Raw genomic sequence first — 122801 nt, forward strand, 5'->3', positions numbered from 1 at the left:
ATCCACATTCATATTTTACCAATTCCAATATCCATTCATGAGATATTCCTCCCCGAAATACTCTTTCATAACCAAAGTCATTTCATCCATATCATATTCCATCATCTTTCATCATTAAAACTTCAACTTAACCAATTTGAATAAAGATCCCGTAGGATACCAAATACCGAACGTTAGTTTTTAACCCAGAACAAGACTGAAAACTTGGAGTGAGACCGAGATGTCTCCAACTCAAAACAGATCAAATCAAGAGAGTTACTCACTTGTTGTGAAAGGGACCGAATACAATAATACTTCTCAGAGACTAATAGAATCGAACGTTATTTTCCAAGTGAGCCAGTTTAATGAACTGACTCTTGAGAGTTCAAACCGAACACCGTAAAGCCTAGGCCGAGTACTAAGACTCTAGGCCGAAACCAATTAATACAGATACTGTAGGACATCAAATAATAGTACTTGACGGAATCATATGAAGAAACCGAATGCCAATAAATACTTAGCTTCTTAATGAGTTAAACATCAAGGAAACCGAATGCTAGTCGAAGACCGGACACTGTAGAGAGCGAACGCTATTGAGTTTGGACGAACGCTCTTATTATAAAGATAGATTTCGGAAATGAGAACGAGCGCCTGGTGTAAGACCGAGCACTTACTTAGTACAAGCTCTTGGTGTAAGACCGAGCACTACTTAACTTATAGAATAAAGACTTAATAAATATAAGATATCATTTAACTAATGTTCAAGAACGAATGAAATATACAAATACATATATATATATATATATATATATATATATATATATATATATATACTGAAGTTTATAATCAAATACCAAGGAACGAATATCCTCTTAAGTACCAATATTACAAAACGAAACGAAGACTCTAGTCTTCAACTAGAATTCTCTCCAAATGAAAGAATCCAGTTCCAACCGAGTCCACAAGAAAACTGAACACTATATTGAACGAGCGGTGGTCTAATACCAAACACTTATTAAGAACGAACGCTTGTATAATTGAATGGTCAATACTGACTCTCGACAACATCCATACCCATTTCATGGCTTTTAATCATCAATACTTTTAAACAACATATCGTATTTCATCATCAAACACAATATCATTCCATATACTCATACAGTCAACAATGCAGTAACAACCAAAATCAACGAACATGCATCCATTCAAAGTAAGAAACTAAATCAAATTATATAAGCTTCCCTTACCTCTAAGCGTGACCGAACATTCACAGATGCAGAATAGGGTTCACCTCTACCAGAGGCCTTAGCGTTCTACAGTCATGCCTTAAAAACTAAACCAAACAGAAATCCAGAAACTCTCAGAACAAGATGATTGACTCATGCAACCCATAAACTAGGTTTGCATGTACCAGAAAATCACACAATTGAGGGAGAGATGAACTTACCAGCTCGGAATCAAAAACTGATCAGTTCAAACGAACGCCCTCGACGCCGGGAATGTTCAGGTGTGGTCTGTTTGATGATCGGAGGAAGAAAAGAGTAAAATTTCGTAGAGAGAAGATGAAGAAATCTTAGAGAGAAGGAGGAGAAAATGGAGTTCAGAACTTTGGGGAAGAAGGGTGCATGCAGAAGTGGCGTGAACTTTTGAAAACCCAGAATTTTACTCCTACCGTCATTAGCGAACGGTCAACCTCCTGCTGCCACTTGTTTTCCACTCTTTGATTTCCAGCTCTCTTCCTTGACATTTGGCTTCCACTCAAATGGGGTTTTTAGTGGTTTTAAATGGGTTCTAACATATATTTTTTACTTTTATATATATTTATAATATATATATATATATATATATATATATATATATATATTTAAAGTTTTCATTAAATTTAAAAATAATTTCCATTAAATATAAAAAATCTTATGAAGAAATTTTCGTCATCATGATTTTTTTAATAAAATATAATGTGATACATAATAAGATAATTGCTGTATCATATAATTAAAAAAAAATCTAACATGTTCAATTGAAAATTTTAAATCTTTAAAGACTTAATAAACCAGATTAAAAATTTTTAAAATTATCAAAAACTTAAATCATAATTAAACCTTAAAAAAAAGTTAATTCACTATCTAATTGAATTCGTAATCAACTTTTATTTAACTTTAGAATTAATGAATTAAGCCTTAGTTTCAATATAATACTTATTTAATCAAGTATCTAATATTTAATCAATTTAAATTAATTAGTCAATATCAGGCTAAACTAATTTTTTTAAACTGAGTTTTTATCAAATCCATTATTAAACATCACAAAGTTCTTATTAAAGTTCTTATTAATCCCATTAATGTAAAAAAAACATATAGTATTTGTATTAATCAAGAATATATCCATGATCGAATATGGCACCAACTAACAACAATCAATATGAATACAAAAGAGGGATTAATAAAAGAAGGTTTAAATATTTGGATGGTTCTCGTATTTGTTGAGGAATGTTGTTTAAAATGGTCTTCTTGTTTAAAATGGTTTGAATTGATCCTAGATCTTATAAAATCTTAAATTAAGTCTTTTCGGTTAAAATGTGTTGCACAGTAGATATGCTGATCTGAATGTTTCTATTATGTGGAATTAATATTTAAATTAAGATGGTTTATTAGTTTTTGACATGACCTTATGTAATTGGTCAACGTACTTAAAAAATAAATTAGAAATTTTGTGTAGTTAAGATTAGGGATTTGTGAAGTGAATAAGGTTCACAGAAAGAGAGATTTCGAAAGGAAATTAGGGACTTTGGAATTCGAAGACGAGACAAATAGCTTTGGTAATTCCATTCTCACACGAAACCTCTTTCTCGGGTTTTTTAGATCTATTCAATGTTGTTGGGCAGTCCTTGAAATTTCCAGAATCTCCCTCTTTTGGGGGACGATTAAGGAAGAGGCGATTTCGCGTTTCAATTGGGGGTTTTTCCTTGGTTGCAATTGGGTTTGATGATTTGTTTGCATGTTGATGGATTCACCATGGTTGTGCCATGATGAAGACTCGCGATTCACATTCTTTGGATTGGCTTGAGTTCCCGTGGAAAATTACGCGAGTTAGGGTTTTTAGGCGTGACGGAGATTGTAATTTCCAATGCCTGGGTTTTGTTGCAGTTCCAATTAGGAGAGAGAAAGAAAGATGATGGAGGAAGTTTTGTGTGAACGAAGAAGACAATGGTGTGTTGGAGTCCGTCGAGTTCTGTTGCATTCCTCATTTCAACACTTTCCAACTTATTCAGCGTAGTTACAAATTTGAGTTTTGGAAATTTACTCTTGGGTGAGATCCAGTGAAACGTTTTTGAGAAAAAAAAATTGATTTTGATATATGAGTTAAGAGGAAAGAAGATAGATGATGAGGGAGAAATTTTGTGTGAAAGAAGAAGACAATGTTGTGTTGTAGTTTGTTGGGTGTAAAGGCTATTGCATTCCTAGAGAGAAGAGGAGTTCAATGGGAGAAGGAAGATGAGCAAGAAGTGAGAAAGATGGTGATGGTGCTGCATTTTTTTTATAAATTAAAATGAACTTATGTTTGTAAAAGTGTTGAAATGAAAAACTCAATCGTAACAAATTTGCAAAAAGACGGTGATGGTGTTGCCTTAATTCTTGTTTGATGTCACTTTCAAAATTTCAAATTTGCAGTTTCAAATAACAATTTTTAAATTAAATCCTAATTCCAAATTATAATTTAAATTATTTTTCCATAAAATTAAATGATACACCTCAATAAGATTATTATGCATCACGTCATCACATTTTAACACCGTTTCTTACCACTTAACGAAAATTAATTGTTACGATTTTACAAAATTTAAGACTAATTGAGACACTTTTAAATAAAACTCAAAAATCATCGTAGGTTTAAATCATTAAAGAAAATAATACAACGAAATAATTTGCGTTTTATTTGTGCATACATTAGGCAGTGCAACTGAATTGAACAAAGCATCTTTGCTTATGTAAACATCAATTCATTTGGATATCCGAATAATTCACCGGAAGAGATAACATCAATAATTAATATTATTGATGTTAATTTCAATTACATAAATAATTAATATTATTTTTAACTTAAAATTTTAAATAATAAATTTATAAATTTTTATTTTTTATATTGTTTTTTTTTTTTATTTTTATCAATATAAAACTTAAATTCACGTTCAATTATTAACATATAATATATATATATATATATATATATATTTTTTTCTGGGAATTTGGGCCTATATTGAAGATATACTTAGAGATTTTGTTGGGCTTCTATGTTCAACACATAACGAGGTTAGTATACTGCTTCCTTGACTCTCACAATTTCTAACTGAACTCCCCCAATAAAGAAAAAAAGGCTAAACTACCTTTTACCACTGTACTACACCACTGCACTTATTGTCACTACTGCAAAAGAAGAAAAAGAGAGGAAGAAGGTTGTAAAAGAAGAAGAAAGTGAAGAAAGAGAACGTGAAAAATAAGTTCTTTACCAAACATATTTCATCTGTTTCAAAAAGTTTTTTCGGAAAAGGTTGTCGGGTGTAAAAAAATGATTTCGGAAGACATTGTATGTATTAATTAGTTTTGAAAATCTTATTTCAGAAGGCTTAATTCAGAATGTATTTCACGGGTTCTAAAATTTTTGTTTCAAAAATCTTATTTCAAAAATTCTGAAAAGGGTTAAATATGTTTTTAGTCCCTAAACTATTGGCCGTTTCTGGTTTTCGTCCCTCTTTCAAAATAAGGTACAATTTGGTCTTCATTCTTTTCGAAACTTTGGTTTTAGTCCTCGAAAACTAACACCGTTAAAAATGTGCTGACGTGGCTAACGGTAGACTGACACATTTTTTTTTTTGTCAGAGTTTATCAGCTTTTCTTCCTCTCTCTCCCTCGTCTCTTCCTTTCCTTAATTACACAGTATCCGCCCACATTTTCCAGTGGTGGCATAGGCGCAAGTGGTGGCAAAAGCTTCTTGTTGTCGTCATTCTCCTCTGGCTTTTCAGCAATTGAATTTGAATCACCTGAAAACAGTTGCTTCGGTTAGAATAGTTGCAGATCCCTGAAGAAACAATAAAATTCACGTTTAGCACCAAAGGGCACAGAGATAGTAGGCAATGAAAGTTAACAGTTATGGTGGTAATAACACCTTTGAACTCAACTTCACAACGTATCTACAACCTCCAAACCTCAAATACTCCAAGAATCATATAAAAAAATGTAGCTTACAGTGGCAAAGGTAAAATGTTTTGATAATTTTTTTTATACTTTTAATTAATTTTTTTCTTGCAGTAAATAAATATAAGTATTTTTATTCAATAATATACGTTAGGCATACTTTATTCATATATATATATATATATATATATATATATATATATATATATATATATATATAGATAGATAGATAGATTACTACTTAAATTAAAATATATATTGGCCAAAGCCATTTGTTTATGTTAGTTTAAAATTAAAAAAATTACAATATTTGATTTAACAATATTTTTAAGATTTTATTAAACTAAACAAATATATATTCTTTTATTATGAAATATATATTTTTATTATACTAATGTCATTTTCTGAAATATGTTTTGGTATTTTAAAAACTGAAGTCCAAAGAAAACTAATCTGAAACCATAATATTCTGGGTGGAAGATGGGTCCAAGAGAGAAGGGGAGAAAAAGTGAGAAACACTTGAAAAAAAAGTCGTGTGTCAGTCTACCGTTAGTCACGTCAGCACATTTTTAACAGTGTTAGTTTTCGAGGACTAAAACCAAAGTTTCGAAAAGAATGAGGACCAAATTGTACCTTATTTTGAAAGAGGGACGAAAACCAGAAACGACCAATAATAATTTAGGGACTAAAAACATATTTAACCCTTCTGAAAAACTTATTCTAGAAATTTTGTGGAATAGACAATTCGGAAGTCACTTTTACAGACAGTAAAATTGTCATTTTGGAAAATTGGAGTTACACAAAGAAAATTATGATGATGCAGAAATTAAAAGTCAACTAGTTATTCCCAAAAAAAAATTATCAGATTTGTGTATAATATATCTTTGATTATTATAAAATAATTAAAAACGTTTACAATGTTAAAATGAAAGGGAGTTATTCCAGAATAAAATAAAGATTACAGGATGGAAGAACATCAATTTAATAAAAATCTGTTTAAGTTCTATAATAGAAATTGTCAATTATTTCAACATATAACTCAATTCATAATTAAACTTTAACTTTTCAAAAAATTTCATAATTAAACTTTAACTTTTCAAAATTAATCAACCAAACGATGACAATGCTGATCAAGTCACATGGGTCGGTGCTTTAGTACATGTAGCATTATGTTATTGTAATGAAATAATAATAATAATAATAATAATAGTTTGAATTCAAGAAAAAATAATAATTAATTACTTTAGATAACGAGAGATGAAAATCGGTAGGCAGATATTTTATCCAATTCAAACCGTACATAGCAACAAGAGAAAAACCACATTTGTGTGAGCTTATTAATCATACTAAATAGGTAGGCAGATATGATTCACGTTGAAAACTAAAAAAAAAGTTACAAAATTTTCTATGTTATTTTCATCTCTCAAACTCATGTATCACACCTTCTAAAAGAAAACTTCAGATTATATTAATTTGGACACTTTATTTAGCAACATGAGAAAGTCCATGTTTGTGTGATGCTATTTCAAAAGAATAAATAAGTTTATAAATATAAAATATTAGTTGAATTAACTATTTCTTAAATCATCTATTTTTTTTATAAAAAAAATATATATTTAACAGTCTTATTCTATTTTTTATTGATCATTTACTTGTATATTACTTAATTATATGCACATGAGTAATACATTGTGTTTCGTGTGTATTTTGTTTAAATATTTTCTATTGTCCGATATATCTAATAAATAGTTATTAGCTACCACTATAAATTTGATATTTAATATATACTTACGTTTTAAAATTAATCAATCATTTATTATCTAATAAAATTTATTAAAAAAATAATGCAAATCATAATATGTGAGATCTATCAAGCCCATGATAAATTACATCAATTTTAAGATAAATTTTTTTTCTAATCTTTACTCTAATCAAAGTCTTTGTTATTGATAAAAGTAATATTTATAACATAGAGAAAATAATTTATTATTCTTAAGTCTTATTTGTATAAGTTTGGATACTTCCTCCAGTAAAAAAGAAATGTTACTTTGTATGACGTATAATTGAATGATTCATACAATAGAAAATGTCAAGGAGATTATCCAGAGATCGATTGATTGTATCATAGAGACCAAACAATTACTTTTACACAACGATTAGTCTTGATGGAGATTAGTTTACGACAAAACATGATTAACATAAGGTCATGATTAAGTCATCAGTGTTCATTCTGAAATCTATAAATACAAATTTGAAGTAAAGAAATAGATTATTACATTTATTATGTGTTAACTGGTAAACTTGTCTATTGAATTTGGCATCAGAGTTCAAATTGTATAAAAACATTCTCTTCGTATATTCAAATTTTTATTTAAGTATTATCGCAGAAGCAAAAACTACACATATAAACGATGTCCTTGCAAAACGTGAAAACTCAAAGCATAACTTTTACAAAAAACAACACTAAGTCTGAAAATTACAATTAAATATATATAACAAATCCCAAAAGTAGAATTTCCCCGCTACTCCAAATCAATCTCATTTCCAACACCACCTACTCTTATACAAGTACGATCATTGTAGTTGAATACCACAATCACAACATGCAACGCAATTGGACACCACAACCACCAACATGCAAGAGTGAGTAACCAAAAAAGACGATATAGTATATAACATAGTGTAACAACATTAAACACAAACTATAACAAGTCATAGCATCATATCTCAATGTAGGAAAAATATCACAACTAAATCATTCATAAACATATGTTATTTTCTGTTCTAGTTTGACTTAACGATTTAAAAGACAAATGATGACAAAAATAAACATCAAAACATACAAAACTTAGTAAACAAATAATCTCGATCACATAAGTGAAACATCACTTACACAATAATTATAACTATAGTAATTGTTCTAACTAATTTATTTATACTTATTAATTAACACACTGTTATTATTATACGTGTTTTGTTAGATTAGAGATTTTATGGAATTTAGAGACAGTAAAAGTATAATATATAAATATAATGCAAATATTACATTATTTTATAAGTTAATTTTGTTAGATATGCAAAGTTAAATTAAACATGAATTTATTATAAATTAAACTTTTAAATATAAAAAATATTTATTTGAGCAAAAATGTAAGAAAGGTAGCTTTATGTTGTCCATGCCTTTTTGTTGGGAGATCGTGATTTGGGTGGTTCAAGATTCTTTTACTTTAAATTTTGTGTACGTAACTGAGAATATCGGGGAACCCGTTTTTTCTGCCGACACTATGCACTTTCCCGACATGTAATCTCACCATTTCAACTGAGTTCATTGCATCCATAAAATCAAATAAATTTAGTACATATGTTCAATTTGATTCTCAAGCATGAATCTAAGGACTAACATCAATTTGATTAATATTTTCATATAAATATATTTAAGATTTTGGTTTGATATTTGTTTCATGTGTTTTTGAATGAATCACATCAACTCGATGTAGATGTTTTACCCATTGAACTAACAATTTTTTGTTTTTTTTTCAATCTTTTTTAGAGAGTGTTGGTTTTATGATTATATAATTAAGATAAAATTAATATGCGAGTCACTTAATCAATTTTACAAATATATTTAATTTGCTGTATTCTTTTTTATGGTAATTAATCGGAAATTCGTGCATTTTTTTTTAACAATTATATCTTTGTGTTATGTGGAAAACGGAAAAGTAGGAAAATGGAAAAGATGTAAATAAAGATGAAAAGGAACTGAAGGGATCAAACTGTAAATATAAGTTAAAATAATGTAAATTGTAAGAAAATAAATAATTAATGATAAAATAAAAATTAGAAAAAAAATCTATGAAAGTCGTGATCCAGATTGTAATCATCATCGCCAGATTTGTCATTTTTTTATTTGCAAGATTCTCAGAGTGTTTGAATTACCACAATTTGTCATTTTTTTGGATTTGAATAGTTTATATATATATATTTTATGATAATTAAACCAAAATAAAATAAAGAAAAAATTGCATAAATTATAATAACAACTTGAACATTATTCATATTGTATCCGTTGTGCTTATTCATTCCATGTTTTGCAATAGTTATCATAAGTTAACTTTCATTTTGATCCAGTGTTATTCTTTTTTCGAACTATCGACCGCTTTTCCTATCTCTTTAACTTTTATTTTAATGTTTCCTCACTATACTCTGTATCACAATATTCTTTTCTTGTTACATTATAACATTTCCCTATATGCCTTTGTCTCATATTTCCCTTTCAATATTTTGATATTTGATAGCTCAACAATTTTCCAAAAATAAAAAATAAATGTGTTTATGTGTCAATATCATATATATATATATATATATATATATATATATATATATATATATATATATATATATATATATATATATATATATATTATAAATAAATTTTTTTTCAAATACTCATTTATATATAAATTTAATCAGAATTAAGGCACCCATATTTTCTCAAATTTAGTACGTATCAAATTAATCAAAACATACAAATTAAAAAGTATTTTATTTTTATTTTTTTCTCCTTTATAAATAACTTAACACTTAATTTGTTTATATGTTTTTATTAAGATTTTCCTTTAATATTGCTATGTGGGATTTAATTTCACTTGGGCTGTTGAATGGGTTCGGTCGTGTTTAAAAGCGAAAGAAATACCCGACTTTATCTCAAACAAAGTAGCAATTTTAATCTTTTATATTATATTTACTGGATACTTCTATGTACTCACATATGATATTTACATTTTATTTATGTATAAGTTTTATAAATTGATAAAATTATATATAGTTACAAATTTTCACTCTTATATTTGAAAATGTAGTAATGTTTTACACTGTGTCATTTTAGCAAAGTATTTATTAAGATATGTTATTGTCACGCCCCATTAATTATTCTGCTTAGTCACCTCTCTGCTTCCATTAAAGCACCATGCCACGCAACTCAATGCATTAAAAATCCACTGAGAACGAGCACTGCATGCACGCCACTTGTCAATTTAGAAACTTCTGAAGTCAGTAGTGGGGTGCAGGTGTCGTCTAGAGGGACGCTCGTCCGTCTGACAGTGGGATTTGAACAAAAGTAACTTTCTGGAAAATCTCCCACTCTCTACGCGCACCTTCTCCCTTTCCAAACTCAGACTTTTTCTTTTCTCCTCCATCTCTCTAGAATTCTGATCTTTCTCTCTTCTGCAACTCACCATTCTCTACTCCGTTCACGTTTCAGCACCGTAAGAACGACCACTGCGACGTGAGCTTCATTTTGGACCGACCATTTCCAGTTCTGGTAAGTTTCCTTGGGCGATCGTTTCTGGATTTACTACAAAACCTGATCCAGCTGCATGCATGGGTGTAAACTCAATTCTTCCATTTTCGTTTTGTTAAATTTTAGTTGAAGAGTTTAAGAGGAACCTTGAGAATAGAAAGCCACCTTTGGACGAGTGAAACAACTCACTTTTAGGACGTGCACTACAATCCGGGTAAGGGAAGCTTATTAAGTTAATTCTTGTAATTTACTGTGATGTATGATGTAATAGGAATACATGTTTTGTATGAGCGTTCTGAAAATCTGTATGCAGTATGATGTTTGATATTTGATTTTTAGTATGATTCGAATTGATGTATGGAAATGATGAAGTATTCTATGGTTTGATTAAATTGAAAGTGAGCTGTATGATGAGTTGATGCATGAAAAAGTATGGATTTTGTCCTATAATCTGAGTAAATTGATGTATGAAAGTTTATACTGAAAAATGTGTTTACCGTAAGTTGAATTTAAGTATGAAATTCTATGATAATGAATGTTCGATATCGAAACGGTCTTTGACCGATCGGTATTTTTAGTAACTCCTTTGAAATAGTTGAACTCTTTCATTTGGGAAGAATTCTGGTCGAGTATGTGTTGTGTCGGTCTTCTACTTAGAGCTCATAATGAACAGTATCAAGTACCATTGTTAATACAGATCATCCATCTGTATCGACCGACAATGTCGAGTACCATTGTTAATATAGATCATCCATCTGTGTCGACCGACAATGTCGAGTACCATTGTTAATATAGATCATCCATCTGTGTCGACCGACAATGTCGAGTACCATTGTTAATATAGATCATCCATCTGTGTCGACCGACAATGTCGAGTACCATTGTTAATATAGATCATCCATCTGTGTCGACCGACAGTATCAAGTACCATTGTTAATACAGATCATGTAAGACCCAAAAATATATTATATATTATATATATATATATATATATATATATATACATAATATATATTTTAATAAATTTCAGCATTTTATTAGTAATAATAATTGTAGTGGATAGAAAAATGTAAATTTTGGATATAAAATTATAGTAATTTTAGAAGGAGAGGTTCAAATTTTTGGTAACTTATTTAGTAAATTTTTTTAAATTGAATAGTAAAAAGTAAATAGTAAATAGTAAAAAGTAAATAGTAAAAATAAATTTTCAGCATTAAGATTCCTTAGCATGGAAGAAAGTAGTAGGTAGAAATTAGGATCAGATTTGGTGAGAAAATGATTGAAATATTATTTTTAAATAATATTAAAATAATAAATAATATTAAAATATTAATGAATAGTAAATTTTTTTTACTATAAATAGCCATGGGAGGGAAGGGTATTTTGCACCAAGAAAAGAGGAATCTAGTGAGAGCTTGAGAAATAGAGAAGAAAGAGTTAGGGAGAAATTTTTAGTTGCAAGAAGAGTAGAAGTTCTGAAGGGTTTCGGGAAACAAATTCGGAGCAGGAATTAAGCCTGGAATAGAGGTAAGGGGAGCTAATCTTTCTTGTATATGATTTTTATCCATGTTATGATAATGAATATGAGTTATGAGTATGTTAAAATTTTGGTAATGGTAGTTATCTATTCACTTATATAAATTTAGTTTTCATGATTATAATTTTCTTATTTTCAAGTTAGTATGGTAAAAATTTTCTTTTAATTATTTTGACCGTTGGATTTAGCTAAAATTTTAATATATGAATCTTAAGACCTATTTCTTCACTTTGACCGTTGGGATTTGTAATTAGAAGTCTGTACTTAGAGAAATAAATCCTGCATGTTTGAGTAAATTAATTACCCCTGTAGATCTATTACTGAGTCATCTCGGTAAAATATATATTACGACTTATTTGACCGTTAGATCAACTTGAAAATTTTATATATGATTCCTAAGATATATTAATACACTTTGACCGATCGGATTATAAATTGAAAGTCTATGTTTGGAGAAAATAATTTTTAAGTTTTGAAAAATCTGATGAACACTATATTTCTGTTCTTAAGTTATTATGGTAAACATTTCATATATATTTTATTTACCGTTAGATTGAGCCCAAAATTTAGTATGTAATTCATAAGACATATTAAGTCATTTTGACCGTTCAGATTTGTAATTAAATGTTTGTGCTTAGGGAAATTAGTTCCGCATTTTGAGTATAATTGAAAACCACTTAAAATTCTGCACCTAAGTTACCTCGGTAAAACCTCAATATCTATCTAGTTAACCGTTGGATCAACCTGAAATTTTAATATATAGTTTATAACAAATAGTGAATTATTGTGACCATTCAGATTTGAAATCGGAGTTACAGATTTATAGATATTAATTTCGTATCTTCTCAGAGATCTCAATATTGCTTAAATTTCTATTTTTTGATATCTATATTAAATTTCGGTGTTAATATTATATGCTGTTGTTTTAAATCTGTAAATAAGAAATTTGTTAAAAACTATTTGAGGAACACTTTGGCTAAGGAAAGACTTGGTACTTAAGTTGTCCATTGTGACGCACCTCTCTTTCCTGGAAGTCTACTCGACAAGTTTTTAACTTAAATCCTATTGAACAGATTTTGGACTGTTAAATTATTGTGTAATATATCTTGTTGGAATATATTCAGTTTGTATGATTTCTGAAATAATTGGATTTTATTAGATTTGAATTTATGCATCTGAACATGATTGTGAATTATAATAATGTGATTTATGTGGAAAGTATGTGAATGTATGTGATATAGTCAATTTGTATGACTTTTGGGATGATGGACGTGATGCATATTGGTGTATGCATTCTGATTTGGTGTTCGATGCATATTGGTGTATGCATGATGCATATTGGTGTATGCATGATGCATATTGGTGTATGCATTCTGATTTGGTGTTTGATGCATATTGGTGTATGCATTGATGCATATTGGTGTATGCATTCTGATTTGGTGTTTGATATATATATGCAATGTGGTTTAGTGTGTGTAACTCATATTTGTTTATGTAATTTCATCTGGTAAAGTGAGTATAGTATGGTTTGGTATCGGGGTATGGTTATTGTATTGAATTGTTAGCTCACCCTTACTTGTGTGTGCATGTGAATGCGATGATCGTATAATGCGTGATGTTATACGGGAGCAGATGTTATTACAGATGCGATGGCTGACGCTTTTGAACATGCATAAAGGTCGAAAGAGAGATGGGATAGAAGACTTGGGATTGCATTTTAGTGTTTTAAAAATTTATTTCGATCCTGACTATGTGACATTTTATTTTCGGAAGAATCGATTGTAATAAATAATGTACTATTTTGTCTATGTTGAAGTTTAAAATTTCAAAATTTCTATATTTATTTTTTACGGAAAAATTTAGTCGATGTAGCGCCAAAATTCGGGGTGTTACATTTGTGGTATCAGAGCGGTGATTCTTTTCGAAAAATAAAATTTTTGGGATTGGGGAGTGAGAAATCCTATCATGCATAAATGTGTATTCCTTGTTTGTTTGTGAAATTGATCGAGTTATTATGATTCGTGTAAATAGAGCATCATGTCTAGGAGAACTGAAAATGGCAACTCTCAAAATGTGACTGAGAGAATAGAAGGAGTTGTTGGTGCTATCGAGAGGGTGGTAGACATTCTGCACCACAATGCTACAACTGGACCGAGAGAACAAATTAGTCTGACTCAGTTTATGCGTCATAATCCTTCCAAGTTTAATGGGAGCGCAACACCTGACGAAGCAGAATATTGGGTCCAAGAAATCGAGAAAATCTTTGAGGCTATATCTTTGAGGCTATATCTTGCCCAGGGAGGAACGACTCTTGAATGGAAATTGAGATTTTTAAGTATGAACGTGGTAAGCTTAGATGGTGGTTCATCCTGATATTCCGTGAGTGCTCGTTCTCAAGTAGAGAGGAGTATGTCATGCGTGGGAATGGCAGGAGGTCTAGTCCATAACTGTAACTTGGACAGAACAGACTAACCTCAGGTGGCTACTGATGAGCATTCCAGTTACCCCGCCTGAGTGCACGGACGCCTTAGCTACACAGGATTCATACAGTCCGGACGGTCGGTCTAGCATCAGGATTTGGATGGAATTATTGTATGAATTGAATGTATATGTTGTGAATTTAATTGCTGAATTTGATAAGTATGAAATATCTGTCTGACTTGAATTAAATTCAATAAGCTTACCCTTGCATTTCCATTGTGTTGTCTGTCTATGTATATCCGTCTTGTCAAATGCAATGATCATCCGTGTGGATGTGAGCAGAGGGAGATGCTTCTCTGGAGCAAGCGCTTGAAGAAGAAGTTATTGCTGAAGATAACTTAGTAGAAGTTGAAGTGAAGGCCGAACAGTAAAGGCGTTCGGTTATTTTAGTTAGTGTAGTTAGGATAGCGAGCGGCTTTGAGCGAGCGCTCTTTTGTTGGTTGTAAATATTTGGACGTTCGGTCATTTTTGTAAATCGTTCGTCCTCATTCATTTTGTAAACGCTCATTAATTAATACATGAAAGGTCGTTCGGCCATTTATGAATTTCTGCTCCCTTTTTATTTAAAACTGTTTTGCCATATTGATTAATGTGATTATTCTAAGTATATAGTTGATGACTGTATAATTTTGGGATGTTACAGTTATTAATGGGATAAAATTTAATACATGATTTTCTTATTAAATATATCATTTATCAAATGTTGATTTGTGTAGTTATAGTATTTTTGTCAAGATTTAACCACAAATTGTGCTTAAAAGTGATATCTCATACAATATAAGAGATTAATAAATTAAATTTTCACTTTTAAATAATCTAAAAATACATTAAAATGATTTAAATATTAAATTAAAACAATTAACATAAGTTTTTATATTTTTTGAGTTTTTTTTGGCATAAAAATTACATACGATCTCACATTAAATAAATATTAATTTATAATAAATGTCAGTTTTTCGAGGCTATTTAAATTTAAATTCATTTCCTAATTTAATTTTGGAGTTGTCATAATGAGATTTATTGAATCTATAAGATAATTAGTAATTTCCAGAAAATAAAATTGTAACAAATTTTTTAATGAAAAAATATTTCAAATGTAGCAAGTACTTCTTAACATAATCATGTGTATAAATGTGTAAAATATTCTACTTGTAAACAAAATATTATTCAGAATCTACTCTATCAATTTTGTTAATTAATATCAATAAAACAATGTATATGCTCATATCACACAACTAAATTTACATTTTTCACATGAACGATTTAAGTTTAAGACTCTTAGCTCAATTGAATAAGATATGATCAAAGTAGCAAACATTACCCATCACATCAATCCATCTCACACATAAAACATCAATGAACCTAACATGATTGTCTGAATTTGTACATAACATTAGAAAATGCACGTCAAAGTAATAACCACACCACATGGAAGTTGTCTTCACCAAAACTATAGATATAAACATATTTAAAACCAAATAAAATGAATATTGAAGATCTCAGTTTGATTAAACAACGTTTATGTTTATAATATATATAAGTGTGTATAAATAACATTTTACAACTTGGTTTTATATGATTGAGTTGGATTTTTCTTATAACTTTATATTAGAGTCATGAGTTAAAATTTATCCTAACAAAATTTATTATTTGTCTGATATATTGTGTCACCAGCTATGAATGTGTTATTTGTTGTATTTATTTTCATCTACTATAAAATCATTATCTGATCATTCATATATATTTAATTTTAGTTCAAGATATATATGTCTCGACATAAAGATATGTCAGAAATTCTATATTAAATAAAAATAAAACATATTTTTTATAGAAAAGCCTTAACTTAAAAAAAACTTATTTCATTGTATATAATTAATAAAAACAACCTAAAAATTATTAATAATTAATGTGAGAGTAAGCTTGAGGGATAATGAGAAAAAGCTTAACCACATCTTTAAAAGATAAAAAATAATAAGAATATGAATATCTCATACAACCTTGAAATTCAAACTAAGAGAAATTAAGAATTATTTAATTTCTTTTCACTTTTCATTAAAAAAATCCATATATTTGCGAGAAAGAGTAAAAAAAATGTATAAATAAAGAAAATATAAAAAAAGTGTATGTTTATCTGCAAATTTATATCCATAACACAAAGATATTCATAATTTTTAATATTTTCTGTAACAAATATATATATATATATATATATATATAATATAATATATAACATATAACTAATATAGACATAGTTAATTTCATAAGTATTAAAATATATTTTTGCTGATAATTTTACACAGAAAAATTCACATGTACTTATCACTACAAAAATTTAGATTTTACCGGGGGTTATTTTTTCCGTTTCCGGCGGTTTTAACCCCCGGAAAATACGTTACCCGCGGTTAGAAAAACCTGGGAAAAGCTGCGTCGCTAAGTAATTACCGGCGGTTTTTTGAAAAACCGCCGAAATTAGCGAGGGTTTTGAAAAACCGCCGAAATTAGCGAGGGTTTTGAAAAACCGCCGGAAGTAGCAGGGGTTTTTGGAAAAACCGCCGGAAGTAGCGGGGGTTTTGGGAAAACCGCTGGAAGTAGCAGGAGCTTTGGCAAAACCGCCGAAACTAGCGAGGGTTTTGAAAAAACCGACGGAACTAGCAGGGGTTTTTCAAAAAACCGCCAGAAATGTGTACATATTCTTTTTTTTAGTTTTTGACTGTAATAAAATGAGATTATAATAAAATTAGTTTTATTAATCAAACATAGAATAAAATAATATAAACTAAAACTGAATATTATATATAAAATAAACTATATTGTTCAAATTGTTCAACATATTAACATGTCATACAAGTAATTGTTGATATATTAAAAAGAAAAATATTCAATACTAAATTAAAATATAAAAAATATGACTAAGATGTTCATTATATTACTAAAAAGAAACAATGTCTAATTTTTTAGAGGTTTCTTAAGTGTCCACTCCCCTCAAACTCCTCTTAAGCTAATTGCCTCAGTTCCATTTGGTTGGGAAGAAAACCCAGAAATACTTCTTCCTAATTTCTCATATGTATCAGTTCATCCTGTGTTTTCCAAACACGAGAAAATATTCATTCATGTAGAGCATCATCTTCAGGTTTTTTTGTTGCATGCAACTTTGGCCACGATGACAAAGACAAAGGAACCTGCAATTATAACAGTAAAAACATAACTAGTTTAGACCTTGAAGCTTGAAGCTTTTACATTTGATGGGACTAAGATACGAATATTATCTTGAAAATCACCTACTTTTAACGGATAAAATAATCATATACATCTATCCACTTTACCACCCATTTACTCTTACCACATTCCCATTTTCCACACAATTACGATATTATTATAGAATATCTTAAATGACTATTGTTTCACTCATTCATGTAGAAATATAGTTCATCTATACTATGAAGGATACAATACTTAAATGAAAAAATTTGCTTACATATATAACAAATTTAGTTTAATTAAGTTAAGTAAAGGTAATCAAAGCTATTTGACAAAAAAGTTGTAGGGTTTTTAAAATATTTAAAACATTATTCACATGATAAATTATCCAATATCACATGAGTGGATTTCTTTGAATTCTGTGTCTACCAGTAGTACTTTATATATTTTTTTCTGACTTACTTTTGCAATTAATTATCAACTATAAAATTTCACTATCAAATTTAACTGGCCTTACATGTGATTTTCTAGTTTATTAAATGTGAAAACTTATAATAGATATTAAGCATTCAACTTTTATTGACATGTTGTGAAAGTAGAAGAAACATAGAAGACTTGTGGATATGTTTGTGACCATAAAGCTTTAATTTAAAATGCATTTTTTGGCATAATTATAGAAGTCTTCCGGTATTGATTTGATCCATAATACCACCCTATCATCATTTTTTGAGCTATGTATCTCCTCCGTGCTACACCTTTGCCTCTCCTTTTTTTCTATTCTCTATGGATGTTATCACTTTTTTTATTATTTCAATTAAATATTTTGTGATACCTTTAATTCTCTGGTATCATCCTTCTCGGCAACAAAGACAGAGAGTCATCAAACTGATTGGAAGAAATTTTGGCACCTACTAAAATGAAATCAAATTCCTAGACAAATTACTTATTTATAAACCATGATTTATGATTGAAATAATCATGCAGCCAGAAAAGAAAAAACAGCACCTGATAATACACCAACCGCTGGAATGCATTTAATATCTTGCCTGTAAAGAGCAAATGACGTTTCGAAATCAATTTGACTCATTTAAAAATTCAGTTAAAAAGTCATATGGACAACGGCTAGAAAACTCTATCAAGAAAACAGAGCAACAAATACTATACTTAAGGAAAAATGTCATGATGCCTCCAAGCTTTACTGTGTACTCATCATTTGAGGAATTTAAATGGATGTTGTATAATAAAGTATACACTCAAATAACCTATGCAATTTGAATATATTTCAGAAAGCAGAAGTGCCTTTTTAAAATATTTCTTGCACCAACTTTATATTATCCTGATAATGGGCTCTTTGTTCTAGTTATCAGGTTAGCAATAGCCTCTTTCTAGTATTTGAAATACAATTACAGCCTATATTCCAATCACATGTCATCGTTTTGACACATATTCATAATATATGCAGGATGCAGACATGAAAGGCCTCTCTACAATAGGGCAGGAGGCCAAACAATGGATTGGTGGTGGAGGTTGTACCACTGTTCTCCGAGGTCTCTGAAACGCATTAAGAGTAAAAACAGATCATCAGATTCGTCTTAAAATTTTCTTTTTAAGTAAAGTCTTTTTGATGTGGAAAATCATTCCTTTCGTTCAAGTATTTGCGTTTTGATGAACACATAATCAAAGATGAAGAATATTAATAATTATTATACCAGGGAGCTTCGTATGCCAATTCATATGGCCATCTACCAGCACACTGCCACAAGAACAAAATTAATTACAGATAGCAGAAAGTAGAAATCCAAAAGCAACAAGTTCAAATCCAAGAAGAAGTAAACGACTTGAATCAAAACAAGAACAACTTACCAATGTTTCTTAACAAATGAGGTCCACATAGTTACGAGCCGCTTCTGATCCTCAGAAAGACCAAGAAGCTCAATTTTCTCAATTAATGATTCCTCAAAACATAACTGATTTTGTTGTTTATGGAGAAGAAGTTGAACTTACCTACAAAGAGGAACTATCTCCTCCTCAATGTCACGAGTCCAAGGGGCACTCCATTTGAACAATAGTGATGGGATTAACAACATGTCCTCTCCTAATAGTATACATCCAATTAAAACTAACCCAATTCTAACCAATTCATAATTACCTGGTGCAGAGGGTGATTGGACTCGAACTGATTCGAACAAACCAACCTAGGGTTTCTGAAATTGCAAATTTTAAACTTTAAAGAATAAAGAGCAAAGTTGGGTCAATATAACTACAAACACAAACCGACATTAATCAAAACTCACTCCAACCTTCGATTTCTCACCGCGTCAGAAGTCAACGACCAAATCCAATCTCCTTCGACACACAGCGCGATACGAGCGATAGAGAACAAAGAGTGACTCTAGTGTGAGTAGAGAGACCACGACGAAGACGACGCCAATGCTTCAAGGGCTTTTCGAGAAGGTGTAGAATCGAAACCAGTGGTGGTGAGCGCAACTTTGGATTGTGTGATAAGATAAACCCTAAATCAGAACAAATTTGGTATCGCCGTCGTTTTCTTCTATGGTGCTTTTCGCGTCTGGAGGATCTGTTTCCTCAAAAAAGTAGAACGCCTCTCAGACCATCGGATTCCTCTCCTTCCTTCGCATCCCTCGCCACTGCCATTCCAACCGTCTGCACATGAGTCCAAGCAAGGAATCGTTGGATTTGATGGTCTCCCAATCTCTAAGAGAAGCGCGCGAGGGAGGGTGGGTTCAAAGGGAAAAGATAGGGTTGGGGAAAATGATTATGTGCGAGAAAATAGGGTTTGGAGAAAAATTAGAAAAATAAGGGAAATGATGAAGGCACATAGAGGTAAATAGATATTTCGGGATTAAAACTTATTCTAGAAATAAAAAAATATTTAGGGGCGGTTTCTGTTATAAACCGCCGGAAAGTTTTCGGGGTTTCTAAAACCGCCGGAAAATAACCTCTCCTAAAATATATTATTTTTGTAGTGTTTATAGCACAATTGTTCTTAAAAAAAGTTCGGTAAAAATTTATTGCTAAAATATTTTACTTAAAAAACAAGTGTGTATCTTAGTTAAAAATATTGCTCAACATTATTCGGTGAAACACCATATCAAAAGTATTCAACAATAATATTAGAAATTAAATATTAAGTAATTCAAACATAATTAATTCATAACTAAACATTATTGAAAATCTCTAATATAACATTTTAAAAAGTAAATTTATGTTATATAAAATAATTATTGAAAATCTCTAATATAACATATTATTTCCTCTTTTTCTTTTTTTAATTTTTCATTTATTTCGAGTTTAATCATATATTTCATTTATTTATTTTCTTCATTTCCATCCTATTAAAAGTATTTAATTTACTTTTTCTTTTTAAGATGACTTAGTATATTATGTTCATCAAATTGATAAAAAAAAAAGTGACTAACAATTATAATATAAAACAAAATTTACTGTTAGATTTTAAAATTTTAATTATATAATGAATCTGTCAATAAATTTATTAATAAATTATAATTTTTATTATTCTTAATAACGAATTCATTAATAAAATTAGTCAGTAAAATTTATTAAAACTTATACTTTTTATTACTATTCCATCGATAAATATTTCGATATAAAATTAAAGTTGTTGTTTTAAATTTTGATTATTTTGTGTTATGATGTGTGTGTAATTAATTTTTTTTAAAAGTTCTTGATAATGATTTATTTTCTAAAACTTGTTTGTAGTTAAATAAATATTTTAAAATTTTATTGATAAATTTGTTAATAATTAATTTTAAAAAAAAATTATTGATAAATTCATCATTGAAATAGATGTTAAATTTTTTTTGAAAATCTGATAAAATATTTATTTTAAATTCATAAAATTTGCTTAAAGATTTTACTAAAAATAAATGCCATATTTTAGTGAACTCAATGTGGCTTTACGAATTTTTTTTTAAATATTCATCGACTTTCAAGATTTTTTCTCATAAAAAAACAAAAACTAACATATACTTTTTAAACATATACGAATGACAGATAACGAATATGTGTACATTCCATTGTAGTAATCGTTAGGTCACGTCACCTGTATCATGCGCAAACGCAATACTTTTCCAATTTGTACATAATATGTTTAAAAATATTAGATTTCTAAACCAAAACAAGAATAAGTGATCTTTTATTTATTTTTCCCAAGAAAAATACAAACTAAAAATTATTATGTGCACTAATAATCAATAAGTGCACATCATAAGAGGACTTTTTTACTTATATATGTGCAAAGTCTACCTAAAAATTCCAAAATGTTCAAAAGTTTAATCCAAATTAAAAGCTGAATGGTGTCTAATTCAAAAGCAGATACGTTCGGTCAGCAAGAAAGATTCAAGAAGTCTCTATTTTCAAGCTTTGAACATGTCGACGCAGGTTTCCTTTGAAAGTCCTCTGTTCCAGAACTTGTCATAGTATTCTCTGTATGTGAAGTCTTTGTACTGTGCAGGATGATCGCTGTCCACGAGTTGAGGTGCTGGTTTTATGGTTGCATCTGGCGAAGGACAGTAGAACGTGGGAATGGACATTCTTTCCTTCTCACAATTCACCAATGCTCTATGCAACACACTCTTGTACCTGTCGTTGCTTATCACCTTTTCCAAAATGCATCAGCATGTAATTATTTATAATCACACAAGAGTCTCTTTCTATAGAAACATGCCAAAATTTGATTACTCTTGCCACATTAATTTGATTTATGTTTTGATTGTATTGATCCAAACAAATTTATAATATACAATGATACGAACATGTTTCTACAAATTGATTTTATAAAATTAAGATAATTTTCAAATTCATTTTTCAAAATAGTATAAAAGTCACATCTCAAATCTATTTAAAAATTTCATTGAAAAAATTCATTATCAATAAAATTTGAGTTTCAACCTCACAAAAACAATCTATAAAGTAAAATTTACGAACACTTGATTTTATCTTTCGATGTAAGATTTTTAAAACACATACTCACCACCACGAAATCTTGTCTAGAAAGAACTTTATAATATATTCAAAACTTTAAAACACTGAATCAATGAATCTTTATCTTTTGATTATATTTTACTTTCTCATTTTTTTAACTCTAACATTTGTCATATTTAATGGATATGGATCTTGTATTTTAAATAGGATTAAGGTGTGCTCTACCTGAATTTGGTCACCGATATTGACTATGAAGGTGTTGGGAACAGGATTGACGGATAACCAGTTGCCTTGATGGAGGACTTGCAAGCCAGGCACCTCATTCTGGAGCAGAATAGTGATAGCATTTGGATCAGCATGAGGTGGCAACCCATACGTTAACTCTGGCTCAGGACATGGAGGGTAGTAATTCACAGCCATGTGCTGCCCATGTTTCCCTAATGCTTTTTCTACGTAATCTCTCTCCAACCCCAAACTCTCTGATATTCCCTCGAGCAACTTCAACGATAAACCCCTCATTTTTCTACTGTACTCAGCAACATCTTCCCTGAAACAACACCCTTCTCAGGTTAAGAAAATAATCACAATTCTTTAATACTTTTTCACCTAATTTTACAGATTAAGTCCACATCAACCATGATTAAATCAGATTAACATAAAGAGTATAAATCAGGGGTTTGTTAGACCTGAAAGATGGAGGGTTGGAAGGCCATTCCAGAATGTAATCCTCAAGGGGGTGGCAGTGAAGTCTCAAGAAGTCTCTCCAGTTGGAAACTTTCTCAGTCTTGACATTGAAACTGGTGGAAAGCCTTGTTGTCTTGGAAGGGTCGTCGGAGTAATTCTTCAGCCTCTCACTCTCCGGCAACGCAAAGAACTCCTTCGACACATTCACCATCTTCCTCACCACCTCCTCCGGAATCCCATGATTCACAATCTTCAAAACAATTAATTAATCAAAGATCAACAAACTATAATTAATAACAACAATTGTATGTATAAGATGTAGTTTGGAATACTTGAAAGAAGCCATAGTGTTGGCAAGCATGTGCAATGTGTTGGACGATTCTGGAACGACTGGGACCGTCAAAGTCGTGAAGGTCGATGATGGGAATGGAAGGCGAGGAAGAGTGAAGTTGGTGAAGGTTTGGACGGTCGGCGAGCGGTCTGATGAAGTTGGATGGAACACGATCGATGGTGGAGACTAGGTCGGTTAAGAGTGGCTTAGTGGCTATGGTGGTGGTGGTGGCCATTGCTATGCTATGTTAGGTTTGGCTCTGTTGCCTTGGACATGACAACTGATTGTGTTGGCACCTGAATTTATAATGTGCATTGGGCTAATCAATCTTTCTTCATGCCAACGTCTTCTGCATGACTCATCCCTAAAGCCTTTTATGACGTCACAAACTTTTTTATTTTTTATTTTTATGTATTGAACATAATGTGGGAGGTCGCACCTGTTATTACATTTAATATTTATTTATTAAGATGTTATCAAGTTACCTCAAATATATTATATATTTATTGAAATATTTATTGTTTATTAAATATATTGTATAACTGATTATTAAATTATTTAACAATGTTCAGTTTTATTATTTAAATATATATTTATTGACAATGAAAGAAATATAAAAATAATATAATATATATAAATAAACGTAAATTTCATTCTATAACTTAATTTTTATAAAAAATAAAATCTACTTCTACATAAAGTCAGTAATGGTTTCGGTTGAGTTGGTCCAAAAGTCGATCTGATCCAAAAGTCGATCGTTCTTTCTTATTCTGTTCTCTTTCGATTGATTAATTCTCTCTAAAAACGTAACTTACTCTGATGGATTGTTGATATATAGAAGACACCTCGACACTTACGATATCTTTTTCAAAGAAGTCTTTATTTTATTAGAATAGATCAAAGTTATTTTACATAAATATCAATAATATACAATAATATATTTATAGGACTTATGACAGTCAAACACATTGATTAATCATTATTAATGCTAACCATTAAATCTAATAATCAATTATTAATATGATATATTTATAAAATATAAAACAATCTAACTTATCAATACATATTAATATATCTACTAATTGCTCAAAGATAACAATTAACTATCATCTATATATATTTCATACCGTACAATAACTATTATTTTATATATACAGATTTTGTTCTATACGTATCCCTCTTAAACAGGTATAACATGTGAATCTCACATAAAAGAACAATTAAGATATATTAGTTTTTAATGTCATATTTATCAATGATTATTGAATAACTTTTCTATTGCAATTAACTATATAATAAATGGTCATATTCGACACGGCAATTTATATAAATGGCAAGACTACAAAAAGGTATGGGAAGGATTAGTATTCCTTTATTATAAGAAAGAGGCAAAATTTAATATAAGAATACAACACATGACAGAATTATTAAGTTGTGATTACTCATCAAACAAATTAAAGATGAGAGAGAAAAAACTTCTCCATACCGTTGCCCACGTAATATTTAGTTTACTTAATTTTATTTAGTCTTTTAATTTATTTGAAAAATTCAATTAAATCTATAATTTTTATTTAATGTAATTAATTTTTTAATTTTGAAAAATATTTAATTATGTTTTGTATAGATTGACATTAATTTTGTATTCTAACAAGTACAATTAGTTATATTTTCTTTTTAATTTTTTTATCATGTAGTAAATTATTATCGTGTCATATGTTAATGTTAAGTATCAATGTCTTAGATTTTATATTTAAAATTTTTATTTTATTTAATTCTTTTTTTTTCTAAATTGAATAATGTTGTCCATTTTTAAGATAAGACTAAATTAATAATTAAGTTTAATTACTATGTATGTATATTAAAATAATTGTTTAAAATTATACATAAATTTTCAAATTTAAATTAATTTAATTTTACGTTTTCAATTTCAATAAAAAAAAATACATTTGTCATTGACATACTACTAACAGAAATGATAAAATTATATATATTATTTTTTCTAAATTCAAGACCTAATTGAAAAAAAATTAGGAGACCAATTTGAAATATTGTGATAAAAAACATTTTGGTGTATTTTTGTGTTTTTATTATTCACTCAATCTTGTATAACGTAGTTTGATTTATCTAAACAACTCTTTTCAATTTTATTAAAATGTTTTGTAGAATTTAATTCAGTTTTAATATAGTTTAGTTTAGTTAATGTATTTTAATACTTTACCATGACAACGAAATGATTATTAACATTAGGAGGAATAATATAGCCTGAGTATATATTCTTTACGTGCTACTTACTTGTAGAAATATACATTCAATATTTTAATTTTAAATATCTTTGCCTCTTTACTCAATTAATTTACTGTAAAATCGTAAAACATTTAAAAATTTATCAAATTAGTTTTTTTCGTATTCGAAATTTTATCAAAAGGAGATTATAATTCTGAAGGTGCATCTTCTTTTTTCACACGTTTAGTTTGTGCTAAAGTACAAGTAAAAAGAAGTATTTGTGTGGGTGGAAGTGGAAGCATGTCATATCGAATTGTTGAGGGGGTAACAATAGCCACGTTTCAAGAAAAAACTATTGTCATTTATATGATATTTAAAAATGTTTATACCAATGTCATATATTTTCTTTTAATTTTGTATGTCAAATAACCTAAAAAGAACTCACTTCACTTGCATAAAAATAGTTATTTATGGTGACCAATAAATAATACACTTCACTTACATAAAAAAGTTATTTATGGTGATCAATAAATAATACACGTATAAAAACGAAATGACATCAAAAAATTATTTTACGGTTGATTATGTTAGGTCGGATGTAAAATTATGCTGTAAACTAATGCTGAAACTAATCTTACTCGATGCAAATCTTTTAATGAATAAGTTTTGGATACAAATATGAAACAATTTAATTCTTTAAAAACACACACACACACATTTTGTGTAGAATCATGTGAGATTATATATGGTTTGACATAAATCTTTTTATACTTTTGTTTATTCGATACAATTTTATGTCGGAGTATGACTATTTAATGTAAGCTAGGTTAATCCGACGCGAAAAGTTTTGAATATATATATATATATATATATATATTCAAAACTTTTGTCGATATAGAACAGATCACAAAACTGTGATGTTTATAATAATATATTCTTAACTTGATATTTTTCAAAAGTCAAAAGTAAATCCATGTTCATAACTAGAAGAGATGCACTTTCAATACAATTGTTTTTTTAATGTCAGTGATTCATTAATTATTGTTAGCAAACATCTGCAAGATGCTGTCTTATACAAATCACATGCATGCCATGGATAAAAAATCACATAGTGGAGACTTGAAATCTGCAGATCCAACTTCTTTTGTAGGTTACCAACATACACCTAACTCATCTCTGCCAAATAACATTTGCCAAACTTCACAGCAATATTTGCCATGGATATGGACATGGACCACACAAACTGTCACTAATAGTTTCCAGTTTTCGCAAACAAAGAAAAGAAGCGTTATGCTGGCGTCATATTCACTGTATAATTGATGACCTCACTCACCTTCGTCACCCACTATAATGTATATATATATCCTACGTCTGTGTACTGAAACTTTCTTTAGTTACGTACACTTCTTTACTCTTTAACATGTGCACTACCCATATTTGCAGAATATTAAAACTATTTCTTCATTTATGTAGAAAACATTGGAGTGGGTGCGCGTAATTTCTCGAAATAGAGTTATTTTAGGGTGGAGAACTGTATCATAACAATTTGAATAAGTCACTTCTCTTAATTTCACTTTAATGTTCGGCATAATCTTTTCTTGTAGAGTCCAAATTTGAGTGACTGAATATTTGTTAAAGACACCCTGACATTTAATAAATATAATTCACATACCTTCTTATCTTATCTCTCTGTATTTATAAGTTTCGAAATCGAATTTTGGTCAAAATTGGTTCAATCACGACCCAATATGTCGTAAACTTGTTTTATCTAGTTAATTTTATATATTCTTTAATGTATAAGAGACTTATAGGTCATCAACGTGTTTGGTGACCGAACGGTCTCGACTAGTTCAAAGATTTAGATGAGTTAATCGACAGTTCGTTATGGGATTTGCGCTGATCAATCGATCTATATTATACAAGAGTTAAGTTGTACATCAGATTTAGAAAACAAACAATTTGATTTATATGAACTTTAATATACATACTACTCTAGGTATTTGACCTGTATATGGTAGTTCAACTTATGTGTTTTCGAGGATTTATTATCTATAATTGAACTTTGATTCATGTTAGATAACGAGTTTATGGGAAATGTTTTGAATTTATTTGATAGGAGATGCACTTATATTATTTAGGTGTTAAAAGTAGTGTCTAAGATGACATGTGCGCTCAATTATGAATCATCTTATTTTTAGTCGATGTAAAATTTTCAATCTATTTCTCTTATGTCAAGAAATATACATCTTGATTATGAAACTAAATATTAATGAATGATTCAATAACAATTCGATAATGAGTGTCACGATAGATCCAACAAATAACAAAACATTTTGTAACAAGCGGTATAATATTTCTATTAAACAATAAATCTGACTAGATATGTTTTAACCCATAATTTTGATATATAGTAAAAATTGAAATATAAATCTATCTTAATTCTACAAAACCAATTTATAAAATAGGTTTTTACTAACTTATATTGTATAAAATCTTTAATAAATATGAGATTTGTAAAATTTAGTAACAATATTTAAATCAATATATAGCATATGATAATAAGTCTTTGAGTTTTTCTTTGTATATTTTTTTAACTTTTTACATATATATTTTTATCTTTATTAGATATAAAACTTACATTTGTATAAAAATATCTTCATTTGTATTAACTTGATGATTAATCTCAGGTCGAATTTAAAACAATATGGTTATCATAACGTTATATTATTAGTGAATACACTTATAAAATCTCCATTTTCTCTTCTTCTTTTCCCACCTATATCGCTTCTTTAACATGTATATAGAGCACAAAGAGATGGTGTCTATTAATAGGTTATCACTCGATCATTATTATTGATTCCAGTGGACACTGGTTGTTTGGCTTCTTGCATAAGTTGCGCTCTGGTCCCCCTCACTTTCACATGAGAATCCATTTTTTTTTGTAAAGTTGAAAAAACAAACAAACATATCTTCTTCTTTTTAATGAAAACATCTGATACAAAACATTACTATTATGAGGATTAGTTTGGTGATTCACGTGTTATACTTATTTAACAAGAGAATGATACCAAATATTATTTCTTTTCAATGTATGAAATTGAGTAATCATTTCAAGCATTATTTTTCAACTTTTTTCTTTGTTAGTGGTATTCTCTCTCGAACTATGTGTAATTGTTAAAGATATTTTAATATTTAAATCAATTCAATCGGTTTTACAATTAATATTGTAATAAATGTATTTTAAATTTTTTAATAATCATACATTTAACTATATTGTAGGTTTTTTTTTTATTTCTCACTAAAATCAGTTTAATCATAATTCAATTTTGTTAAAAGTGATTACTAATTTGTTTTGTTTAACAATTAATAGTGTAATAAATACATTCTAAAAGTTCTAACAACTATATATTTAATATATATATATATATATATATATATATATATATATATATATATTATTTTTTATTAAAATTGACTTAATCTCAATCTTGTTAAACATGATTATTAATTTATTTAGTTTAATCAAATAACTAATTGAATCTAATCGGTTTGATCTCAATGTAATTTATCGGTTTGATGTGATTTGATCTATATATATACCTGTGAATACATGTATATACATTATTAAATTTATTTGACAAAAACTGTATATCAAATATTGGCTGCCAAATATTTTTCGTCGAACCTTTTCTTTTCAGTTTATTATTTAACTAATTATAAATGTCACATTGTTTTGTCAGCAATTAGGGCAACTGTAATGTTTCCCTAGCTAGGTTTTCTTATCACTTTGAGATTCTAATTGGTAACAAATACCACACATGGTAGAAAACAAGAGAAGACGAAAAGAAAGTGGTATAGTTTTATTCTATTAATATAATCCTAATAATATCCAACAGAGTAAAAATAAGCAAAACATGACAGGAAAAAACTAATTGGTCCCATATAGAGCACGATTCAAACTTATTTATTTCTAATTCAATCAATCACTTTTTTCTAATCTAGCAACTTTAAAAACTTTAAGTAATCTTTTCATAACCTCACATCCATACATTTCATCCAATAATCATGTCATTAAACATACGTACTTACTGAGAAAATTTTATTTATACATTGTCAATATCTTACTCTTTCATTTTATATATTAACATTCTCGTTTAAGAATTCAGACAAAAAAAAACGTTAAATCTTCGGAAAAAAGCAACTCATTCCTTTGGTACACAGTAAAATATAGGTTTTTGTTACTATGGATTTTAGTCTGACCGATTTGTAAGGACTACCGAGAGCTGAGCGGTATATTTTTTAAGAAAACGTTTTATAGCCACTTAAACTCAGGTTTTACTCACGACTAAATTATAAAGGCCTACATAAAAAAATTCTGACTGGAGCGTCGGAGTGTTTTTTGCAAGGAATTTGGATAACCGGAGCTTGGAAAAGCAAGACGCTCGGCAACGACAACAAAACGTTTGGTGACGGCAGGAGGACGTTCAGCGGTATCCTCGTCCCATTTCAGCATAAACAGTTTTCATTTGGGGTGATGGTAGTATCATTCTGGCTTTCTGTTGCACTTAAAATTGTCGTTCTTTTTCTGAGAAAAATTTGGTTCACGTACGATTTTCAGCTCAAATTGTCGTGTTTAAAACGTTCATTTTTTTAATTAAGAAACAGCTCATCTCGGTTTTATTTCAAAGGAAACGTTACCAGCAAACAGATTATAAATTCAACACTTCTGCATTCTTGTTCAACTTGTCGGAGTAATCTTTGAACTCAACCATTTTTTTTTTCAACTTGTCGGTGTAATATTTGAATCCAACCATTTGTTTTCATGAAGCTAGGAAGTTATAGAATACGCGGTTGAGTATAAATATTAAAGTTATATTGGTAGAATAAGTTTTAAATGTTTGTCATCTTCAAACCAAATTGCATACTTATCCTGAATTTAATTAGATTATATTAATGAAATTACTTTAATCACACTTTTTGTTCATAATTATTTTAGTTCACAAAAAAAACATTTAATATATGTAATTTTAGACTTTTAAACCTATATTAACGAAAAACGTTAAATTAATAACGTCTTATCCATTCATAAACGTATGTATTTATAATGAATAATAGACGTTAAATTGTGGTTTTTTTTTTAAAAAAAAAATTGACAGTATTTTCTTCACTTAAATCATAAAATAATAATATACAAATCAAAAATACACTATAGCAATGTGCAGAATTTTGTTTAAGTATTATAAATATGTCAAATATAGTGGTAAAGTACTGAAAATTTTGGAAAAATACTAAAAAAAACGTGTGTTAAAGGATTGAATTTATAAGATTCCAGAATCTCAATCCCTCCGAGAATTGGTCAATACATTTGTCACCTCATTTATAAAAAAAACAAAAACACAATCTCTAAAAATACAGACTTTTCTCTTTTTTTTTTTCTTACTTCGTGTTTCTCTTATTGAACATTGGAAATCACTATAGTGATTCTTTTAACAAATCCTTTCTTTTTATCTAATCAGTTTTTCCATCCCACTAAGTTAAATTTTAGCTCTTTTTTCTCTATATCAATTATGTTTTTCTTTTAAAAATTTCTTGCTTGCATGTCATCTGAGTCATCAATATGAGTCCAAGTTGATAAATGATCATAATGATATGGTTTGATCATATTTGTGATGGTTCTATAGGTAGACAAAATATTATGTGGTATTGAGAACATTTTGACGTTAGAATTGTCTAGAACTCTAGAACTGTTTTCACGTACGAAAGGAAAGTTAATATTCTTCTTTTACTCGTTAAGTTTTGTTAAGATTTTAAATTGTGATTTTGAAAGGAATCTGGTTTTTTGCTGGATATGTTGTTGTTTGATCTATAAATTGGTGATTGGGTCAAATTAATGCAAATTATGACATGTTTTATAACGGGATAGGTTAAGAAAGGTTTGGAATTATCAGTTTGAGTGATTGAACAAGTTAATAAAGGTTTGAAATTACCAATTTAAGTGACTAAAACAAGTAAAACTCTACAATTCAACACTATGTTGTCATGTGCTAAGTGGCGCAAATGGGCGTTGGGCTCCAACTTTCCTTTTTAAGTTAGTGAGTATTTTCGCAACAGAGCGTTGAGTGATAGTTTGTATTGTTAGGCATGCCTAGTCGTTTTCATTGCTAAGCGTACTCATCATAGAGAGAGCTTCATAGGTCTCAAACACTAGCGCCAACTTAGGATGTTGGATACTAATTAGATTTTAGGTTTTTTAAACGTTGACGTTAGGTTCGTCATTAATATTGTTTATGTTTGCTATGAAATTCTTATTTTTTTTTTTAATAATCACTTTTAATGTATATGAGATAACATGTATTAAGTTATTTCATGAATAAGATATTGATACATTTGATTAACTCTTTAACTAGAACTTTAATTTTTGTAATATCTTTTGAAAAATCGATTTTGTTAGACTTTTTTTATAATACATTTTGCTCTGCATGTACACTATTTTTATTTCAATATACCTTTTGGAATGGCGGTAATAAATTAATAATAGGTTTAATTCTCTTGCTTTGTATTTATAAATATATAATATTTTATTTCAGTGATTTTAAACTATTAAAATGAAATAGTACATCCCTAATATATTTCATATTATATAATAAATGCATTTAATTATGCATTCAATAATATATTTTTAAATTACATAATCTATAAATATATTTTAAACTATATAATTCGTAATAGATTTTTTAATTTAACAATAAAAAATGCATTTTGGATTCCGTATATTCTCAAAAATATAAGTTTTTAAAAAAATGTTAAAATTCAACATTCTCCCAAAAGTGTTTTCTAAAAGTGTTAAAATTTTGGTATCTAAAAAATAGTTGCCGAAAATGTGATAAATTCAACACATTTTGTTGTGTTTTTCTGACCGTAATACAAGTAGAGTTCTTTAAAGCATTAAATTTTAACTCTTTATGCTTATCCTTTCATGATTATGTAGTGTTTATCAAATTAGAGTTTTACCCTTCATAAGAAAACATTGACCTCACTCAATTAATAAAAAAAATTAAATGGTCAGAATTTAATTAAAAAATATTTTTATATATTGTATGACATTAATAATAGATTAATACAATATAAAATAAAATAATTAAAGCTAAATAATATATCCTCAAAAATATAAATTTAAAATTAAATTAAATTTGTTGTAAAATTATATTTAATTTGTATTTTTTTTTCTCATTTTACATGTATTAGACCCTTTAACAGACATTTTTACTAAACACTTATGATTAACATGTAGATTGACGACTTTCGATGATAAACACTTATGATTAACATGTAATCAAAATTTTCATTTTAGCTACAATTACTTTTTTTTAATCTAGTTTGATCAAATTTAACTACAGTGGAAAGTGCTTTTTAGAAGTCGATTTTTTAAAAAAAATTTAAGTTGTTTTGCGTTTGTTATGAATTAATATATTGTTTTATTGATTTTTTAAGAGAATCCTAGAAATAAAAATTGAAATTACGAGATTTTAAAATGGAAACCTAGGACTGCATATGGATCACTCCTTCAGTTTGAGTGATAGAAATATTTAATTAAGTTAAAATATGTTTACTTTTTTATCTTGTATATGAAAAGTAATCACATTCTAGGTAGAGTTGTGAAAACGGATAACTCTGCTCGATGTGGCCCGGTTCATCACGCCTTGGTCACTTAGTGAGCCAACACAACATGACTCACTTATTAGCAAACTGAAAAAATTCGAACTTGATCCGTTTCACCACGGGTTGATGAGTTAAACGGATTGGTTCACCGACTCAATTAATTTTTTTTAAATAAAAAATATATTTTTTAATTCAAATCTAACTAAATTTTACTTTAAAATGATGTTAAACTCCAACAACAATTCAAAATAAAAAAATATCATACAATCCCAAAGTAATTCAAAAACAAGCACAAAAGACAAACAAAGAAGTTTTTAATATTGATAATAACGAATAATACGAAATACAAAATAATAAATAATTAAATTAAATTAGGTAGATTGGTGAGCCGGCTCACCACGAGTTCAACCTAGATGAGCCGGTTCTAAGTGAGCCGGATTGGAAAGTAACTCGCATAAATAATTATATTTTTTTCAAATCCAATCCGACTCAAACCCGTGGTGGACCGGGTTGACTAAAGGATTACAATCCATTTTCACAACACTAATTCTATGTAATTAAGTTATACGTGGTTAGAATGATTATTTTTTTATAATCAAACCTTTTATTAAAACATAATTTTGATAAAAATATACTGAATTATGTTCTTTTTATATAATTAAAATTATTTAATAGGCTGGCTCCCATAATTGATAATTCTAGTCCACATATGAGTTGGGCTCACGAGTTGCTTAGGTTTAGGCCCTTCTGGAGCCATCAATCTTGCGGGCTATTACCAACACCACTAGTTATAAAAAGGTAAAAATTAAATAAAATGTATTTCAGATTTTTATTTTAAAAAATAAAAAAGTCTAATTTTTTTTATCTAGAAAATAAATCTCGAAATACAAATCAAAAACATTTTTGTTTCTCTTCACGTTTTGAAAAACTCCTTATTTTTTTTTTCTTGAAATATAGTTTTTGTGCATTTTCTCGCCAAATTGAAAAATGGAAAGAGAATTAGAGTAAATTAATAAAATTTTTGAATTTACATAAGTATTTATTTGAAAAAAATACTTTCAAAATAGTAAAAGAAATACTGTCAGGTCTTTCTACTTCTAAGAAAGTTTAGTTTTGGGCATATGCAAACCAAGTTTCTATGACCTTACTACTCACTTATTTGGTCATTGCTTATCACTTAATTTTGATGTCTGTTTTGATAGTTTTTCTTAAAATAATGAGTGAATTGATGCATTTTGTCCTCAAACCAGCAGAACACAGAGCAATGAACGAAAGAAAATACAGCAAAACAAAACAAGCTAGGTTTTCGACTCTGAACTCCCAACTGAGAAGGAATAAAGAATTCGCGTCTGGAAAGGATCAATGATCGCCTAAGAAAGTCGGCAACCACAGTGAATTCGGCTTTGAATGGGGCAAAGGAAAAAGCAAGCTTGGCACAACCATAGACAAAGAGCGCAATGCTCGACCTTGAAGGTCACCAATGAAAAGGAAGAAGATAAATTCGTAAAGGAAGCTTGAAAGTGACCTAGCTTTTTTGAGCCGAAATTCGTAAAAAAGAAAGAAGAAAGTATCGCATCATTTCATTTGTGCATTTTGTCAAACATTTTTACGTCAGTAGCTTATAAAATAATAAAAAAAACTCAAATATGACACCGTGTCAAAATGGTGTATAAACAACTAAGTTAACATATCATTTTCCTTTGATGAATCATTTAAACTAGTATCCTCGTTTTCTCGTAGACATGAGAAGAGGACTGAAGCCCTTTCCCCATTTCTTAAATTCTTTATGGTACACACATGCTTTAGTTTCTCATATTTTCCTTAAAGTTGTTTTCCTTCTCTGTACGCGTTTTAATGTTTTTACTTCGTTTCTAAAGAAACTGATATGAACTTTATTCAAATAAAGAAATTTGACACAAAAATCAATTATATTAGAAACCAAAAAATTGTATATGCAGTTATAATTCGTTTTACAAGTTATTGATTTTCATGACAAATATTTCAAAACTCATTTCTAAAAAATCTTTGATTAATTGAAAGTGAAAAATTATACTATGTATATCCATCAAACTCAATGATTTACTTGAACAACTATACATATAATGCAATGATGAAGATAACACTACAAAAAGAAAGGCATTACCGAAGGCCAAAAGTTCTTGGAAACAGCCCGAAACCGTCGGTACAAGGTAATTACAGACGTCTTATCGACGGTCAAAGTGCCCTAGGTAAATTCCTTGTCGCTAACATTTATCGAGGGCTTCCGGCCTTCGGTAATTACCGAAGGGCGGAAGCTTTTGGTAATTACCTATAGTGGGTATTTACCGAGGGGCATAAGCCTTCGGTAAGTTCGAGACAGATCTCAGGCACAATTGTATTTCTAATGAAACCAATCAAACCTGTATAAATTATTCACAACACAAACAGACGTGCATAACATTTTCCAACCACATACAAACCTGCATAATGTGCATCTCAATCATGCAATCATTGATCAGAAAAACAATATAACATTTGAATCATTCAATCATCCATAGAACATGTATTTATAAATGTTCTAACATAATGATGTTCTAACATCCAAATCATTTAATTGATCTAACATCCAAATGATCTAAACTCCAAATGTTCTAATATTCAAATGTTTCTATAACAACTAATAACAAAATAAAACTAATAATGTACATAGTTATCATCAGAATGATCTTCATCATCCTGCTCCTCTGTAGGCTGGACTGATGTCGGTTGGACTGATGAGGGTTGGACTGATGTGGGCTGTTGAGGAACAGCGGGTGATGGGGAGGGTCGTGGCTGGGTCGGAGGGATAATTGCCTGATCTTGTGAAGTTTCAGGCAACACTCTCATAATCAGGGCCTTAAAGTTTCTAAACTCTGCTCTCAAATCAGTGATTTCCTGGTCACGTTGCTCCAGTGCCTGCGTGAGGCGGACAACGACCTCGTCAGCAGTAGTGGTGGAAGAAGAAGATTGGTGCTTTAGAGTACCTCTTCTCGATGTTGTATAGTTTGCAACAAGTTGTCCTGCACCGTACACTCATCCCTTTTTCTTCCCACCAACGATGTCGACCCAACACTGTGTCCTACGGATGTCGTCTTCTGCATTACTCGCATCATCCGGTGTAGGAGCTGACCCATGTTCAGATCTAACCTGTGAAAGTCTTGTAGAAAATTCTTCTTGTTCAAACATTAAAAGCAATGTTAGGGAATGATAGAATAACATAAATGAGAAATTACTAATAGTAATAGTGTTATTTGCTTACATGAGTCTTCCGAGATCTTTCATCAACGAATTCATTAGTGCCCTTCCGAACATGAGTTTGTGCAAAGACCTCATCAACATGGATCGCCCGTACCAAAGCTTGTGCCTGTAACATAATTTAGAGTTACAAGTGTACATATGAAATAGAAAATACATAACTTATATATGAAAAAAACAAAAAAGTATTGATATTAACCATATGAATGGCATGCTCATGAATCGTGATCGACCCACCAGTATGCAGGGTGCCACCCCTTTCAGAAGCTCTGTTCCTCTGGGCTTTGGCACACTTATTGCGAAACTCTACTGAATTCCAATGAGTCAGTAAAGAGTTCCAAATTTGCTCGCCCAACCAGTAAGGTCGCTGTGCTGCATTGCGGGCATCCCTAAACATCTTTGACAGCCGATGAGATGCTTTCATGTGGAAATTTCTTTGTATCTGTGTTTCATGTTCAGGTTTCCACTGCACCTTCATCTGTAACATTAAACAGAACAAACATTGATTAATGAACATACTAAAATAAGAATGACAATTAGTTCAATGGATTGTTCACCTGAAAACGCTGCCAAAATGACTTTTTGTCGTCATCAGGTATTGCTCCCCAAGTAAGCCATGGACTTAAAAACTATTGCTTAATTGAACGTGTGGTGGCCTGGGAAGCAACCCTGGATGGAATAAACCTGCATAATAAAAGTCATTTAAATTAATGCAATATTTAAACATCAAAATGGTTAAACAAGGGATTAAAATCTTACCCTTTACCATTAAGTTGGACAATTTTACAACTCTAAAATCAAACATTATTTAAGATTTTTAAATTCAATGTACAAATCAACTATATGAATGCATATTCAGTTGTAAAATGCCTAATATGAATGGATTAAACTCAAAACATATTGCATTCACATTCAACTACTGTGTTTGTGTGTTTTGGTTTCTAAATGACCAGTCAAGCCTTTATATAGGCTAAAGCAAAGAGCTAAAACTGGAAAATGAATCAACAAGATAGGTAACAATTAACTAAGTACCTAAATCAAAGGTAACAACTAACCAAGTACCTATATCACGTGCAACATATTTAATCCAAAACTACACTTTACTAATTGATGGACCATACCATATCATGAATATCATGTGTAGCCCCATCTCATACCTTTGTGTTCCCTCTAACAAAGAAACCTTCTCTCTTATTTTGTTCCATATTTTTATAATTTGGCTATAATAACGTTATTTGATACAAAATTATATATATAGTTCCACAGGAAGATGTGCTTAAATATATCTATATAATTTCTATTATATAGATAGAAATTATATATATAATTCCACAAGAAGATGTGCTTAAATATATCTATATAATTTCTATTATATATTAATCCAAAACTACACTTTACTAATTGATGGACCATACCATATCATGAATATCATGTGTAGCCCCATCTCATACCTTTGTGTTCCCTCTAACAAAAAAACCTTCTCTCTTATTTTGTTCCATATTTTTATAATTTGGCTTTAATAACGTTATTTGATACAAAATTATATATATAGTTCCACAAGAAGATGTGCTTAAATATATCTATATAATTTCTATTATATATTGATATTGTATCTTCAAAACAAGAATGAACACTGAATAGAGAGAATTTAATATACAAAAGAATGAGAAGCACTTGTATAAAGATACAAAGTTCATCAAATATAAGGTGTGATATATAAAAGAGCACATGAATCACTCACTTCTATAATAGCTTATGTGAAGTAATAATTGGCACAATTTTTCTTACACCTGACACTTTTTCTTATTAGTATCTATAGAAAAAAATAGTTAAAATCAGTTTTCAAAATTTATACATAATTTAAATTACAAAAGTTATTATATTATTGAATTTTTCTCATGTAGAGTTGTTCTCCATGATAATAATTTTCCTTATTTATTTACTAAATGTATTCAGTATTTACAATCTAATATAACAACAACAAATTTAAGAGAAAGTTTTACTACAACTATAAGTCTACAATGGAGATGCCAAGACTTAGAATTCAAACCACAATGAACTTACCTAATTTTAAAGGAAGCAATATCTCAGCAGCAACTATTATTATATCAACTTGAAATAACCTAGAAAATGGTGTAAACTCCTTCCAAAAGTACATAGGAAAGTGAGTGGGTTTGAAAAATATTCACACTAGTATGGACTTGTACCCTTCATTTTTCAACAGCAACCACTGCATAAAGCATTCTTGCTCCTTCACTCTTTGCTTGTGACTCCACTCAATCCTCCACACACTTATCATGCTACCTATTTTGCCTATTCACCTTTCATTCCCATAAAATTAAAAAAAGGTTTCATAATTTTTACAACTCATCAAAATCTTCTCTAATTAGGAGATATTTTCAAAACTCACACTTCCTATGTTCGGAGTAGAGGAACTTCAGTTGCAGGTAGTCCTCATCGTGGCAACCCAGACTAGCCAGAAACATTTACAAAAACTATCACTTTCAATCCAATATAATCATGTTGAATCAAACAATAATACACTAATTCCATACAACAAGAACTCCTAATCTCTATATCAGATTTATTAACTGAACAAAGCATCCAACACATATATCCTTTCCAAAACTCCACAATCCCTCTCACATCAACACAAAACATCAACAATTTAATTTCATTTCCACCGAACATAACATTATCTTCTTCAGTTTACTTTCCAACCCAATTTGTTTTAGTTAACATCCAAACAAGAACTGATCAAAACAATCCCACTTCTTTTCATTATTGTATGACTATTCAATCAATATTACTATACCCACTTGTCCCGGACTCATACAACAATTTCAGTTCAGAAATATTAAAACATCACATAGAGAAAAAAATAATATTAACAAACAGGGCAGCCACCAAAAGGTACATAATTTGAAGCAATAACTTACCTCTACGGCAGCAACAACCCTAGGTGTATTAGCACCTCCAATAGCCTCTCTTGCAAAGCCCTTCTCACGCACAGAAAGCCAAATCGTCACGCAGCCCCTGAATTAGCCTCCCTCGCGAACTTGAAGTTGTGCTCACGCCGTGACACCACCCACTGACCCGGAGACGCACCTCCTCACACCGCCAAAGGATCGTCATTAACAAACCCTAAGAGAAGCATCGTCCACAATGGAAGGTGTCACATCAAGGCCTTCGCCCTTCAACCACACACGCTTTTGGAGAATGGAGAGGAGCTCGAGAATAGTCAATGGCGATGGCGAAACTGTAATAGACGAGTGGGAAACAATGGCAATGGTGTTTTCGAACTCTGAACGAGAAAGGTAGACAAATTATGGTGGGGGTAGAGGGGAGAGGGTGGAGTAGTGAACGAGAGAAAGGGGAAGCTTACTTTTGCGAAAAGGGATTTTGGGAGAATAGAGAAAGGAATTCCCAATTCCTAATTTCATTAAGTTCATGCCTATACCGACGGCCAAAAGCCTTCGGTAAGTTCGTTGCCCATTACCGTCGTGTACAAGTTGTCTGTAATAACCATCTTAATTGATCGTCGATAAATCCTTCGGTAATACATCTTTACCAATGGCCAAAAGGTCGTCGGTATGAATCCTTCGGTAATTAACGCGTTTTTGGTAGTGTAAAATAAATCCAAGTTGAACTGGATATTATAGTTCAATGGATTTAAGACTCATATAACTTGAAAAATTCATACTAAAGATAAGAAATAATCATGGTATTTCCCTTTTAAATTTTGAAAGAATAAGATTGTTGAAGCAAGTATTGTTTAGACTTTGTAAAGGTTAATGAGAAATAAATGCATAATTGGATGGTAACTAGGAATTTATTATTTTTGTTTTAAGAAATGTTTAGTTTAACCCATATTAAGATGTCTTGTTATCTTTGAAGGTTAATTGATTACCAAAGGTCTTTTGAGGAGTTGTATAGAAAGTTGAACGTGGTTCTCTAGTTAGGAGAATTGGCTCTCTCCAAAATTGTCTAGACTTTGTTTATGAGTGATTTTGCAATTTTTTTTCTTGGATGAGTGAGTTTCCTTATCATTGGTGGTGTTTAGTGAATCAAAATGGTTTAATCATTTTGGAGGTCCCTATTTCTGCAGAATCGTCTCAATTAGATCCTCCTATTTTCAAAAAGCTCAATTAGGTCTCTGTTTTTGTAAAATTAGCTCAATTGGGACCTTGTCGTTAATTAGAGTGGACAACGTTAAAATTTCTCTATCTTGACTTGTTGACTGTGCAATTTTTAATGACATGACATAGTGTAGTTGGCTTAGGTGGAATTTATGTTATTTTAAGTTTTAAATAAGTTAAATTTAATCAAAACACAAAGTTTTATTAAGGATAACTTAGGAATTTTGTGGTTTGATTGTTGAGTGTGCTTAGGGAAAATTGGGGATAGGTCATAGAGGCCCTTAGGGTTAGCGATGGTCTCAATTTGGTGCAGCACCTTGAGATCGGAGAAGTTGTACACAAAGATCTTGTGCGCTAGGACCACCACGATGCGGTCGCGCCGGAGCCGGACGCCCTTCACCTTAGAGCGGAAGGATAACTCGCAGATGCAGTGGGACTGGTGGTTGTCCCATATCATAACCTTGTTAGGAGGGGAGGGGGATAGTGTGGGTTGGCGCGACCACCGACGAAGGCAAGTATGTTGTAGCGAAAGAGCATGTGGACGAGGCCAACACCGCCGCTAGGGCCGAAATCACGACGGAAGATCTCCCGGAAAGGGTCGTAGTTGTAGATGCGGAAGCCGCGATCAATGGTCGTGGCGAAGCATCCAGAATCTTGGTTGAAAGAAAGGTGGAAGAGCGTGGCGACTTGGGAGTCGAGGGTTTGGGCGGCAGTACCGGTGGATGCGAGGGTTGGCTCCACGGAATCGAGGGCTTGTGGTGGTGTGTGGGAAATTATTGGGAATGTAATCGATTTGAATATGATAGAAATTGAAGTGTTTTATTCTAGAGGAAGGTTTTGGTTTTGTGTGGAGTTGAAAAATGGAAGAAGTTGAGGTAGGTCGAAAGAAGGGAAGTTGTACTGTATTTCGCACACACTCAACAATCAAACAACAAAATCCTAAGTTATCCCTGATAAAACGTTAAAACGTTATGATTTGATTAAATTTAACTTATTTAAAACTTAAAATAACATAAATTCCACCTAAGACAACCACATTGTTCCACGTCATTAAAAATTGCATAGTCAGCAAGTCAAGATAGAGAAATATTAACGTTGTCCACTCTAATTAACGACAAGTTCTAATTGAGCCAATTTGACAAAAATAGGGACCTAATTGAGATCTTTGAAAATATGAGGACCTAATTGAGACGATTATGCAGAAATACGGATCTTCAAAATTATTAAATCAATCAAAATATATCTTAGTTCATTCAATTGTGGAGGCCAAAGCTCAGATATGTGGTTTGAATATAGGTGGGTCAAAAGCATAAGCATTGGTGGCCAACTCAGGTCCTAGTAAACAATTACAGGTCCTTGTAATCGATTACTAGAAGCATTTTTTGGAGTTGTATAGAATTGGGCTCCAAGGGTTGCCTCGACTTTGTTTTGTAGTATTTTTTCAATATTTTTCCTTGGATGAGTGAGTGAAAAACATCGACCTCGATTATAATTAAGACGATGAATCAAATAAACTTTTTTTCATAACTGTTTTCAATATTAATTATGGTTAAATTCAATTAACTCATTAAGTTATAATCTATTCATTCCTAATAGAATAATCTAACATAATAGATAAAAAAAATCGAAAAATGTAATTCATTCATTAATAAAAAAAACATTACAATATTAAACAAACATTACACTAATAAAATACTTGATTCATTAATAAAAAACATTACAAAATAAGAAAGGCAATATTATCACATCTAAGACAGTCTTTGTTGGTCGAAACAACTATATATATAATTCATTTGTTCCTCTAGGTGTCCTACTCAAGCTTCGATTTGTCCTCTAAGTCTCCTACTTGAGCGTCGATGTTGTCAAATGTATTCCCCACAAATGTGTGAAGGTCTCAGATGTCATTGATAACTTGTGTCAGTATTATAGAACAACTCTCTTGCAGAAGGGGATACGCTTGGCGTACATCACGTATTTCATGGGCATCCTCTCTTTTGTGAACCCAGTTTTCATGTAGGCACGAGCCGCTTCAGAAAATTGAAAAAAGATAATAAACTTCGTAATAATGATGGTTCCATAACACTAAATCAACAATATACAAAAGTAAAATGACTCAATTTGCACTTACATTGCTATCAGATGGTTCCATTAATCTATGGTACGTTTAGTAGTTCCTATACCTGTCATGTTCCTTGGATTATTCACAAGCGGTATTCAAGCTCTCATTTTTGCTACTTTAGCTGCGGCTTATATAGGTGAATCCATTGAAGGCCATCATTGACTAGTTTTCTAAAAAATAGTATTTTTTGTTTAGCTTGCCACACATATATTGTGGCTCAATAGAATCTACAAAGTAAACATCTATCTATAAAGCGCGTATAAAACCAAATGTTAAGGGCAACTACCACCAATGCCAACAAAGTCTCCTACAACAACATATACAAAAAAATATTCATCACCAACAGCCTTTACAAACCAACATAAAACATAATAAAACAACAAGCACCTTAACACTTTGGTTCTACAAACACCTAATCATCAACATACAACAGAGGAAAACAACAACCCAATCATCAACAACAAAAATAACACAAAGAGAAATCATAACCTATGACTTTATGGTTCTATGCACCTCAACACTATGGAAGACTCATTCTTTCACCCAAAAACTCTCACACGTTCGAAAAAGGAGACACCTTTACTCCTTTGTCAAGAACGCGAGAAAGACGTGATGCGAAAACAATGTGAAGCAACAATGGAGGTCACGGTGGAGGCGACCGTCGAGGTCACAATAGGTGAGAAACGAACGAGAAATCGTGAAAGGGAGAGAGGGCAAAAGTCCCGAGAAAGAGACGAGAGAATATGAAGACATACGAAAGGCGATGGAACGCGAGAATGGTGGTCATGCACCGATGTACGCACTAGTGCAGAAAAGGGTTTTAACTTCTATTATTTGAGGCTTTTGGCGTCAAATCACTATCTGATGTCTTATTGGAAGACATCAATGAGACGTCAAACCCCATGGTCAGACCTCTATATAGACGTCAGACTATACAGGTCGGACGTCTATATAAACTTTTGGGATTCTGGACTGACCATTTTGGCGTTTGAACTAGTGAATTCGACGTCTAAATACGAATTAGATGTCGAATGCTCTCAAGTCGGACGTCTAAGACCAATAAAAGATTAATTTCTGCCATATTTTTGGTGTCCATTTTGGAGCAGCTGACGTGTTAATCAATTTAAACATTGGTGCCCCCCAAATCGGATGTCTAAATATAAATTTTATTTACAGAAATGCCATCGATCATTTTTTACATTGAACATTAGGTGGTTTGACGTCTAATGAGTGATGTTAAGGGCATTTCTGCATAACGGTGGACATTACTGTCAACAAGAAAGAACAACCGATAGACCAATGAGAATCGGCGAAAGAGAAAGCAAGAAGAAATGTGCACAGGGAGAAGATGAAGAATATGCATTTTGGAGAAACTGCAAAATGTGATTTCCTTCTCACACTATCATCCAGATCACCATTTTAGTTTTTCAAAATTCATTTTAAATGCAACAATCAAAATCTCATAGCATTCAAAAAAGGTTATGGTCATTTAGTTGGTAAGAAAACATATTCCCTTTTACAACTTCCGTTTTTCTAGACTTGAAAGACTCATATTTCTTGTTAGAGAAAAAAGTTTCTATTATCACTAAAAAAAATGAAATAATCTTAAATTAGATTTATGATTAATCAATTTCATTCATATTACAAGATCTCTTTAACAAAAAATTTAATGACTTTAAACTTCTTCTTATATAAAAATTAAGTTATTGAGTAAAGATTTATGAATTTTTTAGGTTATCTAATTATTTCATACAAAAAAATTCACACAATTGATTTTAATATTTTATAAAATAACTAACTAAAAAAGTTACTTATTAAAAAAATTAGGATTCACCAAAATTTCAATTTTTTTTTTCATCAAATGAGTCAAATTAACTCAAGTTCTAAACCATTTAATAACATTAATAAAATATATAAAACATTATTTGAGATGATAAGGATAATTAACACCACATAGAGGTTTTGCCCAAATTGGAAAACAAAAATACTGCAAGAACGGTACAAGTTCAGGTTCGCACTTGATCACAGTGCACGAGTCCACCACAGGCACGGGGAACTTCCCCCAATAAAACGCCACGTGCCGGTCACTAGAAAGTGAGGTGCCACGCTGGCCGAATATACCACCACTAGGCGAAGTGGCCCAAGCGTCGTGCAACTGGGTGACCGGATGCGAGCGGTCGACCTGGCCACGTCACCCCAGGCCCCACCATCACAAGCTGGCGACGCTTTTACGGACCTAAAACCTCAGCCATGAAGTTTGTGGATGAGATTCGAGCGAGGAAAAATATTAAAAGCTGCACCCCGATAAAATAAATAGAGAAAGAAAGTGAAAAAAATTAGGAAAAGTGCAAAGGTAAGCATCAGCACCAAGAGCCAGTAGTTTGGCGCCACTTGTCGCTTTCCCATAAGCCGACTCTTCTCAGTCTCAAAAAAATAAGGAGTCGTTAATTTTCGGAAGAAAATAATAAATCCACACAAAATTATAGTGGCTGAGATTGCTCCTGGCGCTTAAACACTTTCGGGGTGAGTGAGCGTGTAGCAATTTCGGGTTCTGTTTTTGTTTTCGTTTCAGCAAAACCTCTATTCTTCTTCTTCTGATTGCTTCCATCACGCTATTTTTCGATTTTCGTTTTTCTCTTTTTCGGTTTCCGATCTGAACTCTATTCGATTCACCATTGCCGGAAAATGAGCCCTCCGACGAGTGTCCGGTGATGATCGCTCACGTGAGAGGTTCTTCTTCTTCTTCTTCTTCTTCTTCAATGTCATGGTTTCCTTCCGAGGTATTCGTTTTCCTTTTTTATTTTGTTTTGTTTTGGTTTATTTTATTTGTTCTGTTTGGTTTCCGAGAAAATTGAACCGGACTGCTGCGAACGGATTTACCTCATCTGGATTTGGATGTAACAGGTGCTGTCAGTACTCTCAGCGCGACGCTGTTGAGTTGAATTTCGATGGTTTTGAGTTGCTTTGTGATTATATTTTCTCGGCAACCAAACAGGAGGAATCGAAATTTGCAGTGATTAGTAAAGTATTTGTGAAAGTGAAGATAGAAATAGTTGTTATTGATGATGTTGTGATTTTCTTTTTGTTTCTATACTAATTGTAGTTTCCCTCTCTTCGCGTTTGAAAGGTTTTGGCGCTGTCGAGTTCGTTTTGGTGAGGATTCTGATTAAGTAAATTTTCTTTTATTCATTCAGAGCAGAAGCGTCTCTCTCGCTGTCTCTCTATATCTATCACTCTCTCCCCCTCGGGTGATACTTGAAATTTGTTGAATATTTTTTCTTTCTTCATCTTCTATGTAGTACTATTTTACGTGTGACATTTGAATTGGAGTGCTTATTCCATCTTATACAAAACAGAGACGGATCTCTTCCTATTATTCTCGCTTTGTTTCTTTTGCAGTAACATCACCACAATACCTTCTTCAGAGTCTGCTCACTTTCACCACAACGGCTTTACTCTTTACTGTTTTTCGTGTTACAAAAAATGAAAGGCGCTATTCCCTGTATCCACTCCTTGTCAGGGAAGATCTGAAGCAGCGGTAGCTGCTCACGTCCTGTAATGGACGCGTACTCCTCTGGAGAAGAAGTAGTTGTAAAGGTAGGAGTTATCTTGATATATGTGGAAGTTTCTTGTGTACGGGAAAGTTTGGTATTGTGGTCTGAGTACTTAACTGCCTTTTGTAGACGAGAAAACCGTATACAATCACAAAGCAAAGGGAACGATGGACAGAGGAGGAGCATAATAGGTTTCTAGAAGCTTTGAAGCTGCACGGGCGAGCATGGCAGCGCATAGAAGGTGATTGTCTGTTTATCATGTTTGCCTCAATATCTTCCTTCCTTCTTCCTTTCTAAAGATTAGTGAAAATGGCATGAAACGGTCTCCATATTTGATTTAATCTTGACTGGAGCTTTCTTTTTCTTTCTTCCATGACTTGTTCCCCTCTTGGTGTTTCACTTCTGCTATACAGAGCATATAGGAACAAAGACTGCCGTGCAAATCAGGAGCCACGCACAGAAGTTTTTCACAAAGGTCAATGGATACCTTCTCACTTTTCTTTATCAATCACATCGCTTACTCTCCAATCGAATAGAACTCCTAAATGAAGAAATTCATAACAAAATTGACACTAGAACATCTCTAGAGCTTGGATTGATTTAAACACAGAGATCCTCGATAGTCATGATTAACTGCTTTTCCTGATCTCGCAACCATCCCAAATAGACCCTAAGCAGATGCAACTTTAGCTTGCACCAAGAAAGCAGTGTTCTATAACATTATTTTCTGTTCTGTAATGGCCTCCTCTGTATCAGGTTTTCCTCCTGTGCTTATATAGTAGTGATTTTTTGCCCCCCTGTTGAGCTCTTATCAGATATTTGATCATTATTCATTGTTTTTGAGTTACCAATATTTCAATATTTCAATGGATTATATAAAATGATGTTACTTAATTTATTTAACATAATTTTATGTAACCATTAAATATTATAATCTCATAGGTAATGAATAATGATAAAATATCTTATAAGATCTTAGCGACTTGGAAAAAATAGGAAATCATTGATATAAATAAAAGCGAAGGAGGAAAACTAATAAGGCACGGATATACTTAATTGGTATGGTATAGCTTTTTCCTTGCCCCTATATTGAGGAGGCCATTCAGGAATGATTTCATACTAAATCAACAAATGGTTCATCTGTAACACTGAAAAGCTGTAGCACTTTGGAAAGCTGATCATTTCGTCCCTCTGTTGCTTATTTCGACATTTCAAAAGTTGGTAAGGTTTTCGCAGGATTCTACCAACTATGGGTTTATTTGTCAAAATGATCTAGTATGGGTGTGCTATATATTAGGTAGTACTTTGGGTTAGGCTTTTAATCGGAGTTAAATAAGGTGTTAGGGTGGACATGTTATGCATTTGACATCTTTGGGACGAATGGATTTTTAAAAAGGCCTCTTTCTCCCCTAATGACGTGCAACACCTTACGTGAGATTTTAAGAGAAATGAGTATTGTCTTGATGTTTTAACAGCACTGTATGTATGGAAAAACTGAAAGTCACATTTCTGCTGTTGTCTGAGGTTGGGAAAAATTGTCCGTGTTCTTGGTGCTTTGTTTTATTAAGAAAAATATGTTTTTCTGAGATTGTGTGCTAGAGATGTAACATAAAATCATTATTTGTCTACATTGACCTAAGATATTGAGATAGTGGGTTCATGACGTAGTATCAGGACTTCTATGACCATGTAGTCTAGAGTTTGATTCTTGTTGGCCATCATTCTTTTAAATTAAGCACAAAGTTGGGTGGGTCTCTGCATGGTCCAAACTTCAGGCTTCAACGGTTAAATATATTCTTAATCCCATTAGTGAAAAATTTGCTGAAAGTAAACTTCCTTTGTGAGATCACTACGAAAGAAAACATTATTTATTTACATTATGTTAATAGAAAGGTGATAAAGGTCATTTTTAGCCAAAGAAAGTATCAAGTCTTGGCCAAAGTTTTGTGTTTGATCTTTGGCTACTAAACATACATGTAGTAAGTTAACTTGACTGTCATGGCCAAGTTTCAGGGTAACAATATAGAGACAATGAACTATAGAGGTTCCTAGTGGAGAAGAATGGAGTCTGTAGAACCACAACTCTAAAGGACACATTTTGTCAAGCATAGCTTGGTAAGGTCGATTATCTGGATATATGGATTACATACACATTTCGACATGTTTCAAAGATAAGTGTAATACAAGAGAGGTCCATTACCTAACGGATGTGGATTATATGGATTACATGACGCCACTGGATATGGTTCTTAGCATGGCATTAGAGGTTCTATAACCTTGTGGTTGGGAGTTTGATCCTTTTGGACTCCATTCTTATTTAGAAATAGTTAAAAGTTCAGCACAAGGTATACGGACTTGTTCATTATCCGTTCTTCATGTCCGAAAGGTTCCTGTGTGAGGATCATGTTAGAAATGTAACACAAGGTCACTCACGTGCCTTAACCTGACAATTTAAGTTTTGGGGATAATTGCTTCTGAAAAATGGCAAAAGAAAAACTGACATATGCTTGTGTTGTGGTGAAGAAGCATCGTAGCCTACAAGCACTTATGCCGATACTTGCAAAGTTTGATTCAGTCAGAAGGCAAGACAGAATTAAGTTTGGTATTTCGTTGGATTAGGCCTTTAGGGTTCTTGTGTTTTCCTGTTTAGTGTTCACTTTATTTCTTTGGATGGATTTGTTTTACACATTAGAAACTAAAATCTATTTCAATTGACTCACGCTTGGCATCTTTAGGGCTTCCTGAAAATTTTTTGCAACTTGCAATACCATCAATAGTGGTTGAATAGATATTGGTCAATTTGTGGAATTGAAGCAGAACTGAAGGAAGGTAGACTGTGATATTCTGGCCAATTTGCCTACTTGTTGAAATGTATATTACCCTTAATCAAATTCACCTGTGAAACATTTGGGAAAAATTTTTCAGACTGTTTGTAATTTAGGAACGTTGCTTTATTCAAAAGAATCCCTTTTAGTAAAATGTTGTGAGAGGGTGAGCCTTGCACTACGGTATTGGTGACTAGTTACTCATGGGCTTCAATGTAGAAGCATTCTGCTTGCATATATGTAAGGGGAGGACTGCATAGTTACCCTCCCCTATACCTTCCAGAGGAGATGAGCCTTCAACACTGGAGTATGTTAAAATATTGCGAGATTTGCTTACAAAATTCACAATGTAGATTGCAGATTCCAGAGCTAAATGGTATAGAGGTTTAGACAAGCCATATTTAGGGAAGTGGCTTAGTGGTACGAACTGGAAAGGGATAGTGGTTGGTCGTCCATGGTGTGTCAAATACATCAGTGTTGCTCTTTAGAAAGCAATGTGTATCAGATAAAATTTTGTTTTTACTTTGAGGTGGATGACAAGAGCTATATATCTGTTTGATGAAGTTTTGTGAGTCACTCGAGTCTCTATATATGAAGTTCACAAGATATTTTCTTTCTATAGGTGCAGATGGTGGTGGTTTTCTTTTTCAGGAGCACATTTTAGAGGAAATACACGGGTTGATTGATCACCATGACAAGAGTGCAGTACCCACTTTGGGAACTGGGAAGTTTCGTGACACAGTAAATTGTTTGATACTGGAACGGGACTCTAATATGATGTGTTGATAGTGGAGTAGAATTTTTAATTATGGTCATGGGAGTAACAGCCACATAGATTAGATTCACTAGAACAATTATTTGCCTTCCTAATTATTAAGGATTCTTCAAGAACTTGATGAATTTAAGGAAATTAGGGTTGTTAGGTTATACATCATGATATTGATCTATATATAATTAGAAAAGTTTATCCTTCGAAATAAAGGATGGCTGTAGGTCTAGCTATGGGCTGCTGTCGTGCGTTGTCATACATAAAGACCAGACGACCTCTATATTAGTGTCTTCAATCTTATACCTAAGTAATCCGATTTATTGGAATATTAATATTGCTCATGCTAATTTGTGGAAGAGCTTAATGTCTATATAATTTGAGTGCTAAAAGCTAAATACGATTGCTTATTATTAGTTCAAAGATGGACAATAAATGTGTAGATGCTCTATATCCCACTCCCTTGGAAAAGAATTTCCACATTTCAATATGGGGGCTGGTTTGGCAAGATGATCAATTTGATTATCTTGGTCAACCAGCCCCTTTTTTTTTTTTTTTTTGCAAAAAAAAAATTTTAAAGGTTTTTTTTTTTTTTTTTTTTCCACATTAAGCATGATTAAATGTTGACATGTCAGTTATGCTAAGATCCAAAACCCATCAATCATTTGTGCTCTTTTTTCATTTAACTGTGATGTTTTTAGTGAATATTTCACTGTGCTAGTGTCACAGAATAAAACTGCTCAAAGCTATGACTACTAGACTGACTGGCAGAAACAATACAACTCAACGTTTGCGATTGAGCGCAGGGGCATGCGTAAACAGTTTAAAGTGCCCCTATAGTCAAATACTTACGCCTGAACTTACATGGAATTGAACAGAGTTTAGTACAAATTCATATATGAGCTCAACCCCAATAAAGAAAACCAGAAAGCTTAATTTGAATGCTTATTTGTGGGGCTCAAGAATTAACAAAACCAAGCTTTGACATCATATTTAATTACCATTATACAGCTCAATCCCGATAAATAAAACCAGAATGCTTAATTTGAATGCTTATTTGTGGGGTTCAAGAATTAACAAAACCAAGCTTTGACATCATATTATGAATAAAACATGTTTATGTGCAGAAGTGATAAATGGAAAAAGAGAATTTTACCTCCTGAAAAAATGTTAAAGCATATAAAGATTAATGGAATATGCACACACACTTTTAAAGAAAGGGAAGAGCCGATTGATGCCGAAGAAATGTGTACTTTAATGGCCCGATAACAGGTCTATAAATAAATATTGTTGTACCTAATCTGAAATCTATAAATTTCATTCGAACAGAGAAACTTCTTCAAATGCCTTTTTGTATGGCCGAAAGAACCAGTCCAATGCTTAAACATAATTTTATAGAATATTACTTTCACAGATACATTGCTGTCCTCTGGTAGTATAGTGGATCACCACAGAAACAAGAGTGATCAGTTTATGTGTGACAAGAGAGGCCATTAATATGCATATTTATGTGCTACGTGAGAAACACACAGCCTCTTTCGTTAGCCAATTCAAGCCTATTCTTCATACTTTACAATAGATAAATAAAGTGCATTAGATTTTGTTTTATGAATAATGAACTAGGCCTAACTGAAGAAGTGCGGATTACTCAAATCACTTATGAAGAATACTTGTCTTTGACCATTACCTAACTGATGTGGATCATGAGTCTTAAAACTCCCATAATATCTTCGGGATAGGACATCTGGAACGTTAATTTTACAGGATTAGGCATCTATGAAATCCAACCTCAAGGTGGGGATATAGGCTTTGATAACAATTTCTCGTTTGGCAAGGCATGCATGAGAATAGTTAGAGGGCTTTCGAGGGAAGTGGACTCACATCTGGTGTCAGTTATCATCCTATACACCAGTTGCTAAAAAAATTAGTGAAAAGAGATTATATATCCCATAGAAAAACGTTAAAAATCAAAGGAAAAGAAAAATAAATATGGAACTTTAAGTATGAACGTAAAGCAAATAGTGAAGGAAAAGGGAAGGAAGCGTATTGGTTGTACCATCCCCTTGGGACTGGGTTTTGGTCTCATTAGCCAGGGCCACTGTTGTTAAACCAGAGGTAGAACTATTTATTTATCTTGGAATTCGAAACAGAAATTTCGTATATAGATGGTTTGACACCATCTCCAACTTCCTATGCAGATATTTTGTAGTGGTTTAAGAACCACCAAGGCTCTAATTCCTCTGGAGTTCTAACCACCATCATAATAGAAAAGAACTTTGATTTTGAATATAGGAAATTAATTTCTTTGAAAATGGAAATAAGTTCCTAAGATCTCAAGTTAGTATTCAAGCTAAACTTGTCAAGCTCTGTTCGCGCACAAGTTAACAGTGCTGCCTTCTGCAAATTTTGGGAACTGTTACCACCATGGACTTTCATAGGGCTATGATTTTGTAATGCCGACAGCTTCCTACATGTTTGGATTACAGTAATGTTGACATACATCTTTTTATTTAAACTACAATCAGTTTGCAGCCCATCAAATCCATATGCATCATGATTACATCCACAGCTGATTTTTTGTCCTCAACTTCGTTGAACAATATTTCTGGATGCTTTCCTCTCTAAGCTATCGTGCTTGAATACACTGATGCGTTACAGCTATTTCTATTATCCAAATAGTATTTTGAAAATTCCTTACAAGAAACGCTATCATACTCCAGTAAATGCTTTTAATGGTTTATATGAAACTTCACTTGCTGAGAATACCATTTGGACTTTTACTTCCAGTTGGAGAAAGAAGCCCTTGTAAAGGGTGTTCCAATTGGACAAGCTCTTGATATAGATATTCCCCCTCCACGGCCCAAAAGAAAACCAAGCAATCCTTATCCTCGGAAGACCAGGATTGGTACCGCAACATTACATAGTGGAGCAAAGGATGGAAAGATCAATTTAGTCGAATTTTCACATGACAACCAAGCACTGGACTTGGAAAAAGAACCAGTTCCGGAGGTTAATATTTTTTTATATATAGATTTCAATTTCACACATTTTTTTCCAGCTTCCTTGGTCAGTACATAATTCCGCCTTTTCCTTATTCTATTAGATTTATGATTTAGACGAGGGGCTAACAACAGTAAAGGAAAATAAGGATGAGAACTGTTCAAAAGTATTTACAGTTATCCAGGAGGTGCCATGTTCCTCTCTATCTTCAGCAAACAGGAGTTCAATATCTATGTCAGTGCCGCTGGGAAATTCATCCGTATTCAAGGAGACTACAACTTCAGTGAAAGAGGTAATAACTCCAGATGACAAAACTGAATCATTTCTGACTGTTGAACTTGAAAATGGGAATTTGGAGATCAATGGTGGAAAACAGGCAAATGGAACTAGTAAAAACTCCACGATAGAGAATTCTGATGCTTTACAAATGAAATTGGTTCAAAATGAGAAAACAGATGGTCTCGATAGTGCATTAACAATAGAAGGAATGCAAGGCAATAATCAGAATTACCCTAGACATGTAACTGTGCACGTTGTTGACGGGAACCTTGGAACATGTACTCAAAATCCATCACAAGATATGCTGTTTCGTGACTGCATGTTTCAGCCAATAGGAGGGGCTAATGGGCAACCAAATCTTTTCACCAATTCAGCTCCATCGAACACAAGAGAAAGTCAAAATAACACAGCACAATCTTCTGCTCATCAATCATTTCTTCCGTATCCTCCCTTCACCCAACACAACCAGGACGATTACCAATCATTTCTTCACATGTCTTCCACATTTTCTAATCTTATTGTCTCTACCTTGCTGCAAAACCCAGCAGCCCATGCTGCAGCAAGTTTCGCTGCTACATTTTGGCCCTATGCAAATCCAGAGACTTCAGCAGATTCTCCTAGGTGCTCTCAAGGAGGTTTCACATCTAGACATATTGGTTCCCCTCCAAGCGTTGCAGCTATTGCAGCTGCTACTGTAGCTGCTGCAACTGCGTGGTGGGCAACTCATGGACTGCTTCCTTTGTGTGCTCCTCTTCATACTGTTTTTGCTTGTCCTCCTGCATCTGTGACTGCAGTCCCATCAATGAATACTTCTGAAACACCATCTCTAAAGGCAGAACAAGAAAAGAGTACTCTACAAAATCCTCCTCTGCATGATCAGATGATGCATCCAGAATACTCGGAAGCTCCTCAAGCTCAACATTCAGCTTCAAAATCACTAGCTGTCATTTCATCAGATTCTGAGAGTGGAGATGTCAAGTTAAATACTTCACCAAAGGCTACCGATCATGAGACGAACGAAATGATTTCTGAGCACCTTGATTCCAACAAAACGAAAGGCAGAAAACAGGTTGACCGTTCCTCGTGTGGTTCCAACACAGCCTCAAGCAGCGATGTGGAAACTGATGCACTAGGGAAGGATGAGAAAGGGAAGGAAGAGCCTGAAACTCCCGATGCTAACCATTTAGCCATTGAGTTTAGTAATCGTCGTAGAAGCATTTGCAACCTTACCGATTCTTGGAAAGAGGTCTCTGAAGAGGTATCCCAGTTTACCTTAATGAAATCTTGATACAATATTTTTATATGTTGCAACTCTTCTCATGCTACTTGTTTTCAGGGGAAACTAGCCTTTCAGGCTTTGTTCTCCAGAGAGGTGTTACCTCAAAGCTTTTCACCTCATGCTTTAACGAATAAGGACCAAATGGGCATCACCAATGATAACCAGCAAACCATAGATGACAGAAACGAAGACCTTGAAAGCAAGAAATGCAGTTCTAACTATAAACCAATGCAGAAAAATTCGCCATTTGTAGAAAATAATGTGGGACTGTTAACCTTAGGGCTTGGACAAGGAAAGCTTAAGACTCGTCGAACAGGCTTTAAACCCTACAAAAGATGTTCCATGGAGGCCAAGGAAAATAGGGTTGGAGCGAGCAATCAAGGTGAAGAGAAATGTTGTAAGAGAATACGTTTGGAAGGGGATACTTCGACTTGAGGTTTGATACATGCATGCATGCAATAACATAAAGGCAACCTTTGGTCTTTGCATATCATTTCTTAATCCCCCTCAACGGTGTACCTATAATGTTTATTTCTAATTCTGCAGCTCACGAAACTTGTCGTGTAGATGTGTGTACCATATTAAATTACTGTGTACGCTCTTTTACTATCTTGGACTGGTGTTAATGTTGTTAAACTCCGCTAAATAGACTTTAGATAAGAAACATTAAGTATTGTTTGAGCCTGAACATTAAGTGATTTATGATCCTCCATTCAGCCACTTTCCAGTTTTACTTGAATTGTTTTGCATCTATCTATGAACTATATTTTTCTTTAAAATCTGCTCATATTTAACCATAATGTTTTCAGAATGCCTGCATGTCAATGTGGTAGATGCATTACACTGAATGTGACTGAAGTGATTTTCTTTTTCCCGTTTTAGACTTCGAAGCTTGTTTGCTCCTCAAAGATGTTACTAAATTCTCAAGCTTAATTTTCCATCTTGTTATCAGTACATTTCGTAATAGTTTTTCATCAAATTCTATGTTGAAATGAAAACCTGTGATATCGATATAATAAATTTAAGGCTTAATACCTATTTTGTTCCCAGTTTCGCTCGACAATGTCAAATTAGTCCATCCTTTAAAACGTGTGTCAATTACGTCCTTACTTAATAAAATTTATATCAATGAAATCCCTTCCGTTAAATCAGTACAAACGGCGTTAATAGAAGAGAGAGAAAAATAATTAACGCCGTTTGTACGGATTTAACAGGGATTTCATTGGTAAGGACGTAATTGACGCACTTTTTAAAGGATGGACTAATTTGACATTGTCGAGCGAAACTGAAGACAAAATAGGGTATTAAGCCTAAATTTAAATTGCTTGTGGTTACTAAGCTGGCTCTATTTCCTCTACCAACTATTTCTTCCTTTTGCATTTTGTACGTTAAGAAACCAATTATAGAAAGTTTGTGGTGTGGAACAAAGACAAAGAAGCTAGACATGATTTATTACACTAATAAAACAATTTTCTTTAAAAAAACCTGCTCATCATATTTTTGAAATAATTTTAAAACAACTCGTTCATCAGATTTGCAAGAAGGAAATTTTTCTAAGTGAAATCTAAATATAATTTTCCACAAGAAATTTCAATTCATTGGTGATAGTGTTTTCAAAATTGTATAGAACTATGAGCTATACAATATTTACAAATTCCCATGTCAAAGAATTATCATTATATACATAAAATCATGCAGCAAAGGAAAGTCCCCTTTACATGGCAATGATAGTTAGTTATATAACAACCCTCGTTACATCTACTTTATTGTAAGTGAAAGTAGCTTATTTGAAGAGGACTCCAACGAAGATTTCTTACGAGACTGTAATGTGTAAATGTATTGTAAGATTCTCTCTTTATTAGTGGCAATGAGTGAAAATGGTGGGTTCAGTGGAAGGTTCTCTGCTTCTCTCACCAAAAATGAAAGTAGCAGCATCGCTCTTGAGTAAGAAGCACTAGCCCTATCTCTGTTCTCCATATATTCATCTACCTAAAAAAATGGCAAAAAAGAAAAAATATTCATTTACCTACTCAGGCAAGTGCTGATTATTTTATAAAGATCACATTTTTACGTGTATATGCTCTTTGGGGAAAATTGCAAGTTTGGAAGGAAATCTAAAAGTGAAGAATATTAGGCTACTCACCGCACCACTTGTCCCGATTGAAAGAGCGTTTTGGAATATAATTTCCATTGCATCTGGCATCTCAGCAGCTCCTGCAATATGTTTTTGGGAGTAGGTAGTTAACATTATTATATCTTTACAAGCCATGAAAGGATTTTAAGTTCAGAAACATAAAGAAATCCTACCATCCATATTTTGAACACGACATGATAGTTTTTCAGCACGATCAACAGCAAGAACAAACTCATGTTTTGCCCACATGGAGACAGAGGGAGGATCACTAAAATTTATTTTCAGTTCTGAAGTCTGTGGTAACTCCACATTACTTGAAGATATGGATTCGTTAGTTGAACTGCTTTCAGGAAACCCACTAGTAGTAAGGGAGGCCATCCAAGAGTTACAGATTTCTAGAGCCTTCTTCCATATCGCCAGAATCACCAACTCAACTGCAAGTGACTCTAGATACAGTCCTGTATCATACTGCACCAAATCACCATTAAAATTTAGATTGATTATGGAACATTAAGATTGGTTTTTCCATGAGCTAAATTTAACTTAAGCACAAGTTAAATAAAAAATTTTAGAAACTACGAGAGAATTTCTACACATTAGTTTATTCATGATATAATTTTAACATAAAGAGAAGTCAATTTCATTTTTTACTTCTTATTTTTCTTTACAAGCTCGTCCAAATAGACCCTAAGAAGCATTCAACCAATTTGCAATCTAATAGAATCCAATAGGAAAATTACAAATTAACTATGAAAAAGAATCCATTCAAACATGGCTGGTTATCATTCAGATATGTAATGCTGCATAGAATAAAACATTCATATGACACTGACAGAGAAAAGAACTGAAAAATTCAAAGGAATATAGAACTCAATCGTTAGATATGGGATCATGCCATCAAGAGAAAAAGTTAATAACTATCTTTTTTTCATTTAAAATTTCAAAATATTCTCTGAAAATATTAATGTAATGACCTTGGGTTTACTGAACATAAACTCACCTTTTGTTGCGAAAGTTCTTTAAGGATCTTCCCATACTCATGCAACAACTTTAACCTGTTTGAAGGTTGCAGTGAGGAAATATCATGCTCTTCCCTTAAAGCAGTAAATTCACATGATGCCACACATGCCTCAAGTTTATTGCTTTCTAGATTCTCTAATCCTCTACTGGAGGAAGATGTCAGATCCGTTGTTTGTTTTGGAACTCCAATATCCGGTTTAGCAATCTTTGAATGACTTTGAGCAATACTGTATAAGGAATCATCTTGCACAGATGCATCAAAGTAGTCAGAAAAAGCCTCCAATGATGCAAAATGGGAATGGACAAGTACATAGTCTTTCTCTACAGACTGCATTAAACGGGAATCTGAATACAAAAGCAAGTATTAGAAACTGTAAAGAAAACAATGCAAAAATGAGAATACAGCATACAGGGTATGACAAATGAGTATCAGCATCAACAGCCTTCCCCATCTTACCACTTGCAATAGTTGGAGACATCTCGGACAGAGAGCCACCTGATTGATGAACAGTCAATTTTCCTACGGTTGACCTATAAGTTATGAAGGACAAGAAATCACTACAAATAGCTACGAGATTGAAAGAAATGCAACAGGATACAAGAACTGAAGACAAAAAAAGAAATTAAAGAATAATGACCTGGAATTCTGAAGGAAATTGTGGTTGAAGAATGCCTTGAATGTTAATCTCTCATCTGCATATTACAGCATAACATTAAAGTTTTCTAGAATAAGCTCTAACCAATTGTTATTAAAAATACATGTATGTCCATGACATGAAGTTACAATGAATACCTGGATTTTGACGTAAGAGGTTTCTGCAAAGATCCAAGCAATCAGAATGTAGCTCTTGTAATGCCTCGGGCGGAAAGTACAGTTCAGTGGATGCCAAAATATTTTGAAAAAGCTGTAACAAAAAATTATGATAAGAAAAAAAGTAAGGCACATGACTATTTACCAAAAGAAATACTGATTGTTCCTTCTCAAAACCTGATATTGAGTATTTCCATCAAATGGTGGCCTCCCAATCACTAGTTGATACAAAATTGCTCCAACACTCCATAAATCAGCCTGCATCCACAATATGATTCATATCTTTATGAAGAAAACAATAACAGATGTTAGCAATTAGAATTTGATTCCAGTTCTATCTTTTGTCACCTTGGCATCGTACTTTTGATTCTCAATAATCTCTGGAGCCATGTAATAAGGTGAACCACATAGTGTATCAGCCAAACTCTGGGGTGTGAGAGACCTAGAACAATGATACATCAGGAAACTACCCTTTGCAAGAAATTCATGTTTTTTTACCTTATTGCTTCAACCAGATTGAAGAAAAACAATTACCAAATATGACAAACCATTTGAATAATTTACATATAAAACTAAAACAGAGATATTATACAGAGTTGATGAAGCATCTACAAGCAAATACATTGTTTATAAAGATGGCCAAGGGTCAAGTTAATCAATTTATCAATGTCTACAACAATCAACTATATTCCACAATGAGCAATAAATAAAACATCAGAAAAGGAAAAAAAGAAGTAAGTATTGAGTTGTTCCGGATTATAACAGCAACAGGGGGAAGAATTTTGTTTCCATTGTTTAACATCCGAGAAACCATCATACCTTGCAAAACCAAAATCTCCTATTTTCATAATTGGTGTGGCTGCAGTAGTTGCCAATAGTAAATTCTGCATACAAAAATAAAGACATGACAAATGATTTGATATGTGTGCAATAATACATAAACCAATTATGAGTTCAAAAGTAATCAATTATATAGATTTATAATTTGTAACATATTACATACCGATATATGATTTCTAAACTAAGTGGTTTCACAAGTTTCAAAAGTTTTCCCTTCTCTACTTGTACGTACTTGTCCGTCTGTTATTTACTGTGCACTTTTCGCTACAGGTATGAAGCTATGATAAATTGATGATCTCATGTAAAAATTATTAAAAGCTCACAGGTAAAGGGAAAAACAAGAGTTCCCAGCAAGTGATACAATAATTAACAGTGACAATAAATTAAAATACACCAAGGCAAACATATATTAGTAACTACAATGAAAAGTCTACAACATCACAAAATACACTGAGATACCTGTGGTTTTAAATCTCTGTGAATGAGGTTCTTTTCCTGAAGCACCTGTAACCCAGCAGCTACAAGAACACCCAGATTATAAACTATAGAAATTTACCCATTGCTTACCATTGAATGAATTGCATGATAAAACAGATCACCAAGTTTAGTACAAGCAAAAAAAAACATAACCATTAAGAAAGTACAAAAATTTGGAAAAACCTATATTAATAAGCAAAACGAAATCATCCATAGTAACATATGTCACAAAAGAATTAGCAAGCAGCCAAAATAGTGCACCCGAAAGAATTAGTATAGAAAAGACCAAATGATTGAAAAACACTCACTAACCCAATTGCCTCATGAGATGGCGTGCAATAGTTTCAGAAACTTTGCCATGGCGGTGAATGTAAGCAGCAAGGTCCCCACCAGCACAATACTCCAAAACAAGGTAAATCCTGTCATTGGTCTTAAACCACAACAACAAAGACACACTCATTCTTCTTTCAAAACAAGAATATTCCAACTTTGAACTCAGTTTTATTCGATATATTGAACAATACTAAATATACACATATCTTCAACACAAGTAAATCCCACATTCTTTCAAACAACAAAGTTACAGAAAAAAAAAATTATTTTTTTTATTTTTTATGCAGAGATAATTCTATTCAAAATATTCTCATACAAATTGTGAGCATCTCTCCCAACAGTGTGTCGCTTCATTTCAGAAACTTGTCTTTTCCATTAGACTCAATCTTTGTTTGTGCATAATTCTCAACTGACTAAAAAAATCAAAACTTACCTGAATTGTCTCAAAGAGTCGAACTATGTTGGGGTGCTTGATGGTGCTAAGGATCGAAATCTCTTTGAGAAGATGTTCGTGGACTTTAGGACTGAGTTGTCTCTGATCAATCTCCTTAATCGCAACTTCCAAACCGGAAACTCGGTGCCTTGAACGCCATACCACGGCAAAGGAACCCGACCCGATTGGAGGACCCATTATGTAATCCCCTATCACTCTAGGTTCCATGGTTATCATCGTCACCACCCAGAACTGTTTATTTAACACAATACTTATATAGAGTCATACCAACTTCGAAATCGCTCCAAAGATTCCAACTTGAACATTTGGGTGGAGAAGATGATGCTGCCCAGTGAAATCAGAGAATGTCAGTGGAAAAACCAACCTCAACTCTTTATTATTTATAACACTTCCTTTTTTTTGTTTTTTCTTTCCAACTTTTTCTCCTGATATAAGATTTGATTTCAGGTTTGTTAATTTGATTTGATATTTTGTTTCTATTTTTCTATATATGTAAAATTGCTTTTTGTTTTCAGACTAAGAACAATTTTGAAAATCTGTTTCCACAGATTATTTTCCTTTTCTATATGTTAAATTAAATTGGAAAATAGTGTGACCAAATTCAAATATTATATTTTATATACTAGCAGAGTACCTTAGTTTTTCATTTTACTAATGTTTTCATAGTTTTAGGTTAGAGATCCATCCTTTCTATTTTTCTTATATTTTTTATAAATACAAATATATATATATATATTAGTTTATTCAATGTTTTTATTATATAAAATAATATAATTACATCCAGTTATTTTTTCTAATGTAAGTGAGTGTCTTATTAAAATAGAAAAATAATTTATGTACACGGGATACTGTTTTTACTATATATTATTTAAAAAAATGATAATTCATGTTCTGATAAAATTAATATTTAATTTATATTTATTTGACATTAATAACTTGATTTCTGTTTCTGAATTTTAACTGCCTGGGTTAGTTATTAGTTAGAAATTTTAGAGAACTTTGGGAATTGGTTTATAATTTATTTCCTCTTAATCAAATTATATATTATCTAGTTTGACAGACTGTTTAATTTTTTTAAGAACCTCTTTCAATTTCAATTAATAAATGCACTGAAAATTAGCATACATATTATTATAAATTAGGATAAATAAAAGTATAGTTTCATATTTTTAAAATCATGATTTCCTGTAATTGTTTGGGTCGAAAAGTTATTTATTATTCAGTTGTAAAATGTTTTTCAATAAAAATTATTTGGATTTTAAGAAACAAAAAAGATAATTAGGACTACAAATATTTAATCCAATTATAATTAATTTGATAACTAACAAATAACTACATAAATATATTGTTAATGCAACATAAATAATGATTTTTTAATAATATTAATACATTCAAATAAATACATGATCGTAATAAATAAAATAAAAAAGTTACACACACACACACACACATATATATATATATATATATATATATGACTTACATTAATTAATAGTAATAATGAGTTTTTGTTATTATTCTCTTCTTAAAATATTTTCTTTTTTAGTGAACTAAATTTCAAAATATTGTAGTTTTACTTAACCTAAATTTAAATTAACTTTATTACATCATGTCAATAAAAATGCATGTCTTAGTTCAAATATATTTATTTTGTTAATCTTATCTCTTCAATCATTTCATATTTAAAATGGTGAAAGAAATATAATTGAATATTACTTACTAAGTAAAAAAATTATTATTGTTCAAATTCAATTAACAAGAATAAATGATTATCACTAAACATATATGCAATTTAATTGTTTTACCACGTCCTTGCAAGGACCAAGAAATTTATTAGGTTTATAATTTTTTTCAAAAATTAAATATGTTTTTATCTCTTAATTTTAAATGAAAATGAAAATTAGTTTATTTTTAAAAATTTAATTTAATTTAATTTCAGTTTTAAAAATATGTGAATATAATCTCTCTATTATCTTAATTAATAAAATAATTTTAAAAATTATATTAAAATTTGAGTTATTTAATATTTTCGTTAATAAAATAAATTTAACAAAATTTAGTTAAATAACTAAATTTACATTTTTATACTAAATTGAGTTAAAGTTTTAAAAATAAATTAATTCTAATTTTTATTGAAACCAAAAACATATTTAATACTTTTTAAATTAACAGTTACAAAATATACTTTATGTTTTAAGGTTTACTATATCATTTAGAGCAATTAAATTCCCACCAATGAATCTCAAAGTCAACCTAAAACTATTTGCTAGGTTTTCTACTTGAATTAACACGTTGTTGACAGGTTCATTTTATATTTAATTTTAGACATTATCAAATTCAATTAACATTTTTTTTTCAAGTGTCGTGATTATAGAGTAGTTATAAATTTAACCATATAAATATATATAAATCAAAATAAAGGCATGGAATGATATAAAATTTAATTTTTAAATACATACAATGATATAAACAATTTAATATGTATATGTGTAAAGTTTTAGTTTAAATTACAATGGATAAGCATAAAACCAAAGTTCAGGTGCTTTAGTTAATGTTATCTTTAGAATACTTTATTTTTATAGTTAATTTATGTAACATTCTTCTCAAATATTTTCGCCTTTCTTAAACAATAAAAAAATATTCTTCTCCTATTTTTGGATAATTTAAAAAATTACGTCATCCTTTATCAACTATTAGTTATAGTTATTATTGTCATCAAATAGATATGTTTCGTTTCAAAAATAATATGTTGTGCTTAAAATAAACAAAACAATTATTCAAGATGTTGCTTTATGGTCGCACATATTTTGACAAAGTCATGTGCCTATATTTTATTCATAAGATGTTAAAATTAAAACAGAAAAGCAACAAGTCATGCTAGAAATTCTCAAGGGTGGAATTAAAATAGCTTTTCATCCTTTTATAATCATTTCATATTTAATTTTTTTTTTCTATAACATACTAGTATGTAAAGTTTGTTACCATTTGAATAACATAATTATTAATTTTTTAAAGACTGTAATTACTTTAAAAAAAAACATTAAACGGCTTTTATATTTTAACATGTTTTTTTTTTAATTATTTCTCTTCAGACATCATATAAAAACATATGAAAAAATTAATAAAAATAAGAGTACGTGTGTTCTGTTCTGTTTTGGTTTTTGATTGGCTAGAAATTGTCTTTTGAAAGTTCCAAAGAACAGGTGGAATGGTAAGCATAATTGTCTCCCGTGCAAACATCATCTTCTTCTTCCCTTGACCTCTCTATATATACACACAACAAATTATCATCTTCTTTCTCAGATCTCTTTTACCTTCTTTCAACAATATTTTCATATACTATATTGTTCGAGGTATGTTACTTCTTCTGTTCTAAACTTTATAATATATCATTTATTTTGTTAATGTGCATTAAGATATCATGCTTCTTTTCTGAGTTTCATGTCATGACCATTTAGGGTAGATTCATATTTTCAATAAAGTATGCAGATGCTTAGTTTCTATTGCAACTTATTGTTAATGTTATGTAACTTGTAACACTAGAAATAGAGCAATTTCTGGTGGAATATTAAGATTGTATATGAACATGACTTTGCTGTGTTTAGACTTTGAAGATGAGTACTGAGGAGAATGGTGAAGAAGTTCGTGAAACTCGTCAAACTCCTAAATTAAATGAAAGAATTCTGTCATCTTTGTCTAGGAGATCAGTTGCTGCTCACCCTTGGCATGATCTTGAAATTGGTATCTTGTTCAAGGATTGGTTTGGTTTGATGTTATATTATATTACACCACAGAAGAAAAGTAGTTTATGTTCTTAGGTTTCATTTGCAGGACCTGGGGCACCTATGATTTTTAATTGTGTAAGTTCTGATACTGGAGAAGAATGTCCATAATTCTGAATTATTTTATTGATTTATAAACACCACATTGATTACTATAAATCCTGTAACTCTTAACACCTTTACACTCTTAAATGATTGATCTATTTCTGCATTATAACATTTTTGAAATCTGCATTGGTTTATGTTTTCCAAATGATAATATTCATGAAAAGCTGTCAGTCTATTAGGTTGGAAATCAAGTTTGAGTCTAAGTTCTATATTAGTAAAAATAAAAAAGTGAAGCATTATATAAAGATGAAGATATGTTAACGAAATGTTTTAAGGTTTTAGATAGAGAATGATGTCAATTTTTTACCTGACTGAATTCAGGGTGTTGTGTCTTTACGGTGAATCCCTTCTCTCAATAAACCTAACACATTCTTGAGTAGAAATTTCCTGCTATATATGTTGTTGATGCATGTTCAATGCTTACTAGTTTAGTTTGTATTTATAGGTTGTGGAGATCACTAAAGGAAGCAAGGTCAAATACGAACTTGACAAAAAAACTGGATTAATCAAGGTATGAATCGATTTCTTTTTTGGCTTTGAAATGGGAGTATGTGGTGTTGTGATCTGAAAAGGATTTTACAGAGAAATCTCTTCAAGATGATATTTTTATGAGCATTTTTTTCTGCTGTATCTTCATATTCTCACCATCTAAATAATTATCAGGTTGATCGAATATTGTACTCATCAGTTGTTTATCCTCATAACTACGGTTTCATCCCAAGAACTCTATGTGAAGACAATGATCCACTTGATGTCTTGGTTCTCATGCAGGTAAATTCATATCATTTTAAACTCATCCAACTTATACAAGAAGGCTTAATATCACGTTTTTCAAAAGATGTCAGAAACTCAAATGCTGCTTTAGCCATATATATTATGTTCTTAGATATAGTACTTAGTTTGATGATAATGTTTGAGTTATATATATATATATAGCAACAAGGTTTTTGATTGGAAAACTTACTGAATGACTGACATGGTAGGAGCCAGTTCTTCCTGGTTGTTTCCTAAGAGCCAGGGCCATTGGACTCATGCCTATGATTGATCAGGTATAATTTTTTGGCCTTTTGATTGATAAAACAGAGGCTATTTTGTTTCAACCATTTGAAGAATAAAAGGTTGATCCAATTACAGGGGGAGAAGGATGATAAAATTATTGCTGTGTGTGCTGATGATCCTGAGTATAAACACTACACTGACTTGAAAGAACTTGCACCTCATCGCCTCTCTGAGATTAGACGTTTCTTTGAAGATTGTATCCTTAAAAAATCTTATTCCAAGACAACATTTACTTCTACCTTTACTTCATCTTTTCATTCTTTAACTAATAAAACAGTTCCATTCAGTTTTTCCTTCATAAATCTGAGACCACCGAAAGGAATATGACCTTTTTGAAATTAAAAGGTTAAAGCAGAAAATTATGTGCATTTCCATAAAAGTATTAAGTGCATTTCTTAACATATTGTTAAAGACAAGAAGAATGAGAACAAGGAGGTAGCAGTTAATGACTTTTTACCTGCATCTACTGCTGTTGAAGCCATCCAATTCTCAATGTCAGTATCTTTAGAGCACCTGGTTTGATTTTCTTTAACTCTAATTTCTAGTTAAAATTGGTTTTGAGGCATAATTCATGGTCTCCAATAACAAAATATTGTATACCTTATAGATCAGTTACTCAACCATGTTTATCTGATTTCTGTGTTTATGTAACATAAATACTGTACTGAAATCTACATCATTTCATTTCTCTTCTCTATTACTATACTTTGTCTCTGATGTGTTGCAGGGATCTTTACGCGGAGTATATTCTGCTTACTTTGAGGCGATAAACAAAAATACTATCCTCTACAAGCTAGAATAAACCACTCCAGAGGTTTTTCCATATAACTGTGATGAAGCTTTATTGTATTTTGTACTGAGTTGGATACTATAATAGTTCTTTTGTTTGTTTTACCAAGTGAAGAAGTCACAATCTGTGAATTCATGTAGAGTCCCAGTTGTTTAATATATACGTATTTTTCTTATATTATTCAGTTTCCAAATAATATTTTGGTAATACTGTCATTTGTAACCTCTATTTTGGACACCTAGGATACTTATAAATTGTACATTGTTCAGTATTAAAAAATAAATTTTAAACTTAATTTAATTATAAAAAGTTAGCTTATAAAATTTGTAAGATGAAATTTATATTTATTTATATATTATAAATTATTTTTATTTTTAGTGAATATACAACTTTTATTATTAATTTTGAGTGTGAAACTAAATATTAATAAATAATTTAATAATAACTAAAATAATAAACTAAACATATAATCCACTTCACTTACTTAAATAATAAATTTTAAGCTTGATTTTGTTGTACTTTGCTTTGATAAGGTTCAGGTTAGTTAGGACCTTTATCTTGTTCTTAAATAAAAAGTAGGCATTTTGCAGTGTGGAGGAAGGGCTGGAATATCTAATATGGGTTAAATTACTGGTTTTTCTGTAAATAAGGGTAAAGTAGTAGTAAGTAAATAAATTAATAGAAAATTCATGCAACATATCTTTTCAATTTAGAAAATTTTAAAATATCAACTGAAAAGTTTTATAGAAGGAGTGTTTGACCTTATGAGGTTGATATGCATTTTAAAAATCACTTAAAAAAATTTTAAAAAGTAATTTAAGAGTCTAAACAATTAAGATTTGGAATGAAAGGGAATTTTCAAGAAAATTTCACAGATAATTTGAAATATAATTACATAAGATTTAAAAAGTAGGAACTTTTTTAATACAAAAAAATTGAATTAATTATTTTGAAATTCATTCATGTACGTTTTTTTTTAGAGTGATTCAAGAATTTATGCTTATTATGTCATTGACCTAAGTGTAATAGTAGTTTTCTGTGCAATGAGTAATGGTGTTTATAGCATCCTATAATAGTCATTAATTGGACTTAGGTCTTTGGAGTTTAAGGTCAAAATCCATATTGTCATAATGACATCATAATTCAAATCCTTATAAAGATATGTGCTTTTATTTATAGATTAAGCTGCATTGAATCAATTTTAATTGATGTTGTGAATCCTGAAATTACTAGGTTTTTGTACTTTCTGAAAGCAAGATAGTTTTCATGACACAAAAAGGCTGTTCATTTATTTTTCAAAATAAATATTAGTGAAACATTTTATCCAAACCATTTTTTTTCTTTCTAAAACCAATTACTGAAAAAAGTTCATCCAAAGGCGAATACTCTACTCTAAACAAAGCCAATTTTTTTTTCTAATCTTAAATTAATATATAAACAGCAACACTGTTTGCTTTTAAAAATATATAATTACTGTAATAAATATGTTTAAAATACAATTAGTATAGACACAAAGGAAGAATATTTTTTTGCAGATCATCTCAAAATATTGGTTGGAGTTCATATTATGTGAAAAAATAATGTTCATCTAAGTTACGTTAGCCTTAAGCTTCAATAATGGGCCTGAACGGACATGTCCGGGACCTTCTTACTGCACCTCTAAGTTTTCTTCTTGTAATTATAAATTATTGTGATGTGAAATATCACCCTTCAAAATATATATAAAATATTAAATTAATTAGACAAGCAATAATTATTATTTTTTAAATGTATTTATTATGTGAAATAGTATATTTAATGACACATTGCATTTTCAAATCATTTTTATACTCCGGAGCAAGCTCTTTTTTCTCTTTTTCAACTTCAACTTTCTTCTTTTCTTTTTCCAAAATCATTCAACTTGTTCTCTTCTTTGAACAACTTTCTTCATTTTTGTTCATCAAACTTTTTTCATTTTCTTTTCATCATTTGAAACAAATATACATATTCATCTCGGTTTTCTAGCATATACTTTTGTTTTAGAATGAAAATTTAATATTCATTTTTATTATATTTTGGATTAGATTTCAAAATCTAATCTATAAAAGTATTCACCGAATTTTGAAAAACGTGGGTTGAATAGTTTTGTAATAATTAAATTTCGAAATTCAATTTAGAGATGCACTAAATTTTGAAATATGATTCAAAGTAGCACCTAATTTTGAAATTAGGTTAATAAACTCAATGGATTTAGAAACTCACCAAAATTTAAAATTTGGTTTAAAATCTTACCAATTTTGAAATATGATTTAGGAAACTCTTTACATTTTGAAATTTGGTTTAGTAAGTCACCAAACTTTAAAATTCAGTTAAGCTTTCTCCTAGATTTCAAAATCCAGTTAAGTTTTCTCCCTATATTTCGAAATCCAGTTAAGCTTTCTCCCATATTTCGAAATTTGATTAAGCTTTCTCTTGGATTTCGAAATTTTGTTAAGCTTTCAATCAGGTTAATAAACATAATGGATTTAGAAACTCACCGAATTTTAAAATTTGGTTTAAAATCTTACCAATTTTGAAATATGGTTTAGGAAACTCATTAGATTTTGAAATTTGGTTTAGTAAGTCACAAAACTTTAAAATTCAGTTAAGCTTTCTCCTAGATTTCAAAATCCAGTTAAGCTTTCTCCCTAGATTTCAAAATCCAGTTAAGTTTTCTCCCATATTTCGAAATTTGATTAAGCTTTCTCTTGGATTTCGAAATTTGGTTAAGCTTTCAATCAGATTTCCAGTAGTATTTTATAATTTTTTTAAATTTATTTTGCTTTTCTGTTTAAATTTATTTTGGTTGTTTTTGTTTCATGAATTTCTTGATCTTGGTTATTATTGAACAAGTGAGGTAATCTATGTTGATGTGATGTTGTAGGTTTTTACCGTCTAAGATGGAAGATTATCTTTTAAGTTTTATGAAATCACAAGTAAGTTCTAACTTCATGTTAGATTTCTCTTACTTTTATAAATGAAATGTGTAAGGAAAATTACACAAATAACTTTACAACTGATCAAATTTTTCTCACGCATTATGAGTTAATTATGTGGGTTTAAATGATTACTTTGATATTGGTTTTACTGTTGTCATTATAAGATCTGATAAAGCTAATGGTCAATGAGGGAGAAAGACATTGTTAGGATGTGAAAAGAGTGAAAAGTATAGAAAATACAAATATGATATTCAACTTAGTATATTCAACATGAGAAAATGTGTTTGTTCTTTTAAATTGAGAGGCAAACCAAATTCTAATAAAAATTGGTGAATATTGAAGGCAATGTGTAGATATCAAACCATGAATTATCATAGATTTTAGTTGGATACCCTTTTGCTGGGAGATTAAAATCCACTGAACACTCGTTGTTTGTTGATATGACTAAGAATCAAGTGAAGTCTGTAAACATTCTCCTTTAAAATAAATAATAGGTAAAATGTGATAACAATCAAGCAAGTATATAATGAAAGATACACTTACAAATAATCATTAAGAGGTTCGAAAACTGAATTACAGCAGCAAATGATGATGTTAGAACGTTATAAATACATCATTGAAGCATATGTACAGACAAATCTAAGATGGTAAATGATATCTTTTGGACACATATTGATGAAATAAAATTGTTGAATGCATTTAATATTGTTTTCTTAATGGATAACACCTACAAAATAAACAAATATCAGTTCCCATTACTTAAAATAGTTTGAGTCACATCAACAAGGTTGACTTTCTCAAATGTCTTTATACTGTTATTAGATGAGCGACAAAATAATTTCACTTTGCCTCTTAAAAGGCTAAGAGGGTTATGCAAGATTAGTAGAAAGTTATGATCAACTAGAAAAACTAAGGAAGTCTTTTCCAATCGACTCACAATCGGGGGTACGTGTTGCTATACTTTACACTTTATTTATTATGTCTTACCTTTTTTTTCTTTTATAACAACTTCTTTCATTAATTATAGTCTAATATGGAAAAGTTGATGACTATATTAGACATGGATTATGCTATTGTTAATCAATATAATGTCATCTTAGTTTATTTATTATCAGTTCAAAATATTACAATCTTTCCATTATGTACTACATCACTTTCTGATATCACATAACCCATCTTCCCATTATGTACTACATCACTTTCTGATATCACATAACCCTAAATCCCAATTTTTTCCTACTTATGTTCAACTACAAATTTCGACATCTAGTTTAACTAAACATTTACAAATTTATAAATATAATAATCAGTATCTTGTTTGTTGTTTGTGGTACAACTTGCTTGAAGGTGGGGTGTGTGTTGGATGCATTGTGGGGAGAGGGATGTATGCTTGTGTTGGGGTGCTTAGGTCCAAAGGGTGAGGGAGAGGAAGACTTGTTTGTGTGACGCTAGGATTAGGAAAAAGCATGAAAAAAAGTGAGTGGATGGGTGGGATGAATACAAAGAGAGAGACTTTTTTTTTATGTTAGTCAAAAAGTTCAAAGTCAATTAAGGAAATTGAAAAAATTTGGGGATGCAAAAAGAAAGCTCACACATGCCAACCAAACTCTTCAGAGAGTTGCTCCCTCCACCATCCCAAGTGCTTCCTACACCTTTCCATTATTTTTTTTATTCCAAAAATATCCTATGTTAATTTATCTTATACCCCTACACCTTCACGCTCCTATACCTGCACACATTGCATATTGCAGAAGTGAGGCACAACTGGGAAGTCCGTGGTGTAAACACCCCCCTCCATTATCCTTTCCTGAAAAATGTTGTTCAAGAATTGCCATCGAAGGGAGATTGAAAGATATGTTGTTCATGGAAGCAACAAATTTTGTCCTCTTATTAGGCCCTTCACATGTTTGGTTTCTGGGACACGGAATGCTCCCGATACCTATCGTGAAGAAGAAACTCCTGTCAACTTTCCGAGGCACATTCGCAAGGTATTTTGCACTGTTCAAACTGCGAAATTTATTACTGATATTCGTAAATCAACAACTCACCATAATAAGACCCTTGATGATTCGATATACTCAGGTTGTGACTGCTGTGAGGAGAGTAGATGGTCTAGCATGGTGTCCGAACTTTCTTTCTTCTTCCGATGCTCATCTATCAGACCTTAAAAAAGCGCGTCTAGCTTCTCCCCGAGCTTTCGTAACCTTTTTTCACCGCTAAAATTGAACAATCTGAAAAAAGGCACAAAATCGCCGAGGTTGGATCCCAATCCAAACTGCGTCAACTCATCCATAACCTCTCTGAATTTCCTAGCCTCTTCGGCGTTAGTCCCATCGTGTTCTTCCAAGTCGTAATAACGTTTTCCACACACCATTTTCATCACAGTGTTGAACGTTAGGTCTGCAAACAGTGGTCTTAGTTCCACTTTCGTGAAATCGTCTTTATTAGAAGCATCAACAAGTTTATGTAGTAGCTTGATGGTCTCGTCTTTTCGAATTCTCATAAAGGAATTAAGGTGGTGATTGGAGAGGATCTCCAAGGTGCTGATGCGGCGTAGGTTACGCCAATGATCGCCGTAAGACGAGCGTTGATCAAACGTAAAAGATATGTCTTCCCTGGCTTCCCTATTGATTAATTACTAAGAAAATTGAGTTTGAATTATTAAAGCATTCTAGTGTATCGTTACTGGAGCAATTGTAGAATGGTCCAGGAAGTTCGTTAATGGTGTAGGCATCAGAGACATTTGGACCACCCCCTGTGTGAAGAGCTTGTGCATGTTGGTATCAAAGATAATTTTATTATTTAAAACTTCACACGTTTCTGAAAATTCAGAGTATTACAATGCTCACAACACTCTGGATTACAAGAGAATAAAAATTCTCACTACAAAGAACACTCACGACCTTTCAGTACAAACTCACAATACACAACCTTTCTCTCAATTTCTCTCCTTTACGGTGCACACGACACAAACACTTATTTTCTCTTTCTTCCACACACTCTCACTTAGTTTTCTTCTCTGCACCGTGTCATTCCCTTACATATTCCTTGCCTTTTTATAGTTGAAGAATACCACAACATCCAAAGAAGAAAACGATGCACGGTCCAATTCTTAATTACTTTCGGTGGTGCCATCATTTCTTCCTTCTATTATTATATTTTTTCGGTGCATTTGTCTTTTCTACCTCCAATTATTTTCTTTCTTTCGGTAGATATTATCTTAAAGCAGACAAATTACTTTTAGTGGTTTTAATAACAACACACTTAGGAAACTTAGATATTTGTAGAGCCCACAATTTAAAGTTTATCTAACAATGCAATCACTCCATGTAGTTTGACGGATGTCAACATCCGTGATCCTCGATTTTTAAACGGATATCAACGTCCGTGGACGGATATCGACATTCGTGGATGGATATCAACATTCGTTTGTTCTTCAACGGATGTTGATATCTGCGAATGTTGACATCCATTTAAGAATCAACGCATATTCACATCCGTTTAAATATTACTCAAGGGTAAAAGAGGAATTAGGAGGTACAGGAGAAGTGTGTGGTGGTGAAGGGAGTAACGCTCAACTCTTCATAATTGTCGGTCCAGTATATTCTATTACGGGAATAGGGATGCCATTTCTTCTTGCGCCTCCCAGGTTTCTTCTTCTGACCTTCAATAGAGGGAAAATTCTCATTTGGTTCTTAAAGAAAATGTCTTTCACATTATATAATTTGAAAACTTTTCTTATATTTGGATTATACGATTATAAGTCATTTTTAATTTCGTAATTGCATAATTTTATTATGGAATTTGAAAAAAAATATACAAAAAGTTAATTCTAAATTATATAATTCATAAGTAAAAAATAACTTTTGAAGTGTGCCTCGGAAATATTTTCTTCCTTAAGTTTATCCATGATACAATACATAAACAAAGGAAATAACGACCAGAATGAAGATAATTTGGTCTTTTCACCACCCCATGAAGATGTACATGTAAACTATGGGGCTGCAGAAAGAAGTAGCTGTATGGGCATTATTCTAACAATTGAAAAAACAATTGGTTCTGGGCCTGCCTTTTGTTTGTTAATAAATTAATTTCCATAGAACAAAATTCCTGAAAAGTTTAGCGGAGAAGAACATCAAATATCACGGTAATGGTTGAAATTTACATTAGTAGTTTTTGTTCTAATATTTATTACACAAACTATGTTATTAAAAATAATTTTGACATGAAATATTTTTATTTATCAATAAATGATTTTTTTATAAACAAATTATGACATACATTTATGCATACTCAATAATTTTAACTTTATCAATAAATAATTTTTATAATAAAATTATGGCATACTTAGTGCGTTTATACATGAACATTTCAAAAACCAGATTGATTATTGAATTAATTAAGTTATTTGTTCAAAATTTAATGATTTAACCGTCGTGTATATATTAAATAAAAGTAAAAGATATAATTTCACAACTTTATATTAAGTAAAGATCAAATATACATTTTTGGTAAATATATCAAATACATCATAATGCATGTATTTATATTTTAATAAAATATAAAAAATGATAATCAACCAAAAAAAATAACGTATAGAATAAAAAAAGAAAGTGATGACTTAGCATGTCATAAACTTAAAGAAATCAAGATATAAAAAAAATTACTTAAATGACTAAGTTATGTATTTTATAAGAAATAAAACAGTGTTATACCTATCTATAAGCCTCATTAACGATTTGTTTAATGCATTTTAAAATATATATTTATATTCAATTTGAAAAAAAAATTGAAACCTATTTTTGCACTATGTTTCACATCACTAATTAATGGATTCTTAATAATTGAGATTTGAATAAGACAAAGACAATGTGATTCGATTTTGAAAAGTACAATGTACATGCATTTCGATGTATAAACACAATAATAGTTCTTAAAAGGGATGGATAAAATCAAACAGTATTTTTGTCAGAAATTCTATAAGGAAGCTAACACTATGGAAGATGCCAGTTCAATGTATTGGTTTATAGTTGGAAAAGAAGTTCCCTAGAACAACATCAATTTTATGATATTCAATTAATCACATGTCACATGTTAAAGTGCTTCAAAACCTAAAAGAATAACAATAACAATACATTTCCTTCCATTAAAAGACAAAACATACATATAAGGAGAAAAAAAAGGTACAAAGAATAGGTAACTTCATAAGTAAATAAAAGAGAAAAAAAAAAGTGACATAGAATAAGAATACATTTTTTTTTCCGATATCTCTTAATTGGTCTCCATATTAAAGTTTAATATTGTTGTAAAATATTGCTAAATAAAAATGACTTTTGTTTGACAACAACTTAACTTACAAAAAGCAAATGAGTTTAATTGTCATGAAATGTCTTAAAAATCAAATGTTTTAAGGTGTAGTATAGTGGACAAAAATTAAGATAAATATATATATTTTTCTCCTAAAATGATTTCAAATAATTATTACATTTTTAAATTAAACTATATGTTTATTTTATGGTTTAAATATGTTTTTTTTTCTTAACTTTAAGTGAAAATTGGATATAATTCATCTTCAAAAAAATTTGGTCCAATTTAATTTTTCAACTTTAGAAATACATAGATTTACTCTTTTTAACTAAATATTTTTAGATTTATTTAAGGATTCAAATGGGTTCAGGATAGCATTTGAGTTGTTTACACAATTTCACTTCAATATTAATTGAGAAACACAATTGAAACATTAAATAAACTTGACAAAATTTGGTTAAAAATACTAAATCCACATCGTTCTAAAATAAAAAACTAAATTAGTCTAAAATTTTGAAGAAAGACTGCTACTAATTTTTACTTAAAGTTAAAAAACTAAAAACATATTTAATCTTTATTTTATTTTTGTAAAGTTATATAAAATATTATTCTTAATAAATGATACATGAAAATTGTATTAAATTTTCTGTGTGTTTCATGAAATAATATATCTTTTAGTTTAAAAATAAAATATAAATTTTAAAAATTTAAAATATAATATAATTATATATTTAGAAATAAAAATATAAGATGTACGGTAAAAAGAGAAGTAGAAAAGATAGAAAGTGAAAATTTAGAGTGACGTTATGTGATGGAGAAAGAGAGGCATATATATTTTGAAAGTGCATGACATGTGAATCACGCATTCAGATTTGATCTGATGGGATAAAATGGGAATAAAGTAAGAGTGATTAGATAATCAGATGGTCGGCGGTTCACACGCACTCTCCTATGTGTCCTCACACTTTCCTTACCTAATTTTCATTTTCAATTTCAACCGTACACGTAACCATATATACCATTTCACAATTTCAATCTTCAACCACACGTTACTCACATGTTTCTCTCACCTTCCCTTTCTTTATTTATGCTCTTTTACTATTTTTGCATATCGAGTTAGGGAGGTTTCCACTTATACATAAGATAAGTTTCTATCAAATTATTTGGGTCCACGCAAAACTCATTCACATGAATGGAAAATACAAAGAAAACTGAATTATCACCAACAAAATAATATCTATAATATTTAAAATATTTATGAATAAATGTAAGATGGTCTTCCAGAAATTATCTAAAAATATTATTTATGTATGTTACACAATAATTAAGTATGTTATATATATATATATATATATATATATATATATATATATATAATTAATTGGTGATGTGGAAAAATTGAGGTTACTCTTATTATAAATTTATTCCTATGTCCGAAATTTATGTAACCCGACGAAGTTGTTCATGTGCTGCCTCAGTCTGACAATATTCCCATCAGGAGGAACTAAAAACTTTGAAAAGTCAAATTTGTTTTTTTAGATTTTATCCTTTTTTCATTTTGGTGCCATGTACAATAGGCAACTTTATCTCTCCCACTTATTATTATTATTATTATTATTATTATTATTATTATTATTATTATTATTATTATTATTATTATTATTATTATTATTTATTGTTTATTATTATTATTGGCATCTGAGATCACATGTTCATTCTTTCTCTTTCTCCTGGTTGCATTGCAAATCTCAGCAGAAACACTTGCCAACACGGAATCAAAGTCTTACCAACACAACATACATATGTTTTTATGTCAAATTCATGTAACTAACTGTTTCAATTTGATTGAGACTTTAGCTGCATTCTATTTATTTATTCCAAAAGGATAATCTTATCCTAACTTCTTTTCTTTTGCATTTAGTTTTTTTTTTCTATGTAAAATTGTGGCATACAAATTTCTCTGCTCTGAATTCCAATGATTGATCCATTTATAGTGACAGTCACATTTGGCGACTGGAGTGAAAATTCATGTTTTGTGACTCTTTAGATGTTGTTTGTAATAATGAAAGATCCCTCTCACTTATTTATATAAATAAAAGATTAAATATATTTTTTCTCTTAATTTTCGTAAATTTTAAACTAGTTTCTTATTTAGAATTCTGTAAATTTAATTTTTTTAACCAACTTTCTTTAAATTTATTTGAGGTTTTAAACATACTTTTTTAATTAATATTAAAGAAAAAATATATCAAATAACTCTAATATTATAATAAAATATATTTGAAATGTCAAATAAATTTAATAAAATTTAATAAAAAGATTAAATTTACATATTTTTAAAGTTAAGAAATTAAATTGCATTAAAATTTAAAAAAAAAAACTAATTTCAATTTTTATTAAAAGTTGAAGACTAAAACTATATATTTAACACTTTAAATAAATTTTAACTTGTAAAATCATGTATCTTCTAAAGATGTCTTTATAATTTCCTTGTTATGTGTAAAAGACATTGAACATTTCATTATTTAACTATATGATGAAGGACAAGTAGTTATTTACTACAATTTTCATTGACTAGTTTGGATCATTCTGTCATTTTTATTTTTCATTTGCTTAACCAAAATAATTATGAGTATTATTAATGATATGTTATAAATATATTTCAAGCATTTAAAAACAATAAACTTAAGCTATTACATTTTCTGATCTATATTGTATTTATTCTTAACTTCAGTTTTCTGAATTTTTTTTTTCTCCTTTTGTGTTGGCTTCAGTAGACTTTTCCCTCGTTTAAAATATGCCTAACTATTTTCGGTCTTTGATTTCCAAAGTCTTGAAAACTGATGGATTACATCCCATCTTTTATATGTGATATAAATAGAAAACTAACACTTTCTAAAATATAAGCTATTTATCTTAGTCAGGAGGATTACCAAAATTAATCAAATTGATTATAGTTCTCTGAGTCTCACCTAAAACATCATTTAATTTAAACCACATCACAGTTCAATAAAAAAAAATTAAGGTAATTAATTTATGATTATTTTTTCAGCAACAAATTAATATATATCATTATATATAAGACAGAAAAATCTCATACTTAATCATGGATGACAATAATTAAAACGAGCCATAAAAAGAAAGATCTAATAATATCTTCAAATCTCAACATCACACAGCAAACAATTTATAATGATTGATAACTTTTCTTTGAAAACTTGTTAATCTTTGATGCTTCATAATCCAAACAAACAAAAAACCTGGAGAGAGACTTTCTCAGAAAAACCTATAGCTTTTAAGACTGCTGCAAAATGCGATAAATATGTTTTTGGTTTCATTTCTTGTTCAACATTTTAACATTTTATTTAGGTTTAATGTCTCTCTGTAGATCCTTATTTTGGTCCGGAATTTCATTTAAGTCCTCTTTCTTTTTGCCATCTCAATTGAATCCTTATTTTTGTAAAATTGGAGCAATTAAAGGTCTGCCGTCAAATTGGACAAACGGCCGTTTAATTGTGCGTTACGTGACATGAACAGTGTTTTCACTAATCACATGTGGAATTAAAAAAAAAAATTGTATTAAAAATTTGGATTGAATCAGATTTAGGGAAGGGTAAAGTGGGAAAACTCATTCGTTAAAGTTCTGGTTTTTATATTGTTAATTAATCTCTGGAGCATTTATCTCCCTCGTCCAAGCTTTTCTGATGTTCCATCATGATGATGTGAGTGAAAGGTGTGTTACATTGAACTTAAACAAAACTCCGTTTCTGTCCACGAATATCAAGTAATAAGTCTTACCATCTCAGGGACACTTGAAATCAAGTTATCTGATAAGAAATTTGCATGAAATCAAGTCTTACCATCTAAGTCTAAAGCCACAAATGTTGCAATGATGTGGAAGATCATCAAATAATCCACTAATTACAGATGAATGGAATTCTCGTAACACTACTTCAGGACACCGGTACAAGAACATACAGACGATGGCATGGTTGACTCATCATAAGCCACTTGGTTCAATCCCAAGTCCTGACCTTTCCTAGATTAATCAAATCCCTAATTCTCAAATGAATCAATCTGCAAAGAAAACAGATGAATCAAATCCCTAATTTTAATTTAAAAAAAAACCCTAATATGAAACTCAACCAAGAACGTGATCTGCACTACCCACGAGAACGGCCATTGAGATGCCAAAACGAACCCTCCCTCCTTGCACCACGAAGCGGACTGACCAACGTCCTTGTGCAGTCGCCGCGACCTTGCTGCTCCATCGATTTGTTATCGTTGCGCCTCCGCTGCCCCTCTACAAGGTCTCTGTCTGTGCTCGAAAACGCAGAATATTCTCTCCCCCAACGTTGAGTCTGTTTGCGTCAAAGGAGAAAGGGAAGAATATATCTAAATTTTTCATTCATTTGAACTGGTCAACAAAACAATTATTAATTTAGTATTAATTATTTATAGATTTTTCGAGAAGCATTCACTAAGACAGTACGTAATAAAACTTAAATCAAATCACATAAAAATTTTACCGCGTTTCTAACTTAAAACTTATAATTATAAAATTATTAATTGGATACAATTACACTATTTCATCGAAGTACATTGCAAATATTAATTCCCACAGTGATCAAATATAGATAATTTATACATATACCATTAATATTATTATTAGATATGATTGTTTGAGAAATTTAATATAAAATTATGAATATGATATAATGTTATTGGACTTAGTTTAACTCATTATTGTTTTGAGTTTGTATCATTTATGGTATTTTTATGAATCATCTAGACTATTGTTGATAAAAGATTTACAATGCTGTATTTTTTTAATAGATGGGTGAAATGATATTGTACGATGAGAGTGATTAGAAGTCTTTAAATAATATTAAGTTATGTTTGAGATAGTTAGGTATATAATTTAGGTATGATATATGTGGTAGAAATATATGTGATTAATAATAATGATGATATACATGTTGCGGGCCAAATTTAATTAAAGAAAGAAAATTGTTGAGTGCAATAATTTATTTATAGGGTCACATCTCGGTATGACATTATTATACGCATCTGTTGGACCACCATTATCTGACATTAGAGAGTTTTGGACCATCATTATATATTTATTAATATATGAATATTATCATCTTTACCAAAATCATACTAGGACGGCAACCATAGGAGCAGTATCTAGTTAGATAGCTAGGTACATAATGTTTCATAAAATTCAACTACTCACACCTTTCACACATTCTATTCTCACCACCACTTTTAAAAATATTATTATTAAATTGCATTGGTTAAATAAAAGGTGTAATTAGATAAGAATCTTAATTTAATTTAGGCTTTGTTTGGATAACTTTTTTAAATTATGTTTAGAAAAAATTTAAAAATATTCTTTTGTAAAATAAAATTAACTTATTTATAAATTAAGTAATAATTTAGATAAACTATATGAGATAATCTTGCATAATTTTATTAATGAAACAATTTATCTAAATACAATAAAATGGTGTTGACTTATGTGTTCTTCTATGATTCAATTTTAAATATGGGAGAGAAAAAGAAGTACAGTTTTATCCTTAAAATTACTAGTTCAATGAGAACCTCTCTAGTTCCAAATGAAGTTATAAAAATGTTATATACATTTATATATGTGCTATCTCACAACGACCTAATCAATAAACCTATAAACCTGTTGTATAAATTTGACGTAAATTGAGCTCAAATTTTAAAATAATATTTCGCCCTGGGTTTTACTTTAATTTATTCAACTAAATTTACACAAACTTTATATATATATATTGTGTGTGTGTGTGTACTAACTTAAGGAAGCAAGTAAATTACTTGTTTTAGACTTTCAGAAAAATTATTAAGAAATAAAAGAGTTTAATTTTTTTAAGTACTGATATATTATTATTAAATTAATTATAACTTTATGTTTGAAGATAAAATTTGTAACATCCCAAAAATACAGTCTAAAACTATATAATAGAATAATCACATTGAATAATATTATAGATCAGTCTTACATTAATAGAGGAAGTACGCTTGTGGCTGAACGACCTTACAGATAAACAAGAAAAATTAAAAAAAATCGAGAAACATAAGCAAGCCCTGACCGAACGGTTTACAAAAGGCTATACCGAACGGTCCTACAAAAGAAGAGTGAAAATGTGATCGAACGATCATCTTACAATTAACTAATATACTAACCGAACGGTCCTACTATTCGGTCTTAACTTCTACTTCAACTAAGCTATCTTCCTCTAGCATCTCTTCCAGCAACTCGTCTCCTTCTGCTCACATCCACATGAATGATCATTGCAACAGAAAGACAAACGAACGTACAAAACATACAAGACAGAAAAACATAGGGTCTTATGTAATTTAATTCATATATCAACATATATTTCACATAATTGAACCAAACAAGAAAATTCATTAACTCATTCATGCAAAGCCTAATGCTAGACTGACTGTCTGAACTGTATGAATTTTGTGTAGCTACGACTTTCATGCACCCGGATGATGTAGTAACTGAGATACCCTCAACAGTTGCCACCCGAGGTTAGTCCTATCTGTCCAAATTAACCATAAGGACTAGGACCTCCTGTCGTTCCCACACATGACTTACCCTTCTCTATGTGAGAACGAGTAATCACGGAACATCAGGATGAACCGTCAGCTTAGCATGCCCACATTCATACTTTACCAAATTCCAATATCCATTCATGAGATATTCCTCCCCGGAATACTCGTTCATAATCATGCTCATTTCATATACATCATCTTCCATTTTCAAACTTTAATTCTAACTAAGATCACTTAAGATACCAAATACCTAACGTACAACTTCAACCCTTAACGAGACCGAACACTTGGACTGAGACCGAAAGGTTTCCAGTTCCAGAACAGATCAAAACCGAGAGAGAATTACCATCGAGATTGGAAAGAGACCGAGTTCAATAATAATTCTCAAAATTTTAAATGATCGAACGTTATTTACAGTTATTTACAAAGTGAGTCAATTTGATGAATTGACCCATGAGCGTTTAGACTAAATACCTTAAAGCCTAGACCGAGTACTAAGACTCTAGGCTGAAACCAATGGAGACAGACACTACAAGACCTTCAAATAATAGTACTTAAAAGAATTATATGAAGAAATCGAATGCTATAATACTTAGCTTGTTTATGGGTTCAACATCAAGAAAATCGAATGTCAGTCAAAGACCGAGCACGGTAGAGGGTGAACACCATTGAGTTTGGACGAACGCTATTTTCATCAAGATAAATTATAGAAAAGAGAATAAGTGTTTGGTGCAAGATCCAGCACTAAATGGTACGAGTGCTTGGTGAAAGACCTAACATTAAATAATACGAGCGCTTGGTGAATATAAGATATCATTTGACTAATGTTCAAGAACGAACGAACATACTACTACACAATTATACTTAAATTTATACTAAAATACCAAGGAAATGATATCCTTGGTGGAAGCCTATACACCAATTGTATTAGAAGAAGACGCTCGTCCTTAACATAAATTCTTTCCAAATGAAAGAATCTCGTTCTAAACGAGTCCCCAAGAAAAACCGAACGGTCAAAGACCATTCAGTAACGAACATACATTATCATAGGAAATTTCATACTTAGAATTATTTATCTTCCAAATCTCATACATCCATATCATATTGAATTTCTATACTTCATACAATCAAAACATAACAACAATCGTATTTCATATTAATTCAGCAACTCAACAAACATAAATGCAATACAAGCAACATACAAATTAAATTAAATAAGTTTCCCTTATCTCTAATGTGACCGAACGCTCACAGCTCGTATAGAATAGCTCACCACCAGAAATCTTAGAATCTTACAGTTCACTCTTTATGAAACTAAACCAAACAAAAGGCAAGAAATGAGCTCAGAATGAGATTATGAACTCATGCAACCAGAACTTGGTTTGCATGTTCCAGAAAACGAACGACTAAATGAAAAGAAGAACTTACCAGTTCAAAATTCAAAACCGATCGGCTCAAACTGAAGCTCTTGACACTAGCAGAGTGGAAATGTTGCCTGAGTGATGATCAGAGGAAGAAACAGTGAGGCTTTCTTAGAGAGAAGATGAAGGAGATGAAGGAGATGTAGAGAGAAGAAGGAGAAAATGGAATTTTTCAGGATCTGGGAAAGAAGGGTACATGCAGAGAGTGGCGTGAATTTCTGAAAATTAGAGTTTTCCTTCCAATGTCAAAACGAACGTCTGCTTAGCTGCTAACACCTGCCTTCCACCATCTAAGTGTTGAGCCCCCCTCTTGACACGTGAACTCCACTAAAACCGAACCGTGAGTGGTTTTTTTTTTTAATGGTTCTGACAAAATTTAATTAAACTATTAGCCGTTTATATGTTAATTTTTGTTGATAAAAAATATTTAATGAGTTAAACTTTTTTTAATAAATTATAATTTTGTTTAGAAAAAAAATGATTAATTATCTTTATTTTTTTATAACAATTTTTTATTCTATTTTTTCTTGTATTTTTATGTGATTTCTCCTTTATTCATTGTACTCATTGTTTTTGTTATTTTCTTTTATTTTAGAGTTTTTCTTTTGAAAATTTTGACAAATTTCATTCATTAAATCTTGTAGTCTGTGTATCAATCTTTTTTCTTAATTATGATTAATATATTTTTCTTTGTATTTGTGTTGTTGTTACTTTTATTTTATTTGTTAAATTTATGTTAATATTATTAATGCGTTTCTTTTGTCTTGTTACTTTTTTCATTACTTTTTTAATTTAAATGTATAATTGTTAACTAAAGTCAGAGTTTAGGCTTTTGATAAATAATGGAGATGAAATTTTAATGAAATAAATTATGAATACAAATTGGAATTAAAAAATAATATGAAAATTAAATAAAAAAATGTTGGATTTTATGCCTACCTACTATGATCTCAAGTCATGTCCATGTTGTGCATATGTATGTCACAGAAGTTAAGGGTTTGAGTTTATTATATTTATTTTCTAAAGAAATTTATAAAATAGAATGTAACATATACAGAAAAAAAACTCACTGCAGAATAAATGATGCATTGAAAGACTTTCTATAATTTTCTTCTAGAAAAATTAAAGAAATTTAAAATTAACTTTAACAAGTTATTTACTTATGCAGAATTTAAAAACTAAAAATATATATTTATATAAAGTTATATAGGAGATCTTTTGAAATTGGTTTATACAAGAATTAATTTTAGTTTATGAAATAAATTAGTTTAAAACTTTCACTCATTTTGAATGGAAACTGAGACTATAAGTAGAATTCATGTATGTACATTTTGTCTTTTTTATGTTTTCTTTGATTAATGGGTGGGAAAGAATGATTCATCTATATGTCTTCGAATTTTGTCTTCATTCTAGGTTTTGTTTAATTAATGGGCTAGCAAGGATGATTCAACAAACATTTCTATAGTTAAATCATTCCATGTATAGTTTAACAAATTCATTATTATATATACTAGAGAGTTTACAACCTATTATGTTACTTTTTAAAAAAGAGTTTGAAAGAGTTATTTAGTCCTCAAACTGGTTGCATCATTCTCACAATTATTCCTAATAGATTAAACATTTAAGTCAATGTAGGTGGAAGAAAAGTATTATACATGTATAATCTTAAGCCTTTAAGGAGATAATTACAAGGTATTCAGATTTTGCATAGTGAAAAAACAAGATTTTTGAACACAAATGAACGGATTACTAGGTTTTTTTTTTAATGATATTTCTACCCAAGACACACTGGTTGGTTTAACTTTTTAGGACTGAAATTGATGTGATGTTGGTAATTTAGACTTGATAAATATTAAACTGTGGACCTTAACTAAAAACAAATTAATTGTGTTTAAAAAGTTTTTTATTTTTTATTTTTTAGATTTTACAGGACATTTTTCATGTGTATCAAAGTGTCCCTTGCCCTATTTCTTGATAAAGTTTGCTTGTCACATGGCTTTGACCTTTTGTAGACACAACATGTCATTGACCTAGTCTATTTAATTAAAAAAAGTATTATCAAAATTTGAAAAACATATAAGTAGTTAAAGAAGTTAAACTATAGACATAATATAAGAATGTTTTGATTATCTAAGGTATATATATATATAAGAAGCATTATATATGTTTGAATAGTTAGTGTTATTTGAGAAGAAATGGAAGAGAGAGATTGCATAGAAGAAGTGGAGCAGTTTGGGTTGTTAGTGATAGTATAAAAAGTGAAGAGAGTGACAGGGAGAGAAAGGTGAAAATTGATGTGTGGATTGTAGTATCGATGAGAGAAGTTAATGCAGGAAACGGTGGAAGGAGAGAAAGGGGAAAGGGGGGCATATGGCAGATCACTCCATCATAATTATACTCATACAATTTTGCAGTACTGGAAAGCAACAAAAGCGAGAAACAAAAGCCAAGACATGTTTACAATACATGAATAAATGACACTACACCAATAACCCCTCTACCCTCTACAAAGCCTAATCTTCCTACACCCTACTCGATTCATGCTTCGACAGCGACCTAACACCAACATAGCCCAACGGTTTTCTCAGACCCTCTGCTCTTCTTCTACCACTAACACCCTTCCTTTCTTTTCTTATTTACTTTTCCATTTCTCCATTTTCGTTAGGGTTCATCTTTTCTTTCTCTATTCCTTCAAACAAATGGAAACTGTTATAACATATGCTTAAACAGCTACCTACCTAGCTGCATGCTCAAGCTATAGATGTGTCTCTTACATTTAGTTATATATGCTCTTCAAATGGAATTATTGGGTGAGCTCACCACCACTGAATAAAGTTCCTTTTCTCAGCAATCTGGTTGATTTGAATGTGTCCCCGTTCCCTTACATATGGTCCCACCCTCTATTTCTGTGGTCTCCCTTTATCCCATGGTGGTGGCAGATTTTTTGGATCATTGAGTCTGTGATAGATGAATGATGTTTTGTCCTTTTGATAAACTCTCCCTCATCAGATCATTTTGTCCCATCTGTATGCATTGCCTAATGGCTATTTTGGTAGGGCTATCTATCTATCTATCTATATCCTCTTATGATCGATCAACTCCATCTCACATCTCAGATCGTTTTATCCTTTCTCTCTCAACATGCCTATTTTTCGTATACATTGATTTTTATGTTTCATCATCATCCTCATCCTCATCGTCATCATTTTGTTTATATCCTAATTTTACTTCTGTCCCTCTCTCTCACTTCCTCATGCATGCCCACATTAAGATGCTAAACTTCAATTGCTGTGAAAATATTTGTTTTATTTTCTATGTTCTTTCTCTTTCTATCCCTTTCTGGCTTGTGTGGAAATTGACACAAGAACTTTTGTTTATATATTTCATGTGCAGATGTTTAATTACAAATACATGTCTGTAGGATTTAAGCTTTGGATTGGCTCAATGACTATTACTTTAAGTAATTAATTAATGGCTGGGATTGGTTTCTTACTTAGAAAAAATTGGGGTGAAGGTATGGATAAAAAAGAGATGGACCACCATGTGGAGGAGAGTTCAACGTTTAGCTATAAATGTTAGGTAAAAAGCTTGTAAATTAGATTGAATGTATGTAGTGACGGATCAGTGGAGCAACTGAGGGACCTGTACTCTTCACTTATCCAAAATTAAAATTGGATGGCAAACTTTTTAATACAATAAAAGAGTTATGCAAAATATTGAATAATTTTCTATATAAATTATATCTTAATTAATTAAATTTCATAAAACTAATTTTAAGTTGTAAAATAAAATTTATATTCATTTATATAATGTATATAATGTAAATTTGTCTTTAGTTAACGTGAAATCTTTATTACATCTCTTTCGTTGAGATATACATATTAAAGAGATATAAATATTTCACATGAAATTCAACATTAAGAGTGATATGATAGCAATCTAAATCTGATAATAGAATAAGTTTGATAAATAATAAATCTCCATAAGACAGATTTTGGATGACTATGGTATATATTAAAAAGTAAATTATAAACCTACTCAATCCTCTAAAACCTGTTGATAAGGTGAACTCACATATTTTACTAATTTAGCTTTTAGTTTCTTGTATTCTTAAAAATTATACGTTTTTTTTATATTAATACAGATAAAATTTTGTTTTGGTTAATGTAGTGGATTAGCTTTTAATTTTAGTTAGTTTTGAAACACCACAAACAAAAATTCTAAAACACAAGGAAATAGTTATTTCAAGACCTCTATATCCGTTGTGTACCTGTCAAAACCATTGGCCGAAAATTGCAGAAACCTTATCCACTAAATGGCTCCTTAGAATATTCATATTATAAAAAACCTAAAGATTCTAATAATTTCAATGATTTTTTTATCTCTTCTCCTAAATCTTCCTCCAAAGGATTTTTTTTTCCTTTACAAGCAACTATTTTGTTTTCTTTCTCATTTCAAGAAAATAGATTTAATGTGCGGAAATAGTTAATAATATAGTGGAAAGTGGTGAAAGACATACAAGGATAAATCAAAACTAACACGACTGAAGTTTAGGATGTAAAAGGCAAAATACTTAACTTTGATATATGTAGATCCATTATTATAATTAATTATGTATGTTAACATGTTGAAATAGACATAATAGTTGAGGATACAAATATAAGACCAAATAATATTTTAACTACGCTAAAATAAAGAAAATATAATATTTATATGTATGGAAACATAATCTGTTTCTATTTCTGTTAATATATGCCTAATATCCATAAGACTAAAACAGTACAATCTATTTTATTATCACTTTTACTCACAATACATTTTTATAGATATTTTATTAATTTGAACGTTAAAATGTATTTATAATTGTATTTTTTATTTTTTTATTCAAAATTTGGTTACACATCAACAATGATTACCTACTTCAAAAATTGTTCAGCCAAATCTGAAAAGAACAATACATAACTTGAATATTCGTTTCGTGAATTTGAAACAACTTCACAATATATGTTGTGTTAGATTTTTGTTTTGAGTTTTTACATGTGTTATTGGATGCTATAGTTTATTTATGAAATTTTTATAATTAGTTTTATGTTCCATGTTATACTTATTCAATTTTTAAATTTGAAAATTAAAATAAAATTTAAAATATAAATCAATTTTAATTTTGTATGCAAATTTTGGAAACTAAAATTATTTTCAAATATAGATGCAAAATTTATATTTGTCACTAAATCCTACACAAATGAAAAATTAAAGTACTCTGCTCTTAAATAAACACTTAGAGTTAGCTAATACCCATGAAAACAGGGAGTGCAATATCACCTTGCCTCATTTACAAATAAATAGAACTTTTTTTAATTACCTATGTTTATTTAAATATTTTTTTTTTGTTGTGAATTTTATAATATATAAATGAATATAAATTTTATTTTGTAAGTTAATTTTGTATGATTGAAAATGTGTATCTAAAAACATCTTTGGATTTAAGAATAGTAAAGAAGGAAACTATACTTTATAGGTTATACACACTACACATAAATAATAAATATATATATATATATATATATATATATATATATATATATATATATATATATATATTCACATGTTCATAATAAGATCTCATGTTCATAATTACGAACATGTTACCAACCAGAGACGAATTAGAAAAAAGAGTTTGTTGAAGCTAAACAAGACATGTTCTATCCTTTTTGTCAAGTAATAAGAATTTGATTATATGGACTTTGTGGATACAATAAACTATATGTTTATTTTGAGGTGAAGATTTCAGTTAATTTATAAGGAGAAATGATCAATCATTCGTTTGTATGTAATTGTTTTCCTTTCATTTGGTGGGATTACTCCATTAACTATTACAAAAAGTACTGTTATCGACCCATTTTTTTTTTAATTTAATATTCCTTTTAAGAGATTTGATAACAAATTTTCATCAATGATTGAATTAACGGCTAATTCTTTTTAAAATTTAATAAGCAAATATTTCCATTAACAATCAAATTAGTGACTTTTTTTTCTAATAATCTAATAAAATTTCTCTGGTTAGCTGTTGAATTAACAATTAGTTTTTGGTCGTTTATATATATAAAGGTGACCAACTATTTTAATAACGATGATTCTTTATAAACCAATTAAAAATCAGTATTGTGAACAGAGTTTTTTCTGACATACTATTTTGTTGTTATTTCCGTGTTGAAGATTTTTGCGACCAATTTAAATTTTTTAGTGATTGAAATTGGTGACGACTAAAATACATTTGTTTAGTGATTGTTCGTGCATATCTAAACAATATGCACAGGAAGAAGAAGGTAGAAATTTTTTAGTAATGTTATTAGAAATAAATATAGTAACTTTAAGGATTTTAAGATTGATTCAGTAAATATAGATTTTATACAAGAACATTTTGTTTCAAAATTATTTTAGTTCCTCTCATTTAATAAATGTGTGATTCTTTTTAATAAAAGGTGAGTCAAAATTTTTTTGTTGTATTATCTCTTGTAGATTTTTCTACCAAATTAAAGTTTGAAAATAGTTGAGTTGGGCTCAAAGCAAGATCTAAAAGAGTCAAGTGAGTAGAAGATTGAGATATATTGATCTGAGTTAAAGATTGAGACAAGTCTTTCTGTGTATAAATTTAAGATGAGTCGATTCAGAAAAACGGAAAAGTTTGTCTAAAAGTTTGTCTTGATCGAAAGTTGAATAATGTCATTTCAAATCGTATATCAAATTAAGTCAGTCTAAATCGAAAATCAAATTGAGTTAAATTAGATTAAAAGTCAAAATGAATAGTAAATTTGAAAATCATTCTGAATTTGTACGTCTAAAGAATCTAATTGAGTTGACTTGCTCCAAAAATAAAATTGAATCAACCAAGATCTAATCACATATTCTCTATCTTGATTTTAGACTCATATAAGTTGATCCATGAATTAGTCTTAACTATCTTTTGAATTTTGTAATTTTTTTATGTGGACTTTTTAATTTTAATTTTATGAACTCTTTTTATCTTGAGACATATGCGGCTTAGTCAAAATATCTACTTTTAATCAAATTATTTCAATATAAATCTTTCAATTATAACACCTAATTAACTTCATCTTTCCTGGAATAATTTATAAGTTTCTCCCTTTTCTTTCCTAGAATATCAACTTCTTTTGAATTCTTTCCTTGCCGTAATTATTTTAAGGCTCTCATACGGTGGCTTATATATATATATATATATATATATATATATATATATATATATATATATATATATATATATATATATATATATATATAATATTCCATAAGAAGATCACATTTAAATTAAGAAGAAAAAAAAGTATGAAAGGATTATGATAGAATTCAATTTGGTATGGCATATAGGGATTCAATAACGGTAGGGTTTCACTCAATAACTGTAGGGATTCACCTTCCATTCGATGAAATGTTGTGGAATGATTATTTATTTAAATAGTTCTCTTTAATGCAATACTTCTTCAAATTCCATGGTTAACTCATCTTTGATTTTGACGCTCCTTTACGTAAACATTTCCTTGAATTTGGATAAGGAATATTATATTTTTTAGAAGATTGAAATACATCCTGAATTGTTTCATTTTAAATTATTTATTTTTTAAATATTTTATTTGAGTAAAATAACTTATATTTATTTTATTTTTAAATAAATTACTTTAATTATAACTAATGCAGAAATATCAAATATAAAAGTGGCTATTTCAACTTTGCAAGTATAAAAAAAAATCACTAAAATTTCAACCAAAAAATATAGTTGACATTTTATCGAAAAATAATCTTAAATGATTTTTTATTTTTTTGAGAAACATCAATTAAGGAATACCTTTAACCTTCACGATACACAAATAATCTAATATCAACTAGAAAATAATCTACATTAATATTAATTAAAAGCTTTAACTTACATTAGTCCAAAAATAATCCTATTAGCGTCAAGAAAAAAACATATTTGGTATAGGCTGAAAAATAATCGTGTCAATATTAATCAAGATAAGATTAATGTTGTTGATCGAAAAATAACCTTAATTACATTTTAATTAATGTTAGTAAAAAACAACTCTGTCAGACGAACATCAACTAAAGACAAATTATATTTGAAAATAACTAAAACATAGTGTTGAATTTGGAAAGAAAATCCTGAACTAAGAAATACATTATCATATATCAACAAAAACAATCTTAATGATGATGACTAAAGAAGAACTATGATTAAATCTAATTACAAAAAGAAACCATGTTAGTATTATATTACAAGAAAATTTGGTTTTCTCAATACTCAAAATCTATTAATAATTACAAAATCCATCATTGTTTAATGATGACAAAAAAAAGATAAAATATTGATCAATAAATTTTACATAAAAAATCTTTCAGTAATTAATGCACTTAAAAATTAATTGATAATCACATACAACTTAAATTGTCAAAAATTACAAATGATTTTTTTTATTGGTATATCCATCCATAGCTATTGTGATTTAATTTTCTTTCTCTTCTTCTTTCTTTTTTCCTTTTTTTTCTATATTGTTGTTGTCATTGTTGTCACTAGTGTTCTCGTTGTCACTCATTTTCTTTTCCTTCTTTTCCTCATCTCTATTTAATTTATAATAATTATTTCGTTAGATTTAACAAGAAAATTAGTGTTGATTTTATCAATAAAGTTATTGACGAATTTTAAAAAATAAAATTAAGATTTAATATCCAATTTTGTCCCTAGTTAGATTGGTAAATCTCAATTTAATCCATCGTTATACAAAAGTGTTTAAAATGGGTCCTTACTTGTAAATTTATGAGTCAAATTAGTCTTTTCCGTTAAATATAACTAAACGGAGTTAATGGGATGATGATGTGGTAGTAGTTAGTGGTTACATGTGAAAATATAACTGTGTGTGTGCTTACGTGTTGGTTAATTAAAGAAGAAAGAGTTTTGGTGTATAGCCGAAAGCTCCTTCAGATTAGAAACTAGGGTTTCTTCTTTTTTTCTCTCTTGGAACAAAGTTTAGAGTCTCTTCTTCACTCCCAATTGTGGCAGCCCTGCCTTCCATCAGCCCAACACCGCCGTGCATCCCACATCATCATCCCATTAACTCGGTTTGGTTATATTTAACAGAAGGGACTAATTTGCCTCACAAATTTACAACTAAGGACCCATTTCAAACACTTTTCTAACGAGGGACTAAATTGATATTTGACAACCAAACTGGAGACAAAATTAGATATTAAACCTAAAATTAATGACAAGTTTAATGATAATTTTATAAAATTAATTATCAATGGATTTTACTCAACATGGTCAAAGCTAAAGCGATAGTTTTAGGACCCATTTTATTGATGAAATTTAGTGATAGAAATATATGTAACAATAAAAATTAGGGTGAAACATGTTTTTCATCCCTAAACTTTGATGTAAAAATTGGAATTCACTCATGTCCTAGACTTTTATATATTTTAGTCAAACTTTAAAAGGAATAGATATAGTCTTTTTAAATCAACAATGTTGTTTTTTTACATGTTAATGGTACTCTAAGCTAACATTGAGCTTAAACGTGTCAAATGGTTTAAACAATTCAAACATAACTTGAAATACAATTTAACATGTCAAAAAAGTTTTATGAAGTTGAGTTAAAATGAATATATCTATTCAAGTTTAAAGTTTGATACCCCTATTCTATCACAGTTTGAGACAAAGATGAATTTCAATTTTACATCAAAGTTTAGAGACTAAAAACATATTTAATCTTAAAAATTATGAATTAATGATGAATTTAATTAGCAAATTTTACAGGCGGATCAACTATTGATAGATATTTCTATCGATAATTGAGACTATAAAATTTGTCAAGAAAATCTATTGATAAATTCTATTTTATTGATGAATTATTTTTATCAATTAAATTCATGATAAATGTTATTTTATCAAAGTGTTTTTTCATCGATAAAATTTGTTGTTAATATTATTTTTTTATTATATTATTAGTAAAGAAAACTATGTGAAATTGACATTGTCTTGACTTAGTTGAAGTTAAACCATTTCGGCTTTTCTTTACTAATTTAGAACAATTCTTTATTATGTCAACATTATTTAGCTTACTCACTTCACCAATTTGTGATGTTCCTTCACAGCACATTCTTACTTGAAATCATTGTATTACTTGAAATCATTGTATTGAACCTTCTCTTTGATTAACAATTTAATCCATCCATTATTGGACATATTACTAAGTAATAATAGCTTTTAATAGGGATGTTACTATGTTCCTAGAACAAACTAGGCATAGAGGAGTCTTGCAACTTCATCCTCTCTCAAGTGTTGATGTTTATATGACCATTTCCTCCATGGTTAATAGTGACAAAACTGCTCACTTTGTTTTTTTCAACCATATTTGCGTCTTCTATCTCAAGCTTAAATTTTTTTTTTGGCCTTTTTCAAAAAAAAATTATTTCAATTTGTAGATATAAAAAATGTTATAGATTATAACCAAAATTTTAAGGACAAAAATGATCCATAATTTTGTAATAGATGAAAAATTGCACCTTACACAAATTAGACTAGGACTTTGAGGTCTAATGAGTATTGCTCACTCGTTTAGTGGGTATGGTTTTGAAAAAAAAAAAAGAATAATATATATATATATATATATAATTGGGTAATACTTTTACTTTTTCTTAAGGACTGAAAGGAAGGAAAAAGTTGAGAATTGTTCTCCTTCACTTAAGATTGAAGGAAATGACCAAATATAGAATTCATGGCTCTATCTTATCTCTATTTCATATTCGTTTTCTTTTCTCTTTTGACGACTTTTTCATTTTCAATAGATTAGGATGAATTTTGTTTCAATCCTCTTGTAATTGAGTTCTCTTATGAATCTTAAGCTATTGAATCAATGCTTAATGATTTCTGATGATTGTCGTTCGCTAAGAAATCGATTCGTAATCCAATATTGAAGTTGAAAATTTAAGGTTTAGATTATTCCAATTCAATAACCATGGGAGACCCCTTCCTAGAAATGGATCGAATGCATTCATGTGAATTTTTTACCATAATGTTTGCTACTAATTTTGCTTACCTAAATAAATAGGTTTATATAGCAAGAATAAATAGTTTACTAGTTAGGAATGACAACATTGTGGACACCACTTTATTATCTTATTTTATCTTTGAAATAAAAGTTTATTATTATCTTTTTTCTGATATTCAATAGTTATAAAATTTGTGTCTAATTTCTACTTTCATATGGTAACTTGTAGTATTCACTTATTTACTCTTTTAAAATTAATTAATTATTTTTTAAAAAAAATCACGCTAAAAATATAAAATCAAATAAAAGTAAATAAAAATCATATTAATCAATTAGTTTTCAGGGATATTATTTAAGCTCAAATATTAATCAATTACTTTTCAATAACATTAAAATCATTAATTTTATTTTTTCAATCTCAAATATTTTAAAAATATATAATTACATAACTTTCAAATTATAGTAAAAAACTAATAATTAGATAAAGAAAAAAATAATTATATAAAATGTTACATAATTAAACATAAATAAATTTCATAATAACTAAAATATCTATTGATTTTGTAAACTTAAAGTTCATAAAGTAAAAAAAAAATTAAAAAAATTATAAAAAGAAAACAACAGTTCAAGTATAAAAATAATTCAAATGTCTCTTTACTTCTTTTATCTATATTTTAATATCTTTCTTTTATACACTAAATAAAAGTTATATTACACCACTTGAATAAAATCATGGGAAGAAAACAAGATTCATGAAAATAATATTTAATTATTATATTATAGTATATTAAATGTCTTTTTACAGTTATAGTGATTAAAACTACACTTAAAAATAAGAGTTAGAAAATAAAAATAGTTACGTAAAATATGATTAAACAATATTCTACACAATAAAAAAATAAAATAATAAAAAAGAAATAAAATTAATCAAATGTGTCCTATTAATGATTTGATATACTATTAAACGAAATAAAAAAAACGTATAATTAATGACATGATAAATAAAAAGTACCTTAAAATTTAAGAAAACTTTCTAGATATTGAATTAATGGAACTATGGAAAGATATTGAAAATGATTTTGGTGAAACAAAAGTTTTTCAAATCATATAAAATTAAGGATAAAAAAGAATAAAAAAGTAAGTTTTTATATTACCAAAGTAAACAAATGGTTTCCGTGATTAAACACTTGAAATTTTGAGAGACATACATTTTCATGTGAAAAAAATAACTTTTTCAAATAGAATGGAAATAATCAAGTGAGACTTAAAATCTATTTAATTTAATGAAATTGATAATATACCATTTTAAAAAAATGTAATAAGTGTGATTAGAAAAAAATTATTTTGAAGATGTAAGTGGATTATGTGAATGTTAAAGAAGTCAAACAATTAAATAAGAGAAGAAAAAATTATGTACCGAAAGAAAAGAAAATAAATAGTTATGAAACTAAAAGATTTAGGTTATCTAATGTAAAAATTACATGTTAAAACGAAGATAATTACATATAATATCTATTAAAACAAATTTATTTCTCATCCTTTATTTTAATAATATCATTTGCATACAAAATTTGAAGATAATAGGTTCTTTTTAGAAAGAATATGAAATATCTTATAATAAAATATATTTTTCAAATAAATAATTTTTTAGAATTTGATTTAAAATTATAAAAATTTTAAATTTCTATTTAAAAAAAGAATTCGAAGTTCATTATATTTTAAATTTGATGTGTTTTATCTTCGTATTCTCTTAAATCGATTTTAATTGGAATATTGTCAATTTGATTAATAATAAGACATTGTTGAAATGATAATTTTTTTTATTTATGTCAATTATTTTGTTTTTGAATTTTGAAAAACAAAATTTATTTAAATTATTACGATTGGTTTTTACTTTTGTTAAAAATCACAAATATTTCATACTCGATATGAGTAAGAGTTTTCCCTATCAATGTCAGAAAGACTATTTTTTTTGGTAGGTGTGAATTATATTTTTTTCAGAATATCTATGATGGTTATTATTTTGTTGGTATTTACATTGATTTTTTTATCATCAACCCCAATATTATTTTTTATCAATAGTTTTGTCATAATTATTTTTCTAATGTGAGACAAGTTCAGCTAACACGAACAATAATCTATTTTTAATGTGAATTGAGAATTTTTTTTGGTGAACATTAATAAAAAAAACTCCAAGCAATAAAGTTCTAAAAATAATTTCATGAACGCTAGTCTAAATAATCATGATCGACAAAAATCAACAATTTTGTTTGACATACATAGAGAAAACTTGTCAATATCACGCCAAAATTCTTGATGAACTTTAAACAAAAAAATAAAATCAGGAAACATCAACTAAAGAGATCATCAATATTAATATTTTTAATTGTTATTTTTTTTTTTATATTTCAATAACTTTTTGGTATTTGGTGATAGGATAATAATACTTTGACAACATTTTTACAACATTTTAACATTATTTATGATTATTATTATTGATTGTGAAGTAATTTTGGACCAATCACATAATGACATGTAGATGATGTTAAAATATTGTAAAAAAAATGTGTCAAATATCTTTATTGAAAAAAATTAAAATTCAAGAAATTTAACAATAAAATCAATTCAAATTTAATACCTATAAAATTCTTAATCCATATACAACATAAGTTTTAAATTAAACTAAATTAGAGAAAAAAAAAGGATGTGAGTCACAAAATAAGTATACATTAAGGGAAATTAAAATACCTTTGGAGATTTGTTTTTATCAGCTATGAGATAATCAAAATTTACCTTGTTTTACTAGTTTCATTTTTAATATATTTTTATAATAAATCCAAAATACCATAGACACAAACAAAATGCCCCTTGTTCTACGTTAAGGAGTGATAAAATTTTCATAAATTCTCTTATATATATACTAAAACCTTCCACTTTACTTTCTAAAGAAGTTGAATGTGTGTCCAAAAATTAGCTGAAAAATATCATGCATAGTTAATACATTCTTCATACATAATGTATTATAAACAAACACTATCCATATGATTCACAAGAAACTTCAATATTTATAATTATTTAGATCTTAGTTTTGTATATTTTTTTTAATTATTTTGATATCAAGGTAGTTGAGTAATGTTGTTAGTTTGATTTGAAGTCTTATTTATCATAATTTTGTCCTTAATAAAATGTTTTGAAAAGTGAAAAAAGAATGAAAAATAAAAAATTATTTAAATTGTCTTAAACCTCAACTTTTAAATCTCAACTTTTAAATAATGATGTAGTAACAACATTAATAAACTTTAAATATTAAACATGTCTAATCTCTTAATTTTGTCTTGTTAACTATTATATTTACGATTAAAACACCATCACGTTCATGTCACCGACAAAGCAAACTCTCCTCCAGTCTTCCTTTCAAACTCAAACAAAAATTTTGTCATTATTTTATACAATTAGGCAAATATGTCTTATGCTGGTAATTGTGAAAATTTGGAGATCTGAGATATGAACATTCTAAGATGAAAAAGAAGCACGAGGGAGAAATAGACAAAGTTTAATTCAGTAGGTTTCAGTTTTAATTTAACTTTTTAATCATATTTTCTCATTTATAATTATCGTATATAGTTTCTTATGTATTATTTATTTCATTAATGATGGGATGCTATTTGATTATTTTTGTTTCATCTTAAAATTAAAATGAGTTGACGGTACATTATATATATATATATATATATATATATATATATATATATATATATATATATATATATATATATATATATATATTATTACAAATATATTATGTTATCAACTATATTCATAGTAATTTTCCTCGCAAAACAGTAACATTGGAGTCATAGCCAATTGTTAGAGATAGAAGTTATCAACTAAAAAAGTTCTGAGCTGGAAATTGAAAAAGTCCATTGAGAAAACCATAAAAAAATATCTATGATTTTCTATAATTGAAGTTTATCCCCAACTTGCGTTTGAGTTGGACACTAACTTTTTAAAAAAATCAAAGTTGAGCTACTTTGACTTAGCCCTAACAGTAGACTACCTTAGGGCACATATTCATGAGGTACTAAAAGTCATTCGAAGCTTGAGGAAGAACATAAGTGTAAAGAAGAGAGAAATATGAAAAGGGTTTGTTCAAAGAGAACAATTTATACTTATTTTATCAGAGAAAATCACTATTTCTCGTACAAAGATTTGAAATCAAGAAAAAAAAGCAACACTTTCCATATAATAAGTCTCGTAAAATCAATTTTATAATAATTAATACAGAATTCCCAGATCAAACGAATCATGATAATTGTTCTGGAATTACATATGCATGGATTGTAACGATAATAATCATAAGAAAAGCTAGATGGTGTAGGTGTAGATGAAGTATTATAAAGGAACATAATAGTTGAAAGAAGATTAAAGGAAGAAAAGAAAAGTAAGTGGTATAGGTAAGATAGATCATAAAATTCTCTGTCTAAGGTATACGTTTTTGTTTAAACTTGCTTTAATTTTACCTGAATTGTCAACCATAAAACAGATAGTGCAGCCAAATAAACATTGAATTGATGAGAAAGCAGTGACCAATACTAGATAAGGGGCTAGAAATTAATTCAGGACGAAATTGAAACCATATACATATGTTGAGTTATTGAGGTTTTCTTTTGTTGTATAATAATGACCCATAACTGTCTCTAAAGTACTTCACAGGAAATATGGCATATGTAGTTGTCTCTACAAGAATCAGTTCTACTCTGTAGAAAACTCCTAATTCTTTGCATATTCCTTTAAATTTCAAAACCCTCACAGATGCAGTGCTAGCTAGCTGGTTAAAAAAACTGGTCCAACTCCAACCCTTCCTTTTTTTCTCACTTCATTCCTATTCTCCAAACTCCAAGAATGGAAATCTGAAAATTGAAAGCCCCACCAAAAGTCCTGACCATGAACTTGGAAAATGATATACCATATAGAAAGATGAACTCTATAAATGCACTCCTGTACTATCTATGCATATATTCAATAAAATTTACTCTCACATCACTACTTTTTTGCATCGCTAATTCTTACATTAGCTGTTAAAAGCATTTACTCTACAGTTTTTATGATCATTAACTCACAGCTGACAAATAATAGTTTACATTTATATATGTATCTGTACGAAGAGCCACGTGGTGATTGCAATAGGATAGGATATATAATAGCTACAGCAGAAGTCTACTTTCCATACATATTATCTATTTTGGTAAATGTCATTTGCATATGATTCGGAAAACATTACTGTCACAGAGTGGTATAAACCTGAAGTCAGGGAAAGAATTAGACTTTGATAATTAAAGACCTTATAGAACAAGGCATAGTAGATCAGTGGATGTGGGCATATCAAGTCCATCAGTTAATCACCCCACCTAAACATAGCGAGAAGAAAATGTTGTATATTGTCATTATTAAGGCTGACATCCATTTTCCTGCAATCTCAGTTTTATTGTATTTTTGGTAAACCTAGGTTTCTCAGCCAAAAATCTAACCACTATCAATTGTTTTTTTTTTTTTTTTGTTATGCAGATAAACTGAGAAATCATAGCACTGATATGGGATTAGGTTTAGGTTTATGATTTATTGAAGCAATAAGTGGAGTTTGAGTTTGTAAGGGTATCCTAGGATTGAGGGTGTGTGTAATATTGTAGAGATGGGGTGTAGGTAAGAGGAGGAGGTGGTCCAAAAACTCGAAATGCTACACACATAGCTGAAGCTAGCTATATTTGAGAAGACAACAGTTGCCCCGTACCTCGAATTATTGTCATCCATGCCAGTGTTACACGATTCTCGTCTCTTCTGAAACCATTTATTACCTGGTTGCTGTAATGCACCTTACCATTCATATCACTCTACCCTCATAATATATCTACCATAATCTATTATACTATTACTCCCTCCAACCCTAAATCTTTCTCTCTGCATAAAATATTTCAACTTTCTACTTAAACAACTCCTCAAACGTCAATTTTGTTTAACACCATGTTTAATCATTGATTTCACGTAACTCAAATTAGAAAGGATTAAATATATATTTTTCTTCCCAAATTATTTTAAAATTATAATTTGTTCCTAAATCAGATATATATACGTATTCTGCTTTTCTACTTTACCAAAATCATATAAAACGTCGTCCATTTCATGTGAATGTTAAAATTTTGTTTATCACATGATATATACTTTAAGTTTACTTTGTCACATGGTAAGTTATATTATAAGTAATATAATAAGCACTCAACATTTAAAACACTTCATGTTTTGTTTGGAAGAAGATTTTATATTATTTTCGTAAAATATAACAACAATATAGAAGTATATTTAATTTAGAGACCAAATACAATTATTTAAAATGGTGTGGTAACAAACATATTTAATCCAAATTATATAAATTATTGAGAAAGAAAACATTTTGTCATGCTTTGTTATTTTGTATGTTGTAAAAGTTTCATTTTTAACACTTTTACTTATAGTTCTCTCTTCAATTAGTGTTAACAGCACTCTTTTACTTTAATTAGAAAGAAAACGCCATCCAACGAGTAGTTATTATAAGGTCATGTTTTATTTAGGAAAAGAAAACAAATTTAAGTACAAACCTATCTACTATTATCCAAGCATATAATGTTATTTTAATAAGATACATCTTACTAATGTGAAACTTTAATTACAATTGAATATTGACACTTACTTACTGGTGTGATACTATGATGTAAATTTTGTTCCTATAAAAAGTACTTTTTTATATATTTTGTTATGAATAATTTAAAATACAATATTGTTTCTGTTCTGATTTTGTTTTTTAATGTTTTTTCTGAACTTTTTTCATATAAAAAGTATATTAGAAAACAAGAAATAAAAATATGATGAGATTTTGGAATTATTGATAGAGATAAAGAACATTTTATCAATTTTATGTCTTCCTTCCTTCTTACTTTAAGTGGACAACAAAATCAATAATATAGTCATACCAAAGAACAAGTTGTATAAGATCACATGCTCCTTCGACACCCTAAAATCATGTAGGGCATTACTAATGCATTGTTGAGATTGTTTGCTCAGAAAGTGAGACCACCTCAAAGGGAAACACTTCCTGAGATTTTTGACAACTTTAAGGTAAGTTATATAGTCCTTAAACAACTTCAACTTATAGATATTCTACAAGTTAGCTATGCCTAACGACAACTTAGCCTCAAAATGATTCACTTATAGAGGTTATAGGTCCTTCTCAAACACCAGACAATGGGATGACCTCAAGGTTCTAAAAGTTTCAAATATTCAAGGACTCAAACATGGATTGAAATTGAAGAAGTTATTCATGAAGTTTAGGTTTTCAGATTTTGGAGGAAGAGGTTGAGTTATTGGTAGTGTGATGATGACAAGGAGAATGAGGGTGTAGGTTATCCAAGGAAACCTAATTGGATTGGTAGAGTTTAATGTCTTCTTGTTAAGACATTAAGAACTCTAAACAAGGACGTTTCACCTACTATTTTTTTAAATAATATATTTTTAGAGACAAAGAAAATCAATTGGATACAATATGATTTTAAGATTTCTAAAAATATTTAAATTATTTGTCCATGTAGTTTCTTTTATCGTCATAAGTAATGCAATATGAAGAAACGTGACTACACAATTAAATAATTAGTTATTTACACTATTTTTAATAAGTAGTGAAATTAGATACATAGATAATTACTGCATGTCCAAACAGAAAAATAAAGTTTAGTAATTATTATATTGGAGATATATATGAAGTAAAAATATAAATTTTAATATTCAGTAAAATATCTTGTGTTAATTATATGTAAAATGAAAAAACTTTGTAAACAACATCCTCCATTGTCAAAACTAATTTTACTATTTTAAATATATAATCCAATAATGATTTATATGGGCATAAGTAAACATTTATAAATGTATAATCAAATTGTAAGCATTTTCTTATATTTTCCATAAAATATTGTATAGAAATTATGCAATGAAGTATAAATTAATTTATGAACATTTTTGTATACTTAATTTATTTTATAAGAACTTTGAATTCAAGACATGCCATATTAATTTTCAAAGTTAAAATCCCATAGTGTTAATTGATATTATTTTATATATAAGGCAAACATAAAAAAATAACAATAATATATATAATCACTCAAAAATTAAAAAAAACAACTAAAAAGTTAAATACTCACATGTTTTTGTTTTCAACTTTCTTATTAAAAAAAAGAAAATTACAAAGCTTGACATCCAATTCCAATATATTTTTTGTCTATGCTGCATACTTATACTAAAGAGATTTGTGTGAACATTGAAAGGTACATATACATACATAATACATACATATTATATATATAATTCCTGGTCTGAAATGAACTGAAAAGTAATTTGATAGAATTGTTGAGACATTTATTAACAATTTATGCATCTGTTGGATGATAGAAAAGAAAAAGCATGGATGTAATTTATTGAAAGAGAGGGTCCCCAATGGATATGATATTTTATTTTATTGATTGGTGAAGGATATGGGTTTTCAGCTTTATAGGCTTTAAATTTGTGTTAGAAGCTAAAGAAAAGAGAAGGGGTGAGGGCGGCGGCACCACCTTTCTTTCTCTCTCCGATTGCCCTAGCTAGGCCTTAATGGAATCTAGGTATGCAGTTCTTTTCTTTCTATCTGTCCACACCATGTGTTTGTGACATTTCCTCGGAAATTCTTGGTAAGTGTTACCAACTGTTTGCAGAATCTAACAAAAGTAAAATAAATATTGTGGTAGATTACTACAATTAATTCAAATGTGTAACAGACACAGTCACATATTAACCTATTTGTTTCGGGTATGAAACATGTATTTCCTCTTTCACATTCAAACACATCTCATTAGTTAGTAATTTTAAATTTCAATCGCTTTCTGGATTGCGTTGTCCACCTTTCCACCAACGAATAACAAACAAGAAAGGAAACTCAAATCAGTCTCTGTGTTGCTCTTTTCATAGCATTTCCACGTCTCTTCTCTCAAACCAATGATAACTTTATTTCAGGAAATTACTCTTCTTTCTTCACTTTTATCACTTTAATTTTTATATATATATATATATATATATATATATATATATATATATTCTATGTAAAAAAAATTTAATGTCATTTATTTATGTTGTTTATCATTATTTATGAAGAAAAGTTAAGTTCATAAGTTATTAAATCAAATTTAAATAAGAGAGGTTTAGTAACAGTTTTTTTCCCTAAATTAAGTAAAATCTTAACTAATGAGGAAAATTGAATTTATTTTACTTTTCTATAAATATTTTTAGAGGAATTTACTTAAATAGTATTGTAATGTAACTTGTCTCCCTTAAAAAAAGTTACATTCTTAACCTAATTTGTATTGATGGATGATGTAACAAAAATATTAATATGAGAGAAAAAAAATCATACTTCATGAGGAAGAAAAAAGAAAAAGAGAAAAAAAACCATGACTATTTACAAGTTTTCAAAATGTTCCTTTCCCTAAAGGAATAAAGGGCACGTCTGTTTTGTACATATTGTTTGTTGTTTAGTACATATTAGGATTTCAACATGTGTACTGAATATGCTAAGTAGTTAAATGCAATAATTATAATTCATAACAAATATATATTTTTATTACATTTGTAATGAATTTGAAAAATATAAATTATTTTCCATGCTTTAGAAGAATAACTTATGATATGATATTATTTTAATTATTGATAGTGTATAACATTAATAAAGAAAATTATTCTTTTGATATACATAAACTTTACCCATTTTATCTTTTAAGTGATTCTGTTTTACTATTTTTTAAACTAAAATAACTACCTAGATAAAAAGATTACCTACAAAATAAATAAAAACTATCCACAATAAAATTATAAAAATTATTTATATTTACTTTTTTTGTTATCATGAAAAAAAAGTAGACATTTACACACATGTTTTCACTAGTTTCTATATAAAAAAAACATCCATGAAATTTAACTTTAAAATGTAAAAGATACCACCAGATATTGAAAGACATAAGTGACTAAGAAGATCAAACAACACTAATACTAATAATATAAAGTTCTTGTTATATTATGTGTAGAAACTTTTGTCAATGTAAAGCACATTACATACTATGTTATATATATGTAAGATGGTCATGTGTTATAATTAAGATTGTTGACTTTGATGATAAGTATTTGAGAAGTATATATAAAGTAAGTTAGAATAATTCGTTGATGTGAAAATTAAACTGAAGTTTGAAAAGGATATATATATGATTTGAAGAAGAAGTAGTTGAAAGAGTGTGGCAATGAGATGGTGGTAGTAAACGAGAAATGGTGTTGTTGCAAAGACATAGTATTTATGTTTCTACCTCTCCTACAAGTTGAGTATGACAATGTTAATCTTTTTGCTTGTCTATATCATAGATGCAAATGTGCAATTTATGGTGATTGGAGACTTTGCCCAAACCCATAGAAATAGGCACATAGATCACACACTGGACCACATGATACTTACTTTTCATAAACATAGCCATCCATCTATTTCGTATAGAGCTAGCTAGCACCATTTTCAATTTATTGTACAGTCTACAGTATTCAAATCCACTGCTTCTCCCAACAATATAATCACCCATCAAACAGACAACGACATCTTTGCTTTCTGCTTTCAACAACCATAACCATACACACACATACATCTATCCAAAGGTGAAATGTCTAAACTCCCACTGTTTTTTTTTTACTATTCTTTTTTACACCAGCTACCTTCTCTCCACATAATCATTTCAAACTAACCAAATCTGTATACACTGTTCACTACAGTAACTAGTCTTCTCACTTTCCTATTACTTTCTGCTTCCAAAAGTGTTTAGTGTTAATGCTTCTTATCATACTTGTTTCATAATTAATTCTTTAATTTTTCTTAGACAAAAGTTACATTATTCTAGAAAATCTTCCTCTTTTTTTATCTTTTCACTTTTTTTTATAGTGTGTTTTGATTTAATAAAAGTATCATATAAATAAAACATGTTAGGTTCACAAAGAGATTTCGTATTCAAAGGTTTCAATTTTTTACATTTTCTTTTGTTTTTATTAGTGTTGTGCATGGATTGAGACATTCTTAATGTTTTATTCTTTTATTTATATATATTAGTTAGTGTTGATAAAAAAAATATAAAACATATTAAGAGTTTAAGTACGAGTTTAATTTTTGTTCTAAGTATATAAATGAAAATATCGAATTATTTAAACTCATTATGTTAAGTTTTGGAATTGAAAGTGACGTTAATATCTTTATATGGATTGGAAATGGTATTAATAAGTTATTCAAGGTATAAAATTAGAAAAGACAATTAAATATAAGTCTGAATTGTTATTTTAATTATATCTCTATTTGATTCTTTTCTTTTTGTTGTTGAATTTTTCTTATAATCGATCTCAAAAGTCAAACAAAATACAGTAACATTTTTGCAGAAAAGAAATTTAATTAATGTAAGAAGATTTAGGAACAGTTGTTTATATTAAATTGAGACATATTTCTCTTACATACATTGAGTCCTCCTCTCATTTCTCTCTTACAACTTCATTGTTGCCACCCACCACTATTGTCCTTGGTGACACACCATCATCTTTCTCTTAGATAGAGTTGTACTGTCTGTCTTTCTTCTACATTGTGCATACAAACAAGGATATGCATTTACCTGCTTCATATCCACTCTTTTCCCTCAACTCCGATTTGAGCTCTTCAATGATAGCACTCCTTATTTCATAACACTATATATGAGTAATGGTGTTAGTGGTTTTAGTGAGAATATGTTGAAGATAGTGATGTCTGCAACAAATTGAAATTTAAATACATGAAACATAAGCTTTGATTTGAAAAAGATTAGAGTCCATAATTATTTTCTAAATAGAAACTCCTCTTAGTTTATAATTATGTTGAAATTCTTATACTAGGTTAAATCAAGGAGATTGATTATTGGGATAAATTGAGGAGATTGATCACATCTGGGATATGAATTGTTTATATAAGAGACTTGATATCACATTCAACATAAAACCTAAAGTTTAATGTTTATGTATCTTGTTTTTCTTACATACCATTTAACTTTATATGTGAGATTTTAAACTAAATATTTCTAACAATTAGACCGAATTCATGATTCTTATCTTTCACGTTGGTGATTTGCTTCCTTGTAGTAGTTCATTGAGCTTTTGATTGACACTAATTAAGCATATATTTAACATTTGTTTTGGTAGGAAAGACTTAGGTGATGTTTCAATATTTTAGGTATCCGGGTTTATTATGATAGGTCATGCAAGGAGGGTTTAAAACATTCAATACATACTATTTCTTCTTGTGTGTTGTGCATGTTCAAAGAGGTGGATAAAAAAACATCCAAGTTTATATATGTCTCCAGATGATATAGGGAAAATATCAAATTTCAAGTTTGTTTTGGAAAAACGTGATTAGCAAAATTTAATAATGTTAACTAAATTTTTAATTAAACAAAAGTGTAAAAATTCTACATAGAGAGAGTATAAAACCCTACTATCTTGTTTTACTACATCAAGTATTTATAAAGCAATGATCTACAATTTATTGATTCAATCATGGCTAAGTTACGGTCAAACCAGTAGTATTTAATATTTATTAATAATATAAATTTATAATAAAATTAAAATACAGATATTATTAATACGTGTTCAATGAATTATTATTTACTAAGTTTAATAATGTGAAAATTGATATTAAAATAACCAAATTGATGTTTTGTGTCTCATTAATTAACATAGGAGTTTAAATTGACAGATTGGTATAAACCAATTTTCAAGTAAACAATAAAACAAACTCGTTTAATCCCCTTTAAACACAAAATAATCTTTCACTGAAAATTTAAACACTTTGTACCAAATATTATTATATGTTAAGCTTAAATCTGAAATAATTAATTTATTCGGCTTCCATATACATATAAGAATACTGTTCTGAAAATTAAATTGAATCGATTGGTCGAAGTAGAAAATCAATAAACTGATCAATCAGGCGTTTCATGTAGAAAAATTGATGAAAGAGCCAAAATCTAAAATCTATAAAACAAGTCAAATTGGTGAAAAAAGTGTTTCATTACATTCTTTATTTTTTTTACAAAGATAAAAAAAGAAATCAAATTATTTTTGCTTATAAATTTTAAATTTAAACGTGTTATTATTCATGGATAATGTATTATTGAAATTAGACTCAAATATTATAAGATATTTCATTTAAAATTTTGAAAAAATTTATAAAATCATGTTATTATATTTTCCATTTTATTAGTATATTTTACTGATATAAACTTGACCATATTTACTTCTTATATTTGAATAAGTAAACTTTTTCTTACCGAATAATGAAATCTTAAATGAGTGAGTTGAGTTAGTGATTTGTTTTTGAAAACACTGTTTAATACTGTAATTGAATTGATGAATAGGTACGGAAGAAAGGATCAACCATGTGCAGGAGAGCTAAATCATCGGTTATGTTTAATTGCATATTTTATGTGAACTTGTTTTAATTTGTTACACACTTCAACTTGGTTCAATTTCAACTTTGTAGTTATTTTCCTATCTTAAATACATTATCCATATTCAATATATAAGTCTTTAGAAAATACCATCTATTTATTTTCTTAAGGAAAATTTTAACTTTCAAAAGCTGCTTATTGAAATTTGTCTTATTTAGAAAATTTGATCAACAAAAAAAAAAAAAAAAGCCGGGAATTAATTGTTGTGTACAATCTCCAAGCTACCTGCTACTTCTTATTATTAATTAAATATCATCACATGTGCATGTTTTTGATTTTTCAATCATTAGTGTTTAGGGAAACACAAACGAATTATCTTTCTTGTTTTGTCAAAGCATATTCATACTAAAACTAAAATTAAAAACCAGCCCAAATGCGACAATATTTGAAACACAAATATAACTTTTTAGCCTTAAAAGGTATTTATTTATTTTAAATTAAATTAATAAATAGACTGTCATATTTAAAATTAGTCGAATTATTAATTAAATATGAACAAAACTAAAAATCCCATTTTTAGAAAAAATATTACAAGCTCATAAAATATGACATGAAAATTGTATATTTTTTTGATCAGTTAATTAATAATTGAATAAAGAATGTGGTTTTTTTTTATATTTCATAATTCAAGTAGGTTTGTTTTGGTTCACCAGTTACAACAATAAATATGAATTTATAAGAATGAAAGTTGAGCTGGTGTGAAGAAGTAATAAAATGAAGGTGGAAAAGTTTATTATGCAGAGAGGAAGAAATTCGAAAAAGCAGGAAAGGAAAATAAATTATGCATACGTGATGATAATGACAATGAGGAAGAAGTAATATAATTAAAAGCCAGAAAGAACTAAAAGGTGATATTTGGCATGTTTTTTGGGATCCGGGACATTAAATTATGACTGAGCTCGGGAGTTGGAAGTTTTGAAGAAGAAGTTATTGGTCTGGAATATATTTATTTTTCCCTTAAATTTATACAGTTGAGGAATATTGAAGAGGGAATCACATGTATGGTTGCATTGCATAGGAGGTGTAGCTGAGAAAAAGAGATGATAATTGAATGAGAATGAAGAAACGAAACCAGAGTTTACATTCTCATGTTAAGAAACATGTTCTTGCCTAAAAAAACCATGAAAAACAAGGATTAGAACATTGTTATGAGTTAAACTGATGTTTTGTAATGAAACATGTACATTTGATTGTGTAGTGTTTGACAGTGTTGTAATTGTGAAAAAATTATGGGTAGGAGGGACCAGCAAGAGAGAGAGAGAGCACACAATGAATGGCACCAAAAGTCAAAAAAAAGAGAAACTCAAATCAACCTAACACTGTACAGAGAGTCTCTCTCTCTCTCTCTCTCCTCTACTACACCGTTGGCACTGCAATGTGTTGCACCTCCCTCTACTTCTCTTCTGTCTAATAACAACAACTTGTCATAGATATCCTTTCCCTTTTCCACATTTAATAATTTTGAGAAACTAAAAGAAAATGGGGTGGGATCAGATTTAACAAAGTGAAGCTCTTTTCTTCTGGAACAAGTGGCCTTTTAGTGTAGAACCGGAAGCATATATTGTACAGATTATTATTATTGTTATCCCAAATATCATGAAAATGACTACTTGCTCACATGACCCCAATACGCACATTATTCATGGGCCCCCCACGTAAGTGTAGTAACCCTCTTTTCTTTCTCTCTCTTTTTTTTTCTCCTCTCTCTCTCTGTTGATGTGTTTAAGAATAAAACTGGGTTGGAGCAAATATTTTTGGTTCTTTTGTTACTTGTAAAGAAGCTTCCTTTGAGGTAACTACACTTGGGTTAGCTAAAACTCACATCACCCTCTTTCCCATCTCCATCTCTCTAACATATTCAGCTGTTTAGGTCAACAATAACCCCGTTTTGAATCCTCCATGCCTTGTCTTTCTTTAGGGTTTGATGCCTCATGGTCAAATATGAAGGCACCGACTCTTACAATTCTCTTCTAGTACTAAATAAGCACCTGCTTTTCTTTGTTTTCTTCACAGCCTCACATATCTATCTGCCTACTCAAATATCTTCTCAGTTCTCCAACTATATATTTATTTCTTGGTAATTGAAATAATTTCTTCCTATGTATATATATAATCTTGTCAATTTTCAGACTCTAAATTTTGCATTTTTATTTTTTATTTTTACTTCTTTTCCTCCTCTTCCTTCTCCTCCTCTTGTTCTTCTTCTTGTTGTTCTCCTCTCTTTATGATTTCGTTTTTTTTCAATTATTTGGTGACATTGTTTAATTTGGTGAGATCCAGAGGTTATAATTAGCAGAATTGAAGGTGGGGTCAGTGTGTAATTTTATGGAGTTGATGCAAGAAGTGAAAGGGTATTCCGATAGCAGAGAGGAGGAAGAGGAAGAGGAGACAGCAGAAGAAATCGTCACAAGAGAAGAAAGCAGCAGTAAGCACCACTACCCCTTTTCTTCTCCCTCTTTGTCTTTATCTCCTGCTCCTTCAATATCAAATTATACTTCTACTACTTCTGCTGCACGTCCTCATCACCATCATCATGTAATAAATATTCCTCACCAACAAAATCCATGGCTGGGGATGAATATTCATGATCATGATCATCATCTTCAGTCTCCAGAGACCACTGAATCTCACAATTCATCATCTGGGCTAGGGTTGTTACACCAGGATGCAGCAGCTTCCAATTTCGTCATCGGCAATCATCATAATCATCATCATCATCATCATCATCACCACACAACAAAGCAGCTAGATTTCATGGACTTGACACTGGGGAGCAGCAAGGATGAGGGGAATTTGCAAGGATCGGGAGGTGCTGCTTCTTCTGTGTTTGGTCATCATGCAAGTGGTAGTTCTTCTGCCGATGGTAACGTTAACAACCTGCAGCAGCCTTCTGAGAAGGAGCACATGTTTGACAAAGTTGTGACACCGAGTGATGTGGGTAAGCTGAACCGATTGGTGATACCAAAGCAGCATGCTGAGAAGTATTTCCCTCTTGATTCCTCAGCCAATGAGAAGGGGCTGCTGCTCAATTTTGAGGACAGAAATGGTAAGTCATGGAGGTTCAGGTACTCTTATTGGAACAGCAGCCAGAGCTATGTGATGACCAAAGGGTGGAGCCGTTTTGTGAAGGAGAAGAAACTTGATGCCGGTGACATTGTGTCCTTCCAGCGTGGTGTAGGGGATTTGTATAGGCATAGGTTGTACATAGATTGGAGGAGAAGGCCCGATCACCATCACCACCATGGCCCTGACCCTTCAGCCACACTCTTCACACCTTTCTTTCTTCCCAATCAGCAACACTTCATCAGATGGGGTGCCACTGGAAGATTCTACTCCCTCCCCTCGCCAAACCCACCACGCCACCATGACCATTTGCAACAACACCTCAATTACAACACCATGTATCATCAACATCATCATCCCTTTCATCACCAATTGCAAGGTGCTGCTGGTGCTGGAGGAAATGGAACTCATCACTACAACAACTATCATGACATGAGTAGTTCAGGATCTGGCTCGGTCTATTACCTCAGGTCAACACCCCCACCAATGCCATTCACTGATCACCAAACCTTGAACACAAGACAACAACAACAAGAGGGAGGCAATGTTTCTCATCCTCCTATAATCATTGATTCTGTTCCAGTTGCTCACCACCACCATCATCACCAGCACCACCGTGGTGGCAAGAGTGGTGGTTCTAGTACTAGTACAAGTCCTAGCACTGCAGGCAAAAGACTTAGGCTGTTTGGGGTGAATATGGAATGTGCTTCTTCAACATCAGAAGACCCCAACTGCTTCAGCTTATTGTCCTCATCTTCAATGGCACATGCGACAATGGCTAATTCCAATTCACCTCCCTCTTCTTCACTACCACCTCTTCAGCTTTTGAGGGAAGACTCACTTTCATCACCATCATCAGCAAGGTTTGGGGATCAGAGAGGGGAACAACCTTCAATGCTTTTTGATCTGGATCCTTCTTTGCAATACCGGCAGTGATAAACAAATTGATGAAGAAACCAATAATGAAGAAGATACGAGTTTGATCTAAAGTCACCTGGGCTAGCTACACTTTCTTTTGCAGCATTTTTATTATATTTTAAATTTTTTTTCCCTTTCTCTTTTGTTTCTTTCATCAGCTACAAAGGAAAGAAAAGGCTCCCAGACCTTCTTGTTCTTCTGCTTCTTCTTTTGATCAGTAATTAGTTTTTAGCTTTTGCACGTTTTGGAGTCTTTAGTACGTTTAGAACTGCTCAATGAATTAATTAGCTTGGGATTTGGGCCCTGAAGAAATGGAATATCCATCGTTTCACAACCTAAAGAGGGAAATGAAATCCATATGGAGATCAATTACGTTTAGACCTTTTTCAATTGTGTATAGTACAATACAAATATATATTATATTATTATTTATTAATATTATTATAGTATATATATATATATATATATGTCTTTTGCTATTTCTATTTTAATATTGCTTCAATACTGTTCTCTCTCTCTCTTTCCGTTTACTGCATTTAATGATACACAGAAAAGCTTGTTGCTTTCTTCTTTCCTCTAATGTTTCTGTTAGCCTTGTTGGGTTGATGTCGTTCAACACACTGCTGCTTCTGCTCCTGCTGCTTAGTTAGGCATTGTAGCTTTGCAGATAAAGGGCAGAAAGTTGTACAGCTGTAAAAGGGTAATTTTTTCTGATCTTATTCCTCCTCCATTCATCTAATTTGATTACCTTTTTCCACTTACTATGCTGTAGTTACCATAAATAATTTATTCATTATATATTGATCAAGAGTACTAACCCTCCTCCCTCCATTTTTTACCTCTATATCCCTCCACATTTACTAGCACCTTTTTTTATTTGTATTTTCTGCTGATATGCTTTTGTAACTTCTCCTATTCATCAGCCGCCTTCTTGTCTGGATTAACACTGCACACAAACGTGATATTGGGAAAATGAAAAATTGGAGGGTGTTTGACCCCATTTACTCATGCCTTAAAGAGTAAGTAGCCTGATTCTGATGCTTATTTCAATGTTTTGTCTTTGATCTATTGATTCTTATCTTAATTTAACAGATACAGCCTTTAGACTTTTATGGATTTAGATTCCTCATGTGATGCTTAATTAGTCTTTGTAACAGTTTTGCTACTGTCAACGGTTGAAAATCAAACTCACTCGTTACTAATCATATACATTTTTTGGATTTGTCACAGATATTGTAATAATTACATTACAGCTAAGACTTTTGGACAGTGAATCAAAGAGCTTTACTTTGACAATCCAGGTGAAAAATTATTAGCTTTAGCTTCTACTCTTTCTCATTTTGTTTGCTTTAAACTTCATATTATATGACAGATATAAAACATATGCAAGGATAAGAAAACACAAAATCATTTTGATTCATTCGAGATGTGTAGCATCATGTAATTGAAGGGGAAAAAAACCTTGATACGTTTTGAAATTATCGTGTGAATTAATATAAACTGGGTAAAGAAAGTTGTGTTGTGTGTTTGTAGAACTGATGGGGCAGATTGATGCACTTTGCTTTAGGTTTACAAAATGCAAGACCTTTACATTTTACTATTTGTATATTTTGTCGAAGTTTACTTGGAGTAATAGATCATAGAAAGCACTTGTGTATACATGTTTGAAAATATTAGAGTGGCATTGAATGCAAAATACACTGTTCAAGGCATAAAAAGGAGATATCAAATGGAATGTGGTGTTCTCACACGGTGAGAAATGGGAAAGCAAAAGCAACACATAGGACAATAAGATCAACAGTAAGCGAGACTAGACATATATAGGAGCAGGACCTTTCTTTTGGCTACACAGACTTGAATGTGATGTTTTCTATTAAAATATATATAGCAGTATCTCAGATCCTTTGGGGTAAAGTCAATTTCCATGAACCATCAAAAGCCTTGGAAGAATCCTTGTCACTGCTGGAATTTAAAGACTGAAAGAGACTAGAAATGAAACCTTTTTGGGATGATCTACTTCATTTCAAATGCTTCGAAAACCAACAAGAAATCGGTAAAAGTTACCCAGGATAAAACTAGCCAAATAAAACATCAAACTCTTCATTCTTTTCTTTGATCTATATTTTATTATATTCTCCTGTCATCTTTGATCTTGCAGACATAGTTAGATAAGGAAATAAAACAATATTAAGAAAGAAAGACACAAACATATATTAGTTTTTTGGTCATAAGGTAACAATATGAAGGTGATTTTTGTAATCCTATTTCATTTTCCAAGGAAGATTTGGGATTCAACACCTTTGTGCTTCATACATATCCATGCATGAAATACATACCTTCTGTTAATAACTAAGAGCATCCTAGAGTCATAGGTTGATTAAAGTTATCCATAAATTCAAGGGCTTAATTATTCCCTAGCTAGGATTAGGCTTCTTGTTTAATCATAAAACCAAGACTTTTATATTGATCATATAATGATATAGTATGATTATTTTTTCTTAGCAACGTGAAGGTTATCATTGTTTTGGGAATTGCATCATCCCAAGTACAGTGTTATAAAGCAATTAATGTTTCTCAGTTATACTGCGGTATTAATGTCAATGTAATTAGTTCTATATCCACTTTTAGTTAATAAGTTATTGTTTGCCCCTTGTGCATTTTATGCAGAAGGAAAAACAGAAGCTCCACCAAATCACTGAAATCAGATCTTATGATACAAGGACTCACACACCTACCATTTCAGTGAGATTTTAGAAACATTTAACCAAGGTACAGTTTTTCTCAGTACTCCAATTTATATCTATATCTATATATATATGCATATATTATTTAGGTCACAAACAATATTCGGTCACTAATGTTAAGTCAGTAAACAGTAAACATCAAATAGTGTTCAATTTAGCAGAAAAACAAATACTGGCTTGATACCTCTCTCAAGAAGTTATCAACAGATGCATGCTTATAATCATCATAAAAAACTGGATATAGATAATGTCTTTTTTCTGTACCTGGTTGATTTAGTGGTTCAGCATCTTTTATACTTGAAAGTGCAATTTTTGTAGTCATTTAACCTCACTGTTGTTAGAAAGTAATTTAGATGTTAACTGAACTTGTGATAGGCATTTATTTCAATGAAATTAAAAAGTATACATATATATATGTATATATGTATGTATGTATATGTATGATGAATAAAATAAAGTATTGAAGGGTGTGAAATTGAAAAACAGAAGGAAAAATAACCTTTAAATTAATGCTAAATTAATAATCTGGCTCCCTGTATTTAAATTTTACTATGCATAGTTGGCTGTCATAAGGTTGGCTGCATTCACTCTCTTATAAATATGAACAATTTGGAATGTCATGCATCACAGCAACATTCATAATGTATTAGTTGAGTTTCTGGCCATGCATTAATTTAATTTTTAGTACATTCTTATTATACTTACATTAAATAAAGTACTGCCCTTATTTTATTGAATTTGTCATTTTATTATTAATGCAGTTATTGCATAAAATCAGGTATAGATGGGAAATAAATTTGAAATGACATATAAATGTGAGTGTGGTAAATTTAAGAATACTGGGACCAGTTTTGTTGGTTTAAAAGTAAAACTTCAAAACCATAAAATTTCTTCACATGCTACTTCTGTGATCTTGAAATTTCATGCAGTAGAAGCATACTTGTTTTGCTTAATAATGGTATTTCCTGTGCCTTTCAAAAGTTAATTCTAAAAAATAACACTGGAAATAATTATGTCTTACTTTTTAGTATAATTAGTCTTACTTTTCACTATATATAACCTTTTAGATTTCTATTTTTCTGAGTTCTGTTAAAGTTAATATATAATTTTTTAATAAAAAAGGTCACCTTAATGCATTGCAAACCATTAAAAAGTACATAATTTAAAAAAATATATTTTTATTACTTGACCAAATAAATTTAGAATTATTTTTTAACTTTCACCAAATTCAATCTCAACACTATTAAGATCAGCTAAAGTTACATTCACATATTTATCTTTTATCCCTTTAATAATTATACTTTATTAAAACATTTTCCATTGAAAGGGTCATTTGATTAGGTCTAAGTTTTACCATACCACATTACTTATGATTTTTTTTACAATTTTTACTTTAATGAGTCTTATAAAACCTTTTTTTTTATTATATTGTACTATTTAGTAGGTGAAAGAAAGATAATAGGTTTTTAAGATAAAAATATATTATTTTATTCTTATGATAAAGAGTGATTTAAAGTTAGTTGTCTTAAATTTTATATTATGCCAGTATATTTCAATTAAGAATAAGATCCATATTTTAAACTACCCTATTCACAGTTGAAAATTGGTTTCTTCATAAATCTCTTTCATGGAACTGATTAATATTTCAGGAATACATCAATATATATTAGACCCTTAAAAATGTTATTGCATGAGATTTAAGCGTGTGAATATTTTTGAGGCTGTGTATTTATTTTTCTGGAATGCAAATCCCAAAGAAACAATGGCAAAAATGATCAAGGCTGTGATAATTCATACCTTTCTGTTCTTAACAATAGCAACAAAGTATCTGTAAGCTTTTTTTTCTTAACTAAATATGATCTTTTTTTTCTTTAATTTAAAACATCTGTGCTATCATCAACACATGCACAATTATATATATATATATATATACCCACACACACAACAATAATTAAACTTAAAATCATATATAAATCATACAAGTTCTCTGCCACTAATAGTATTTTAATAGTTTTCATTTTTTTATAACTTTGGTTATTTTCTTATGTCATCTATTTAAAAGTTATTTATAAACAAAGTTATTTAATAAAACTTATAGTGTAGCAAATATAATGTGAAATTAATTTATATACGTAATACTATGTTTTAAAAAATATATATGTTAAGAACAACAAAATTTGATTAAAAAAATTAAATATTAATACGTGAAGTAAATTTTAACACATTTTACGTTACAATTAATTTTTGCATAAATTATTTAAAGCTATGATGATGGTTATTGCATGAACATTGCTTTGATTTTTTTTTTTTTGTGTGTGCTCTTGAGTTCAAGAAATCTAATCGTTCCTTAGCGAAATTTGCTTGAAAAAATTAATTTTAATTTGATGAATATAGAATGATAAAAAGAAATCAAAGAATTATATATATATATATATATATATATATATATATATATATATATATATATATATATATATATATATATATATATATATATATATATATATAAAGCCTTAACTTAATAATCATTTAGGTAATGAGTTAAAAAATGGTGTAATATATACATACAAACGAAAGCAATTTGTGACATCATGTTTTTACCAACTGCACTGCGAGAATAGCCAAAGTGAATAGCTAATGCATTGCATATATACATTATTAACTAAAGTGTATAAACAAGAAAACTAGTGTAATTTGTTTTTATTTTTAATATAAAATGTCATCTTAAAGTCTTACAACATTATATTATATATGTTTCTAATCATATAAAGTTTTTGGAATTATCACAAAATTTTGTTTTATTTTAAAGTCAGTTTCAACATAGATGTCAGTTTCAATATATATATATATATATATATAATTTATGTCCAAGAAACTAAAATATTACAACGATGGACATATTTTTCCTTAATTTAGGATATATTTGATTCCATGTTTAAATGTCAAAAATAAAAATTAATCTGTAGATAAATGAGAATTAATCAAATATGTACTCACGCAACATGATTTGCATTTGATTACAATTTACTGACTTATTAAGCTTTCATGAAAATATCTTTCTATTTTATAGAAAGTAAACATCCTTTTCAAGTAACAAAATCAAATTAATCCTCAAAATAGTCAAAATCAAAATAGTAAAAGGTGCTTTATTAGGATATAAAGGGGTAGATAAAATCATTAAAGATAACTAAAGTGTCCGTCTCCAAAAGACTTTTTTATTAGAAACAAATATTTTCTGTCCCTAAATTAACTAGTTTAGTGTGTGTGTGTGTATTTATTATAAAATTTGGATACTTATGTATACACAAATTGTTGAAAATTTTAGTCTCATTATTTGGATTACTATTTTTACGTTATGGTGATAATTTTGTTAAGTTTAAATATAAATAATAGAAATATTTTGTTATCAAAATATATTTATTTTTCTGATAAAAAAATGTTATTTTACTACATTTTTTTAAGATTGTATAATTATATTGAAACATTTACATTTTAAAATAGAATAAAATTCATTGAACTTTCTAAAAATTTAGTCTTTCGAATTTAATTTCAATAACAAGTTCTAACCATTTTACCAATTCCCCAAATCAGTCACACCACCTTAATCGAAATAAAATATTAAGGCGGCAAAGCGTGGTTTGAGATTTAGTTAATTATGAGAACTGTTAAACAGTCAACACTTAAGTTAATGGAATTAACTTTTGAAACTAGAATTGGGGTATTTAAGAAATACGAAAATCAAAGTCAATGATTTCCAATACTTTTATATATATATATATATATATATGTAAAATTTTAACAAAAATATATGACTATCTAATATAGTTTGAAATTGACACGTAAATATATGAATAGGTTAAAAAGAAAAAAAAAAAACTCACGGGCTGATATTTCTAATAAAAAAGTTGTAATAATTATGTGCAAAGTAATAAATAAATAAATATAAGATTATTTTAACTTAATAAAAATGTTACAGTCGGGGCAAATATAATATTTGAATTTTAGTTATTTTTAGAGCTAAGAAAAAAGGATCATACATAAATTATGAGAAAATTACATGTTGGATTGTGATTATATATTATGTATGTAGTAGTGATTTGTAAGAGTGAAGATCTGATAAAAAAATATGAATTAATGTTAACTTGAGAAAGCTTACAGAAAAGAAATAGAGTTAATGAAAAAATTGTATAAGAGGCAATGGTGAAAGAAGTTAAAGATCTGAAATGAAATGAAAAATGAAATGAAATGGGGTTTGGAATGAAGGGTGCCCCACCCTAGAAAAGTAGAGGGTATATAGGCTAATTAAGAGGAAGGTGTGAGGTTGCATTATTAATATTTACGACGATGATCATAAAGTAGATTGTACCGTAAAGTCAGCAGAAGTTCTTCACCTTTTACCTCCCATGGCGTGGCCTTCCATTTATTAACTGTAAATCGGATCATTGGACGCATGCAGTGCACACCAGTGATCAATCCAAATCATTGTAAATTGTACTAAAACTTCAATGGACCACTTCCCATTCCACTTCCAATACATCTACACAACTTCTTTTGTTTTTTTCCCACCATTCTATATTCTACCAACAAATCACCATTGCCCCTTTTCGTGTTTTCGTTTTTATCATACCTTGTGAGTTTCAAGCTGTAAAGGAATCTTTTTTTTTTCTTTCTTTTATTAATTTTCGGTTAATCAAACAGGATTTCTCAGTCCTTTCTATGAAAGTGAGACTCGGTTTAATGTATATATATCTTTTTCAATAAATATTTCGCAAGATCAACTTTAGGGCTACATTTTTGTTACAGTAGCTTTCAAAGCCCTAAAACTAAAGAAGATATGTACAAGTACCAGACTTCAAAAAGCATATGTTTTAATGCTACCACCAACTTTATGTGATGAAGAATAATCAAGCAAATTCATTTGGACCATGATGATGATGATGATTATGATATTAACAACCTGTGATTAACAGTGATCTGTGATGATCATGAATTAATAACAACCTAAGGACAAGGGCATCGTAGGAAAAGGGAAAGATCTTAAGAAAATCTTTGTGTTTGAAAGAAGATGGTGGTGCAGGACCAGAGAGAGAGAGAGAGAGAGAGAGAATGAGTGAGGGTAAAGATCATGGGAGTGACCAGGACGAAGTGAACCCGAAAAGTGACAGATCCTTTGGGTATAAGTTTTTGCTGGGGCTTTCCATGTTTCCCAAGATGATAAGTTAACAGATCAGATGCATGCACATTGATTTCGATTGAGGACCATGCAGCCCAAAAAGGAGATAGAGAGGACCAGAGAGAGAAGAAAGAATGGCCAAGAAAATAAAACAAACAAAACCAAATCATCTTTACCACTCACAGTTACATTTGGATCCATCTACATGCACATCTTCTTCTCCCTTTCCCTTACTTTCCAATTTCAAAAATGTAAAATTATTAAGCTTTTTCGAGTTAGGTTTTTCTTTTTCTTTGCTTTGCTTACAGATCGTGTAACAGTATTTACACAACACAGATTGACTGGAAAGTTTTTATAGAAAACTTCCGAAACATCTTTGGACAAAGGCATGAGAAATGTCACTTCCAGTTCCAAAGAATCTGATAGTCAACAATGGCTGCTTTCTCAAAACGTAAGCTAAAGCATATAGGTAGAAAGTTTCGAGTTATTACATTACAAGTATATGTGAGAAGGGGTTTGGCTAGCTAGCCTCCACATGTGTTGTTCTTTCCTTTTGTCTGTTTTCGTTTTATTGCACCAAATTTGAAAGGAACAAGAGAATGTAATGTGTACGAAGTTTCTTTAGTGGCACCCATGTTGTTACTTTGGGATGTGGTCTCAGACTCATGGCTCTCGATCGCTGTGCATGTGTATTTGTGTGGATTTTATATGAATATTTTTTTGGTGTGAATGACAATTAGTACTGTTATGGAACAGGTGCATGTGGAAATTGTATAAATGACGTTTTCTAGTTAGGTAATGCACTAATGCATGCTTGATGAGACAGAGCAAAGTTGGAAGCAAAAAAACTGTACGGCCGAGAGAACAAAATTATGGAAAAAGCAAAATTTAGAACCCTCTATACAACTTTTCAATTTCTCATATGCATTATATATTCCTCAACTCAAGCATTGCGTTCGAGAAGTCTGATCCGAATGTGTTATTCTTGTCTGCAACTTTTGTGTGGTGGGAAAATCAATATTCAGCATATTTGATCAGATTGAGACAGTTTAACAAAGGTAAAATGTGAATGAGGAAACTGATATAATAGTGAAATGCATTTAAGGTTATTGTACAAAATGAAGTGTATATTTAAAAGGGTTTACTGAGAAATTTGCAGTGTTGTAGATAAAGAGTTTTATGTGATAAGATTTGATGGTGGGAGAATAGAGGTGCAATGCAATGCATGGTTGACTTGAAGTACGTGGTTTTATATGAGGGGACCGAATATCAATGGTAGCCACAATTTTGCAGAAAAGATATTCAATGACCTACCATAATGCAATGCACCATTTACTCATCGGAAATAATCAACAAAATCATTTCATTAAAACAAACAAATCAAAGGTAAGATTTTTTTTTTCTTTCTTTCTAGGAAAATAGCTGGAATTTAATTGTAAGTGTTTTTTACTTCTGTATTTTCTCAAAGGAAATATTCAAATAGTTATTTTTCAAATTTCATCACTTGTTCATCTCACAAAATAATTATTTGTATTTTCTAAAATCTAATTTTTTTAAAACTAAAATAACTATTATAATAAAAAATTAAACATTATTTATTATAATAATTTCATTATTTTTTTTCATAAAAAATGTGTTTTCACTTTGTTACATAAAAAGTAATTAATCTGGTTTTTTTATTGAGTAATAAACTTATTCTGTCCATTAAAATATATGATAAAATTCGTAATGAATATAAAACACATATTTCAGGATAGTGGACGTAAATAATATATTTCATGATGCATAGGATGTAAGTATTTCAATATATTTGTTTGTTAAGAGAGTATGTATGAGTATTGTGGTGGTTATACTAATAGATTCTCACCATTAGTCATTAATATTTTTTTATTTAGATATAGAGTCATTGATAAAGAAAAATATTAAAAAGTTAAAAAAAAATTTAGGATATGTTTATTGTAACATCCCAAAAATACAGTGTCAAAACCATATAAATAAAAGAATCACATTTAATAATATTACAGTCCAGTCTTATATAATCGAGAAGTAAGCTTGTGGCCGAACGGTCTTACAGAAAGAACTAGAAAATTAAAACCGAACAACAAAAGCAAATCCCGACCGAACGGTTTACAAAAGACTATACCGAATGGTCCTACCAAAAGAAGAGGGAAAAGATGATCGAACGACCATCTTAAACTAAGCTAAAAAAACTGACCGAACGGTTCTACTGTTCAGTCTTAACTTCTACCTTTACTAAGTTATCTTCCTCCAGCGCTTCTTCCAGTAGTTCGTCTCCTTCTGCTCACATCCACATGGACGATCATTGCAACAGAAGGACAACTGAACGTATAAACATATATTTCACACAATCAAAACCAAACAAGATAATTCATCACTCGTTCACACCAAGCCTAATACTAGACTGACTGTCCGGACTGTATGAATTCTGTGTAGCTACGGCGTTCGTGTGCACCTGGGTGATGTAGTAACTGGGATACCCTCAACAGCTGTCACCCGAGGTTAGTTCTATATGTCCAAATTAACCATAAGGACTAGGACCTCTTGCCGTTCCCACACATGACTTACCCTCGTCTACATGAGGACAAGTAATCACGGAACATCAGGATGAACCGCCAGCTTAGCATGTCCACATTCATACTTTACCAAATTTCCAATATTCATTCATGAGCTATTTTTCCCCGGAACGCTCGTCCATAATTCAAATACATTTAATATACATCATATTCCATCATCTTCCAGTTTCAAACTTCAATTTTAACTAAGATTACTTAAGATACAAAAGAACGTTCACCCTGAACTCAGAATTAGACCGAACCCTTGGAGCGAGACCGAGAGGTCTCCAATTCTAGAAAAGATTAAGACCGAGAGGGTTACTATCGAGTTGAGAACGGACCAGAGTAAAATCGTATATCACAAGAACGAATAGAGAAAATGTTATTTTCAAGGGGAGCCAATTCAATGAACGGACTCATGAGAGTTCAAACCGAACACCGAGAAACTCAGACCAGGTACTAAGACTCTATGCCGAACCCAATGGAGACAGACACTTCAAGACGTTCAAAGACTAATACATTGAATAATCACATGAAAAAACCGAACCGCTTATAAATACTTAGCCTATTTGAATTTAACATCAGAAAACCGAATGCCAGTCAAAGATCGAACACGGTAGAGAGAGTATAATATTGAATTTAGACGAACACTATTTTTATCCAGGTAGTTTATAGAAAAGAAAATGAGCGCTTGGTGTAAGACCCAACAATAAATAGTACGAACGCTTGGTGAAAGACCTAGCTCTAAATAGTACGAACGCTTGGTGAAAGACCTAGCTCTAAATCGTACGAGCGCTTAGTGAAAG

At 30.0% G+C, this 122801-nt stretch overlaps 6 protein-coding genes, 2 long non-coding RNA genes and 1 pseudogene across 30 annotated transcripts; 4 read left to right on the plus strand and 5 right to left on the minus strand.

The window, feature by feature from the left end:
- Positions 1-17392: 17392 nt before the first annotated feature.
- Positions 17393-20465, minus strand: LOC148191437 (uncharacterized). Of its 14 annotated transcripts, XR_015782826.1 has the most exons (8): positions 19987-20465; positions 19691-19890; positions 19550-19593; positions 19396-19439; positions 19220-19237; positions 18692-18732; positions 18519-18616; positions 17393-17667 (listed from the first exon to the last, which is right to left on the minus strand). It is a non-coding gene; the product is annotated as an uncharacterized LOC148191437 (long non-coding RNA). The 14 variants fall into 14 exon arrangements; XR_015782834.1 differs by lacking the exon at positions 19220-19237 and having other exon boundaries at positions 18519-18594; XR_015782828.1 differs by having other exon boundaries at positions 18519-18594; positions 19550-19890.
- Positions 20466-21848: 1383 nt separating this feature from the next.
- Positions 21849-23924, minus strand: LOC124827808 (protein DMR6-LIKE OXYGENASE 2-like). The gene is made up of 4 exons (XM_047300956.2): positions 23668-23924; positions 23338-23585; positions 22877-23198; positions 21849-22326 (listed from the first exon to the last, which is right to left on the minus strand). Exons 1-4 carry the CDS (start codon positions 23899-23901, stop codon positions 22084-22086), a joined length of 1047 nt encoding a protein of 348 aa, XP_047156912.2. The 5' UTR covers positions 23902-23924; the 3' UTR covers positions 21849-22083.
- Positions 23925-36813: 12889 nt separating this feature from the next.
- LOC148191438 (uncharacterized) lies at positions 36814-37245 on the minus strand. The gene is made up of 2 exons (XM_088101991.1): positions 37021-37245; positions 36814-36930 (listed from the first exon to the last, which is right to left on the minus strand). Exons 1-2 carry the CDS (start codon positions 37243-37245, stop codon positions 36814-36816), a joined length of 342 nt encoding a protein of 113 aa, XP_087958117.1.
- An 8325-nt stretch (positions 37246-45570) lies between these two features.
- Positions 45571-55515, plus strand: LOC124831489 (protein LATE ELONGATED HYPOCOTYL). 8 transcript variants are annotated; one of them, XM_088102122.1, is made up of 9 exons: positions 45571-45859; positions 45984-46104; positions 46207-46232; positions 46479-46676; positions 46763-46874; positions 47047-47108; positions 53012-53233; positions 53328-54761; positions 54840-55515. In XM_088102122.1, exons 4-9 carry the CDS (start codon positions 46638-46640, stop codon positions 55215-55217), a joined length of 2247 nt encoding a protein of 748 aa, XP_087958248.1. In that variant the 5' UTR covers positions 45571-45859; positions 45984-46104; positions 46207-46232; positions 46479-46637; the 3' UTR covers positions 55218-55515. The 8 variants fall into 8 exon arrangements, with proteins under 8 accessions (XP_087958248.1, XP_087958249.1, XP_047161443.2 ...); XM_088102123.1 differs by having other exon boundaries at positions 45984-46099; XM_047305487.2 differs by having other exon boundaries at positions 45571-46099.
- An 841-nt stretch (positions 55516-56356) lies between these two features.
- LOC124831490 (Protein kinase superfamily protein) lies at positions 56357-61234 on the minus strand. The gene is made up of 13 exons (XM_047305493.2): positions 60831-61234; positions 60377-60494; positions 60047-60105; positions 59567-59631; positions 59096-59189; positions 58925-59005; positions 58730-58841; positions 58575-58629; positions 58394-58467; positions 57917-58281; positions 57090-57384; positions 56926-56996; positions 56357-56771 (listed from the first exon to the last, which is right to left on the minus strand). The coding sequence occupies exons 1-13, from the start codon at positions 61065-61067 to the stop codon at positions 56541-56543; spliced, it is 1857 nt and encodes a 618-aa protein (XP_047161449.2). The 5' UTR covers positions 61068-61234; the 3' UTR covers positions 56357-56540.
- A 2814-nt stretch (positions 61235-64048) lies between these two features.
- On the plus strand, positions 64049-66767 carry LOC124831491 (soluble inorganic pyrophosphatase 1). Its single transcript, XM_088101865.1, has 9 exons — positions 64049-64204; positions 64457-64592; positions 64683-64711; positions 65187-65252; positions 65405-65512; positions 65725-65790; positions 65876-65996; positions 66213-66294; positions 66528-66767. The coding sequence occupies exons 2-9, from the start codon at positions 64466-64468 to the stop codon at positions 66568-66570; spliced, it is 642 nt and encodes a 213-aa protein (XP_087957991.1). The 5' UTR covers positions 64049-64204; positions 64457-64465; the 3' UTR covers positions 66571-66767.
- A 4944-nt stretch (positions 66768-71711) lies between these two features.
- LOC148191439 (cytochrome P450 81E8 pseudogene) lies at positions 71712-79125 on the minus strand (annotated as a pseudogene).
- Positions 79126-109213: 30088 nt separating this feature from the next.
- Positions 109214-111702, plus strand: LOC124842675 (uncharacterized). Of its 3 annotated transcripts, none has more exons than XM_047319218.2 (2): positions 109214-109316; positions 109805-111702. In XM_047319218.2, the coding sequence occupies exon 2, from the start codon at positions 109850-109852 to the stop codon at positions 111521-111523; it is 1674 nt and encodes a 557-aa protein (XP_047175174.1). In that variant the 5' UTR covers positions 109214-109316; positions 109805-109849; the 3' UTR covers positions 111524-111702. The 3 variants fall into 3 exon arrangements, with proteins under 3 accessions (XP_047175174.1, XP_047175173.1, XP_087958011.1); XM_047319217.2 differs by lacking the exon at positions 109214-109316 and adding an exon at positions 109331-109601; XM_088101885.1 differs by lacking the exon at positions 109214-109316 and having other exon boundaries at positions 109639-109949; positions 110175-111702.
- Positions 111703-112320: 618 nt separating this feature from the next.
- Positions 112321-116401, plus strand: LOC148191440 (uncharacterized). Its single transcript, XR_015782945.1, has 3 exons — positions 112321-112524; positions 112736-112806; positions 114173-116401. It is a non-coding gene; the product is annotated as an uncharacterized LOC148191440 (long non-coding RNA).
- The last annotated feature ends 6400 nt before the right edge of the window (positions 116402-122801 follow it).

Source organism: Vigna umbellata, chromosome 11 (assembly GCF_029865625.1).
Source record: "Vigna umbellata cultivar VRB3 chromosome 11, Vumbellata_1.0, whole genome shotgun sequence".
Taxonomy (NCBI): domain Eukaryota; kingdom Viridiplantae; phylum Streptophyta; class Magnoliopsida; order Fabales; family Fabaceae; genus Vigna; species Vigna umbellata.

Excerpts from the sequence above, each read along its gene's own strand:
- LOC124827808 (XM_047300956.2), bottom strand. The coding sequence starts at position 23,901 with ATGGCCACCACCACCACCATAGCCACTAAGCCACTCTTAACCGACCTA. Across the intron at positions 23,586-23,667 it reads AACACTATGGCTTCTTTCAA|ATTGTGAATCATGGGATTCC; the intron begins GTATTCCAAACT and ends ATTGTTTTGAAG. Across the intron at positions 23,199-23,337 it reads TCCAACCCTCCATCTTTCAG|GGAAGATGTTGCTGAGTACA; the intron begins GTCTAACAAACC and ends GTGTTGTTTCAG.
- LOC148191438 (XM_088101991.1), bottom strand. The coding sequence starts at position 37,245 with ATGAAAGCATCTCATCGGCTGTCAAAGATGTTTAGGGATGCCCGCAAT. Across the intron at positions 36,931-37,020 it reads ATGAGCATGCCATTCATATG|GCACAAGCTTTGGTACGGGC; the intron begins GTTAATATCAAT and ends ATTATGTTACAG.
- LOC124831489 (XM_047305487.2), top strand. The coding sequence starts at position 46,638 with ATGGACGCGTACTCCTCTGGAGAAGAAGTAGTTGTAAAG. Across the intron at positions 46,677-46,762 it reads GAGAAGAAGTAGTTGTAAAG|ACGAGAAAACCGTATACAAT; the intron begins GTAGGAGTTATC and ends TGCCTTTTGTAG. Across the intron at positions 46,875-47,046 it reads AGCATGGCAGCGCATAGAAG|AGCATATAGGAACAAAGACT; the intron begins GTGATTGTCTGT and ends TCTGCTATACAG.
- LOC124831490 (XM_047305493.2), bottom strand. The coding sequence starts at position 61,067 with ATGATAACCATGGAACCTAGAGTGATAGGGGATTACATAATGGGTCCT. Across the intron at positions 59,190-59,566 it reads GGAGATTTTGGTTTTGCAAG|GTCTCTCACACCCCAGAGTT; the intron begins GTATGATGGTTT and ends TCATTGTTCTAG. Across the intron at positions 58,630-58,729 it reads CCTCTTACGTCAAAATCCAG|ATGAGAGATTAACATTCAAG; the intron begins GTATTCATTGTA and ends TGTAATATGCAG.
- LOC124831491 (XM_088101865.1), top strand. The coding sequence starts at position 64,466 with ATGAGTACTGAGGAGAATGGTGAAGAAGTTCGTGAAACTCGTCAAACT. Across the intron at positions 64,593-64,682 it reads TTGGCATGATCTTGAAATTG|GACCTGGGGCACCTATGATT; the intron begins GTATCTTGTTCA and ends TTTCATTTGCAG. Across the intron at positions 64,712-65,186 it reads CACCTATGATTTTTAATTGT|GTTGTGGAGATCACTAAAGG; the intron begins GTAAGTTCTGAT and ends TTGTATTTATAG.
- LOC124842675 (XM_047319218.2), top strand. The coding sequence starts at position 109,850 with ATGGAGTTGATGCAAGAAGTGAAAGGGTATTCCGATAGCAGAGAGGAG.